The sequence below is a fragment of the Adiantum capillus-veneris genome, chromosome 11 (genome assembly GCF_014529385.1).
Source record: "Adiantum capillus-veneris isolate H3 chromosome 11, ASM1452938v2, whole genome shotgun sequence".
Classification (NCBI taxonomy): domain Eukaryota; kingdom Viridiplantae; phylum Streptophyta; class Polypodiopsida; order Polypodiales; family Pteridaceae; genus Adiantum; species Adiantum capillus-veneris.
In genome coordinates, this window is record NC_140941.1 from 143,817,321 (window position 1) to 143,961,499 (window position 144,179).

General features: G+C 42.3%; 1 protein-coding gene across 1 annotated transcript; it reads right to left on the reverse strand.

Moving 5' to 3' along the window:
- Nucleotides 1-7,878: 7,878 nt before the first annotated feature.
- LOC147448148 (uncharacterized) lies at nt 7,879-80,955 on the reverse strand. The gene is made up of 2 exons (XM_086524011.1): nt 80,592-80,955; nt 7,879-8,152 (listed from the first exon to the last, which is right to left on the reverse strand). The coding sequence occupies exon 1, from the start codon at nt 80,876-80,878 to the stop codon at nt 80,600-80,602; it is 279 nt and encodes a 92-aa protein (XP_086380137.1). The 5' UTR covers nt 80,879-80,955; the 3' UTR covers nt 7,879-8,152; nt 80,592-80,599.
- Nucleotides 80,956-144,179: the final 63,224 nt, after the last annotated feature.

Sequence of the window (144,179 nt, forward strand, 5' to 3'; positions counted from 1 at the left end):
CTTTTACCTCCCAGATAAGTGGAGCTTGATGCTATTCAATTAGAGAATGAGCTCTTGGACTTTGAAATTATTAATCATTGTGCCCCTTTTACTATTCACTCTTTAGGACTTTTATGTAGTGTCTTTAATGAAGGAGTTGATCATCGTAAGACCTATGCTTTACAAGCTAAAAATCTGCTACCTGCATAGTTTTTCTTTGATCCAGGGAGTAATATATTGTCAAATATTGACCCTAACAAATGTTCCAATCGTACCATTGCACACACTAAAGGAATTTCTTTAACTGAGAAAGTTAAGGACCCTGAGTGGTGCCTTAGAAATTGTTGGAATAGTGACAAGCCTTCTTAAATTCCAATGTAAGAAACAAGACTCTCAAGGGTCTTGCAAATCCTCTACCATCTGGTTTGACCATGTGCTTTGGTTTGTCTTTCAAAAGCTTCCTAGATTCTTTTAAATTTTCTCCATGCCCTACCCAACTTTATGCCTTCATTGCCTAGGTGACTTCCATACCTATTTAGATCCGCCTGTTGTTATTGTATATTATGCTTTTCATGAGCATATGATAGAGACTACTAAAAGTATGGTCTTATTTACTGCTGGAGCTCCCCTTGATCCCAAGTTACATAACCTACCTATTGCCAACACCATTGAACCCATTCTGAAACCTTTAAAAGGCAAAGCAATCACCAACACACCAAGTACGTGGCCTTCGGCGTCAAGCAAACGTCCCAAATAATTTCCTTGCTCTGAAGAATATGGCAACACTTCAAAAATGCTAGACTTTTACAAAGACACATATGAGGTACGCAATTTGATTGCTTATAAGAAAGCCTGTTAGAAAGAAGAAGTAGCATGGGGCACGCAAAATCCAGTGTGAATCAGTGAGGACCACCTTGTAAGGTAAATATTCCTGAGTGACCGATAGCGAAGCAATACCGGGAGGGAAAGGTGAAAAGAACCCCCGTCGGGGAGTAAAATAGAACATGAAACTGCGAGCTCCCAAGCAGTGGTTCTTCCATCTGGGACGGAACACTCCCCTACCGATGTTTTTTGACATCCCACAGCTTCGGCAAACTGCTTAGTCCCGCTCATCTTCGGTGCAAGAGCGCTTGATTACTGAGCTATTACGCACTCTTTCAAGGGTGGCTGCTTCTAGGCAAACCTCCTGGATGTCTTTGCACTCCTACCTCCTTTAAAAAGGTGATTTAGGGGCCTTAGCTGGTGATCTGGGCTGTTCGCTTCTCGACGGTGAAGCTTATCCCTCATCGTCTCACTGGTTGACCCTTTTCCTTCATTCCTTTTACTTGAACATTACATCTAGTATTCAGAGTTTGCCTCGATTTGGTACCGCTCTCGCAGCCCGCACCGGAACGGTGCTTTACCCCTAGATGGTCTTGTCAACCGTTGTGCCTCAACGCATTTCCGAGAGAACCAGCTAGCTCTGGATTTTCGAGTGGCATTTCACCCCTAACCACAACTCATCCGCTGATTTTTCAACATCAATCGGTTCGGACCTCCACTTAGTTTCACCAAAGCTTCATCCTGGTCATGGATAGATCAGGGTTTATAAGCGGTGACAATTGCCCCAACAAGACTCGCTTTCGCTACGGCTCCGGGGGTTCTCCCCCTTAATCGGGCCACTGTCTACAAGTCGGGCTCATTCTTCAACAGGCACACGGTTAGAGATCTCATTCTCCTCCCACTACTTGGGAGCTCACGGTTTCATGTTCTATTTCACTCCTCGACGGGCGTTCTTTTCACCCTCACGGTATTGCTTCGCTATTTAGCCTTACAAGGTGATCCTCATTGATTCACACGGGATTTTGCGTGCCCCATGCTACTTGGGTTGGAGCGTGAGCTAGCTGTACTTCCGGCTACTAGACTATCACCATCTGGGGTGCAACACTCAACTGCTTCGCCTAGTAAAACAAAGCCCTCATCAGTCTCCCACAACCTCGTCTTCACAGTTTACGCTCTTTCCGTTTCACTCGCCGTTACTAGGGGAATCGCTTTTGCTTTTTCCTCCTCCGGCTACTAAGATGCTTCAGTTCGCCGGGTTGTCTCTTGTCTGCTGCTGAATTCAGCAGGCAGTTTGGAAGGTTAACCTATTCGGGAATCTCCGGATCTATACCTATTTTTGGCTCCCCGAAGCAATTCATCGTTTGCCATGCCCTTCTTCGTCTCTGGGTGCCTAGTATCCACCGCAAGCCTTTTGTCGTTTAAACTTCGTCGTCGAATCCTCCAGCACCTCGACGTGCTACTCTACCTGCGATGCGGGGATTTTATCAACGTTCATAGGGAATTGGTTGTGGGTCAAAGTGCCCCGCTCACCTCACCGGCGGATCAAGCTTCTTTCGTAATACTAATACTAGTGTGTGAGATTCCATCGACTTGAATCATAGGTTGGAGATAAGCGAACTCGAACCGTTGGCATCCGCCACGGGGTAAGCTACCATCTTTATGTCCTACCCGAGAGATTCTACCACGCAGGCCAGCGATAGACAATGCTCTCCCCCCCCTCCCCCCCTCGAACACAGCCTACAACTTTCATCATACTGTGCTCTCCGAGGGAACAACTACCCCCGAGTAAAGTAAAGAGGAGCGGGAAAGAATTTAGCTCGGGTCTCTTTCAGTTGCGTACTCCCAAATTGGGGAGGGGGGCGAAAAACAAGGAAGGCGCTTTCCTTCCCCTCCCTCTCTCGCTCGATTTCAACTTCAATACCAAGTAGTTGGTCGCCTCCGACCCTTCCCACCAATGGAACGAGGCAACTCGTTCCACTTGTCAAATTTGGTTTGGTTATATGGTCGGTATGCAACCCCCGCATGCCTTTAGCATCCATCGGAGCGATCTCGTAGTTCCTACGGGATGGGATCGATGGGGTCAGTCCATGGGTCCCCATTTCCTTCTCCTACATCATGCTCGAAGAGTTGAGGAGAGGTAGTTCATCAAGTTGTTTGCAAGGGCCAGCTCCCATCCGAATAAGTTTGTCCCCTCCCCCTGTTTCCCCCTACGTAAATAGGGTATTTTTAAAAATGTGTTTCTTTATTTGTACCGGAGTCTAGTGATAAAACTAGGAATATAATTTCGTTGTATAACTTGCCCGGTACTGGACCTACGACAATTATATTTTTTTCACCGGGTCAGTAAGTTTGAAACGATAATTTTCCTAATTTATTTTTTAATTCGGTTGGAATACAATTAGGGGGAGCTAATTCAAATCCTTCGCCTAAGATGAGAACGGCACCAACATTCAGCCCCCCCTTTTTACCATTTGCTAGTACTTATTTTATCCACGTGTTGTAAGGAATCTTTACAATTGCTTCGAATACAATATCGGAAAGAGCAGATTGCAGAGCCTCAATACCAATAGTTTTTTTTTTGCACACACAATACGACCTATGGCTTTGCGTGGATTTTCATAGTTCTGTTGCGCAAAAATTGGATATGCATTTGATACAGATGGACAGCTTAATTTGCCAAAACTAATTAATGCCGCTAGTGATAAAATCCACCATTCCTTCATCCACTTTTTGGTTATCGCTGTGAAAAGTCTTCTAGTAGTGACTGGTGTCTTTTAGTAGTGACTAGTGTGTGTGTGTGTGTGTGTGTGTGTGTGTGTGTGTGTGTGTTATATTGTCTTTAGACTTATACTTATACACAAAAGAATATAACAATTCAAAAGAAAGATGGACTTAGACAAAAGACAATGATTATCACAAAAAAAAACTCAGTCTTTGATTCATTTTTATACATCATAGTGAGAATGAGCCATCATTATAGTGTTTTGTATATAAGATAGTCAAAAACATGAAGTGAAAGAGGCCAAGTTCGACAGTGGTGGACGGCAACAAAACCAAAAAGATCTTAAGTAAAGATAGATTCCTCACCTGCATCCATGTAAACAAAAAACATATTTGTTAGCTTTGAATACGTATTACAGGTGTCAACAAATTATCAATTGTTATCCATGTCTTACTTAAAACCTTTTTAACTTATACATACTATTCATGTAGTGTGAAATATCAACAAGTATCCATTCTCAAAACACTAAGCCACACATGAAAGTGACATGTGTGTGTGTGTGTGTGTGTGTGTGTGTGTGTGTGTGTGTGTGTGTAAGATAATTAGTGAATGCAATTTCCTAAATTAGTGAAAATGGGAGCTTAATCAAAAGGAAACAGAGTTCTATATTGTTTCTCTAATTAGTGATTCTAGTATGCGATGAACTTAAACTTGTTTCTATAATTCATACAAATTAAGAAACTACTCTTTGTAACACATTAAAGAGCTCTTTTAACTTAAGCGCTCAATTCCTTAGCAACGGCACCAAAAAGGTTGTGTGGTCATTGTTGCATGGCATAGAGCCCCCCGCGTCCCGAGACACACACACACACAAGCGCATACAAAAGACCAACAACCTCAAAGTGTCAATCCAAAGAATCCATGCTACCCTACTAGGGCATTGAGGCAATTTACAAGCGAGCTTTCTAATATGGTTATAGAAGAAGAGGTCCTTTGGAAGGAGCTCTAGAAGAGTGAGAGAAAATGCATGGAAGAGCCACCAATCCTTGTATTGCTCTTACAACAAGGAACTCATCATAAGCACAATTTACATTACTCTTAACACCTCAATTGCAAAAAGTATTCGGACAATAGTATATATAAGGGGATTTAGGTAGACCACTTTTGCACTCCTAACTCCAATCCGACCTTCACATGGATGGTTGTAGCTTGCATTTGTGAAAAAATCACTACACATTAAGTTCACACACCACTAGTTATCAAGAAACTACACCTCCAAACAATAAGGAAAGAAATTGAGAGCCTTGCAAGAGCTCAGCTAGTTGATACCATAGCTAGCCAGAGTAGTTTTTTCTTTTTTCTTTTTTCTTTATTTTGGAAAAGAGGGGGGGGGGGGGGGGGGGGGCTGGGGGCTTGTTACCCTCACCATACACAAAGAGATAAAACGAGAATAATCAACTTATCATGATACAACAGAAATTAAACAAAAGATTCTATACTTACAAATCGAAGTGCTCAAAAAAAGTCCTGTGAAGTTTGGAATATGCAGAATGCAAACAAGATAAGTCGAAGCTAAAAAAGGAGCATATATCCATGGGAGATGACGAAAGCCAAAGCTATATAGCTTGAAAGCATACTTAGCATATTTAATACTGCAAGAAGGTGGCATATATAACAACACTACCACCAACAAGAGACCAGCAACCACCAATCAACAACCACTAGGTGAAAAGAACGTTTTTTGTCACCGTCAAACATATAAAAGTTCTTAGAACATATTTTGGCATAGCTTCATTGGCAAGCATATGGCCTTTCCACTCTTGTACTTGATTTCATCAAAAATGCATCATAATAATTGGCGATTCTATGGTGTACCATCTAAAAAAGAAGTGTTCATTATCGTGTTTTATATGTTAGAATTTCAACCTTGAATTTTTAATTCAAGATCAGACATAATTAATCTTGTAAACTAAACATCGTAGAACTCTACATTCAAGCCAAAATCCAAAGCTCATCTGATAGACACAAGGTCGCAAAACCAAATGTCATTAGCAAAGGTTCAATGGGAAAGAAATCAAGGGAGCCAATTTCAAAGTTAAATCGAATCCTCAATCATTATTACCATTCAAAATTCAAGACTCCTTGTGCAATCAGCTTGAAAGTTACATCATTCCAATTAATTGAATGAGAATGAAACAATTAAGACTAGCACATTGAAAGTGTGAGGGAACAGTGAAACTAAGCATAACTCAAAGTAAGAACATTTCCTCACAAAGTGAGTGATTGTGCATACAAAGTTTCCAAATTCCGATATGCATGAACACCAGTCGGAAAAATATTGAACCAAAGCTACAAGTACTACAATAGCTGTAAATCAGCAAAAAGAAACAATAGCAAAAATCCTTTGTTTGGTGCATGACAGCACAGAATTCAATCAATATTCGGGAGGCAAACTTGCAAATACAAGAGAAAGGAAGCTCAACAACTCAATTGCCAGGTCAACAACAAATAAAGTCAAAGCATTATTATAGGTGTCACATGCAGTAGACAAAGCAATCTAGTGAACAATGTGATCAAAACACTAGGAACCGTTAAATGCTGTGAAAGTAGCAAAACTGAAGAGCGATAATTAAGTATCCACAAAAACACTAAGGCCAAAATAGGCTTGATCATTGAAAACTCTTGTAGGTGTGCATCAATGGAGGAGACGGCAACAAAAAAAGAAAGAACAGTAAAACAAAAATCCAAGAAATACCGCACATGCACGCGTGCACACACACTAACTAACTAACTAATAACATTATTAATAAGAATAGTAGCAATAGAAAATGCAGGCCCAAATCATCTCAATTGGTTAAGTGAAGCAACCTCTTGCCTGTAGGTTAGCCATCAACTTGAAGCAGATGTTGAAATAGAGCAATAAAGTAAAATTCCAAGAATAAGTGAATGACTATCATATAGCCATGAGAGAAATCACCGCTAGGAGCAAACCCTTGTAACCAAAGTCATATGCACACTAAGCATGAGCATTTAGTCCAATTTTCTAACAAACATGTAGCTCTAGTTAGAGACCCAACTCATATAATCACTGGTCAAATGAAATAACCTCTTATGTCTAGGTGAGACATCAGTCTAGAAGTCGGCATTAGAAACATAAAATCCAAGAGCAAAGGAACTAAGCCAATGTCTTTTAACATTACTAACCAAATAGTGATTGCTCCTTGGCCCAAACCTCATGTTCGCCACTCAAGTTGCTACCTCTGCATCATCATCGCTGGTACTGATACTTTGAATAGGTATTGATTTTGCGGCCAATAACACAAATAAGCCAGGTTCAATCATTCCCTAATTTTGTAAAGAAGAAAGATGCTTAAAAAAGATTTGAACGCATACAAAATGGCAACATGGTGGTGTGTAGAAAAGATCCACATTTATGGAATAATTAAGATACACTCAAGTCAATTCAACAATTAAGACAACAATATTCCAACAGTGAATCAATTATGAAATCATTAGTTGCAAAACAAGACTAGAACAGAGCAGAAAATCCGAGTGCAAGCAATTACTAAAATGCTGGCATAGCAATCCAAATTTCACCCCATGTTACTACCAACCATTAGGGAGTGTAGAGAGATCGTAATATCTGCTCTAGTAAATGATGAATACCTACCGGAGCCATGAGAAGTGTAAGCACGTGAAAAGAACTCCGTCATCTCGAGTATAAATTTCCCAGAAAATCTGCCCTATCTTAAGCATCCACTTTAATTCCGATGAAATTACTCAATATTTTGCCTCGCTACAAGTTTGACTACCAAGCACAAGCACACAGGCCTATCTGCCCTATCTTAAGCATCCACGATGATTCTGATGGAATTACTCAATGTTTTGCCTCCCTACAAGTTTGACTACCAAGCACACGCACATAGGCCTTGCCTCACCACAGAGGCTTGTTTCAACTATATATCATAACCAGACAGAAACCACTACCACTGTCAAATATATGTTGCTTGCTTGCTAATGTGGCCTCTTCAGAACATCCACAATCTTAGAAATTCAGCATGTTTTGTACATGGAATTCATTGAAAAGCTTTTGGATACAGAGTGTGCGCTTCAGAAAGAAAAAGGCAGGCTTGAGAAATGGAAAAGCAAAAAAAAAAAAGCACCCTGGATTGAGTGTACCAGATTTATATCTAAAATCTATTGATATTGTAATATCTACCTTAAATAGTTATTTATCTATTTATTTTTTTATTAACGTTTACTTCATTATTTATTTATTTTATTTTACGTTTACTTCACTATTTATAAATATTTCAGGAAAACCTAATCATGGAGCCCAATTACACAGCATGATAAGGAGATATAAAATCAGTTATTTTTCTCCAAAAATTATATCAGAAAAGTTGATTACACCAAGTACGGAGCCAAATCATAAGAGCACAACATGAGAAGGCCTAGTGGACAGATAACCACCTGAAACCTTGGAATTTCTTTATTTGAAAGGACAACTGAGCCAAGCAAGATCCAATCATGTTTGATTCAAAAACAGCTTCTTGCCAACCACTGGACTACTCCTAATAATCCCAGAATGTTTCCTTTTGTTCAAGCTTTCCAATATCTCACAGAAACCTGTTGAGAAAAAATCAATCAATATGCCATGAAGACAAATATTTATCTTGGAAAAATAATATATCACTTCAACAATGTACGAAACATCAAAACACAAAGGAAATATAATCAGTCAAAAGAAACGACAGTAATAAAGGGGAATAATCACTCAAAAAATGCAACTTTATTAAAGTAAAATCGTGTAAACTGTGACTATAATGAGGCACTTTCAGAAATTCTGTTCAAAGAGCACGGCTTTACAAATTAGCTGGACCGTACTTTGCCGTTGTAAGGTCAACCATAGACCTACAGTCAGGCCACGAGGCTAAACAGACTAAACCCAATATGAAGTGCAGTCACCCACATCTTAGCTCAAACTCCAAAGTCCAATCCTTGCACACAACTGATCTAAGACAAATCATGGGACATGAAAACCGATATCTGGTGTAACCAATAAGATTTTCCATGCCGAAGTTCCAAGGGTTTCCCCATTACACTTCTTTCTTCTGTCCTAGCATTCCCTGTGGGTTGGCAAAATTTTGGTCTCAAAACATTTTTTTACATACTCAAACATGTGCTGGCAAACCCTTGATCATTGTCTGGGTTTATCCCATTGTTTATAGCTCCACAAGCACTTTACTGCAAGACAAGCTAAGGCCAGAGGATTGTGGATGTTTAAACTAGCCTCAAATCATAAGCCAAAAGTGGATCATTTGTACATTTCCCTCGTCAGCACTTTTCAACATTCGCACTGAGAAGTGGCCATCGATAAACCACAATGTACTACAGGTCAAAGAGAGGAGAAATTGAGAATGTGTCGTAGCCATACCGCAAACTGGATGCCTTATGCTGAACATGTGTTTAGCTCTTGTTTGTAAGCTGCAGCATGCTTCTGCTGAAACTTCACAGCCTTTTTCAGAAAAACTCCTTGCCTACAAATCACACCCTCCTACAGAATCATGTTTAACCTCACCACCAATGTTTTTGCTTGTTGTCACAAAAGAGAGCGCATAACAATAAATAGACATTATCTCTTAGTTAGAAGACAACCTGAAATACAGAGAGAGAGAGAGAGAGAGAGAGAGAGAGAGAGAGAGAGAGAGAGAGAGAGAGGATGCTCTTCCATTAGCTCTTGTTCCATGGTTGCAGCCAGGGATCAAGAGAGCTCGGCATTAAATTTCAGTCTTGTCGCTGTTGACACGGTTGTTGAGGTTTCAGTTTTATCATTGTTTGTCACATTATTGTTACTTGGAATGTCAATAAATTGCATCACACTAGCATCAGTGGTCCAAGACAGAATTTACTTCGCAGGAGACATTTGCACTTTCATGTAGATCGAGATGTGGATATACTTCTTGTGCAGGAGCACAAGCTATGCATGGCCAGTTATCATAGATGTGGCAAGTTGTTACCTGGGGATTCTCACACCTTTTGGGAAACTGTGATAAGCTAGCAGTATTCTAGCAGTGGTGTATGCATTTCTGTGGGACCCAGTAGGCGACATTGTGTACATGACCATGGGACATTGATGCATGGTAGAGTGATCTGGACTACTCTAGCGATTGATGACTCTTAGGTAGGTGTGATGTGTATCTATGCCCCCACTTCACCTCAGGAGAGAGCTGAGTTTTAGAGACCTTTGAGAATTGGTGTGCAGTGCAACAACCTTCTCTGCCATTTGTTGCGCCACATGAGAGATGCTTGGGTATTGTTCAGGTTAGGAGGTAGCTCTCCAAACAAACCCTCGGAAAAACAATCGCGCTTGAGCTCGCAGAAATTCTTGTCATTCTTTCTCTAAGTCTGATATGTTTGACTTCTTATTTTCATTGCGTTCATTTAAGCAGCTCGAGTAAACAAAGAGACTGGATTTCATTAATTTTGAAACGACCGAAACCGATACAAGTGGGACAGACTCGCCCTTGCCTTTCTCGTTCTTCACAGTGGCCTTTCTTGCCAAATAATCGACCACAACGCCGTTCTTATCGAACCAAGGGACCCCCAAAAGGACGTCACACCCCTCCAAAGGTCACACCCCTCCAATGGTATGATGTTAAAGCTTTGGTGCCCTACTTAGCCTTGGTGCCCCAGATACCCCTGGCAATGCACTCGAAGTTTTCCTATGATAGGTGTAAGGGCAACATCTCGCCCTGCTGCCGCTAGAACCGCCTCCATTGGAGATCCCATTTCGTCAAGTGTGATTCCAAGTTGAGCGGCCACTTCACTCGAAATGAAGTTGGCCTTGGCTCCTCCATCGAAGAATATAAGGATTTCCTGATCACATACTTTGCCCCACGCTTTGCAAGGCCCCGTACTCTTGTCTATCTGTTCTGGGCTTGTCTACACAAAATCCGGAATCAATCCTACCTTTGTTTTCCCTTTCTTTGCACGCTCATCCGCCGCTTTGAAACTCTTTCGTTTGTCCTCTGCCTGCTCCTTTGACACTTTGTTAGGGCACTTCACAAGAATGTGCCCCTATTCCCCACAACTCTTAACACCTGCCTTCTTAGTAGTACTCAGCATGCTCCTCTACTGACAGTTTCGGGCCGGCTGATTTCTTCTTCTACTGCTTACCCACCTTGTTGTTCCCGTTGAAGGAATCTTGCCCTATTGTCTGAAGGATACGCTGGTGTGCCGGCATGCGTACCAAAACCCTGCTTGGCATTACACATAAGTCTCTGAATAGAGTCAGACTTCTTTTGTAGGCAATATCGTCGTATCTCTTTGGGTAGACTGCAGCAAAACCACTCAATTGTTGCTTGAAGGTGATTTTCTTGAAAGAAGAGACTCGTAGAAAAGTATCCCAAATCTCTGGCAATAAACGTCCAAGGTGTCTTCTTTGGTCATCCTCAGATCATTCCAGGCTGTGATGACATCCTCTTCATATTCTTCTTAAAACTAGGCGGAAGTGAAGACGCGTTTGCATTTCAACCAAGTTGTGGGTGCTTTCTTGCGCAATAGTAGGGTATCCCAAATCTCTGGCAATAAGTGTCCAAGGTGTCTTCTTTGGTCATCCTCAGATGATTCCACGCTATGATGACATCCTCTTCATATTCTTCTTAAAGCCAGGCGAAAGTCAAGACGCGTTTGCATTTCAACCAATTTGTAGGTGCTTTCTTGCGCAATAGTAGGGTAGACCACCATGTCTCGGCATTTCCTTTCACATAAGACAATGCTATTCGCACTTCAAAGTGTTCAAGAAAACCACCTCCCAACAAGACAATGTCGAATTGCTATATGAATGCAAGGGCTCTGTGGGTATCCTTATAGCCTGAAAACGTATCAAACTTGAGTGCTTGCCCACCCTTTTTGAAATCCTTAGTCTTTCCGCCCTTCTTTTCAAGATGGTCATACTGGTTCAAACAGTAACGGCATCTTCTCTTCTTCCCGTACATTGACTCATCTAAGTGACAATTGTCAGAGGACGAGGTGTCCTCCTTGGAATTGTCAGAATGTTTCCGATGAATCCGAGATTTCTTATGGGATCTGCTCTTCTTGGTTTCCTTATTCTTCTTGCTCTTCTAAGTCTTTCTCCACTTCCAGTGCTTCCTATCCTCCTCGCTAGAGTCAAAGGAAGAGGAACTCTCTGAGCTATCAAAAAGCGATGATGAACTAGGATCATCCTCAAAGCGAACACGCTTCTTGGATTTGTTGGCTACCTCGCGAGTAGATTTTCGACCCAATAGCCGAGATAGTCTTCTGATCAACTCCTCTTTCAAGAGCTCTTCGTAATCTTCACCAATTTATTGACATGTTGCTCACCAGCATTGTCGAATTCACCTTATGAGTACAAATTTTGCTTGTCTGCACTTGGCTTCGCTTTTTGCTTCAAGGCCAACTTGAGAGGTGAGTGGGCGGCGGCACGCCATCGTGAATGAATCTTGTCAAGTGGGTGATTCTTCGGAAACATTGCATATTGTGGCTCCTTGGAGTACTTGAGCATCTGGATAGCACCAGTGTCAACCTGCAATTGACGCTCAAACTCCATCTTGCCTAAGTCGCTTGACAAGAATGGGCCATGCACTTCCCCCATCCCTCAGAAACAGACCGACTACCGGTAAAACTCTGTTGGTTTAAAGTGGGAGAAACCAAGGTGGGAGGGTACATCAGGTACGGTACGATATCCAAACGTAAGGGACGTACTTTTGTACCAAATACTTTTTTAGGTGCGTAATCAATACGTACCGTTTGTAAACAACCCTGTATTTATTCAAATTTTAATGGACCTCCAACCTAGCGACCTGCTAGACTTGTAATGAATACATTGTACAATGCTGCAAACTTAAACTGAAAACTCAAGCAGACACTTAAACAAGTTACAACATAACATGAGAAAACAGATAAACTCATCTTCTGCATCAATGATAAAACGAACTACAAAATTCAAACCATGTCCATGGCATATGCTAAAAGTAGATACAAACAAAACAAGAAACACTATATCCAAAATAAATCCAATGTCCATCATGGCCAAAAAAAAAAAAGTACGTACAGATCCGTACCATTCAAATGTACCATATTGTACGGATCAAGACGTACATACAAATGCAACCGGAACTATTTCCTCCCTGCCGATTCGCTACCTGAATCCATGTGTGCTGTGGGAAAACGGATTGGATCCTTCATAGAACTTCGAAGAATCGCCTCAGCTCTAATACCAGTGTAATAGACTTGGATACTCCAAGCCAAAGATCTACAGCAACACACATGAGAAAACTGCAAACAACTGAATAAACTTGTAGAGAGAGAGAGAGAGAGAGAGAGAGAGAGGAGGAGAGTACAAAGCACGACGCAGTTCTAAGCCAAGATGCACTCGCCCCTAAGACTAGCGGCCCTTCTGGTATTTCTTTATTATTACTTTGCAAGAGTACAATGTACGAGGGTCCTCCCTCTCGCATTGTTGTCGAGAGAAGAGGCCCTGGCACACTTATAAATAAAATATACCTGTGGAACCTAGAACCAAATTTCATAAATTGCTGAAAATTGTTGACGTGTCAAGCCACTGAAGACCCATAGGGTTAGGGCTCCCGAGCCTAACCCCAGCCAACCTACAGATCCCGGCCGAGGGGGCGAGGGGCCTAGACCCTAGCATAAGTAGAAGAAGAAGTCTTTACCAACTCACAGATCCTTGTTGAGTGGCCCAAGCATTAAAGTTGGGTTAGGATTAATAATCCTAACCCCCAGCAAACTTATGGGACCCCATCCAACAGGGCCTAAAGTAAAGCACCTCGGGACACATAAATACCGATCCTTTTTGCAGCAAGCGTGGGTTCTCGTGGAGAATCCAACAATGACAACACCCCTTTGACGGTTAGTCTACAGGGAGATGAAGAAAAGCTAAGTCCCAATGTAGGAACAGAAGAAACCAACGGAGATTTTGGTAAATTTCCAATGGGAAATCTCCACAAAGCGAAGTACAAACGTCAACTGCAAGTTGACACGTGAGTATAAAGATTGATAAGTACTCCAAAGACCTGAAATATGTGAATCACCTCCAGAATTACCCGCTTGATGACATTGACTCAAGATGGAGAGAGGTCGTTGATTCTCCTCTTAAGACGGTAATGAAACACAAAGCAAAGCCGAGGACAAAAAGCAAAAATTGTACTCGCAGAAAGAGTTTGATGAAGCTCTTGAAAAGAAGACCAATCAGCTGATGAAAAGCTTAAAGTACTCTCGGAAGAACAAGAAATCAGTGAATTTCCCTAGTTATTTGGACCGGGAGTCGACTTTCGAGGTGGTGAGGAGATCCAAGAAGCGTGTTCGCTTTCATTTTTCTTCATCTTCAAATTGATAGTTCGTCGTCCTCTAGTTCAAGTAAGAATGAGAGAAAGCAAAAGAAGCAGAGAAAAAACAAGAAAAGCAGATTCTTGGAAAAGCCTAGAAAGCACAGGGAGCCATCTAGCAGTTCAGAAGAGGATACCTCATCCACCACTGACAGCTCAAACAATGAGAAAAAGAACAAGAAGACCAAGGAGCTCAAGAAAGGGGGTCAAGTAGTCAAGTTTGACACGTTTTCAAGCTACCAAGACACCCATCGAGCCCTTGAATTCATACAGCAGTTTGGCGTCGCCTTCTCGGGAGGTCGTTTCTCAGAACGCTCCAAGGTACAAAGGGTGGCATCTTACTTGAAAGGAAATGCATTGACATGGTGGTCCACGCTGTGGGTGTGTATAGATATTAGAAGCACCTAAGAAGTAGGTAAATCTACCTAGATAATGGAAGAATATGAAGAAGATGTCATCATGGCTTGACCTCATCTGAGAGTGAATAAGGAAGACACTTTATTAGTAGATCAAGACATCCGTGAAAAGATCAACGCCGTCCGGATGTAATTGCTAAAAGGTTACAATGATCATGATTTGTATCTGATACCCTCGACAAAAATGTGATTTGATCAGTGACTGATGTCTTTGTAGAAGCGTTGAATTTGTAAAGTCTAGTGCATGGGTACATAGAGTCACTGTGTATTGAAGAAAGTTGTTGTTTTTTGGCTGTTTTGCACGCATAATCAAGGGTGATTACAATTCTTTTAGGAGGGAGGAATGTCACAAGTTGGTGACGTGGCGTGCTGACTGCGTGTGCCAAACTGGCCCACCTGTGTGCCCAACTAAAAGAAATTGGCCGAGAGGAAAGGAAGATCTGAACCCAAAAAAGTATGGCTGAAAGGACCATAGGGTTAGAGTTAAACACTCTAACCCTGTGAACTTGAAGATTATGGCCGAGGAACCTAAACCCTAATAATGCAAAGCGTAAGGACTGGCTGAAATTTCCGCAATTTTTTGGTCGTTGCTGACGTGGCAGAGCTGCACGGAATCCCACAAATTGCGTTGGCAAGGTTCTGACGTGGCAGGGTAGATTTACGCCATGCTTTTGGTAGAGGATGCTTTTGGGTGCAAGAGCTTTTGAATCAAGTGCTTTTGGGGCTCTACTTCTAGGCATCCCTTGTACTGTCAATAAGGACCCTTGGGGCCTCACTCTAGAGGGCATCTGGATGCAGAGCCTCACAGAAGAGGAGTTGTACCTTTGCGAAGCAAAAATAAAGAAATGCGGGAAGGAGACTGGTATTTGGGGCCAGTGCATCTAGGAACGGAACTCCAAAGTTCTCTCTCTCTCTCTCTCTCTCTCTCTCTCTCTCTCTCTCTCAGTACACCTTCTAAGCGGGTGTTTTTGATGTAGTTGTTTTCTTCAAAGTTGACTTCACACTTGAACGGAGGACGATCATCGGGGTGCTTGTGTCACAATTGCTGACGTGTCAAGCCACTGAAAAACGGAGCCAACGTGCAGACCCCGGTCGAGGGCCTAAACCCTAAGAAGCAGTAGAAGAAGAAGTAGAAGCGTCACAACATGTTTTACCAACTTGCAAAGTCTCGTCGAGTGGCCTATTTTTAAAGACAAGTTTCCACCAGCTTATGGACCCTGTTCGATGAGGCCCAAGGGACCTAAAGACATTATAATAAAGCAAGACCGCACATACACACACACACACACACACACTCAATCTCTTGCATGGAGAGCTAATGATGTGGCAGCTGTACGGACATATTTCTGCAATTCACGTTGACTATGCTGATGTGGCAAACAATACGGAATTCCGTGTTTCATGTTGGCTGTGCTGACGTGGCACTTTTACGAATTTCCACACAACAGGCTGGCAGCTTTTTGCACTAGAGCTTTTGAGGCCAGATGCTTTTGAGTTTGAAGCTTTTCATGTAAACTGCTTTTTATAGGCCAAAGGCCTTTAAATATGTGAAAGGGCTCGGTCTTTGACACGCTTCTCGGTGAAGGTGCAGAGGGCCAGTACAATGCCAGTACCGGCATTGTACTGAGTTCAAGCAATATAAAGAAATATAGAAAGGGGTGCCAAGGTTTTGGGCCAGTGCTCTCTCATGGTGGAACTCTGCCACTCCCCATCTCGTGTGTCGTCTATCTCTTTCAATTCAGTTGTTACTAAAGGCCCTTGGCCAAAAGCTATACATGTAAAGCCTCAAGTCGAAAAGCATTTGGCTCCAAAAGCTAGCAATGTCAACAGGCAACGCATTTTGCGGAAATCTATACAACCTACCACATCATCAACATAAAGCACGAGCATCTGTACAGCTGCTAATCATCATCCCTTTACGCAAGGCTTGAGTGTGTGTGTGTGTGTGTGTGTGTGTGTGTGTGTGTGTGTGTGTGTGTGTGTGTGTGTGTGTGTGGCCATGCTTTGTTTTTATGTCTCCCAGGCCCCATCAAACAGGATCCCCATAAGTTGGTGGAAACTCGCTTTAAAAATAGGCCACTCGGCAAACCTTGTAAGTTTGGTAAAGCTTTATCTGCCTCTTTCATTGGGTTTGGACCCCTCTTTGTCCGGAGTCCATCCTTTAGGTCATGATACGTCATCACTTTGTGACATGGTCTCACTATTTATGTCCACTATGAGCTGCAGAGAGGGTGTTAAGTTATGGCATCTCAAGTGAATTGTCCAATGTGATCCCAATATTTATTTTGGCTTTAGGTATTTATTTTACTTATTTATCAAACTCTAAGCATGGCAATTTGCTAAGGTGACTATATAAGTACATCTACCCCCCATTGTATAATCATCAATTCATTGCCAAGGTTGGTTGGTTCAACATTCTCTCTCTCTCTCTCTCTCTCTCTCTCTCTCTCTCTCTCTCTCTCTCTCTCTCTCTCTCTCTCTCTCTCTTAGATTCTCCCCGTTGCTCTCCACATCATCGACTTTGACAGGGCTCCCTGTCCATTGGCACTTCATCTATGAAAGGTCTCAAAAGACTCGCATGGAATGCATTGTGAATCTTCCAAGTATCTGGTAACTTCAGTCGAAAGGATGCACATTTATCTTTTCCTATACTTGGAAAGGTCCATAGTGTCGATTACTAAGCTTTGGAAAAGCCTCTCCTTACCCGTTCACTTTCATAGGCATGCTTTCTCAAGCCGAAGTAGCACCCAATCATCTTCCTAGTGTCTTTGATCCTGTGTATGATGATCTACTTCAAAAATCTTGTCCTTGGTGCTTAGAATCAGTGGAACCTTTCTGACACCCTCAACGATCTCAAATGGCGCCTTCCCCGTAGATGTGAGAACTGTGTTATTATAAGCAAACTCCACCAGAGGCAGATACTTCTCCCAATGGGTTTTATGATCGGAGATGTAAGACTTGAACAAGTCTGAAACTATTCCCATCTGTCTGTGGACAAAACGAGAACAAGAAGTCAAGGTGTGTGCCAATATTCTCCCATATTGCTCTCCAAAACAAGCTCGTAAATCTAGGGTCTATCTGACACATGCCATGTAATCAAAAAATCTGAGAGACGAATAGTTGGGCAAGATGATCGGCTTTCATTGTCTTCTTTACCAGAATGAAGTGAGCCTGCTTGCTGAATCTGTCAATGATTGTCTAAATTCCATTTGCCCACTCTGAGTCTTAGGAAGGTCGAAGATAAAGTCCATTGCTATACTCTCTGTCACAAACTGGTGACGTGGCTGCTCAGTAGACACACGCACACTCTCTTTGGCATGGAACAGTCCAAGAATACTGCTGAAAAAAAGCTGACGTGGCACTGCCGTACTGCCCCCGAATTTCACGTCGGAGGTCACCGACTGCTGATGTGGCATGCCGTACGGAAGCCCATGAATTGCAGCGCTTTCTACGAAAGTTCTGGCAGCTTTTGCGTGGCTGAATTCTACGCAAGAGAGAGGGAGCAGCTTTTGGGAAGTAATTGCTTTATTGACCAAGCACGGAGGTTGTGAGATGAATTGCTTTATTTAGGCTTTTGATTTGCAGCTTTTGGGACGGAACTCCGCCGGGCCGTGTCGAATCAATTGTGAACTGTAAATTGTTTTGAAGTGATCTTCTACTGGGAAATCCAATCCTTTTTACGCGGCACTTAGGGATTCAGACAGAGATCACTCGACTTCATCTGCATCCGAAGATGCGGGAAGAGATCACGAAGAAGATTCACGCGAGTACGGCCCGCCTCAGCCTACTCAGGCGGAGCTCGAAGAGATGGAGCATCGACGATTGATCGACGATGCAACAAAGATGATGCTAAAGACCCGAAATTTGCAAAATTTATGAGCCAGAGCTCCTTCGACGAGGTGCATTCACAATGGCGGCAAACCACAGAACCACCCCTCAAACCGGCACTCAAGAAACCTCCTACTCCAAGGATGTTTACAGAGCAAGAATTAGAAGAGGTGGTTGATACACGGATTTCTCAACTTTTTGACGCGCAAAACAAAGCCCAAAAGCACGACAAAAAGCAGAAGAAGAGCACTGACTTCTCGGGTTATTTGGGTCGTCAGTCTACATTTGCCTTGGCAAGAAAGCAGAAGAAGCATTTGCGATTTGAAGGAGTACCCAGTTGTTCTTCTTCTGACACTTCTGCTAGCTCCTCTGACTCGAGCGAAGAAGACAGAAAAGGGAAAAAGCGAAGCAGAAAGCAAAGCTTCGGAAAGGGCAAGAAAAAGGCAAAAAAGCCTAGATTTCGCCCAGTTTCTGACAGTTCTACAGAGGACTCGTCTTCAGACAGTTCGGACTCTGATGATCACAACTTTTATGCAAAGAAGATGAATTTTTATAAAGCCAACCAGTATGACTTTTTGGAGGATAAAAGCAAGAAAGTCCGAGAGTTTAAAGAAGGTGGACAATCAATTAAATTTGACACATTTTCTAGATATCGAGATGCTTCGAAGGCTTTGGCCTTCATTCAGCAGTTTGACATAGCTTTCTCTAGAGGGCGTTACCCAGAGCACTCCAAGATTCGGAGGGCTACCTCTTACTTCAAGGGAAATGCTCAAACTTGGTGGTCCACGCTTCTATTGAACAAGACAGCTCCAGTTAAATGGCTGAAATTTAAAAGGCTTTTTATTTCTTCTTGGTTGACTCGGGAGTACGAACGCGACATTCGAATTCCTTGGAACCATCTTCGGATGACCAAGAAGGATACATCGGACGGATATTGCGAGAGATTCTGGAGCTCTTTTCTACCTGCCTCTTCATCTAAGAAGATCTCGTTCAAAGAACAGATTGAGCGGTTTACCTTGGGACTTTATATAGAGATCCGAGATCACTGCTTAGAGCAAAAGTCAAATTCCATTCAGGAACTGATGAGTCATGTGAAACGGGGTTTTGCCATTCACTCAGGCAGTTTGACCTACCCCACAGATGCAATCATGACGCAAAGGACCGAACAGTCTTCGAACAATGAAAGTAGAAAGAGAAAGAGCAAACCAGAAAAGAAAGAAAAGGATGCACGATCCAAGCTTACTCTTCGAGAGAGCTCTCTACATCAAAGAGGGTAAGTGCTTTGGATGCGGGAAACTGGGCATATCTTCGCGAAGTGCCCTAAAAAGGCACCGAAAGAACAAGCGACAAGGATGAAGACGGGACTGAGGGTTCGAAAGCAACTGAGGAACGTGGACGAAAAGGCAAGATGAAAGCGGGACTGGTTCCAGATTGCATGGGTACTGACCCAAGCACGATTGACAAGAGTACACAACTTTGCCAAGCATGGGGCAAAGTTAAAGACCAAGAAGCCCTGATCTTCTTTGATGGAGCAGCCAAGGCCATTCATTTCACATGAATTGGCGGCGCGGCTCGAGATCACACCCGATCGAAAGGGACCATTAGCAGAGGCAATTCTAGCAACACCTGGCAAGGACTTAGCAATTACACTTGTCATTGGCAAACTTCGGTTGCATTGTCAGGGTATTTGGGGCATGAGGACTTCTACATAATGCCTTTGGAAGGTTGTGATGTCCTCTTGGAAATTCCCTGGTACCATAAGAACAACGTCGTGGTCAACTATCGGGCGCGAAAAGCGACTTTGACTACAGAGAAGGGCCGAACCATTGTACTTGATGTAAAACTTAAGGGCGAGTTTGTCCCTATTGTATCGGCTTCGACGAGTTTGTCCAGTCTGGTTGTTTATTCGCTCTTTTTGAAAGAGTTGAATGATGAGGATAGGACAACTATGTCTGTACTTGATAAAGAACGCCAAGATTATCTCCACGCTCATGCCGATTACTTTTCAGAGAGCCTGCCAGGCGAGTTACCACCCGCTTGTCCCGAGGATCATACCATTGATCTGATACCTAGAAGCACACCACCGAACCAGTCACCTTACCATGTGAGCCGAGCCCAGAATGAAGAAATTTTGAACCAAGTGAAAGACCTCTTGGAAAAGGGTCTAGTCCAGCCTAGTACTTCACCGTATTTCTCTCCAGTGTTGTTGGTTTTGAAGAAAGACGGATCTTGGAGAATGTGCATCGATTCTAGAGCTCTCAACAAAATCACCATCAAGAACAGATTTTCGATTCCTAGGACCAATGATATTCTTGACCGACTACAGGGATCCTCGTGTTTCAGTAGGATCGATTTGAAGAGCGGATATCATCAGATCCGAATCGCATCGGGAGATGTCTACAAGACAGCTTTTCGGACGACTTTTCGGTTATTTGAGTTTTTGGTGATGCCTTTTGGCCTAACCAATGCTCCAACGACATTTAATTGAATGATGGAATGGATTTTCCGAGAGTACAGACTATTTGTTGGCACTTTCTTTGACGACATCATTGTTTTCTCCAAGGATGAGGCAAAACATAGAGAACATTTGCTACAGGTCTTTCAAGCATTACGAGATCACAAGTTGGTGATTAATGCGAAGAAAAGTGAATTTTTCCTACCTGAGATACTTTTTGGGACACATTGTCTCAGTAGGAGTGCAGATGGACCCGACCAAGATAAAGACTATCCGTGATTCGCCCAATTTGAAGAATGTCCATGAAGTTAGAAGCGTCTTGGGCTTGTGTTCGTACTATAGGCGATTCATTAGAAAGTTTGCACAGGTTGCTTCCCCTTTGCATTTGTTGACGCAGAAAAGAATCCCTTTCTCGTGGGGACCATAGAGGTGACTGCCTTTCAAAAATTGAAAGAGAAATTGACTACAAGACCAGCTTTGACTTTGCCGGACTTGCATAAGTCATTTGAAGTATATTGTGATGCTTGTGGTCGTAGTTTGGGAAGGCCACATCATTGTCTACGAGAGCCGATTCTTCTCAAGGCCAGAATTGACAGCACAGATTTATGAGAAAGAGCTTCTGGCGGTTATCCATGCTCTCACTCAGTGGCGACATTACCTACTCGGAGCCGATTTTATTGTCTTCACAGACCATCAGAGTTTACGTTACTTCTTGTCACAGAAGCAACTATCGGAAAAGCAGATGCAGTGGGCGAACATCTTGTCACAGTTTCACTTCCAGATTGTCCATGTGCAGGGACAGAAGAATTTGGTGGTGGATGCTTTGTCCTGGAAGCCGTTGATTCTGGCTATTTCAACGATACATCATAGGAGCTTCGAGGATATGGTCGATCAGTATGCCACGGATACAGATTTTGCAGATATTTTCACTCGGATACGGAATGGGGAGATAGTAGCGGGATATTCCATTCAGGATGGCTACTTGATGAGGAAAACGATATTGTGCGTTACACAGGCGTTGAGGGAAAAGGTCTAACCGAACGCCATTGTCCACCATTTACGGGTCACCACGGCATTGATACCACCTTGAAAGGTGTGGAAAGATACTTCTTTTGGCCGAGACTCAAGAAGGACGTGGACGATTTTGTACGCAGATGCTTGGTATGCTAGATGGTCAAGTTTGACAAGCATAAAGCACAGGGATTGCTACAGCCTTTACCCATACCCACCCACCCCTGGGAAAGTATTGCAATGGATTTCATTTTTGATCTCTCGAGAACACAGTGGTCACAATGGTATCTGGACTGTTATTGACAGATTTAGCAAGCAAGCTCATTTCATTCCAATGAAGAAAACAGTCAAGTCGGATCACTTAGCGAGACTGTTCATTGCCCAGATCTTCAGATTACATGGCATGCTCGAGACGATTGTCTCCAACAGGGACCCCAGATTCACGAGTTTGTTTTGGAAGGCTATTTGGGAGAACATTGGCACACGGTTGCACTTCTCATCATCTTTCCACCCGCAGACTGACGGGCAATCTGAGATTGCCAATTCAGTGGTACTAGATTACATCTCGGATCAGAAGACTCAATGGGAAAAGTATTTACCTTTGGTGGAATTTGCCTTACATGACACGATACACTCTTCGACAGGGAAGGCGCCATTTGAGATTATTGAAGGTGCTACAAAGGTTCCACCCTTCCTAAGCATGAAAGATAAGATTTTTAAAGGCGATGAGTACACGCGTGACTTGGACACGACTTTTGCCAAGGTCCGAGAGGCTTTGCAGAAATCTCAAGAAAGACAGAAAAAAGCAACAAATCGCCATCGTCGCGATTTGAAATTGAAGGAGAACGATTGGGTGCTCTTACGTTTTGAGTAGGCACGCCTGAGAAGAAAAAGGGAAAGGAGAGGCTTTTTCCAAAGCTTAGTATGCGATACTACGGACCTTTCCAGATTTTCGAAAAGATAAATGATGTCTCCTTTAGACTGAAGCTGCCCGAAACTTGGAGAATTCACAATGCTTTTCATGTGAGTTTCCTGAAGCCTTTTAAAGGCGATGTGCCCAAAGATGGGGAGCCTGACGAGCAACCCGAAGTGGAAGAAAACGAGAAGATCCTTGTTCCAAAACAAATATTGGCACATAAAGACAAAAAGATTAAGGGTAAAGTGATAAGGCGGTTCTTCGTTAAATTCAAGAACTATCATGCATTGGATGCAAAGTGGATGGAGAAGGAGGACCTAGCAGATACTCCTCAGATTGTGAATCTTTACCTTGAAGCATTTGGATTAGCATAGTCTATTCTAAATGGAACCCCGAACTCTGCTTGGGCGGAATCTGGTGCAGCGGGTATGCACAAGAGGGGAGTTGCTCCACTCGTTTGTCAACAGATTGCCTCGATTTATTTTTTTGATATTAAATTCATTGATGTCTCTTTGAGTTTCAAGGATACTGTGAGCTGACACTATTCTGCTGTATGACTTTATGAACTGGAATTCTCAATAATATGATACTGATTTAATCTTGACTTGTTTAAGTGTAGGAACTGATAGACGAAAGACTGCAGCATTTTGGTCTGAATGATCTCGATAGACATGGTTGCAATAAGAATTAGTCAATCGGGCGTCTGTGAGATCCCGACTGGATCTAGATGCGCTTGCTAAATACGTTGCCGATAAATCATGGTCTGAGATCCGAATGAATTTGTGAATGTGATTTGTCATGTGATGTCTGGTGATGTCAAGTGATGTCATGTGATGTCGTGCGATGTGACTGTCGATCGGTACTGTGCTAGATGTGTTTTTCCTAGTGCGTCGGTACTAACAGTCAGTGTCTGCTAAGACAGTTTATGGCCTCTGTCTGTTTTGCAGGCGTAATGGAGGGCGATTACAATGCTTTCAAGAGGGGGGTATGTCACAAACTGGTGACGCTACCCAGTACACACACACACACACACACCCTCTCTTTGGCATGGAACAGTCCAGGAATGCTGCTGAAAAAAGCCGACGTGGCAGTGCTGCCCTCACATTTCATGTCGGAGATCACGGATTGCTGATGTGGCATGCCACACGGAAGCCCGTGAATTGCGGCGCTTTTTACGGAAGTTCTGGCAGCTTTTGCGTGGCTAAATTCTATGCAAGAGAGAGGGAACAGCTTTTGGGAAGTAATTGCTTTATTGACCAAGCAAGGAGGTTGTGAGATGAATTGCTTTATTTAGGCTTTTGATTTGTAGCTTTTGGGGCTCTGCTTCTGGCATCCCTTGTAACTCTTTATAAGTGCAGTTGGGCTCCCACTTTTCAGAGCATCTGGACGCAGAGTCTCAGAGTGAGACCCAACCACTCCGTGTACTTTGTGCAACAAATTAATACAAAAAGAAATACCGAAAGGGGCGCCAGTCTTTGGGGCCAATATCTCTAGGCACGGAACTCTGCCGGGCCGTGTCGAATCAATTGTGAACTGTGAACTGTTTTGAAAAAGTGAAATTCCTATCGTGTCGCGGTAGAATCTTGACTTGGAGTGTCCAAGTCTGTTACACTCTCCTAAGGTCGGTTTGGGATGGGTCAAGGTTGTAAGAGTCTTGGTGCTTTATGTCTGTCAAGCTTGACCTTCTAACGCTCCAAGATTGCTACCACAAGCATCACAATAAACCTCGAAATATTTCTATAAATCTGGTGAAATTAGAACACGACCAGTTGTCAAATTTTCCTTGAGTGTCTTGCACGATGCAATTTCTGAGGGTCCCCAAGTAAACGGTACCCCTTTCTGAGTCGGGGTATTCAATGGAGAAGCAATCTCCACAACCTCTTTAACGAATCGCCGGTAGCAAGATCATAAACCCAAAAGGCTTTGAACTTTGTGTACATTTCTTAAATTTGGCCAACTCCGTATGATTTCTATCTTGGCCAAGTCCATCTGTACACCCTCTGTTGAGACGTGTGTCCCAAAAAGTGCATCTCTGGCAAGAAAAACTCGTTCTTTTTCCCGTTAACCACCAATCTGTGTTGTCGGAATGCCTCAAAAACCTGTAAGAGATGGTGTCGATGGTCTGCTTCACTCTTGGAGAATACGATGATGTCGTCAAAAAAGGTGCCCACAAATGATCTGTCTCTTAAAAAATCATGTCCATCATCATGTTGAACGTTGCAGGAGCATTTGTGAGACCAAAAGATATCACCAAATACTCGTACACAATCCAAACGACATCCTGAACGTGGTCTTGTATACATCTCCATAAGCGATCCTAATTTGCTGATAGCCACTTTTCAGGTCGATTCGATTGAAACACGTAGAACCCTGCGTCCTGTCAAGTATATCATCGATCTTGGGTATTGGAAACCTGTTCTTGATGGTGATTTTTTTGAGAGCTCTGTAGTCCATGCACATTCTCCATGATCCACCTTTCTTTAACACTAGAAGCATTGGTGAACAATAGGGTGATGTGCTTGGCTAGATTAGCCCCTTTTCAAGAAATCCTTTTAATTAGTTCATAATTTCCTCATTCTAGACTTTGCTTACTCTGTAAGTGGTCGGTTCGATGGCGAACTGTCAAGTATCAAATCAATCGTGTGTTCTTCTGTAACAAACTTGGACACTCCAAGTCAAGATTCTACCGCGACATAGCAGAGATTCACTTCAAAACAGTTCACAATTCACACTTGATTCGACACGGCCCGACGGAGTTCCGTGCCTAGAGATATTGGCCCCAAAGACTGGCGCCCCTTTCGGTATTTCTTTCTGTATTAATTTGTGTTCAAAGTACAAGAGAGTGGGAGGGTTCTCACTCTCAGACTCTGCGTCCAAATGCTCTGAGAAGTAAGGGCCCTGCCCACTTATTTATAGGTTACAAGGGATGCCCAAAAGCAGAGCCCCAAAAGCTTCTCCACTCAAAAGCTTCTAAAAATAAAGCAGCAAGTCCAAAAGCTTCAAAATCAGCCAACCAAAAAGCAAAAATTCCGTACAACATCAACGTAAAAAACGACAATCCGTACGCCTGCCATGTCAGCATGTTAGCGGGATTTGCGGCGAAAAATCGAGGCCTGCAGTATAGCTGCCACGTGTCACTGCCGCAAGTGTGGGTGTGTATACGAGTCTGTTGCCCCACTCTGTGAGTGTGTTCAGGGCCATGCCACGTCACCCATTTGTGACGTACCCCCCTCTTGAAAGCATTGTAATCGCCCTCAATTACGCCTGCAAAACAAACAGAGGCCATAAATTGTCTTAGCAGACACTGACTTTTAGTACCGACGCACTAGGAACAACACATCTACCAATCGACAGACACATCATAGGACATCACAGGACATCACATGACAAATCACATTCAAATATCATTCCAAATCTCAGACCATGATTCATCGGCTACGTATTTAGCAAACTAGATCCAGTCGAGACCTCACAGATGCCCAATTAACTAATCCATATTGCAATCATGTCTATAGAGATTTATGAGACCGAAGTGCTGCAATCATTTCGTCTATCAATTCCTGCACTCAAACAAGTCAAGTACAAATCAATCAGTATCATTTTCATTATCCGGAATTCCAGTTCATAAAGTCATATAACGGAATATTGTCAGCTCAGCAGTATCCCTAAAACCCAAAGGGACATCAGTGACTCCATATCAAATCAAAGTATCGGGGCAATCTGTCAATAAAGGAGTGGAGTGACTCCCCTCTTGTGCATACCCGCTGCACTAGATTCGCCAATGTTGAAATCGGGGTTCTATCAAAGTAGACTATGCTAAACCGAATGCTTCAAGGTAAAGGTTCACAATTTGAGGAGTATCTACCAAGTCCTCCTCCGCCACTTTGCATCCAATGAGGAATAGTTCTTGAATTTAACCGAGAACCGCCTTATCGCTTTACCTTTAATCTTTCTATCTTTATGTCAGTATCTGCTCTGGAACGAGTATCTCCTCGCTTTCCTCCACTTTGGATTGCTCATCTGGCTCCCCATCATCGGGCACATCGCCTTTAAAAGGCTTCAAGAGACTCACATGAAAAGCATTGTGAATTCTCCAAGTATCGGGCAACTTCAATCTAAAGGAGGCATCATTTATCTTCTCTTTTATCTCGAAAGATGATGAGAACTGCAACCGTGTGCCAATGTTCTCCCAAATAGCCTTCCAAAACAAACTCGTGAATTGGGGATCTCTGTCAGAGACAATTGTCTTAGGCATGCCATGTAATTTGAATATTTGGGCAATGAACACTCTCACTAAGTGATCCGGCTTGACTGTTTTCTTCACTGGAATGAAATGAGCTTGTTTGCTAAATCTGTCAATAACAGTCCAAATACCATCGTGCCCACTCTGTCTTCGGGAGATCAAAAATGAAATCCATAGCAATACTTTCCCAGGGGCGGGTGGGAATGGGTAAAGGCTGTAACAATCCGTGTGCTTTATGCCTGTCAAACTTGACCTTCTGGCATACCAAGCATCTGCGTACAAAATCGTCCACGTCCTTCTTGAGTCTCGGCCAAAAAAAGTATCTTTCCACACCTTTCAAGGTGGTATCAATGCCGCGGTGACCCGTAAATGGTGGACAGTGGCATTCGGTTAGAACCTTTTCCCTTAACGCCTGTGTAACGCACAATATCGTTTTCTTCATCAAGTAGCCATCCCGAATGGAATATCCCGCTACTACCTCCCCATTCTATATTTAACCGAATACATCTGCAAAATGTGGATCTGTGGCGTACTGATCGACCATGTCCTCGAAGCTTCTATGATGTATCACGGAAATAGCCAAGACCAACGGCTTTCGAGACAAAGCATATGCCACCAAGTTCTTATGTCCGTGCACATAGACAATCTGGAAGTGAAATTGTGACAAAATGTTCGCCCACCACATCTGCTTTTCCGATAGCTGCTTTTGTGACAAGAAGTAGCGTAAACTCTGATGATCTGTGAAGATCGTAAAATCGGCTCCGAGTAGGTAATGTCGCCATTGAGTAAGAGCATGGATAACTGCCAAAAGCTCTTTCTGATATATCTGTGCTGTCAATTCCGGCCCTGAAAACAATCGGCTCTCATAGGCAATGACATGGCCTTCTTGCATTAAGACCGCACCCAGACTACGATCACAAGCATCACAATATACTTCGAATGACTTCTGTAAATCCAGTAAAGTCAAAATTGGTCATGTAGTCAATTTCTCTTTCAATGTCTGAAAGGCAGTCACCTTTGTGGGTCCCCACGAGAAAGGGACTCCTTTCTGTGTCAAGATATGCAAAGAGAAAGCAATCTCTGCAAATTTTCTAATGAAACGCCGGTAGTAAGAACATAAGCCCAAGAAGCTTCTAACTTCATGGACATTCTTCAAATCGGGCCAATCACGTATAGTTTCAATCTTGGCCGGGTCCATCTGCACTCCTGCTGCTGAGACAATGTGTCCCAAAAAGTGTATCTCTGATAAGAAAAATTCACTCTTCTTTGCATTGATCACCAACTTGTGATCCCGCAATGCCTGAAAGACCTGTAACAGATGCTCTCTATGTTCTGCCTCATCCTTGGAGAAGACAATAATGTCATCAAAGAAAGTGCCAACAAAAGATCTATACTCTTTGTCCATCATTCGGTTAAAGCATAGTTACCTGAAACGGGAACGGGGAACGGGAACGGGAGGGTCCGGAACAAGACGGGAACAGGGAGGAGGGGGGGTCGGAATGGGAACGGGGCCGGAACGATCGACTAAAGGCTTAGTCCCAAATAAACTCCTAAACAACCCAAAAACTTCCCCAAATTTGCTCCCAAACCTGCCCTCAAACTGCACCAAACATGCTCCCCAAACAACCCCAAATCTGCACCCAAAAAGTCTACTATTTTGCCCCCAAATGCCTACTTTTGCCCGTTCCGCCCCGCGTTTCGCTGTTCCACCTCATGTCCCCGCCGTTTCGGAACACCATTCCGGTTACACCCCGTTCCGGAATGGCGTTCCGTTCCCGACTCTGTTTCGGGAAGGGAACTCCTCCAAACACCGTTTCGGAACGTTTGGGCTATGTTCCGCCCGTTCCCTCTTACACTCGGTTAAAGGTCACTAGAGCATTGGTAAGGCCAAAAGGCATCACCAAAAATTCAAAAAAAACGAAGGTCGTTTGAAAAGCTGTCTTGTAGACATCTCCCGACGCAATTCGGATCTGATGATATCCGCTCTTCAAATCGATCCTGCTGAAACACGAGGATCCTTGTAGTCGGTCAAGAATATCATCGATCCTCGGAATCGGAAATCTATTCTTGAAGGTGATTTTATTGAGAGCTCTATAATCAATGCACATTCTTCAAGATCCATCTTTCTTCAAAACCAACAAAGGTGAAGTACTTGGTTGGATAAGACCCTTTTCCAAGAGGTCTTTCACTTGGTTCTTAATTTCTTCATTCTCGCCTCGGCTCACACGATAAGGTGGCCGGTCTGGTGGTGTGCTTCCAGGTATCAGATCAATGGTATGATCCTCAGGACGAGCCGGTGGTAACTCGCCTGGGAGGCTCTCTGAAAAGTAATCAGCATGAGTGTGGAGAAAATCTTGGCATTCTTTATCAAGTTCAGACATATTTGTCCTATGTTTATCATTCAACTCTTTCAAAAAGATCGAGTAAACAAACAGACTAGATTTCATTAATTTCGAAACAGACGAAGCCAATACAATAGGGACAGACCTGCCCTTCAACTTCATATCAAGTACAATGTTTCGGCCCTTTTCATTAGTCAATGTCGCTTTCTTCGCCCGATAATCGACCACGGCGTTGTTCTTATGGTACCAAGGGACTCCCAGGAGGACATCACAACCTTCCAAGGGCATTATGTAGAAGTCCTCATGCCCCAAATACCCCTGACAATGCAACCAAAGTTTGCCAATGACAAGTGTAATGGCCATGTCCTTGCCGAGTGCCACTAGAACTGCCTTTGCTTGTGGTTACATCCGATCGGATGTAATCTCGAGCCGCACTGCCAATTCAGGTGAAATGAAGTTGGCCTTGGGCTTCTTGATCTTTCACTTTGCCCCAAGCTCGACAAAGTTCTGTACTTTCATCAATCGTGCTTGGGTCAGTACCCATGCAATCTGGAACCATCCCTACTTTCATCTTGCCTTTTCGTCCACGTTCCTCAGTTGCTTTCGAACTCTCTGGCCTTTCTTCATTCTGTTCTTGCGGTGCCTTTTTAGGGCACTTCGCGGAGATGTGCCCATGCTCTCCGCATCCAAAACACTTCCCTTTCATTATTAGAAGTTTGTTCGGTTCTCTGAGTCATGATCTCATCTCTGGGGTAAGTCAAATTGCCTGAATGTATGGCAAAACCCCGTTTCGCATGACCCATCAATTCTTGAATAGAATCTGACTTTTGTTCTAAGCAGTGATCTCCGATCTCTGTAGGAAGTCCGCAACAAAACCGCTCAATCTGTTCTTATAATGAGATCTTCTTAAATGAAGAAGCTAGTAGAAAAGAGCTCCAAAATCTCTCGCAATACGCGTCCAGAGAATCTCTCTTGGTCATCCGAAGATGATTCCAAGCAGTTCGTATATCTAGTTCGTACTCCCGAGTCGGCCAAGAAGAAATAAAAAGCCTTTTGAATTTCAGTCATTTAACCGACGCTTCCTTGTTCAGTAGAAGGGTGGACCACCATGTTCGAGCATTTCCCTTGAAGAAAGAGGTAGCCCTCCGAATCTTGGAGTGCTCTGAGTAATGCCCTCCAGAGAAATCTATGTCAAACTGTTGTATGAAGGCCAAAGCCCTCGAAGCATCTCGGAATCTAGAAAAAGTGTCAAACTTAATTGACTGTCCACCTTCTTTAAATTCTCTAACTTTCTTGCTTTTATCCTCGAGAAAGTCGTATTGGTTGGCTTTATAGAAATGCTTCTTCTTTGCGTGAAATCTGTGATCGTCGAAGTCCGAACTATCTGAGGATGAGTCCTCAGTAGAACTGTCAAAAACTGGGCGAAACTTAGGCTTCTTTTCCTTTTTCTTGCCCTTTCCGAAGCTTTGTTTTTTGCTTCGTTTTTTCTCTTTCCTGTCTTCTTCACTCGAGTCAGAAGAGCTAGAAGAACTGTCAGAATAAGAAGAAGAAGAACTGGGTAGTCCTTCAAATCGCACACGCTTCTTCTGTTTTCTTGCCGAGGCAAAAGTAGATGGACGACCCAAATATCCTGGGAAGTCGGTTCCTTCCTTCTGCTTTTTGTCGTGCTTTTTGGCTTTGGTGTCCGTGTCAAAAAGCTGACTGATCCATGTATCAACCACCTCTTCCAATTCATGTTTTGTAAACATCCTCGGAGCAGGAGGTTTCTTGAGTGCCGGTTTGATAGGTGGCTTTGTGGCCTTCTGCCACTGGGCATGCACTTCTTCGAAGGATGTCTGAGTCAAAAAATTTGCAAATTTCGGATCCTTCACAATGTTGATCATCATCTTTATCGCGTCATCAACCAATTGTCAAAGTTCCATCTCTTCAATCTCTGCTTAAGTAGGCCGAGGTGGGCCGTACTCTTCGTGAGAATCTTCTTCGTGATCTCTTCCCACATCCCCAGATGCACAAGAAATCGATTGTTCTTTGTTGGAATCCATAAATGTCGCAAGAAAAGGATCCGATTTCCTGGGGAAGAGAAATCGGCCGCGCTCTGATACCACTGTAGCAAACTTGGACACCCCAAGATTCTACCGCGACACAACAGAGATTCACTTCAAAACAGTTCAGAATTCACACTTGATTCGACACGGCCCGGCGGAGTTCCGTGCCTATAGATATTGGCCCCAAAGACTTACGCCCCTTTTGGTATTTCTTTTTGTATTAATCTGTGTTTAAAGTACAAGAGAGTGGGAGGGTTCTCACTCTCAGACTCTGCGTCCAGATGCTCTGAGAAGTGAGGGCCTTGTCCACTTATTTACAGGTTACAAGGGATGCCCAAAAGCAGAGCCCCAAAAAGCTTCTCCACTCAAAAGCTTCTAAAAATAAAGCATTAAATCCGAAAGCTTCAAAATAAGCCAACGAAAAAGCAAAAATTTTGTACAGCATCAACGTAAAAAGCGGAAATCCGTACACCTGCCACGTCAACATGTCAGCGGGATTCATGGAGGAGAATCCGGACCTGCCGTACAGCTGCCACGTGTCACTGCCGCCGGTTTGGGTGTGTGTCCGGGTCTGCTATCCCACTCTGTGAGTGTGTCCAGGGCCATGCCACGTCACCCATTTGTGACATCTTCAGATCTCTAAGCAGATAGATTTCCAGGTAAACCCTTAGAGAAACAGTCAGCTTGTGCTTGCAAAAATTCTTGTCGTTCTTTCTCTGAGTTTGAGAAGTTGGACTTCTTATTTTCATGAAGTTCATTCAAGTAGATTGAGTAAACAAAGAGAGTGGATTTCATTAATTTGGAAATGGTCCAAGCCAATACAATTGGGGCACACTCGCCCTTTAATTTTAAGTGATTTCTTTGCCTTTCTCATTCTTCAAAGTGGCCTTTCTTGTCCAATAATCGACCATGGTGCGATTCTTGTGGTACCAAGGGATCCCCGAAGAGACGTCACATCCCTCTACAGGCATGATGTAGAAGTCCTTGTGTCCTAGATACCCCTGGCAATGCAGCCGAAGTTTGCCTATGACAGGTGTAACGACGACCTCTACCTCCATTGGTGGTCCCATTTCTTCAGGCATGATTCAGAGTCGAGACGCCAATCCCGGTAAGATGAAGTTGGCGTTTGCTCCTCCATCAAAGAAGACAATGACTTCTTGATCGCGTACTTTGCCCCGCGCTTTGCAGAGCTCCTTACTCTCTCATCTATCTTTTCTAGACTTGCCTCCAAAAAATCTGGAATCAGTCTTGCATTTGTCTTTCCTTTCTTTGCACACACATCTCTTCCTTGAGTGGTTTGTCCTCAGCATGCTTCTTTGGTGCTTTGTTAGGGCTCTTTGCAAGAATGTGCCCTTGCTCCCCAAAACCATAACACTTTCCCTCTTTATAGTACTCTGCATGCTACTCTACTAATAAGTTTGGGCCAGTGGGTTTCTTATTTTGCTGCTTGCTCTTCTTCTTGTTATCATTGGAAGAAGCTTGTCCTGCTGCCGTGAACATTGGCTTGTCCAAAGGCCATGTTAGTGTGCCGGCATGCATACCAAAACCCTTCGCGGCAGCCTTTTGACTTGAGTCGGACCTCTGTTTTAGGCAATATCGCCCAATCTCTTTGGGTAGACCACAACAAGACCGCTCAACATGTTGATTGAAGGTGATTTTCTTAAAAGAAGAGACTGGTAGAAAAGTATCCCACAACCTCTGGCAATAAATGTTGAAACCAGCTTGTTTAATCCAAAAAGGGCTGTAGACTTTAGACTTAAACCTTATTTGCTTTCACCCATTTAATTTGTCGCCCACTTTACCTGTACTTTCAAGACACAACAAAGGGGAAAGGGATACAGGCTGCTAGATTGCACCTGTATGAGAAGACCGACACCAGACTGGCCCCTAAATTAGGCACTTCTTTCGGTATTTCTTTATTCTTTAACAGCCAGAGGGAATAAAAGTTGTGGTTCCCTACAAGCTGCCCCGCACAACCTTGGCTGAATTTCATAACTGTACTAGGACCCTTCACAGTCAGTATTCCCACGCATTGGATGACTTTCCCGACGCATACGGACACTTTGCAAAACCTGGCGAGAATCTGCAGCACGCTGAATTCTCTGTTTTCTGCCCCGAAAATGCGCCAGATCGCCTGTACAACGGTCCCCTTGCGTCCCCAAACCTCCTAGGGGTATTAGGGTCCGTTTAGGGCCAAAACCCTAAACCTGCAAAAATACACAGCAGGCTGTAATTCACTGTTTCGGGCTCCATTTCGCGTGCCGGTCGCATCCGTAGCAAGTCCTCAAGCTCCCGCACCTGTAGGGCTACTTGCCCTTTGAATCGGACGAGATTTCGCACGTGAAACCTCTCCGAATTCACCTGTACCTGCGGGGGATTAGCCGCTAGCTAATCCAGTACCTGTGCAAGAGGCTCTTGCCTCGGCAATCGCGCATGAACCCACACAACTGTACATTGGTCAAATGAAAAGCCCACTAGAGGAGCATAACATACTGCCATAGGGGAGAGAGAGGGCAATGCGTAGCGTGCAGGGCATCACTCCTGGCACCGCACTGTACATAAGAGGTAAGCAAGCACTCCATTGAAGCTCTCAACCTATGACAGAGAGAAAATGAGCCCCTCTCCTCTCTAAAATCAGCGCCCCCTCTTCATGCATGAGGAAAGTGCATAGAAATGTGCCACTTGGCACATTTACAGGCCATTTCCCATTTCGGGGTTGTCGCCTAAAATCTCCCGACCGGTTGCCCAGTTGACTTCACTGCAAAGTAATAAAATGTTCCCCTAGTCATACCGAAGGTAATGACGCGAACACATTTCTCGTCCCAAAATAGCAGTTCCCTAAATTTTAGGAGATGCTGCCATTGTATCTTTCTAGGTCATCTGACCCCCTTTGTACACTGCAGCCTCACCCAAAACTGAAATGTAACCTCTGTAGCAAAGGATTCCACTTTGGCTAGTCAATCACCCCACTTTGGCTAACCATAGTCTTTGTCCAACCTTAGTTCTCTCTTGCCCTCAGGCCTGGACTCCCTCTGAACAGTTCCACACTAGCTATGCAATGCAGGGCAGTTAGATTTCCCGAGGGGTGTTTCCAAAAAGTGAAAATAAATAAATAATAAGAAAGAAATCAACAAAAAGGATAAATAGTAGTCACACGCTGGTGACAAATGTCCCAAGGTATCTTCTTTTGTCATTCTCAGATGGTTCCAAGCCATAATGACATCCTGTTCATACACTTTTGTAAGCCATGCGGAAGTGAAAACGCGTTTGAAATTCAACCGTTTTGTAGGTGCTTCCCTACGCAACAATAGGGTTGACCACCATGTCTAGGCGTCACTTTCACATAAGATGTCGCTCTTCATACTTCGGAGTGACGACCCCCAGAAATACGATGACAACTGTTGTATGAATGCAAGGGCTCGGTGAATGTCCTTATAGCTAGAAAATGTATCAAACTTGAGCGCTTGCCCACCCACCTTGAAATCCTTGGTCTTCTTGCTCTTTTTCTCAAGATGGTCATAGTGATTCAAATTTCGTAACGGTCTTCTCTTCTTCCCATACATGGGCTCGTCGGAGTAAGGACTGTCAAAGGATAAGGTATCCTCGTCAGAACTGTCAGAATGCTTGCAATGCTTTCTAAACTTTTTATGGGATTTACTCCTCTTGCGTTTCTTACTTTTCTGAGTCTTTCTTCGCTTCCGGTATAGCGTGCTTCAGTCTTCCTGTCCTCCTCGCTAGAGTCAGTGTCACAAACTACTGACATGTGCAGCCACTAAGACCACCTTGCAGATCCCGACCAAGGGGCCTAAAAGCTAAGAACCAGAAGAAGTTAAAGTTCCCACCAACTTATGGGACCCCGTCCGATGGGGCCCAAGTGACGCAAAAGATATAAAATAAAGCAAGATCCACTTTGCGTGGAGAGTTGATGACGTGACGGAACTGTACGGAAAACCCGGATTCTGCGTTGACATGATAACATGGCAGACTGTACAGATTTTCGCGTTTTGCACTAATTGCTGACGCGGTAGTTGGACGGATCACGAAGAAGATTTTGATGATCAAACAGAGGAAGAGTACGCGCTACCTTGGCCTACTCAGTACAAACTTGAAGAGATGGAACGTCGACAGCAGGTTGACGAGTGCACAAAGCAGATGATTAAAATTGCAAAGGATCCGCAGTTTGCAAAATTTTTGTCTTAGCAATCCATCGCAGAAGTGCACACCCAATGGCAGAAAGCCACAGAACCACCCATCAAACCAGCAATCAAGAAACCTCCTTCTCCGAGGATGTTTACAGAGCGAGAATTACAAGAGGTGGTTTAGACACAGATCAATCAGCTTTTAAACGCAAACAACAAATCCAAAAAGCAAGAGAAAAAGCACAAGAAGGGGACTGACTTCTTGGGTTATTTGGATCGTCAATCTTCTTTTGCATCGGCAAGAAAGCAGACGAAGTGTGTACGATTTGAAGGACTACCCAATTCTTCTTCTTCTTCTTCTTCTTCTTCTAACAGTTCTTCTAGCTCTTCTGACTCGAGTGAGGAGGACAGAAAAGGCAAAAAGCGAAGCAAAAAGCAAAGCTTCGGAGACGGCAAGAAAAAGGCAAAGAAATCCATATTTCACCGAGTTTCTGACAGTTCTACAAAGGAGTCATTCTCTGATAGTTCAGACTTCGACGACCACATGTTTTATGCAAAGAAGAAGCATTTTTACAGAGCCAACCAATATGACTTTCTCGAAGACAAAAGCAAGAAAGTAAAAGAATGCAAAGAAGGTGGACAGTCAATAAAATTTGAATCCTTTTTCGGTTTCGAGATGCTCCAAGGGCTTTGGCTTTCATTCAGCAGTTTGACACAGCCTTCTATGGAGGGCATTACTCAGAGCACTCCAAGATTAGGAGGGCTACATCTTTCTTCAAAGGAAATGCTCGAACATGGTGGTCCACTCTTCTTCTGAGGAAGAAAGCTCCAGTTAAATGGTTGAAATTCAAAAGGCTCTTTATTTCTTCTTGGCTGACTCGGGAGTACGAACGAGATATACGAACCCCTTGGAATCATCTTTGGATGACCAAGGGAGATTCTTTGACTCTTATTGCGAGAAATTTTGCAACTCTTTTCTACCAACCTCTTCATTTAAGAAGGTCTCTTTTAAGGAATAGATTGAGCAGTTTTGCTGTTGCGGACACCCTACAGAGATCCGAGACTATTGCATGGAACAAAAGTTAAATTCTATTCAAGAATTAATGGGTCATGCGAAACGGGATTTTGCGATACATTCGGGAAATTTGACCTACCCCACTGATGAGATCTTGACTCAGAGAACCCAACACACCTCTCATAATGAAAGTAGAAAGAGAGAGAGTTTCCAAGAAAAGAAAGACAAGGATACACGACCCCGGCTCACTCAGAGAGAGAGAGCCAATCACATCAAAGAAGGGAAGTGTTTTGGATGCGGGGAACATGGGCACGTCTCTGCAAAGTGCCCCAAAAAGGCACAGCAAGAACAACATGAAGACAGGCCAGAGAGTTCGAGAGCAGCAAAGGAACGTGGCAGAAAAGGCAAGATGAAAGCAGGACTAGTACCAAATTGCATGGGTTAGTACTAACCCAAGCATGATTGATGAAAGTATAGAACTTTGTCGAGCTTGGGACAAAGTGAAAGATCAAGAAGCCCTGATTTTCTTTGATGGAGACAAGGTCAACTTCATTTCACCTGAATTGGCGGCGCGGCTCAAGATTACACATGGGACCATCAACAAAGGCAGTTCTAGCGGCACCCAGACGGGACATAGCCATTACACCTATCATTGGCAAACTTCGGTTGCATTGTCAAGGGTATTTGGGGCACGAGGACTTTTACATTATGCCCTTGAAAGGTTGTGACGCCCTCCTAGGAGTCCCTTGGTAACATAAGAACAACGCCGTGGTCGATTATCGGCAAAGAAAGCGACTTTGACAAATGAAAAGGGCCGAGAAATTGTACTTGATGTAAAACTGAAGGACGAGTCTGTCCCTATTGTATCGGCTTCGGCCATTTCCAAATTAATGAAATCCACTCTGTTTGTTTACTCGATCTACTTGAAAGAGTTGAATGATGAACACAAAACGAACATGTTTGAACTTGATAAAGAACGCCAAGATTTTCTCCACACTCATACCGATTGCTTCTCTGAGGGTCTGTCAGGCGAGTTGCCACCACCTCGTCCCGAGGATCACACTATTGATCTGATACCTGGAAGCACACCATCGAACCGGCCACCTTACCATGTTAGCCCAGCCCAAAATGAAGAGATTATGAACCTAAGTAAAGACCTTTTGGAAAAGGGTCTTATCCAGCCAAGTAGTTCACCCTACTGCTCTCCGGTGTTGTTGGTTTTAAAGAAAGACGGATCTTTGAGAATGTGCATTGATTACAGAGCTCTCAATAAAATCACCATCAAGAACAGATTTCCGATTCCAAGGATCGATAATCATCTTGACCGACTACAGGGATCCTTCTATTTCAGCAGGATTGATTTGAAAAGCGGATATCATCATATCAGAATCGCGTCGGGAGATGTCTACAAGACGGCCTTTTGAACGAGATTCGGTTTATATGAATTCTTGGTGATGCCTTTTGACCTTACCAATGCTCCAACCACCGAATGATTGATAGGATTTTCAGTGAGTACATGTCTTTTGTCGGCACTTTCTTTGATGACATGATAGTCTTCTCCAAGGATGAGGCAGAACATATACACCATCTGCTTCAGGTCTTTTAGGCCTGCATTGCGAGATGTAAGGTGCAGCGGAAATGAATGTTGAACTTTGCTCAAGATGAGTGCTCCGGACTGTGTTACGGAAGGGAGAGCCTTCCGTGCCTTTAGTGAGAGTGCAAATGATCACAAACAAAGTGAATAACACTATGAATGAAGGTGCTAAGACTGAGAGAGAGATAGAGAGGAGAATACGACACCAGACTATTGTCAAACCCTCCTCCAAGGGCGCCTCTCTCGATGGCGAGAGAAGTCTATGCTATTGATTGCACAAATCTGGTACAAAGGTGCTGATGCAAGTTCTTGATGCTATGATGCAATGATGATCTAAGTCGATGACGATGGCGACGACGAGGGGGACGACGACGCTAACGACTGCTGGCTGAAAACGCCGCTGTAGCAGGGCTGAAAACGCTATTGTAGCTGGGCTGAAAAACCCTATTGTGTCCGGCTGAAAAACGCTGATGCTGGCTGATGTAAAACGCTGGTTGGCTGATCTGCAAACGCTGAAGTAGGCTGAAATCCCTATCGCAGGCTGATGATGCTTGATGAAAACGCTAATGCTTGCTGAGGAGAAATACTAGAGGGCCTGCTGTAGAGTCTGCATGTGCTCTTGGTTTCTTTTGCTTCTACTGAGTGAGTGAAAAATGGATAAATAGGGGAAATGGGTTCTGTGCACTGTAAAATGCTTATGATGGTTATTGAATATCATGCTGCTGATCATGCTGTGTGCAACCAGAGGATATGCAACCAAAGTGCCTGGACATGCACGGCCTGCGCACAAGCTCATAAAGGTGCCATAACACTTCCTAAGCTGACCTGAACCCTAGACCTACAGTAGCTTGTCCACATGCACATAGGGTTAGATGTGCACGTGACATCCCCTCCCTTTTAAAGTGAGGTACTGGTACCGAACTATATGGCGTCGAGGGAGATCTCCAACAACATCTGAAATCTTGGGAAGGACTCTTCGCCGGCCAACTTGGATGCGTGGGTCGAGTGGTACTTGAACTTCATAAAGGTCTGCAAAGCTTGCTTCTTTGGGGCGCGCCGAAAGCGACGCAAAGTGATTTGTGGTTGTTTCAATGCTCCAACTTCAGCTATGGACGTAGGTCCACCTTCAAGAATCTCCGAGGAGGAAAATTCTTGAAACCACCTCCAACACAAAATCATGAACATACCCATTCCATGTAAAGTGACTGGAAGAATACTATTCTTCCAAAAAGACTGCGTATGCAATGTAGATGAACAAAGTGACGGAGTGCCAAACCGTTCATCAAACACATGCAACAAGTGAGATCAAATCTTGACTTTTCGGCCTAAACCTATCAACTGTGGCAAATCACAATGAAAATGCCGATGCTTAATGGACAATCTTTCATGTGCTCTTTCTGAGACTGTGTCATACCAAGGAAGAGACATGGAATATGAATTCCTTGAATGCAAGTTGTTCTTCTTTCTGAGAGAAATCCGCATACATCCGTGCTCATCCATAAGTGAATCAAGTGCATCGTAGAATACGGCATTCCTATGAAAAGAGAACACGTAAAGAAGGTGACGAACATACAAGAAACCGTCACGAATGAAACACTCGAACAATGTGTGCTGACTAATCATGCGAACACACAAAACTTCCTGAGTGGGTTTAGTGGACCTTGACTCGAGAGCCAAGATCGGATCTACGTGATTGATCGTATTTGCAATGAGGTTCGCTTCACAGGAAAAACCATCATCCTTGTGAACAATCGCATCTTTATCATGCAAATCATCATCCTTGTGAATAATTACATCTGTATCATGTAAAACATGCTTTGGGGAAGAAAAGACTGAGAGAGTCTTCGTCTCCTGTTTCTTTTCAAGCTTGGCCTGCACATTAGAAATGACAGGTAAAGAATGAACAACTTCCTCACCACAAATGATGACGGGAGACACTTTTGGCATTTAGAGTGAGAGTATTGTTGTCACCAGCGTGTGACTACTATCTATCCTTTTTGTTGATTTCTTTCTTATTATCTATTTACTTTCACTTTTTGGAAACACCCCTCGGGAAATCTAACTGCCCTGCATTGCATAGCTAGTGTGGAACTGTCCAGAGGGAGTCCAGGCCTGAGGGCAAGAGAGCACTAAGGTTGGACAAGGACTATGGTTAGCCAAGTGGGGTCATTGACTAGCCAAAGTGGAATCCTTTGCTACAGAGGCTACATTTCAGTTCTGGATGTGGCCGCAGTGTACAAAGAGGGTCGGATGACCTAGAAAGATACAATGGCAGCATCTCCTAAAATTTAGGGAACTGCTATTTTGGGACCTGAAAATGTGTTGACGTCATTACCTCCAGAATGACAAGGAGAACATTTTCTTACTCTGCCGTGAAGTCAACTGGGCAACCGGTTGGGATATTTTTAGACGGCAACCCCGAAACGGGAAAATGCTTGTAAATGTGCCAAGTGGCACCTTCTGGTGCACTTGCCTCATGCAACAAGAAGTGGCGCTGAATTTAGGAGGGGGAGAGCCTCATTTTCAGATTTGTCACAGGTTAAGAGCTATGGAGTGCTTGCTTTCCCTCTTATGCACAGTGCGGTGCCAGGAGTGATGCCCTGCACGCTACGCACTGCCCTCTCTCTCCCCTTTGGCAGTATGTTATGCCCCTCTAGTGGGCTTTCCATTTGACCAATGTACAGTTGTGTGGGTTCATGCGCGATTGCCGAGGCAAGAGCCTCTTGCACAGGTATTGGATTAGCTAGCGGCTAATCCCCCCGTAGGTACAGGTGAATTCGGAGAGGTTTCACGCTAGAAATCTCGTCCGATTCAAAGGGCAAGTAGCCCTACAGGTGCGGGAGCTCGAGGACTTGCTACGGATGCGACCGGCATGCGAAACGGAGCCCGAAACAGTAAATTACAGCCTGCTGTGTATTTTTGCAGGTTTAGGGTTTTGGCCCTAAACGGACCCTAATACCCCCAGGAGGTTCGGGACGCAAGGGGACCGCTGTACAGGCGATCTGGCGCATTTTCAGGGCTGAAAACAGAGAATTCAGCATGCTGCAGATTCTCGCCAGGTTTTGCAAAGTGCCCGTATGCGTCGGGAAAGTCGGCCAATGCGTGGGAATACTGACTGTGAAGGGTTCTAGTACAGTTATGCTGCCGAAATCAAGCCAGAACAGTCAAAATTCAGCCAAGGTTGTGCAGGGCAGCTTGGAAAGAACCACAACGTATATTCCCTCTTTTAAACAATAAAGAAATACCGAAAGGGGCGCCTAAGTTAGGGGCCAATCTAGTGTCGGTCTTCTCATACAGGTGCATTCTAGCATCTGTATCCCATTCCCCTCTCTTGTGTCACTATAGCGCAGGTATAATAGACGACTAATAATGGGTGAAAGCTAAATCAAGGTTTGAAGTAAAGTCTACCGCCCTTTTTGGATTGAACAGGCCGGTTACATGGTTCCATCAACAGGACTAAATCACTTTTTCCCATAGAAGTGAGCCTTGGTCAGTTTTGGGCTTAAAGACACAGGGGATCATAGACCAGACACAAAAAATTGCAATTATAGCTGACAGACCAGATGATGTGACTGAAGAGGTTTCCTCTTCACAGGGTCAACAGACACATGAAGTGGGTGAGTCCTCAAGACCACCACAGACAGATGATGATATATTCAGGACCCAGTTGGGTACTGCTGTGGCTATGTTCACACAAGCAATGCAAAACCCGAGGTTTTTAGCCTTTCTGCAACCTCCTGTTCCGTCTCAGCAAGTTGGGTCACTGGATCATATTCAAAAGCCTGTTAAGGCTCGAGCACAGGTGATTCATACCGCACAGTCAATGGAAACACCTGTACACTTGACGGAGAACATGCAGTCTCCACAACCTATGCCTAAGGTGCAAGAACAGGTGGCTGAGATGCCAGTTTTTCAAGCTGTACCAATTCAGCCCGCCACCTTTCAGCAGCCTATAGCTGGTTCTAATGGGCAGGGAAGCAACCTACAGGCTATGCAACAGGTCTTCCCACCACCTTCAGTACACCCTGGCTATTTTGGAGGTGGATCCGTATTCCAGAGCATGGCTGGTCATGCACCTGGAAATCAGTTTTACACGCCAGGAACAGTGTTTGGGGGTGCTCAAACGATGATGCCTAACCCCATGTACAGTGTCATGGGTATGCAACCAGGGTTTCAGAGCACTCAAGGCCAATTTGGGATGCCACAGGCAAATTTTGGTATGGCTGGAATTACAAATCAGCAGCCAAATATGGCATTTCCAGGTCAAGTTAATAGCGGCCAAGGAACAGAGATGAACCCTAATAGTGTTCCCATGTTTCAGTCACTTCCATATGACAATTTAACGCCGCTGGAGAGGCCAACTCCGTACAAAGAAGGTGGCAAAGGTGTGACTTTCACCACCTTTACAGGGTTTGATGACAGGAAGAAGGCTCTCTCATTCCTCCAGCAGTTTGACAAGGCCTATGCAGGGGGAAACTTTACAGAGGCTTCAAAGGTCCGCAAGGCAGCCACTTTCTTGACAGGGAATGCGGGACAATGGTGGACAACTTTATTGCTTCAAGGGCAAGCTCCGTCCACATGGATTTACTTCAAGCAGATTTTTGCAGCAGCATGGTTATCTGATGACTTTGAAGCAGATGTCATGACAGAATGGCACCAGCTTAATGCTGCCACTTGTAGAAATCTGGATGATTACAATCGGAAGTTTTGGAAAGCTCTACTTCCAATAACTTCCTATAGGTTTGTGCCATTGACAGAACAGATTGAAAAATATTGTTGTGGCCTACCTAAAGGATTGAGAAAGTACTGTACGAAGACAAAAGTCACTACTTTGACGCAGCTCATCGAGGTAGCAAACACTGGCAATGGTTTGCTCAAGGGAGAAGATTGTGAATTTAACACTGGCGTCAAGGCAGGATCAGGCAAGAAAAATTCAGCCAAGAAGCACGTTCCCAATGAGGCTCCTAAAGGGACTCGGGAGTCAGCCAACGTAGGGAAAGATAAAGCTACGACTGAATCAGAAAAGGGACCAGCGAAGAAATGGAAAAGACGTTTTCCTCGCAAGTCAGAAGAGCAAAAGAAAGTCCTGAGGACAGAGAACAAATGCTTTATATGTGGGCAGCCTGGCCACATTGCTTACAACTGTCCTACAAAGAAAAGGCCAGCTGATTCTGAAGACAAGGAGGACAGGAAAGGAAGGAAACCCATGGCTGGTCTAGTGCAAGATATGGTGGGCGACAAGCCAAATTCAGATGCAAGTGAGCTTTGCAAAGCATGGGGAAAGGTCAGGGATCAAACAGTCCTTATCTTCTTTGATCCAGGTGCCAAAGCCAACTTTATTTCCCCAGAATTGGCTTCAAAGTTGGGAATCAGACCTGAAGAGATGGGGTATACAGCAGAGGCAGGTTTGGCATGTCCTGGCCATACAGAGGCTGTGACACCCATCATTGGAAAGTTGCGTCTACATATCCAGTCCTATGTAGATGCTGAAGAATTTTACATCATGCCACTGGACGGATGTGATGTGTTGTTAGGTATTCCTTGGTTGTTTCGTGTACAGGGAATCATGGATGCCTACAACAAAAAGATCACTGTACAGAGCAGGGGAAAGACTCACATTCTGGATGTAAAGCTTAAAGGGGAGTCTATTCCTACTGTATCAGCTTCTGCTATTACTTCTGTAATGAAAAAGCATCTTTCTGCGTACTTGGTTTTTGCACGTGAAGTGTCAGATTGTGATGAATCAAATTTATCTGTGCTAGATAAAGAAAGGTCAATGTTTTTACAACAGTATAGTGACTGTTTTTCCGATTCATTACCGTCTCAATTACTGCCAGAGAGACCCGAGGACCATGCGATAGATTTGGTGCCAGGCAGTAGCCCACCAAATAAACCTCCGTACAGGGTTAGTGCGGCTCAGCAAAAAGAGATAATGGGCCAAGTACAGGAGCTGTTAGAAAAGGGGCTGATTCAGCCCAGTTCATCTCCATTCTGTTCTCCAGTGTTGTTGGTGCAGAAAAAGGATGGCTCATGGCGTATGTGCATCGACTACCGTGCACTGAACAAGAATACCATCAAGAATAGGTTCCCTATACCTAGAATTGATGATATTATGGACAAATTAGAAGGAGTAGCTATGTTTAGCACGATAGATCTAAAGAGTGGGTACCATCAGATCCGCATTAGATCAGAGGATGTGCACAAGACTGCTTTTAGAACAACGTTTGGCCTTTACGAATTTTTAGTGATGCCCTTTGGTCTCACAAATGCTCCTGCTAGTTCAATAGGATGATGGACAGAATTTTCCGTCCACACCAGCAGTTTGTTGGTACATTCTTTGATGACATGATAGTCTACTCAAAGAATGAAGAGGAGCATAGGCATCACTTGGCCATTGTGTTCAAAGAGCTACGCAGTCATAGGTTGCTCATCAATGCAAAGAAAAGTGAGTTTTTTCTGGAAGAGATTCACTTTCTGGGACACATTGTCTCAAAGGATGGTGTCAGAATGGATCTGCAAAAGTTGAAGCGATCAAGTCATGGCCAAATTTGAAGACGGTGCATGATGTCCGAAGCTTTTTGGGACTATGCTCCTATTACAGAAGGTTTATCCGAAATTTCGCTGAGATTGCTTCACCTTTACATGCTCTTCAAAAGAAGGCAGTCACCTTTAGATGGACACAAAAAGAGATTTCAGCTTTTAATCTCTTAAAGGAAAAGATGACTTCGGATCCAGTCATTGTGTTGCCAGATCTTAGGAAGTCATTTGTGGTCCAGTGTGACGCCTGTGGTAGTAGCATTGGTGCAGTGCTAATGCAAGATGGCAGGGTAGTAGCCTATGAGAGCAGAATTTTGCAAGGGCCAGAGATGACCATGCAGGTCTATGAGAAAGAGTTACTGGCTGTGATTCATGCGCTCTTAAGTTGGAAACACTACCTGCTAGGTGCAGACTTTGTTGTCCAAACGGACCATCAGACCTTGCGATACTTCTTGACACAAACAAAGTTATCTGAAAAGCATATGCGATGGGCAAACATCTTGTACATGTTCCATTTTCAGATTGTGCATGTGGAAGGCAAGAAGAATGTTGTGGCTGATGCCTTGTCAAGGAAGCCACAAATTTCAGCTGTGTCGATTCCTTATCATCATGAACTTGATGATATGAGAGAACAGTATGCAAATGATGAAGATTTTGCAAGGGTCTTCGAGCAACTAATGGATGGACAACGTCATGAACACTATCTTCTTAAAGACGGGTTCATGATGATGCATGGCAGATTGTGTGTCACAAAGCCATTGCGACACAAAGTTATGGAAGAGAGTCATGTCCCACCATATGCAGGGCATCGTGGTATCGATGCTACAGTTAAAGCGGTTGAGACATTCTTCTATTGGCCTACATTGAGAAGGGATGTGGATGCCTTTGTGCGAGAATGCCTAATATGCCAAAAGGTCAAGTTTGACAAGCAAAAGGCACCAGGGTTATTGCAACCACTACCTATTCCAGATAAACCATGGGAAAGTATTGCTATGGATTTTATCTTTGATCTTCCGAGAACGCAGACAGGAAACGATGGTATTTGGACCATTATTTGCAGATTCAGCAAACAGACTCATTTTATTCTTGTCAGGAAGAAGATAAAGCCAGATCAGATGGCACGCTTGTTTATGAGCAATATTTTCAAGTATCATGGCATGCCACAGTCGATTGTTAGCGACCGTGATCCACGCATGACAAGTTTGTTCTGGAGAGGCTTGTTTGAGAATATGGGCACAACGCTCAAATTCTCTTCGTCATTTCATCCTCAAACAGATGGGCAGTCAGAAGAGGCAAATTCTATTGTCCTAGATCTGCTGAAGTGCTATGTGTCAGAGCATAAAGGAAAGTGGGAGCAGTATTTGCCATTGGTGGAGTATGCATACAATAATACAGTGCATTCATCAACTGGCAAGGCACCCTTTGAGATAGTTGAAGGTGGCAAGAAAGTTCCTCCCATACTGCATACAAAAGACAAGATATTTGAAGCAGATAAGTATGTTCAGGACATGGATGAAATGTACAAGAAGGTCAAAGTGGCCTTAGAAAAGACTCAGGCAAAGCAAAAGAAAGCAGCTAATCGTCACCGTCGTGAAGTGGTATATTCACTTGGTGATTGGGTGCTTTTACGCTTTGAAAAGGCAAGGTTAAAGAAGATGAAGGGCAAGGAAAGAGTGTTTCCAAAGCTCAGCATGCGTTACTATGGGCCTTTTCAAGTGTGCGACATAATCAGTGATGTTGCATATAGGCTGAAATTGCGTGACAGTTGGAAGATTCACAATGCGTTTCATGTGAGTCTTCTCAGACCCTATGTGGGTGATGTGCCAGAAGATATGCCAGCTGAAGATCAACCGGAAGTCGAGGAACTTGACGAGATCTTGGTCCCTGAACAGATTTTGGCACACAAAGAAAGGAAAGTGAAAGGCAAGGTTGTTAGGCGTTACTTGGTAAAGTTCAGAAACTATCCACCAATGGATGCTAAGTGGATGGAAGAAGGTGAACTTGCAGAGTCACCAACTGTGTTATCACTTTACCTAAAAGCCTTCGATTTGCAACCTACCTTGACCCCTTGAGTTTCAAAGCTACATGGATTGTCAGTGTGACAATGGCTTCTGAAACAAATGATGTACATGGTATTTAAAGTGAGCTCAAATGAAATACCTGTTACATGAATGTTAGAGCTCTACAGATTGTCAGTTTGGCAATTGCTCTTATGGAATGTCCAAAAGTTTGGTTAGTGCTATAGAAGTGAGTATTTCTTGTCAGTTTGTCAAGGATACAGTGATTGCTTCTATTGAAGAGTACATGTGTAACTGCATTCTTAAACTGTCGGTTTGGGTATGCTCGAAAGTGTTACGGGATCCAACGTGTACTATAAGACAGTGGCAAAATGTGCAGTTACCATTTTGTCATTGGAAAGTTAGTGACTCAAAGCAATGGCAGAGTGCGAAGCTACCACTATGTCATTGGGACAGGGTTCACACGCAGGCAATACATGAGTCGACGAGGTGTTGAATACACTAGGGTTGACAATGAGCATGTATGTGTCGTATATGTGTCGACAGGTGTTGAATCCATCAGTGTTGACAGTAAACATGTACGACATAGATGCAAACGAGGACGTTTGAGATTTCAAGAGGGGGGTATGTCACCAGCGTGTGACTAATATCTATCCTTTTTGTTGATTTCTTTCTTATTATCTATTTACTTTCACTTTTTGGAAACACCCCTCGGGAAATCTAACTGCCCTGCATTGCATAGCTAGTGTGGAACTGTCCAGAGGGAGTCCAGGCCTGAGGGCAAGAGAGCACTAAGGTTGGACAAGGACTATGGTTAGCCAAGTGGGGTCATTGACTAGCCAAAGTGGAATCCTTTGCTACAGAGGCTACATTTCAGTTCTGGATGTGGCCGCAGTGTACAAAGAGGGTCGGATAACCTAGAAAGATACAATGGCAGCATCTCCTAAAATTTAGGGAACTGCTATTTTGGGACCTGAAAATGGGTTGACGTCATTACCTCCGGAATGACAAGGGGAACATTTTCTTACTCTGCCGTGAAGTCAACTGGGCAACCGGTTGGGATATTTTTAGACGGCAACCCCGAAACGGGAAAATGCTTGTAAATGTGACAAGTGGCACCTTCTGGTGCACTTGCCTCATGCAACAAGAAGTGGCGCTGAATTTAGGAGGGGGAGAGCCTCATTTTCAGATTTGTCACAAGTTAAGAGCTATGGAGTGCTTGCTTTCCCTCTTATGCACAGTGCGGTGCCAGGAGTGATGCCCTGCACGCTACGCACTGCCCTCTCTCTCCCCTTTGGCAGTATGTTATGCCCCTCTAGTGGGCTTTCCATTTGACCAATGTACAGTTGTGTGGGTTCATGCGCGATTGCCGAGGCAAGAGCCTCTTGCACAGGTATTGGATTAGCTAGCGGCTAATCCCCCCGTAGGTACAGGTGAATTCGGAGAGGTTTCACGCTAGAAATCTCGTCCGATTCAAAGGGCAAGTAGCCCTACAGGTGCGGGAGCTCGAGGACTTGCTACGGATGCGACCGGCATGCGAAACGGAGCCCGAAACAGTAAATTACAGCCTGCTGTGTATTTTTGCAGGTTTAGGGTTTTGGCCCTAAACGGACCCTAATACCCCCAGGAGGTTCGGGGACGCAAGGGGACCGCTGTACAGGCGATCTGGCACATTTTCAGGGCTGAAAACAGAGAATTCAGCGTGCTGCAGATTCTCGCCAGGTTTTGCAAAGTGCCCGTATGCGTCGGGAAAGTCGGCCAATGACTGTGAAGGGTTCTAGTACAGTTATGCTGCCGAAATCAAGCCGTTCTCAAAATTCAGCCAAGGTTGTGCGGGGCAGCTTGGAAAGAACCACAGCGTATATTCCCTCTTTTAAACAATAAAGAAATACCGAAAGGGGCGCCTAAGTTAGGGGCCAATCTGATGTCGGTCTTCTCATACAGGTGCATTCTAGCATCTGTATCCCATTCCCCTCTCTTGTGTCACTATAGCGCAGGTATAATAGACGACTAATAATGGGTGAAAGCTAAATCAAGGTTTGAAGTAAAGTCTACCGCCCTTTTTGGATTGAACAGGCCGGTTACAATTGTTCGCCCAATCAATGAGAGGGTTATGCTCACGAAACCATCTAACGTCCAAAATCATATCACATCCTGAAAGAGGAGACACCACAATTTTTTGCGGAAGGACGCTTGTTGAGCAGTGAATAACACATCAAGGCACTCTCGTGTAATGAGAGAGTCCATACCGGGAGCGAAGCCCGACACCTCGAGAGGAGATGTCTTGCTAACCTCCAAGCGGGCTCTTTGGACAAGAGAGTCACCAATCACATCAATGCATACTATCATAATCAAACAAGACCACCATGTGTTGACCCTTCACATGACCATAACATTTCATGAGAGACTCGTCAATGAGAGGATCATGAGAAACTTGGGAAACACAAGTGTTCTCATTTATGGCATTAACAGAGGATGTGGGTTCTTTAGGTTCGTTGGATTTATTCTTAGGACATGTTCTCTTTATATGACCCTTAGATGTGACATTGAAAACAATGACCTTCCTTAGAATAAATGACTTGTTCTTCTGCCGTAATGTAACCTCCTATAATTCCTTGTGCGACTTTTTCATCTGGAGTGAGCTTAGGTTTAGCAAGTGTGTTAGCTTTACCCGTAGATTCATTGTGAGAGTTCTTTTCTGAAAGACTAGAGGAAGATTGGTTAGAAGAGTTAACATTCTTACCGTTTTGTGGATTCTGAGTCTGAGAGGTACTGTGAGAAGACTTGTTCTCCTTAGGCTTTCCCTTGTTGTGCTTCATTTCTTGTGCGATAGCAATGGCTACCGCCTTGTTGAGATCAACGGGATCGAAGACTTCGACATCAAACCTCATATAGTCGTCCAACCCGAAAATAAAAACCTCTTTGCGCTTCGCATCCAATTTGCGTAATTGCGTGCCAAGCTGCAAAACACGGTTAGAAAAGGACATGATTGGGGTACCATTTTGCTTGAGATTACGTCAATATTCCTTTAACCGCGCTAGGTACTGAGGTGGCAAGAACCGCGCCTTGAGCTTGTCTTCGAAGTCGGCCCAATTCAAAGAGAGGGGCACGCCTTCCTGGGCTTCCTCTAGGTACGCAACCAATTGCTCCTCTTGCCACGCTTGATACCAATTAATGGCATCATCGGCAAGATACATGGCTGCCGTCAAAACTTTGCTATTTCTTGTCTTCTTAGTTGTCGCAAAATAAGCATTAAATTAATGTAACCAAGAATGAATACATTACCATCCATCTTATCGTCATACTTACTGAATGTCAACTTCTCTGTGACGGGGTTGTTGGAATCCGCTTCTCGACTTGTGCTACCTAAAGATTCGCCCACGTCCTTGAGTGGCTCGGACTTCAAGGTGAGAACCTGTAGGACCAACTCTTGCATGCGTTGGTCTCTCTGCGCCTCACATTCTAATTCCAAGGCTGCTCGTCTTTCTTCGGCCGCCAAGCACGCTTGCTCGCGCTCGCGATCAAAGGTGGCGCGTTGCGCCTCTTGTTGTAGCATCATGTCCATCATCGACTTAACCAAAGCCTCCATAGGATTTGGTGCAAACCGTGGCATAGATGGGAAAGCGGGAGGGTCGGAAAAACCTCCTGGTGCGAAAAATTCTTCTTCACCACCTTCATGCTCATCACCTTCATGCAAAGTATCCATTCCGCTTCGGGTGATGACCATACACTGAGATCTTGGGTACTTAAGTTCACGAGGAACTTGGGTTCTTGTGGTTCTTGGGTTCTTGAGGTCTTGAGGTTCTTGGGTTCTTTAGCTTGCAATCTGTGTTAGAGAAGGCTTTTCTCTTACCCGAGCTCGACTCTTCCCTGCGGGCACACCCCTTGGCGGCCTTGCGCTCACACCAAAGTTGCTTTTTCCCACCTCACGTCGATTGGCCGACCCCTAAGTGCACAGTCCGCTCTCAATGAGTGAAAAGAGGAACAAGGGGAGGCCGAACAAGCCCTTCTTTCTTGGGTTACCTGCCACTCTTTAAAAACACGATAAGGAATCGACACGCCCTAGTGGACTTGGGTTACGTGCGACCGCAACAAGCAAAAAAATTTCTTGTGGTTCTTTCCTTGAGTGATACAGAACACTGTCAAAGCTCTGATACCAATGTAAGGTGCAGCGGAAATGAATGTTGAACTTTGCTCGAGATGAGTGCTCCGAACTGTGCTCAAGGGTTCCTTTTACTTACGGAAGGGAGAGCCTTCCGTTCCTTTAGTGAGAGAATGCAAATGATCACAAACAAAGTGAATAACACTGTGAATGAAGGTGCTGAGACTGAGAGAGAGAGAGAGAGAGAGAGAGAGAAGAATACGACGCCGGACCGTTGTCAAACTCTCCTCCAAGGGCCCCTCTCTCGATGGCGAGAGAAGTCTATGCTATTGATTGCACAAATCTAGTACAAGGTGTTGATGCAAGTTCTTGATGCTATGATGCAATGATGATCTAAGTCGGTGACGATGGCGACGACGACGCTAACGACTGCTGGCTGAAAACGCTATTGTAGCAGGGCTGAAAATGCTGATGTAGCTGGGCTGAAAAACGCTACTGGGTCTGGCTGAAAAACGTTAAGAGGCTGGCTGATGTAAAACGCTGATGCTGCTGTTGTAAAACGCTGGTTGGCTGATTTGCAGACGTTGGAGTAGGCTGAAATCCCTAGCATAGGCTGATGATGCTTGATGAAAACGCTAATGCTTGCTGAGGTTCTTGCTGAGGAGAAACACTAGAGGGCCTGCTGCAGAGTCCGCCTGTGCTCTCTTGGTTTCTTCTGCTTCTACTGAGTGACTGTCACTTTTCTTTTATATTTACTTAGCCAATTTGCCCTACCCAATTTCCCAACAGTCAATTTTTAATAATAAGTGAAAAATGGATAAATAGGAGAAATGGGTTCTGTGCACTGTAAAATGCTCATGATGGTTACTGAATGTCATGCTGATGATCATGCCGTGTGCAACCAGAGCATATGCAACTACTCATAAGTGCCTGGACATACACGGCCTGCGCACAGGCTCACAAAGGTGCCAGAACACTTCCTAAGCTGACCTAAACCCTAGATCTGAAGTAGCTTGTCCACATGCACATAGGGTTAGATGTGTACGTGACACGAGATCACAAGTTAGTTATCAATGCCAAGAAGAGTGAATTTTTCTTGCCGGAGATACACTTTTTGGGACACATCGTGTCACAAAGTGATGACGTGGCAGACAGTAGAAACCTTAATTTCTGCCAGAAACCCTAAAATTCCTGCAAACCCTAATTTTTGCCAAAAACCCTAATTTTCGGAAATCGCGGAGGCTTTATAAAAATTTTATAAAAAAAAAAAAGAGAAAAGATGAGCGACGCGAATTTTGCTTTTTTTTTATTAAAAAAAAGAGATAAGACTCTCTACTAAGAGAGAGAGAGAACTTATGCTTTTTATTTTAAAAGCTTTTGGGGCTCTGCTTTTGGGCATCCCTTGTAACCTTTAAATTAGTGGTGAGGGCCTCACTTCTCAGAGCATCTGGACGCAAAGTCTGAGAGTGAAACCCTAACCGCTCTCTTGTACTTTGATTTGATTAATATAAAAAGAAATACCGAAAGGGGCGCCAATCTTTGGGGCCAATATCTCTAGGCACGGAACTCCGCCGGGCCAGTGTACATCTATTGTGATCTGTGACTTGTTTTGAAGTAGTTATTTGGTGCTGTCGCGGTTGATTCTTGACTTGGAGTGTCCAAGTCTGTTACAGTGGTATTAGAGCACGGCCGATTTCTCTTCTACGGGAAATCCGATCCCCGAAATTTTTTTCCGCGACACCTATGGCTTCAGGCAATGATCAGTCGACTCCCTCTGCATCTAGAGATGCGGGCTAGGATCACAACGAAGATTCAGACAGAGAGTATGGCCCGCCTCGGCCTACTCACGCGGAGCAAAGAGAGATGGAGCGTCGTCAATTGATTGGCGATGCAACAAAGATGATGCTCAATTTTGCCAAGGACCCGAAGTTGGCAAAATATATGAACCAGACCTCTTTGGAAGAGGTACAGACGGAGTGGCAGAGAACCACAACACCACTCTCGAAACCCGCTCTCAAGAAACCTTCTGCCTCCAAGAAATATACGGAGAAGGAACTAGAGAACGTGGTTGATGCACGGATTGCTCAGCTTTTCGACGTGCAAAAGAAAGGCAAAAAGCAGAAGAAAGGCACTGACTTCCCGGGATATTTGGGTCGTCGGTTGACATTTGACAAGGCAAAGAAACAGAAGAAGCGTGTTCGATTTGAAGGAGTACCCAGTTCTTCTTCTTCTTCTTCTCATAGTTCTTCTAGGTCCTCGGATTCGAGCGAAGAAGACAGAAAAGATAAAAAGTGAAGCAAGAAACAAAGCTTCGGAAAGGGCAAGAAAAAGGCAAAGAAGGCTACATCTTGCCCAGAGACTGACAGTTCTACTGAGGACTCGTCTACAGACAGCTCAGATTCCGATGACGGAAAGTTTTATGCGAACAAGAAGAATGTTTACAAAGCCAACGAGTATGACTTTCTCGAAGATAAAAGCAAGAAAGTCCGAGAGTTTAAGGAAGGTGGCCACTCGATCAAGTTTGATACTTTTCCAGGATACTCAGATGCTTCGAAGGCTTTGTCTTTTATACAGTAGTTTGACATCGCTTTCGCGAGAGGACGCTATTCAGAGCACTCCAAGATTCGGAGAGCTACGTCTTACCTTAAGGGGAATGCTCGTACTTGGTGGTCCACGCTTCTTTTAACAAGAGTGCGCCACTTAAATGGCTGAAATTTAAGAAGCTTTTTATTTCTTCTTGGTTGACTCAAGAGTTTGAGCGAGATATACGAGCTGCTTGGAACCATCTTCGGATGACCAAGAAAGATACAATTAATGCTTATTGTGAAAGATTCTGGAGCTCTTTTCTACCCGCCTCTTCATTCAAGAAGATCTCGTTCAGAGAACAGATTGAGCGGTTTACCTTGGGTCTACCTACAGAGATCCGAGATCACTGCTTGGAACAGAAGTCAGCTTCTATTCAGGAGTTGATGAGTCATGCGAAGCGGGGCTTTGCCATTCACTCTGGCAGTCTGACCTACCCCACAGATGAGGCCATGACACAACGAGCCGAACAGACTTCTGGGAATGAAAGTAGAAAGAAAAAAGAGCAACCCAGAGAAAAAGGATGCACGACCCAAGCTCACTCCTGAGGAGAGAGCTCGCTTCATCAGAGAGGGGAAGTGCTTTGGATGCGGGGAACAGGGACATATCTCCGCGAAGTGCCCTAATAAGGCACAGAAAGAACAGAATGATAAAGACGACGACAGGTCTGAGAGTTCGAGAGCAACTGAGGAATGTGGCAAAAAAGCAGATAGAAAAGCAGAACTGGTACCACATGGCGTGGGACCTGCACCGAATCTAATGAATGAAAGTACAAACTTTGCCGCTTTTGGGGCAAAGTGAAGGATCACGAAGCTCTTTTGAAGGAGCCAAGGCCAACTTCTTTTTCACTTGGAATTGGCGGCTCGATTTGGAATTACGCCCGACAGACTGACGCCAAGGGCAGAGGTAGTTCGACTGGCACCCGAATGGGATGTTGCCATTACACCAAGCATTGGCAAACTTTGTTTGCAATGACAAGGGTGTTCAGGGCACGCGAGTGACGTTCTACTCAGGATCCCTTGGTACCACAAGAACTACGCCGTGGTTGACTAGCGGGCCGAGAAAGCGACTTGGATAAATGAAGGGCTTAGAGATTGTACTTGATGAACTTCAGTTTCTTACTCTTCTTTTGGGAGAGAACTGAACGATGGATAAAGGTGGAATATGTTTTGACCTGAACAAAAGAACGCCAAGATTTTTCTCCACACTCATGCCAATTGCTTTTTAGAGGGCCTGAAGATCAAACCATTGATCTGATACCTGGAAGCACGCCACCGAATCGGCCACCTTATCGTGTGAGCCGAGTACAAAATGAAAAGATTATGAACCCAATGAAAGACCTCTTGGAAAAGGGTCTTGTCCAGCCTAGTACTTCACCGTATTGCTCTCCAGTGTTGTTGGTTTTGAAGAAAGACGGATCTTGGAGAATGTGCATCGATTATAACGCTCTCAACAAAATCACCATCAAGAACAGATTTCCGATTCCTAGGATCGATGATATACTTGACAGGTTACAGGGATCCTCTTGCTTTAGCAGGATTGACTTGAAGAGTGGATATCTTCATATCAGGATAGCGCCAGGAGATGTCTACAAGACAGCTTTTCGGACGACTTTTGGGTTATTTGAGTTTTTGGTGATGCCTTTTGGCTTAACCAATGCTCCTGCGACATTTAACCGGATGATGGACAGGATTTTTCGAGAGTACAAGCTATTTGTTGGCACTTTCTTTGACGACATCATTGTTTTCTCCAAGAATGAGGCAGAACACAGAGATCATCTGCTTCAAGTCTTTCAGGCATTACGAGATCACACGCTAGTGATTAATGCAAAGAAAAGTGATTTTTTCCTACCAGAGATACACTTTTTGGGACACATTGTGTCAGCAGCAGGAGTGCAAATGGACCCGGCCACGATAGAGACTATCCGTGATTGGCCCGATTTGAGGAATGTCCATGAAGTTAGAAGCTTCTTGGGACTGTGTTCTTACTACAGGCTGTTCATACGAAAGTTTGCAGAGGTTGCTTCCCCTTTGCATACCTTGACACAGAAAGGAGTACCTTTTTTGTGGGGACCCACAGAGGTGACTGCCTTTCGGACATTGAAAGAGAAATTGACTACGAGACCTATTTTGACTTTGCCGGACTTGCAGAAGTCATTTGAAGTATATTGTGATGCTTGTGGTCGTAGTCTGGGTGCGGTCTTGATGCAAGAAGGCCATGTCATAGCTTACGAGAGCCGTTTGTTCTCTAGGCCGGAGATGACAGCACAGATCTATGAGAAAGAGCTTTTGGCGGTTATCCATGCTCTTACTCAGTGGCGGCATTACCTACTCGACGCGGATTTTACTGTCTTTACAGACCATCAGAGTTTGCGCTACTTCTTGTCACAGAAGCAACTTTCGGAAAAGCAGATGCGGTGGGCGAACATCTTGTCACAATTCACTTCCAGATTGTCCATGTGCAGGGACAGAAGAATGTGGTGGCAGATGCTTTGTCTCGGAAATCGTTGGTTTTGGCTGTTTCCGCGATACATCATAGGAGCTTCGAGGATATGGTCGATTAGTATGCCACAGATACAAATTTTGCAGATATTTTCACACCGATACGCGATGGGGAGACAGTAGATGGATACTCCCTTCGGGAAGGCTACTTGATGAAAAAGACTATGTTGTGCGTTACACAGCCGTTGAGGAAAAAGGTTATGACTGAATGCCACTGTCCACCTTTTACGGGTCACCGCGGCATTGCTACCACCATGAAACGGGTAGAGAAATATTTCTTTTGGAGGAGACTCAAGAAGGATGTGTAAGAGTTTGTGCGCAGTTGCTTGGTATGCCAGAAGGTCAAGTTTGACAGGCATAAGGCACAGGGATTGTTACAGCCTTTACCCATACCCACCCGCCCCTGAGAAAATATTGAAATGGATTTCATTTTTTTGATCTCCCGAGAACACAGAATGATCACGATGATTTTCCGATTACATGGCACGTCTGAGACGATTGTCTCCGATAGAGACCCCAGATTTATGAGTTTGTTTTGGAAGGCAATTTCGGAGAACATTGGCATGCGGTTGCAGTTCTCGTCATCGTTCCACTTGCAGACTGACGGGCAATTTGAGATTGCTAATTTAGTGATTTTAGATTTATTGAAGTCTTGTATCTCGGATCAGAAGACTCAATGGGAAAAGAACTTACCTTTGGTGGAATTTGCCTACAACAACACAATACACTCTTCGACGGGGAAGACGCCATGTGAGATTGTTGAAAGTGCTGCGAAGGTTCCATCCTTCCTGAGCACGAAAGATTAGATATTTGAAGCGGATGAATATTCGCGAGATTTGGATACGGCTTTTGCCAAGGTTCGCGAGACTTTGCAGGAGTCTCAAGAACGACAGAAAAAGGGAGTGGATCGCCATCGTCGCGACTTGAAACTGAAGGAGGATGATTGGGTGCTCTTACGTTTTGAGAAGGCACGCCTACGAAAGAAAAAGGGAAAGGAGAGGCTTTTTCCAAAGCTTAGTATGCGATACTACGGACCTTTCCAGATAACTGACAAGATAAATGATGTCTCCTTCCGATTGAAACTGCCAGATACTTGGAGGATTCACAATGCATTGCATGTGAGTCTCTTGAACCCTGTTAAGGGTGATGTGCCTGATGATGGGGAGCCTGATGAGCAACCCGAAGTGGAAGAAAACGAGGAGATCCTTGTTCCTGAACAGATTTTGGCACATAATGATACAAACAAAGGTCAAGTCCGAAGGCGGTTCTTGGTTTAGTTCAAGAACTTTCTTGCATTTGATGCGAAGTGGATGGAGGAGGAGGACCTAGCAGATACTCCTCGGATTGTGAAACTTTACCTCGATGTTTTGGTTTAGCATAGTCTACTCCAAACGGAACCCAGAAACTCAGCTTGGCCGAAGATCTGGTGCAATGGGATGCACAAGAGGGGAGTTACTCCGCTCCTTTGTCAACAGATGCCTCGATTTTGATACTAAAGTCACTGATGTCTCTTTGAGCTTCACGGATACTGAGAGCTGACAGTATTCTGTTGGATGACTTTATGAAATGGAATTCCTGATAATGATACTGATTTGTTCTTGACTTCTTGTGAGTGCAGGAACTCATAGACGAAATGATTGCAGCATTTTTGTCTGATTGATCTCGAATAGACATGGTTGCAATAGGGGTTAGTCAACCGGACATCGATGAGGTCCCGATTGGACCTAGATGTGATTGCTAGCTACATTGCCGATAAATCATGGTCTAAGATCCGAATGAATGTTGAATGTCATGTGATGTCCTGTGATGTCTGGTGATCTCCTCTGATGTCGTGTGATGTGACTGTCGATTTTGTACATGTGCTAGATGTGTGTTCCTAGTACGTACGTACTAACAGTGAGTGTCTGATAAGACGGTTTATGGCTTTTGTCGGTTTTGCAGGCGTAATCGCGGTCGATTACAATGCTTTCAAGAGGGGGGTATGTCACAAAGTGATGACGTGGCGGACAACAAAAACCCTAATTTCTGCCAGAAACCCTAAAATTTCTGCAAACCCTAATTTTTTCCAAAAACCCTAATTTTCGAAAATCACGGAGGCTTTTTTTTCTTTTTCTTTTTTTTTTTTAATTTGGAAAGATGAGCGACGCGAATTTTGCTTATGCTTTTTATTTTAAAAGCTTTTGGGGCTCTGCTTTTGGACATCCCTTGTAACCTTTAAATTAGTGGTGAGGGCCTCACTTCTCAGAGCATCTGGACGCAGAGTCTGAGAGTGAAACCCTAACCGCTCTCTAGTACTTTGATTTGATTAATATAAAAAGAAATACCGAAAGGGGCGCCAGTCTTTGGGGCCAATATCTCTAGGCACGAAACTCCGCCGGGCCAGTGTACATCTATTGTGATCTGTGACTTGTTTTGAAGTGGTTATTTGGTGTTGTCGCGGTTGATTCTTGACTTGGAGTGTCCAAGTCTGTTACACATCGTCTCAGCAGCAGCAGTACAGATGGACCCGGCCAAGATTGAGACTATACGTGATTGGCCCGATTTGAAGAATGTTCAGGAAGTTAGAAGCTTCTTGGGCTTATGTTCATACTACCAACGGTTCATTCAAAAGTTTGCAGAGGTCGCTTCCCCTTTGCACATTCTACCACAGAAAGAGTTCCTGGGGACCCACAGAGGTGACTGCCTTTCATACTTTGAAAGAGAAATTGACTATGGAACCAGTATTGACTTTGCCAGATTTGCAAAAGTCGTTCAAAGTATATTGTGATGCTTGTGGTCATAATCAGGGTGCGGTCTTAATGCAAGAAGGCCATGTGATTGCCTATGAAAGCCGATTGTTTTCAAGGACAAAATTGACAGCATAGATTTATGAGAAAGAGCTTTTGGCAGTGATCCATGCTCTTACTCGGTGGCGACTTTACCTACTTGGAGCCGATTTCACGGTCTTCACTGATTGTCAAAGTTTACGCTACTTCTTGTTACAAAAGCAGCTTTCGAAAAAGCAAATGCGGTGGACTAACATCTTGTCACAGTTTCACTTCCAGATTGTCCATGTATAGGAACAGAAGAACTTGGTGGCAGATGCTTTGTCTCGAAAGCCATTATTCTTGCCCATTTCCGTGATTCATCATAGAAGCTTCGAGGACATGGTTGATCAGTACATTACAGATTTAGATTTTTCAGATGTATTCACTCGAATACAGAATGGGGAGGTAGTAGCGGGATATTCTATACGGGATGGCTACTTGATGAAGAAAACGATGATGTGCGTTACACAACCGTTGAGGGAAAAGGTTCTAAATGAATGCCATTGTCCACCTTTTACACTGCGGCATTGATACCACCTTGAAAGGTGTGGAGCGTTACTTCTTTTGGCCGAGACTCAAGAAGGATGTGGACGATTTTGTACGCAGATGCTTGGTATGCCAAAAGGTCAAGTTTGACAAGCATAAAGCACAAGAATTGTTACAGCCGTTACCCATTCTCACCGCCCCTGGGAAAATCTTGCTATGGATTTCATTTTTGATCTCCCGAAGACACAGAGTGGGCATGATGGGATTTGGACTATCATCGACAGATTTAGCAAGCAAGCTCACTTCATTCCAATGAAAAAAATAGTCAAGCCGGATCATTTAGCGAGACTGTTCATTTCACAGATTTTTAGAATAAATGGCATGCCTGAGACAATAGTCTCTGACAGAGATCCCCGATTCACGAGTTTGTTTTGAAAGGCTATTTGGGAGAACACTGGCACACGGTTCTCGTCATCTTTCCACCCGTAGACAGATGGGCAATCTGAGATTGCAAATTCAGTCGTACTGGATTTACTAAAGTCTTACATTTCTAATCAGAAGACTCAATGGGAAAAAAATTTACCCTTGGTGGAATTTGCCTACAATAAAACGATCCACTCTTCAACAGGGAAGGCACCATTTGAGATCACTGAAGGTGTTATTAAGGTTCCACCCTTCCTTAGCACGAAAGATAAGATTTTTGAAGCCGACCAGTGCACGAGGGACTTGGACACTGCTTTTGCCAAGGTCTGGGAGGCTTTAGCAAAATGTCAAGAAAGACGCAAGAAGGCAGCACATCGACACCGTCCCGATTTGAAATTAAAGGAAGACAATTGGGTGCTCTTACGTTTTGAGAAGGCACGCCTAAGAAAGAAAAAGGAAAAGGAGCCGCTTTTTCCAAAGCTTAGCATGAGATACTATGGCCCTTTCCAGATAAAAGAAAAGATAAATGATGTCTCCTTTAGACTGAAGTTGCTCGATACTTGGAAGATTCACAATGCTTTTCATGTGAGTCTCTTGAAGCCTTTTAAAGGCGATGTGCCCGATGATGGGGAGCCAGATGAGCAACCCGACGTGGAGGAAAGCAAGGAGAAAACGAGGAGATTCTTGTTCTAGAACAGATATTGGCACACAAGGATAGAAAGATTAAAGGTAAAGTCATTAGGTGGTTCTTGGTTGAATTCAAGAACTATCCTGCATTGGATGCGAAGTGGATGGAGGAGGAGGACCTAGCAGATACTCCTCAGATTTTGGAACTTTACCTTGAAGCATTCGGTTTAGCATAGTCTACTCCGACAGAACCCCGATTTCAGCATGGGTAAATCTAGTGCAACGGGCTTGTACAAGAGGGGAGTCACTCCGTTCCTTTGTCAACGGATTACCCGGATTTTGGATAGAGTCATTGATGTCCCTTTGGGTTTTAGGGATACTGATGTGCTGACAGTATTCTGTTGTATGACTTTATGAACTGGAATTCTCGAAAATGAAACTGATTGATTTGTACTTTACTTGTTTGAGTGCAGGAACTGAAAGACGAGATAACTGCAACATTTTGGTCTCATAAATCTCTATAGACATGATTGCAATAAGGATTAATCGGGCATCTGTGAGGTCCCAACTGGATCTAGATGCGATTACTAAATACGTTGTTGATTAATCATGATCTAAGATTTGGAATGAATTTGAATGTGATTTGTCATGTGATGTCAAGTGATGTCCTGTGATATCCGATGATGTGACTGTCGATTTGTACAATTGCTAGATGTGTTCTGTCTAGTGCGTCGGTACTAACAGTCAATGTCTACTAAGATAGAGTATGGTCTCTGTCTGTTTTGCAGGCGTAATCGAGGGCGATTACAATTCTTTCAAGAGGGGGTTTGTCACAAATGATTGTTCCGAGTCGAGATTCTACCGCGACACCACGAGAATACACTTCAAAACAGTTTACGATTCACAATTGATTCGACACTGGCCCGACGGAGTTCCGTGCCTAGAGATATTCGCCCCAGAGACTGGCGCCCCTTTCGGTATTTCTTTTTGTATTAATCTGCAACTCAAAATACAAACGAGTGGTCGGGACTCACTCTCAGACTCTGCGTCCAGATGCTCTGAGAAGTGAGACCCAAACCACTAATAAATAGGTTTTTACAAGGGATGCTAAAAGCAGAGCCCAAAAGCTTCAAAATCAAAAGCCTTGCCAAATAAAGCAAAGCTCTCTGTCTCTCACAAGCTCTCTCTTTTGAGTAAGTAAAGCATGCCACATTTGCGTAGCCCCAACAGCAGCCAAAAACTACCGTAAATTACACATTTCCGTACACTTGCTGCCACGTGTCAGCTCCGCGTTTTGTGGACCTATCCGTACGATGCAGCCACGTCATCATCCAGCGGATTTTTCGAGAATGTCTGCCAACCAAGGAGTCCTTGCCAGAGGGTGTGTGTGTGTACTAGGCAGCCACGTCACTGAGTTGTGACATAGCCCCCTCTTGAAAGCATTGTAATCGCCCTCGATTACGCCTGCAAAACAGACAGAAGTCATAAACTGTCTTAGCAGACACTGATTGTTAGTACTGACGCACTAGGAACACACATCTAGCACGTACTAATCGACAGTCACATCACACGACATCACAGGACATCACTAGACATCACAGGACATCACATGACAAATCACATTCAACATTCATTCGGATCTCAGACCATGATTTATCGGCAATGCAATTAGCAATCACATCTAGATCCACTCAAGACCTCAGAGATACCCGATTGACTAATCTCTATTGCAACCATGTCTATCGAGATCATTCAGACCAAAATGCTGCACTCATTTCGTCTATCAGTTCCTACACTTAAACAAGTCAAGAACAAATCAATATCGTATTTTCTGGAATTCCATTTCATAAAGTCATACAGCAGAATAATGTCAGCTCTCAGTATCCCTGAAGCTCAAAGAGACATCAGTGACTCTGGTATCAAAAATCGAGGCATCTGTTGACAAAGGAGCGGAGTAACTCCCCTCTTGTGCAAACCCACTGCACCAGATATCCGGCCAAGCTGAATTCGGGGTCCCATTTGGAATAGACAATGCTAAACCAAAAGCTTCAAGGTAAAGTTTCACAATCTGAGGAGTATCTGCTAGGTCCTCCTCCTCCATCCACTTCGCATCCAATGCAGGATAGTTCTTGAATTTAACCAAGAACCGCCTTCTCACTTTACCCTCAATCTTTCTGTCCTTATGTGCCAATATCTGTTCTGGAACAAGAATCTCCTCGTTTTCTTCCACTTTGGGTTGCTCATCAGGCTCCCCATCTTCGGGCACATCGCCTTTAAAAGGCTTCAAGAGACTCACATGAAAAGCATTGTGAATCCTCCAAGTTTCTAGCAACTTCAGTCAGAAGGAGAAATCATTTATCTGGAAAGGTCCGTAGTATCACATACTAAGCTTTGGAAAAAGTCTCTCCTTTCCCTTTTTCTTTCTCAGGCGTGCCTTCTCAAAATGTAAGAGCACCCAATAGTTCTCCTTCAATTTCAAATCACAACAAAGTCGATCTGCTGCCTTTTTCTGAGATTTCTCAAAAGCCTTCCGGACCAAGTCCCTCATGAACTCGTTGACTTCAAAGAAAAATCTTATCTTTCGTGCACGCTAAGGAAGGGTGGAACCTTCGTAGCAAATTCAATAATCTCAAATGGCACCTTTCCCATCAAAGAGTTAATCGTGTTTCTGTAGGCATATTCCACCAAAGGTAAAAACCTTTCCCAAGTAGTCTTCTGATCCAACGAAGAAGACTTCAACAAGTCCAGTACCACTGAATTAGCAATCTCAAATTGCCCGTCAGTCTGCCGGTGGAAAGATGACGAGAATTGCAACCGCATGCAAATGTTCTCCCAAATTGCCTTCCAAAACAAACTCGTGAATCTAGGGTCCCTATCGAAGACAATCGTCTTGGGCATGCCATGTAATCTAAAGATCTGTGCCACAAACAGTCTCGCTAAGTCATCCGGCTTGACTGTTTTCTTTACTGGAATGAAATGAGCTTGCTTGCTAAATCTGTCAATAACAGTCCAGATACCATCGTGACCACTCTATGTTCTCGCGAGATCAAAAATGAAATCCATTGCAATACTTTCCCAAGGACGGCGGGTGGGTATGGGCAAAGGCTATAACAATCCCTATGCTTTATGCCTGTCAAACTTGACCTTCTGGCATACCAAGCAACTGCGCACAAACTCGTCAACATCCTTTTTTAATCTCGGCCAAAAGAAGTCTCTCTCTATCCCTTTCAAGGTGGTAGCAATGCCGCGGTGACCCGTAAAAAAGGTGGACAGTGGCATTCTGTCATAACCTTTTCCCTCAACGGCTGTGTAACGTACAATATGGTTTTCTTCATCAAGTAGCCATCCCGAATGGAATATTCCGCTACTACCTCCCCATCTGTATTCAATTGAATACATCTGCAAAAATCTGTATCTATGGCGTACTGACCAACCATATCCTCAAAGCTTCCATGATGTATCGCGGAAAATAGCCAGAACCAACAACTTCCGGGACAAAGTATCTGCCATCAATTTCTTATGTCCCTGTACATGGACAATCTGGAAGTAAAATTGTGACAAGATGTTTGCCCACCGCATCTGCTTTTCCGATAGCTGCTTCTGTGGCAAGAAGTAGCATAAACTCCAACCATCTGTGAAAACCGTAAAATGGGCTCCGAGTAGCCATTGAGTAAGAGCATGGATAGCCGCCAAAAGCTCTTTCTCACATATCTGTATTGTCAATTCCCGCCTTAAAAACAATTGGCTCTCATAGGCAATGACATTGGCCTTCTTGCATTAAGACCGCATCCAGACTACGACCACAAGTATCACAATATACTTCAAACGACTTTTGCAAATCCGACAAAGTCAAAAACTGGTCCTGTAGTCAAATTCTGTTTCAATTCTTGAAAGGCAGTCATTTTTGTGAGTCCCCACAAGAAAAGGACTCCTTTCTATGTCAACAAGTGCAAAGGGGTAAACAAACTCTGCAAACTTTCTGATGAACCGCCGATAGTAAGAACATAAGCCCAAGAAGCTTTCAACTACAAGGACATTCTACAAATCGGGCCAATCACGGATAATCTCTATCTTGGCTGGGTCCATCTGCACTCTTGCTGCTGAGACAATGTGTCCCAAACAAGTGTATTTCTGGGCTCGGCTCACACGGTAAGGTGGCCAGTTCGGTGGTGTGATTCCAAGTATCAGATCAATGGTATGATCCTCAAGACGATCTGACCTATATTCATTGTTCAGTTCTGTGCAAAAAAAAGTGAGTAAAGAAACTGAAGTTCATCAAGTATAATCTTTGAGCCCTTCATTTGTCAAAACCGCTTTCTCGGCCCAGTAGTCAACCACAGCGTTGTTCTTGTGGTATCAAGGGATTTCGAGTAGGACGTCACAACCTCCCAAGGAAATTACTTAGAAATACTCGTGCCCTAAACACCCTTGTCATTGCAAACGAAGTTTGCCAACGATCGGTGTAATGGCAAAATCTCGTCCGGGTGCTGCTAGAACTACCTCCGCCTGTGGCCTCCGTGTAAGGTGCCGCGGAAGTCAATGTTGAACTTTGCTCAAGATGAGTGCTACGAACTGTGCTCAAGGGTTCCTTTTACTTACGGAAGGGAGAGCCTTCCGTTCCTATAGTGAGAGAGTGCAATGGACACAAACAAAGTGGTGAACATTGTGAATGAAGGTGTTGAGACTGAGAGATAGAGAGAGAAGAATACGACACCAGAATGTTGTCAAACCCTCCTCCAAAGGCCCCACTCTCTATGGCGAGAGCAATCTACTATTGATTACACAAATCTCTACAATGCTTAGACTTGCCGACGATGTCGACGACGATGAGAACGACAACGAGACGGGAAATCTGAAAACGCTAATGGCTGAAATCTGCAAATCTTCATCTGTTGAATTCTGACTCTATGTCGGTGGCGATGTCGATGGCGACGATGCAACGAAGAAGCGCTAAAAACGCAGATGCTGAAATCTGTGTTTTCCGGGCTGAAACTGCAAACTTGGGGTGATCTAACCGTGCGGCGAGGCTCTGTTACGGGAAGGTGAGATTTGGGGCTTGCGGTACGGTGTCTGAATGCTGAAAACTGAAAACATTGATGCTACTTGTGGTCCTATCGCGGAGAATTTGCAAAACGCTAGGGGGCTGTGCTGATCCAAAAACGCTAGGGCTGATTTGGAGTACTGCTGCAAAAACGCTAGTGATCTTGATCTGTCTACTGTCGCCAAGCTACTACAAATGCAAACGCTAAGAGATCTGCAAAGCTGATGAAAACGCTGGCTGTTCTTGGCTGAAAACGCTAAGTCATCCGCCGGGGGGGTCTTGCTGAGAAGGTGTACTGTTGGATGTCAGGTCCCTGCTGCCTCTTCTGCCAGAAAGTGCTAGGTTTCTTATATACCTGCATGGCTAAATTGCCCTACCCAGTTCCCAACAAAAGTCACTTAAAAATAATAAGTGAAAATTGGCTAAAATAGGGAAAACAAGTCTATGCACTGTAAAAATGCTCCTGATGGGTTCTGACTGAAATCTGATGATCATGATGTGTGCAACCAGAGGATATGCATCTACTCTAAGTGCCTGGACATGCACGGTCTGCGAACAAACTCACAAAAGTGCCAAAACACTTCCTAAGCTAGGCTAACTGAACTGAACCCAACCCAACCCATGTCATGAAGTAGCTTGTCCACGGACACATAGGGTTAGATATGCACGTGACATCCCCTCCTTTTCAAAGTGAGGTACTGGTACCGAACTGTATGGCGTCGAGGGAGATCGCCAACAGTGTCTGGAATCCTGGAAAGGACTCTTCGCCGGCCCACTCGACGCGTGGGTCATGCAATACTTGAACTTCATAAAGGTCTGCAATGCTTGCTTCTTTGGGCCGCGCCGAAAGCGACAAAGTAATCTGTGGCTCCTTCAATGCTTCAACTTCGTCGAGAGTCGTGCGTCTACCTTCTTCAAGAATCTCCGAGGATGAAAATTCCTGAAACCACTTCCAGGACAAAAACATGAACATACCTATTCCATGTGAAGTGACTGGAAGAATACTATTCTTCCGAAAAGATTGCGTCAATCCTTCTTGTGCTCTTTCAGATACTTGATGCTCGAATACTTCCGAAAGAGCACAAGAAGGATTGAGCATCAAGCATCGCATTGAGCATCAAGCATCAATCCTTCTTGTGCTCTTTCGGATATTGTGTCATGCCAAGGAAGAGACATGGAATGTGAATTCCTTGGGTGCAAACATTTCATCTTTTCACATGAGTAATCCGTATACATCCGTGCTCATTCATGAGTGAATCGTGTTCATCGTGCAATATGGCATGCCTATGAAAAGGGATCACATAAGGACGGTGACTAAAATACAAGAAAGCATCACGAATGAAACACTCGAACAATGCATGTTGACTAATCATTCGAACATAGAATACTTCCTATGGGGGTTCTTTGGACCTCGACTCGAGAGCCAAGATCGGTTCTTCGTGACTGATCGAATCTACCTGTGGGGGTTCTTTGGACCTCGACTCGAGAGCCAAGACCGGTTCTTCATGATTGATCGAATCTGCAATGAGGTTAGCTTCACTAGAAAAAGCATCAACTAAACAATCATCTTTGGAAACAATCACATCTTTATCCTAGAAATCATATGCTCGTGAATAATCACATCTTGATCATGCAAATCATCATGCTTGTGAATAATCACATCTTGACCATGCAAATCATCATGCTTATCATTATCATGCAAATCATTATGCTTATCATCTCGCTTATCATTATCATGCAAATCATGTGAGTCGTGCCTTGGAGAAGACAAGACTGAGAGAGTCTCCTTCTCCTGAATCTCTTTAAGTTGCGCCTGCACATTAGAAAAGAGTCGGAACAATGCGGCTTTCCTTTTCTTGTGCTCACACTCTATGACTGCCATTCTTTCTTTGTGCTCGCGATCCATTTCCGCTTTTCTTTCTGCTCTTCTTGCTTCACGTTCTAACTCACTGTCCATCATCATCTTGTCGAAAGCCTCCATAGGAGTTAGTGCAATCCTTGGTGTAGATGGGGAAGAGGGAGGGTCGGAAAAACCTCCTGGTGGGGAAAACTCTTCTTTGCAACTCGCATGCTCACCACCTCCATGTGAAGTATCCATTCCGCTTCAGGTGATGATCATCCACTGAAGTCTTGGGTTCTTAAGTTCCCGAGGAACTTGGGTTCTTGTGGGTCTTGGTTCTTGAGGGTCTTGAGTCTTGAGGTTCTTGAGGGTCTTGAGGTTCTTAAGTCTTGAGGTTCTTGAGGTTTTGGAGTCTTGAGGTTCTTGAGGTTCTTCTGTCGCTTGCAATCTGTGTTAGAGAAGGATCTTCTCTTACCCGAGCTCTTCTCTTTCCTGCGGGCGCACCCCTTAGTCCTTGAGCTCACACCAAGGTTGCTTTTTCCCACCTCACGTTGATTGGCAGGCCGCTAAGTGCACGGTCTGCTCTCAATGAGTGAAAAGAGAAACAAGGGGAGGCTGGACAAGCCCTTCTTTCTTGGGTTTCCTGTCACTCTTCAAAACACGATTAGGAATCGACACGCCCAAGAGGACTTGGGTTACGTGCGACTGCAACAAGCAAAAAAAATTATGTGGTTCTTCCTTGAGTGATACAAAACACTGCCAAAGCTCTGATACCAATGTAAGGTGCAGCGGAAGTGAATGTTGAACTTTGCTCAAGATGAGTGCTCCGAACTGTGCTCAAGGGTTCCTTTTACTTACGGAAGGGAGAGCCTTCCGTTCCTTTAGTGAGAGAGTGCAATGGACACAAACAAAGTGGTGAACACTGTGAATGAAGGTGTTGAGACTGAGAGATAGAGAGAGAAGAACGGAGTGAGAGAGTGCAATGGACACAAACAAAGTGGTGAACACTGTGAATGAAGGTGTTGAGACTGAGAGATAGAGAGAGAAGAATAGAACACCAGAATGTTGTCAAACCCTCCTCCAAAGGCCCCACTCTCTATGGCAAGAGCGGTCTACTATTGATTGCACAAATCTCTACAATGCTTGGACTTGCGGACGATGGCGATGACGATGAGAACGACGACGAGACGAGCTGAAATCTGAAAACGCTAATGGCTGAAATCTGCAAATTTTTATCTGCTGAATTCTGACTCTATGTCGGTGATGATGTCGATGGCGACGATGCGACGATGACGCGCTAAAAACGCAGATGCTGAAATCTGCGTTTTCCAGGCTGAAACTGCAAACTTGGGCTGATCTAACCGTGCGGTGAGGATCTGCTGCGGGAAGGTGAGATCAGCGAGGTTTGGGGCTTGCGGTACAGTGTCTGAATGCTGAAAACTGGAAACGTTGATGCTACCTGTGGTCCTGTCGCGGAGAATCTGCAAAACACTAGGGGACTGTGCTGATCCAAAAACGCTAGGGCTGATTTGGGGTATTGCTGCAAAAACGCTAGTGATCTTTATCTGTCTGCTGTCGCCAGGCTGCTACAAATGCAAAATGCTAGGAGGTCTGCAAAGCTGAAGAAAACGCTCGCTGTTCTTGGCTGAAAACGCTAAGTCATCCGCCAGGGGGGTCTTGCTGAGAAGGTGCACTGTTGGATGTCAGGTCCCTGCTGCCTCTTCTGCCGAAAGTGCTAGCGCTAGGTTTCTTATATACTTGCATGGCTAAATTGCCCTACCCAGTTCCCAACACAAGTCACTTAAAAATAATAAGAGAAAATTGGCTAAAATAGGGAAAATAGGTCTATGCACTGTAAAAATGCTCCTGATGGGTTCCGACTGAAATCTGATGATCATGTTGTGTGCAACCAGAGGATATGCATCTACTCTCAAGTGCCTGGACATGCACGGTGTACAAACAGACTCACAGAAGTGCTAGAACACTTCCTAAGCTAGGCTAACGGAACTGAACTGAACCGAACCCATGTCATGAAGTAGCTTGGCCACGTACACATAGGGTTAGATGTGCACGTGACACTCAGCCTGTCGGGCATAATTCCAAATCGAGCCGCCAATTCAAGTGAAAAGAAGTTGGTCTTGGCTCCTTCAAAAGAGCTTCCCGATCTTTCCCTTTGCCCTAAAAACGGCAAAGTTTGTACTTTCATTCATTTGATTCGTTTCGGGTCCCACGCAATGTGGTACCAGTTCTCTCCTTTTTTTTTATCTGCCTTTTCTGCCACGTCCCTCAACTGCTTTGGAACTTTTTGGCCTTTCTTCATCCTGTTCATTCGATCCCTTGTTAGGGTACTTCGCGGAGATATGCCCAGTTTCCCTGCATTCAAAACACTTCCCCTCTCGGATATAGTTGATCCTCTCTCGACGAGTGAGCTGGGGTCCTGCATCCTTTTCTTTCGTTTCTGGGGATCTCTTCTTCTTTCTACTTTCATTTTCCGAAGTCTGTTCGGTTCTCTACGTCATGATCTCATCTGTGGGGTAAGTCAAACTGCCTGAGTGAATGGCAAAACCCCGTTTCGCATGACTCATCAGTTCCTGAATGAAATCTAACTTCTGCTCTAAGCAGTGATCTCGGATCTCTATAGGAAGACCCAAGGTAAACCGCTCAATCTGTTCTTTGAACGAGATCTTCTTAAATGAAGAGGCAGATAGAAAAGGGCTCCAAAATCTCTCGCAATATGCGTCCAAAGTATCCTTCTTGGTCATCTGAAGATGGTTCCAAGCAGTTCGTATGTCGCGTTTGTACTCTGGAGTCAACCAAGAAGAAATAAAAAGCCTTTTAAATTTCAGCCATTTAACTGGCGCTGTCTTGTTTAATAAAAGCGTGGACCACCAAGTTCGAGCATTTCCCTTGAAGTAAGAGGCAGCTCTCCGAATCTTGGAGTGCTTTGAGTAACGCCCTCCAGAGAAAGCTATGTCAAACTGTTGTATGAAAGACAAAGCCTTCAAAGCATCTCTATAACCAGAAAACGTGTCAAATTTAATTGACTGTCCACCTTCCTTAAACTCTCGCACTTTCTTGCTTTACTTCATACTGGTTGGCTTTATAAATATTCTTCTTCTTTGCGTAAAAGTTGCTGTCGTCAGAGTCCGAACTATCCGAAGACGAGTCCTCAGTAAAACTGTCAACAACTGGGCGAGATTTAGGCTTCTTTGCCTTTTTCTTGCCCTTTCCGAAGCTTTGCTTTTTGCTTCGCTTTTTGTCTTTTCTGTCTTCTTCGCTCGAGTCAGAGGAGCTAGAAGAACTCTCAGAAGAAGAAGAAGAAGAAGAAGAAGAACTGGGTACTCCTTCAAATCAAACACGCTTCTTCTGTTTTCTTGCTGACGCAAATGTAGATTGACGACCCAAATAACCCGAGAAGTCTGCGCCTTTCTTCTGCTTTTTGTCGTGCTTTTCTGCTTTGTGCTGCGCGTCAAAAAGCTAAGCAATTCGTGCATCAACTACCTCTTCTAATTCTTGCTCTGTATACATCCTTGGAGTGGAGGTTTCTTCAGTGCTGATTTGAGGGGTGATTCTGTGGTCTGCCGCCATTGTGAGTGCACCTCATCGAAGGAGGTCTGGCTCATAAATTTTGCAAATTTCGGGTCCTTCGCAAAATCTAGCATCATCTTTGTTGCATCGTCGACGCCCCATCTCTTCAATCTCCGCCTGAGAGGCCGAGGCGGGCCATACTCCTCGTGTGAATCTTCGTTGTGATCTCTTCTCGCATCTCCGGATGCAGAGAAAGTCGACTGATCTTTGTTCTGAAGCCATAAGTGCCGCGTAAAAAGGACCGGATTTCTCGTAGAAGAGAAATCGGCCGTGCTCTGATACCACTGTAACAAACTTGGACAGTCCAAGTCGAGATTCTACAGCGACACCACAAGAATACGTTTCAAAACAGTTCACAATTCACAATTGATTCGACACTGGCCAAGCGAAGTTCCGTGCTTAGAGATATTAATCTGCAACTCAAAATACAAACGAGTGGTCGGGACTCACTCTCAGACTCTGCGTCCAGATGCTTTAAGAAGTGAGAGCCCAAACCACTAATAAATAGGTTTTTACAAGGGATGCTAAAAACAGAGCCCAAAAGCTTCAAAATCAAAAGCCTTGCCAAATAAAGCAAAAGCTCTCTGTCTCTCACAAGCTCTCTTTTGAGTAAGTAAAGCAGGCCACATTTGCGTAGCCCCATAAGCAGCCAAAAACTGTCGTGAATTGCGCACTTCCATATAGCTGTTGTCACGTGTCAACTCCGCGTTTTGCGGCCTGTCCGTATGGTGCAGCCACGTCATCATCCAGCGGATTTTCCGGGAATGTCCGCCAACCGGGAAGTCCTTGCCAAAGGGTGTGTGTGTACTCGGCAGCCACGTCACTGAGTTGTGACACTGATGACGTGGCATGACACCCATGACATGCGCCGACAGGGTGATGTGGCAGCCAGCGGAAATTCCAATGGAAAACGCACTGACATGCTGATGTGGCAAGCCATACAGACGTCTCGCTTTTTACGCTAACAACCATACGGATTTTCGAAAATTGTGCTGAGAAGCTTTTTGGGCATTATGCTTTAAATTTTATAATCTTTTGGAGATAACAACTTTTGAGTTTGAGATTTTTGGGGCTCTGCTTTTGGGCATCCCTTGTACCAATAAATAAGTTGGTTGGGCCTCATTACTCGGGGCATCTGGATGCAGAGTCTGAGTGTGAGTCCCCGCCGACTACCGTGCGTTGAATAAGATTACCATCAAGAATAGGTTTCCTATTTCAAGGATTGATGATATTCTTGACCGCCTAGAGGGTGCGGCAATTTTCAGCAGGATCGACCTTAAAAGTGGGTACCATCAGATTCGAATTAGACCTAAGGATGTGCACAAGACTGCGTTTAGAACGACATTTGGTCTCTACGAGTTCTTAGTGATGCCATTTGGTCTTATTAATGCTCCTGCTACGTTCAATAGGATGATGCATAGGATCTTCCGTCCATATCATAACTTTGTTGGCACATTCTTTGATGACATGATAGTCTACTCGAAGAATGAAGAGGAGCATAGGCATCACTTGACCATTATGTTCGAAGAGTTGCGCAGGAGCAGATTGCTCATCAATGGCAAGAAAAGCGAGTTCTTCTTGGAAGAGATCCACTTTCTCGGACACATTGTGTCAAAGAATGGTGTTCGAATGGATCCTGCAAAGGTAGAAGCAATCAAGACATGGCCAGCTTTAAGGATTGTGCACGATGTACGTAGCTTCTTAGGGCTATGTTCTTACTACAAAAGATTCATTCGCAACTTTGCGAAGATTGCTTCACCTTTATATGCTTTGCAAAAGAAAGAGGTCACTTTCGGATGGACCCAAAAAGAGATTTCAGCTTTTAATCTCTTAAAGGAAAAGATGACTTTAGATCTAGTCATTGTTTTGCCAGATCTCAGGAAGTCCTTTGTGGTCCGGTGTGACGCTTGTAGCAGTAGCATTGGTGCAGTGCTAATGCAAGATGGCAGGGTAGTAGCCTATGAGAGCAAAATCTTGCAAGGGCCAAAGATGACCATGCAGGTCTATGAAAAAGAGTTATTGGTTGTGATTCATGCGCTCTTAAGTTGGAAACACTACCTGCTAGGTGCTGATTTTGTTGTCCAAACAGATCATCAGACCTTGCGATATTTTCTAGCACGGTCAAAGCTATCGGAAAAGCATATGCAATGGGCAAACATTCTTTCCATGTCACTTCCAGATTGTGCATGTGGAAGGCAAGAAGAATGTTGTGGCTGATGCGTTATCAAGAAAGCCACAAATTTCAGCTGTGTCAATTCCTTATCATCATGAGCTTAATGACATGAAGGAACAGTATGCGAGTGACGAAGATTTTGCAAGGATCTTCGAACAGTTACAGGAAGGACAACGTCATGAGCACTACCTCCTCAGAGATGGTTTTATTATGATGCATGGCAGACTCTGTGTCACTAGGCCATTGCAACATAAGGTCATGGTAGAGAGTAATGTCCCACCGTATGCAGGGCATTGTGGTATAGATGCTATAGTGAAAGCGGTTAAGACATTCTTTTATTGGCCTACCTTGAGGAGAGATGTGGATGCCTTTGTGAAAGCATGCTTGATTTGCCAAAAGGTCAAGTTTGACAGGCAAAAGGCACCAGGGCTGTTATAGCCATTGCCGATTCCAAATAAACCATTGGAAAGCATAGCTATGGATTTTATCTTTGATCTTCCGAGAACACAGATAGGGAATGATGGAATCTGGACCATTATTTGCAGATTCAGCAAGCAAGCTCATTTCATTCCTATTAGGAAAAAGATAAAAACAAATCAGATAGCACGTCTCTTTATGTGCAATGTCTTTAAGTACCATGGTATGCCACAGTCGATTGTCAGTGACCGTGACCCACGGATAACAAGTCTATTCTGGAGAGGCATATTTGAGAATATGGGCACTGCGCTTAAGTTCTCATCGTCGTTTCATCCACAGACAGATGGGCAGTCAGAAGAGGCAAATTCTCTTGTCTTGGATCTGCTTAAGTGTTATGTGTCAGAGCACAAGGCGAAGTGGGAGCAATATTTGCCATTGGTTGAGTATGCGTACAATAATACAGTGCATTCTTCAACAGGTAAAGCACCTTTTGAAATTGTCGAAGGTCATGTGAAAGTTCCTCCCATTTTGCATACCAAGGAAAAGATTTTTCAAGCAAATCAATATGTACGGAATATGGATGAAATGTACCGGAAGATAAAGCATACCCTTGAAAGGACACAGGCAAAGCAAAAGAAAGCTGCTACTCTCCACCGTCGTGAATTGTTGTTTTCACTTGGTGATTGGGTATTGTTGCGCTTTGAAAAGGCACGCTTAAAGAAGCGAAAAGGTAAAGAAAAACTCTTCACAAAGCTTAGTATGCGTTACTATGGGCCTTTTCAAGTAACAGAGAAGATCAGTGACGTCAGTTATAGGCTGAAATTGCCTGAGAACTAGAAGATTCACAATGCCTTTCACGTGAGTCTTCTCAGACCATTTATTGTTGATGTGCCAGAGGATATGCCAGTTGAAGAGCAGCCAGAATTGAAGAGCTTGATGAAATTTTGGTCCCAGAACAAATCATGGCACACAAGGAAAGAAAAGTCAAAGGCAAGGTTAAAAGGCGATATTTGGTGAAGTTCAAGAATTATCCACCTATGGATGCAAAGTGGATGGAAGAGAGTGAACTATTAGAGTCACCAAATGTATTGCCGCTTTACCTTGAAGCATTTGGTTTACCACCTACGTATTGTCCAACTCAAGTAGAGCAAAGGTCAAAAGAAAAGAGACCTGCGCTAGAGGGGGGTGATCCAGGAGCTAGCACTTCTCATGTATCTATGGATTTAGTGCAATAGAAGTGTACCCTGCTTGGTAATTGTCCTTGGGGAATAAAAGTTTTGTCCAAAAGTTTGTTCAGTGCTATAGAAGATTCGAAGTGTACTAAAAGTTATGGACTCTATTAAAGCCACTGGCACAGTGTGAAAGCTATCCACTATGTCAATGGAACAGTCTCACAGGTAGACCATACATGAGTTAACAAGTGTTGAATACACGTGTTAACTATGAGCATGTATGTCTCGTACCATATCGACCAGGTGTGCACACGGAAAGGTTGACAGTCGTGATACGCTGTCCATGGAGTGTTGTACACACTGATGGATTGATATTCACGCAAACGAGGACGTTCACAATTTCAAGAGGGTATGTCACGAGTCTGTGGCAACTAACTTTACTTGTTGATTTCTTTTCGGGGGAAATTTTATTTGACTTGATTTAAAGCACCCTCCTGGAAATGCCAATGCCCGAGTTGCATGGTGTGAGGCAGACAGCGAGAGTCTAGGCCGGACGGCCAGTGAGCACTAAAGTTGGACAAATGGACTAAGGTTAGCCACGGTGGGGCTACGAGTGTAAACCACCCGATAGCTGGCCGACATTGCATTTTTCGATGTGGTTCCAGTGGTGATTGATGGTCAGACGACCCGTGTGAGTGCCATGGAAGCATCTCCTAAAATTTAGGGAATCACTATTTTGGACCAGAAAAAGTGTTCGCGTCATTAGCTCTAGAATGACAAGGGGAACATTTTATTACTCTGCTGCCAAGTCAACTGACGTGCCGGTTGAGATATTTAGCCAAGTTGGCCAAAGTCGGAAACTAGGCAAGATGTCAGCTCGTAAGCAATTCTGCCACTCTGGGAGAGTTGGGCGAGCTGGTTATCAGCAAAGGGGACACAATTTTCAGCAGCTAAGTGGATTGCAACAGGTACAAGAGCTATGGAATGCTTGCTTACCCTCTTATGTACAGTGCGGTGCCAGGAGTGATGCCATGCACGCTACGCACTGCTCTCTCTCTCCCCCCTACAAGCAGTTATGTTATGCCCTCAAGTGGGCTTCTCATTTGACCAATGTACAATTGTGGGGATGTATGCTTCTATGGCGAGGCAAGAGCCTCTTTGAACAGGAACGGGTGTAGCTAACTACTACACCAAAGCAGGCACCGATGAGGGTGATAACCTCGCCACACAGGTGCGTTTTCAGCGCTGTGTACACGCTGAATTTGGATTGTTTTGCAGCCGTCATGATGCCGGGAGCATTGCGAACACTGCCCCACTGTTAGACGATAGTTCGGGGACTGTTTAGGGCTGAAAACAGAGAGAGAACCAATAATCACAGCGTGCTGTAATTACTGTTTTTGCGCAGGAAACAGGGGGTCTATGCTATTGGTAACGAGTCAGAGCTTGGGATACTGTCCAGGACAAGCTTTGGGGCTGTTATGCTGCCAACATTTTGCTTGCACAAGTACCATCTTGTTGGATACACGTAAAGGTCTCAAGGACTCTTGCTTTTGTAGTCTATTCCTCATTCCTGAAAGATAATAAAGAAATACCGAAAGGGACGCCAACCTTTGGGGCCTACAGGTGTCACTATTTGCTTGGGAGAATTCTAGCTTCCTAGCCGTGCTTTTGTTTTGAAGTGTAATTCCAATCTCAGATACAGGTTCCTTTAAGTCATTGCTTTGTGTCGTTAAATCAAGTGTTAAAGAATCAGGTGAAAGCTAACATCCACCACCCTACGGGCCGGTTTCAGTTAGCTCTTTAGGGGGACACTTCATGCTGGTATGCACAAATGACATCATGGTTCCAGAAGCATGGCTTCACAATGGACAGGCTGCGGTACAGATATAGGGGCGTTCTGTAGGCGAAGATGACTGGAGACACATGGAGAGGCCCTTGGTATCTATGATCTCTCGACTGATCAGAGCCAACATCCAAGGCCTCCGCATCCCACGCTGTCATTCGAGGCTCTTACCAGACCAGACTCCTTTGTGCACAGCTTGTGGGATACTACTAGAGACAGATATGCTAGACTGGCCCTTGAGTCTTCCAAACAGTTAGCTCTTTAGGGGGACACTTCATGCTGGTATGCACAGATGACATCATGGTTCCAGACGCATGGCTTCACAATGGACAAGCTGCCCCCTTTTCAATACTCTCTGCAGGCACCCCCGATGCCTCTTTACACGAGTGGAGATTACTAGACTCATTCGTCAGGACCTGATCCAGCTGGATACCAGGAGGACATGGATAGAGCCGCCAGAGGAGTTGGGCACGAAGATGGCTTTCTATAGAGAGATCTTCTCCACCTCACAGGAGGTGTTTGTGATTTGACCCAGCTACATGGACTGTAAGGTGCAGCGGAAGTGAATGTTGATAGTGTTCAGGATGAGTGCTCCGAACTGTGCTCAAGGGTTCCTTTTACTTACGGAAGGGAGAGCCTTCCGTCCTTAGAGAGAGAGTGCAAGTGCAATGATCGCAAACAAAGTGAATGCTACTGTGAATGAGAGTGCTGAGAATGAGAGAGAGATATATACGACACCAAACAGTTCTCAAACCCTCCTCCAAGGGCCCCCCTCTCTATGGCGAGAGGTCTATGCTATAGATTGCACAAATCTGGTACAATGGTCTAGATGCGGTGAACTTGATGATGACAATGTCGACGACAACGATGGAGACTATGGCGATGGCGAAGTCCGCGATTTACGACGAAGGTGTCATTGTCAAGATAGGAATCTGCGATGACGATTACGAAGGTGTCGTTGTCAAGATAGGAACTGCGATGTCGACGACGACGATGGTGTCAATGACGACGGCGTCAAGGCTGAAAACTAAAAACGCTAGATGCTCTTCTAGGGATCTGCTACTGTGGCGGTACTGCGGCCGGAATTTGAAACTGCTTCGCAAGACTAGGGCTGAAATGAAAAACGCTGACTGATCTGGCTGAAATCTGAAAACGCTGGCTGATCAGCTGAATTCTGAAATGCTGGGCTGATCTGTTACTAGATGGTGAATCTAGCGAGGATCTGCAACCAAGTGGGAGCAAGTTCTGGCGAGGCTAAGGCTGAAAACTGAAAATGCTGGTGGTAGTGGCTGAAAACGTTGATCTTCTTCTTCTTGAGAAAACGCTAGGGCTCCTGCTGAGGTGCTGCCTGACTAGGTGCCTGCCTCCTTGTGTACCTGCTTCTTCTACTTCTACTGAGTGCCTATTGATTTTCTTTTATAGTTCTTTAGCAAATTGCCCTACTTACTTTTCCAACAAAAGTCACTTATTAATACATAAGTGAAAAATGTGTACTTTGGCAAAAAGGGTTCTATGCTTGGAAAATGCTCATGATGGGTATTGAATGTCATGCTAATGATCACAAGGGTGCCAGAACACTTCCTAGGCTAACCTGAACCCTAGAACTGGGATAGCTTGTCCACATGCACATAGGGTTAGACGTGCACGTGGCATCCCCTCCTTTTTAAAGTAAGGTATTGGTACCGAGCTGTATGGCAACCATTTCCGACACAAAACCATAAACATACCCATTCCATGTAAAGCGACTGGAAAAATACTATTCTCCCTAAATGACTGTGATGCAATGCAGATGAACAAAGTGACGAAGTGCCAAACCATTCACCAAACACACGCAAAAGTGAGATCGAAACTTGACTTTTCGACCTAAACCTATCAACTGTGGCAAATCACAACGGAAATGTCGATGCTTGATGGACAATCTTGCTCGTGCTCTTTCTGAGACTGTGTCATGCCAAGGAAGAAACATGTAAAAGCGATTGACAAAACGGACAATCGGGAAACAATGTAATTCCTTAAATGTAAACTTTTTTTCTTTTCGAGAGTGATCTGCATACATCCGCTCTCATCCGTAAGTGAATCATGTGCATCGTACAATACGGCATGCCTGTGAAAAGGGAACACATAAAGACAGTGACAAAAATACAAGAAACCGTCACGAATGAGAAACTCGAACAATGCGTGCTGACTAATCATGCAAACACGCAATACTTCCTGAGTGGGTTCTTTGAACCTCGACTCGAGAGCCAAGATCGATCCTGCGTGATTGATCATACAATGAGGTTCCCTTCACTAGAAACATCATCATTCAAACCATCATCCTTGCGAAAATCACATCTCTATCATGCAAAAAATGTGTGTCATGCTTCGGAGAAGAAAGGATTGAGAGAGTCTCCTTCTCATGTTTCTTTTCAAGCTTCGCCTGCACATGAGAAATAAGAGGTAAAGAATGAAGACCCTCCTCACTACGAATGATCATGGGAGAGTCACTTTTGGCATTTAGAGTGAGCGTATTGTCTGTCCAATTAATGAGAGGGTTATGTTCATGTAACCATCAAATGCCCAGAATCGTATCACATTCTGAGAGGAGACACAACAAATCTTCTACAAAAGGAAGCTTGCTGAACAATGAATAACACATCAAGGCACTCTAGTGTAATGAGAGAGTCCACACCGAGAGCGAAGGCAGACACCTTGAGAGGAGTTGTCTGACTAACCTCCAAGCGGGATCTTTCTACAAGAGAGTCACTAATCACATCATGCATATTGCCTGAATCAAACAGTATGACAAAACGTTGACCATTCACATGACCATAACATTTCAAGAGAGACTCATCAATGTATGTGTCAGAGACATGTGGAGAATCAGTGTGGTTGACTAAAGTGCTTATGGTAGTTGTTGGTGTTGTGGGTTCTTTCGGTTCGTTGGATGCTTTATGAGGACAATCTATCCAGAGTGCAGATGAGGATGGATTCTAGAGTAGTATCTTTGTTCTAGTTCTTTCTTTTATACTGAGACATGGTATTAGATTCACTATTTTCTAACAGATTGGTCTCATAGGTCATTTTGGCCTTTTGAAGATGTAAATATAACAATTCATTTCATTTCATTTCTCTCTCCTCACATCAACTAGAGATCAAGACATGCAGATTTAGAGGAGTACCCCCTAAGTCCAGGATTTGTCAAGTGTGCCAGATAGAGCCCGAGACAGAGCTTCATTACATATGTCAATGCTTAGTATACTATGAGATAGGAGACCACTTTCATTGTCTATTCAAAGAGGGTTTTGGACCATTTTCTAGAGTCATGAGATACCAGGATCAGAAATACCAAGATCAGAAATGCCTCGGATTATACTTAATAGAGATTCGCAAACACAGAGAAGATCTCTTGAAGAGGGGCAATGAGAGAGAACCAGCAACAGCGGAATATTACATATTTCTTTCAGACACAGACAGAGGAGTTCGAGCAGCCCCCACAACATAGCAGCACTAGAGACATTGCTGGATCGAGTAATAGAGTTGGGAGGGCGGTCCCGTCACCCACGAATGAGGGGACCCTCTCGACATCGACGCAGATTGTGACAGAGGATCCATACTATACTGGCGCGACATAGGAGCCGTCCCAACAGAGTGCTTACCATGGAGAACATTGAACCCCTACGGCCTTTTGGATACTGATGTCTCTATTGTCAGAGAGCCCCATTGTATCACTCCACCCCCACCCCCACCCCCACCCCCTTTTTGTATCAGCTTCCACCCCACCCTACCCACTATTTTCTTTTCAATTCTTTGTACATTTTGTACACAGACCTGGTATTAGATTCACCACTTGTAACCTTTTGGTCACATAGGTCATTTTGGCCTTTTGAAGACGTTAATATTATATTTCATTTCATTTCATCTCTCTCTCTCTCTCTCTCTCTCTCTCTCTCTCTCTCTCTCTCTCTCTCTCTCTCGTCATTTTGGCCTTTTGAAGACATTAGGTAGGCAAGACAAGCTTGTGTGGCAAAGTTGCAAAAGAGGAGGAAGGAGGGGAGGCCTGTGGCAAGAAAGTGGTGGAACGCCCGGGGGGGGGGGGGGGGGGTAGGAGGGAATATACCCACGTATTGATTTTTTTTAAAGAACACCCAGAAACCAAGTTTGGAGAAGAAATGGAAAATACATCAAAAATCACAAGGCCGGGCACAACCACAAAGAAGCCCTCACTCACAAGGGCAAAGCAGTCATGCCCCTGTCAAGCACTAGTTAGACTGCTTAAAGGCCAGATAATCCATCAAGCCAGATAATGCTACAACAAATTCTATCAGTTTCTTCAACTAGCATTTTTGTGAGTGAACCCAGAATATGAAGTCTCAATTGCCTTCTTAGACAGAGCTAGGGAAAGACTTCTCTGTTCAAATAGAATATATTAGACAGTAGTGCTAAAGTAAGACAAAATAATGCATTTCCGTAGCCTCCATGCAGATCTGTGAAGAAACATTGAAAATAGTGCAGGAAAAGTGGAGGGTCACATACCTGAAGAACTAGTGATTATGACCTTTTCCATGCTTGGCCTCTTCTTCAAGGTGAGCCAGGTGGCGTCGCTCGTGGGGCAGAGCAAGGAAGTAAGAAAAGACACCCACACCAAGGAGGACGTGATGCAGGGGCTTGATGCTGCCTGTTTCAATGTATTTGCGCTTGTACTCCAGAAAAAAGTCTTCCACAGCCTTCTTCGCCTTCTCTCGGTTCAGCAGCGGCTTTATGTGCTGTGGCACATCCTTCACCCTCACTCCTCTTAAACCGTTCAGGAATTGCATCGCCATTCTCTGAATACTGGAACGTCTTCTTACTGCATGGACTAGAACTGCATGGACAAGAAACTAGGCCTCTAAAGAAGACCATTTCTTACAATCTTACCCTTCATTTTGCATTTTAAATGTTTTGGAAGCTCTTCTATGAAGTGAAGCTCAATTCTTTCATAAAGAGTAAAGAAAGGACCTCTACATATGCTCACTTGAGGTTAAGTTCAAAGTAATCAGTGGCAGAGAAGAGGAACGGGGATGTGTCTATCGAGCGACGTCATTTTCAAACCTACAATCACTATATACCACGGAGTTTTGAATGAAGACCGAGCAGTGGGATCAACGATGAAAAACTCCAACACACTTTTTGTGATTGTTGTTGGAATTAGGGTTGCAAAGAACGCACACAGCTTGGAGAAGACGAAGGAAGCTCAAGGCACACTATAGAGAGTGTGTTACTTAGTGTGCAATGGAAAGATGGATAGCCCTAGAGTGATGGGCGTATATACAATGCTCGGGGGGAAAAAAACCTTTAAAAGAGGGAAAAAATGCCCCGACGGTCCTAGTGTGTTCACACACATCAGTACCACATGTATATGGTAACAAATCCCCCCTGGAGTGATGCGGTGAACGAGAGATGGCACATGAGTAAAGGGAAGTGCCATGCCCTGAGGACATGATCAGTCTACAAAGGGGAGTAAGCCCAAAGCTTTGCGGAAAGCTTCAAGCTTCTCACGAGACAATGCCTTTGTGAAAAGATCTGCAATGTTGTCCTGTGTTGGCACATAAGCCAAGCTGATCTCTCCTGCTGAGAGCCTCTCCCTGACATAGTGGTAATGCACCTCAATGTGCTTTGTGCGAGCATGAAAAACTGGGTTCCTCGCAATTGCCAATGCGCTCTGACTGTCAGTGTAGATAGTGTTGGCAGTGTTCTGTCCAACACCCAAATCATCCATAAGGCGTCTGAGCCATACACACTCGACCGTAGTTGTGAAGACTGCCCTGTACTCAGCCTCACAACTCGAAGTGGCCGCAGTAGGTTGCTTCTTGCTCAACCATGATATACATGAACTACCAAGCATGAAACAAAAACCACTTGTGGACACTCGCGTGTCTCAAAACAACCAGCCCAATCTGAGTCCAAAAAAGCATGTATGTCTGGCGGCAATGATCCCCCCTTGGGATAAAACAAGCCAAGATGTAAAGTGCCACTAAGGTAGCGAAAAATCCTCTTAACAGCCTGCCAATGCTTAAACCCTGGGCTATGCATAAATCTGCTCATCTGTGAGACTGCAAACTGAATATCCGGCCTCGTGTTGCATACATTATTGAGGCAGCCAACGACAGTTTGGTAAAAGAGTGGCATCTGCAGGATCGCCAGCATCATGTAGACTTAACTTCAAACTTGTTTCCATGGGAGTGGCAATAGGTTTGCAATCCTCAAGTCCAAACTTACATAGCAATGTTTCTATGTAACTTTTCTGACACAAAGCAATACCACCATCACACTGCTTAAACTGTATACCCGAGTAATGATGCATCAGGCCCAAATCTTTCATCTTGAAAGTAGCATTCAAATCAGCCTTAAATTCAGCAATATGTCTCTCATTTGGTCCAATGATCAGCAAATCATCTACATAAAGAACCACAATGAGAAGTAAATCACCCCACGCTTTACATACAGTTGGACTGTTACGAAAGCCTTGTTTGACCAAATGAGTGTCAGCTTTCTCATATCAAGCACAAGGAGATTACTTCAACCCATACAAAGCCTTGTTACATTTTTGTCCTCTTGTCCTTTCTTGACAAAACCGCTAGGCTGCGTTACATAAACTTCCTCAAATATGTCACCATTCAAGAAAGCAGTAACAATGCCTGATTGATGTACATCCCAACCAAAATGAGCTGCCAATGCACATAGAAAACAAACAGTAGTCATACAACAAGTGGGAGCAAAAGTTTCTTCATAATCTATGCCTTTTTGTTGTGCATAACCCTTTGCAAACAAGTTGAGACTTATGGCGATCGATCTCACCATTCGGCTTGCGTTTCAACTTGTAAGCCCACTTCGTACCAATGGCCTTTTTGCCAGGAGGCAAATCACATAAAGTCCATGTGTCATTTTCTATAAGTGCATCATATTCTGATTGCATGGCAGCCATCCAATTTTTTGAATTTTGTGCTTCATCAAAAGACAGAGGTTCCTCAACATCATGTAAGCTAGACACGCCCAAAGCATAACAATCTGATGCATAATATGCATGGTGAGAGCCTGAACAAGTACGACTAGACAAAGGTGCATCCAATTTACTGTCACGCAAAGTGTGCACCAGTCATTTTGGCATACCTTTAGCCTGCTCATTTTCATCCCTTTCCTCATCAAGTACATCATGTACATCTGCATCAGTAATAGGCTGATCTATAACATTTTTGGAAACCCCCATAGGTTGTACATTTGCCTCATTGGAATTTACATTTGAACTTCCACCACTGAAAAGAGGCAACAAAGTGTCATAAATGTCATGTGAGCTTACATCACTATCTCTAGTACATGACATCAAGGGCTGAACAGAATCTTCCACAGACACTACATCCCGTGAAACCAAAATACGCTTTGTTTCGGATGATACAACCTGTAACCTTTGCTTTCAACACTATAACCAACAAAAATACATTTGACAGCCTTATCATCCAATTTTCTACGTTGCACTTGTGGCACTAAACTATAAGCCAAACAACCAAAAACACGCATGTGCTCAATAGATGGCTTTCTACCATGCCATGTTTCATATGGAGTCATAGACTGCAACGCTTTTGTAGGACACCTGTTGAGTACATAAGTGGCACACATGACAGTCTCGAGCCAAAACGAATGTGGTAAAGCTTGACTCTTGACCATACATCTTGCCATTTCCGTAAGAGACCTGTTTTTTTTCTCAACAACACCATTTTGTTGAGGCATATACGGCATTGTACATTGGTGTTTTATCCCACGACTAGCCAGAAATGCATTAAATTCATGAGACATATACTCCACCCCTCGATTGAAACGGAGGGTGCCCATAGTACATTTCGATACATTTTCAGCTATAGCCAGAAATTGTTTTGAAGCACATAAAAACTTTGGACTTCGCTTTAAGCGGAAATACCCATGCATGCCTGGAGTAATCATCAATGAAAGTCACGAACTACAGGTAATTGCCCAAGGACGGAGTTTGCATGGGCCCACCGTAACATCACTATGCACAAGCTGCAACCTGCATGTGGCCCTAATTGAACCATCCTTTGGAAACTTAGAACACTGCATTTTACCCAAAATACAGCCTTCACAAACATGTTTAACAGGTGCTTCAAGAGGCGGCAAAGAAGCAACCATATCAGATTTCTGCAAATGCAGCAAACTGGCAAAAGTCAGATGCCCAAAACGTGCATGCCCTTGAATCTGCAATTGCATTTGCAAAATTTTATCCACACTTGTCATAAAAAGTGAGCTTATACAGCCCACGGCACAAAAGGCCAGATGCAACAATTTCATCACCAAAACTGAGATCATGAATTGTACATCTGTCATCCACAAATTTGACTACAAGTCCAAGTCTAGCAAGTGCGGATACATACAAGAGATTCTTCTTGATCCCATGTACATAAAGTGCATCAACAAGTGTGAAGGAACTTCCATTTGCAGCAATAAGCATAATCTTTCCAACTCCCTGAACCGGATAAGAGGCATTGTTGGCACAAGTGACTGAATTCCCATGAAGGACAGATTCAAGAGAGGTGAACAATTCACGATGTGAAGTAATGTGCTTTGTAGCACCGCTGTCGAAATACTACACATGTGAATCTGCATCAACTGACAAGCATGCATCATGGACAGCAGGATTGTACGTGCACTCTGCACTAAATGCCCATTCTGCATCAACATCAACATCACAGTCTCCTTTTACAGAAGACTCAACAATGGCTGCATTTGTAGTGGAACCAGCATTTGCAGTGGAACCACCCTCTTCTTTCTTAGCCTCCTTGGCCTTCAACTTAGGACACTGCTCGATCAAACGATCATTATCTCTACAATAATGGCAACGCATCTTCTTTTTGCCCTTATCACCAAAATTTCCAGATGAATTGCTACCAGCAGAAGCATTAGGAACAAAAGTTTTGCCACTTGCAGCAGAACCATAAGAAGTGGCTGCATTGTTGTTACCACCCTTTCTTTGAGAAGCAATAAAATCCTGTTCAACTGCACGCTACCTAGTCCTGTTTTTTCTTGAAAATGACTCTTGCAACAGTAATGTGCATAATGCATCAAACTTGACAACTTCATGATTTCCTTGGGTCATAAGTCTCCAAGTACTAGCAAAAGTTTGGTAAGAATCTGGTAAGGCATCAAGAAAAGTCTGCACAAGGAAACTGTCTGAAATGACTTCACCTACAAAAATAAGTTGCTCATTGATATCCTTGACACTAGCAAGGAAAGTGTCCATATCATCTTCCTTATGCATAATCTTCGACTCCAGCTATTTACGCAGCAAAGAAATTTTAGCCTCATTGCGACGTGCATAAAGGCCAGCCAAAATATCCCAAGCCTGTTTTGCAGATTTTGGTGAACGAATGTGATGAACAATGGTGCACTTCACAGACAACGCAATCAATGCATGAGCATGTGCATCCTTTACATCCCAACGAGATTGTTCTGTTGTAGGCAAAACAACTCTAATAGCAGCAATTATTGCAGCAAGACTTACAACATCCTCAACATCGCCTGCATCCTCAGAACCAGGACATACATCAATGCCCTGCACAATACGCCCTTTGACACAAGAACATGTTGCATCATATAAGCCCACATAGGGTAATTATCCCCATCCAATCTGTCCTCAGCAGCAAACATCTTGAACACATCTGTGTTGTTGTCAGCCATGGTAAATGTCTGCACCTGATGTGAAAACTGCCCAAAATGAGGAGAAACTGAGTGAGACCTGCACATACTATATAGCACAACCCGCAATAGACTGTATAAGACCTGTTATGCAAAAAACGGCACTGACAAAAATTTTGCACAAAATGACAAAATTGCTTGTGCAGACCTACCTATAGTGGAAACGGAGGCAGAAATGAGCCCGAATCAAAAAATCTGAGCAGACTAAGTTCTATGAGCTTTCTCAAAATTTTTGTCGATCTGCGAACACTCACCAAAGCTCACAGAAATCAAAGAAAGCGAGCAGGCGTGTGCTGGAGTTGCTGGCGACTAAGCCCAGGAGGACGTAACCTGTTCTAATACCAATTGTTGGAATTGGGGTTGCAGAGAAACGCACACAGCTTGGAGAAGACGAAGGAAGCTCAAGGCACACAATAGAGAGTGTGTTACTTAGTGTGCAATGGAAAGATGGATAGCCCTAGAGTGATGGGCGTATACAATGCTCGGGGGGAAAAACCTCCTACAGAGGGAAAAAATGTCTCAGCGTTCCTAGTGTGTTCACACACATCACTACCACATGTATATGGTAACAATTGTGGGGGTCCATTGGATGGGGTCCTAGTTTACGTGTTATGTCCAAGTTTACTTTTGTCTGCGTTGGTTTAGTTTATATAGCCGTGAAGTGGATGGCTGGACAAGCAAAACCCACGCGAGCACACGGTGAGAGTAGTTGCATGCCAGCCAACACGAAGGTCAAAAGTTTGAGACCCGAGCAGCCACTTAAAAAGTCAACGCATACGACATTTTGTACCCCATCCATTCTCCTCGAGATCCTCGTAAAAGTCTGTCCACCATAGATCCCATATGTTGGAGTTCATTTAAGACCCCATACAAGATACCATCGTAGCTCCACATCCCATAACAAGAGATTTCATGCACTTTTGCAGCACATAACACGGGCACAAATTGATCTTTTGATGTCGCCTTTGACAATCGTTTGATCTTTCCACGAAGTCGTTGTTGGTTGCTATCAAAGTCTCATCAATTTATGTATTAACCTTGTTTGCGCATAGTGTGAACATCCTACTCTTGAAATGCGTTGAGTGTAGACTGTCATAAAATCTAATATCTAACCAACCCAAATGATTTTCTCATATTAAACTGATTATTTAATGTGGATAAACGGGAACAAAAATCATGTGCTTATGGATCTATCTCAACACGGGGCCAAGGTTAAAGGGGTCCAAATGAGAGATGGTCTATCAAAGAGCAATTCTTGCATAATGGATCTTGGAAGACCTTAGGGTTGGCTTCATTAAAGACCTCCAATGGTTAGTGTAAAAGTCCTTAGACCTTAGGTTAATCTAGGCCTATGCTTGAGGTGCTTGATGATTAAAATGCATGTGATGCTTGATAACTAAGGTGCATGCTTAAGCTAGGCAGAGCTTGAAAAGTCAAATCAATCCGTACAAGGAGGGGGCAAACCCTTGAAGCTAGGGGCATGAGTGAGAGAGAGCCCATACTCTTGCTAAGCTTGCACTCGATGACTAAGGTGCTTAAGAAGCTTCCCATGCTTTTTTTGGGGTGGGGTGGCGGGGGGGGTTAAGGTGCTTGAGGAGCTTGAAACAAAAAGTGTCCAACAAAGGAGGGGGCGAGCCCAAAGCTAGGGGAATTATTTTACCAACCCCCCACTCACCCAAAGGACACCCCTTCCTCAAGGGGCACAAGGACACATGTCAAGCTCTCCCTATGCTTAGCCACATGGGGTACCTGAATCGTATTGGCTTGGCTGAAGAGGGGTCCAATGAGCATTTAGTTATTTAATTAATTGTCTAAATCATTTTCCAAGCCCTCTCTCTCAAAGGGGCAAGGAGGACACTTGTCCCAAGGCTATCATGCTTGCTTGATATGCACTATGCATGTGATTGGCTAGGCTTGAAGGGGTCCAATGAGCTTCCATCATGAGCTAGAAGAGGGGGTCAACCAAAGCAAGGAGGGGGCTAGCTTGGGGGGTATACTCTCCCATACACACACACACACACACACACACACACACACACACACACACACTCATTGTGTGAGGTGCAAAGTGCAAGAGCTCCATCTCCTTCTCCAAGCTTGTTTGAGAAGTGGAGGGCCTACACCAACACTCTTGGCTATGGAATGCAAATCCAACCAAGAGCCATGCTTCAATGCTTAAGCTTTCCATCTTCTTCATCTTCATTACTATGCTATTATGCTATGCTAAGCAAGAAGAGTGATGATAAGTGAGGAACTATTTCTGAATGCTTCTTCTTCCTCTTCCCTACCCTCATTCCCCGTTAGCTCTCTCCACCTTTGAAGGTGTTTTAGGCCTTGGGACTAAGGCTAGGGATGGTTAATTCTTTTTACAAAGGATTATTTTATGCTTGTGATGCATGAAGTTTTCCAGCTTTATTGCATCACCTAGGTCACAAGGAACACAAAGATTGTATTGTACCGAGTCTCTCTTCATGGGAGACTCTATAATACAAAAGCCTATTGGAGGGGGGACCGGCTCCACATAAATCCGGTCCTCAACTGTTGTCATGTTCTCTAATTCTCTCTCTTGCAAAAGTATTGTTCATGCCAAGTTAATTAAGTATAATGGTTATGTTGATACCGCTAATTAAGTTCGCCCTCTATGTTCTCAAAGTAGTCTCACAAAAATGTTCACTCTAATTCTCTTAATTTCGCTATTCTCAAAGTCCATAGTCCATTTCCATTACATTGGTATCACAGCTATTGGTTTCTCTTTTCTTGCTTAAGAAGAGAGGTCCTTAAGTTGTCCATGGAAGGTTGGATATGTTCATTGCAATAGGGTAAGTGGGACAGGGATCTATTATCTTGGTTGAGAAGGACTTAGTTCGAGGTACACCGTTGGGAACTATAGTCTTAATAATGGAGTCTCTCGGGGATTGCCTTGGCTTAACCATTATTGAGCTACGAGCAAGCTCAACAAAAACCATAATCAACCGAGCAATGTTAGACCCTCTCCACTAGTGTTTGCAATCAACAGTGTCTAAACCATGGGTGTGGCTACTTGAGAACTAATTTTCAAAGGTAAAGAAGAGTAGCAAATAAGGTTTTTGAGGGTACCAAAGCACAAAGTACTTCTATACATAGGTTTAATTAGCATGACTGACAATAACCAAGAGAGTAGAATGAACATTGATAACCTGAATTTTGCACATGAAGGTGCTAATGATGATGCCCCCATGTTTGTTAATTATCTTGTTACTAGGCTGCATCAAGCTATGGGCAACCCTGCTTTGCAAGCCTAAGTTACCCAATAGCTTCGTGCTTATGGGATTTCCCTTCCTCTTCAAGAGGAGAGAGAGCTTAGGAGGCCTCTTGATGAGACTCCCAAAAATTACTCTCTCCCATAAGAGAGGAGGAATCCAAAGAACAAGAAGAAGTGAATCCCTAAGTTCCACTGAAGATGTAGCTCCATGAAGATGGCGGTCTAGACAATTGCCAACTGCTCCCAAGAGGAAACGATCAACCCACAGTCCTTCTCCTCGTCACTCTGAAAGGGAAGAGAGGAAAAAAGGAAGAAAAAGGAAAGAAAGAGGTCACCCTCTTCTCCTTCTTCTTCACTTTCCTCCTCTTCCGACGAAAGAAGCGGCTATTCTCCTAGAGAATACAAGAGGAGAAGACATCGCAAATCCTACCCTGCGTGGAGAAGGTCCCAAAAGCTCAAGAAATTCAAAAAGGGAGGAAAGAGTATTTCTTATCTCACCTATGATGGCAAATTTGGTGCTACTGACAAAGTATTGGCCTTCATCTAGTAATTTGATGCGGCCTTTGGAGAAGAGGGCTTCACGGAGTCCTCCAAGCTACACCATGTAGCTATGAACTTCGAAAAATCTGCTCTTCAATGGTGGGCTAGCCTTTGTGGCAACAACGAAGCCCCAAAGCCATAAAAAACTCTATGAGTTTCCATCATGAAGCAATTCCTTGCAAGCGATGCAAAGGACAAAGTGCTTATCAAATGGCGGAGCTTGAAGCCGCTCTCCAACGAGTCTATCCACAAATATGTGGACAAGTTTTAAGATTTATATCTCAAGGCTACTGTCTTTCAAAAAATAAACTTTGCCAAGCAAAAGCAACAATTATGTGTGGGATTACCTGAAAAGATGGCCGAGTACGTCAACTCTCAACGGCCTGGTTCTATCACTGAAGTAATCCACCACACCATGGTTGCTTCACACATCAATTTCCAACAAGGGGCTAGAAGAAATGCCAAGCCCATGGAAAGCAAAGAAAAAAGTGATGCAAAGGGGAAAACAATACCCAAAATTCTTCCCAAGGCAGTTCCAACAACAACAATCGGTCCAAGGAGAAGGGAATTTACAAAGGTAAAAATCAACTCTCTCCTGAAGAGCTTGAAGCTTTTTGTAAGGACCACAAATGCTTCAAGTGTAGGGAGCAAGGACATGGCTATCGTTCTTGCCTTAAAACAAATGTCCGTTGCAATGAAACTCCTAGAGCTTCAATGATCAAAGCTACAAAAGAGGATGCTCATCGCAAAGGATCACCTCTCTCCTATGCTTGGGGAAAGGTAAGGGAGCATGATGTCTTCATCTTGTTTGACCCTGGCTCTACCCACTTCATATTAACGGATTTGCCCACTAAGTTGGGCATTCAAGCTTTTGAGATGGGAGATACTGTAACATCGATGGAGCTTTCAAGGGACAGCAAGCCTCCGTTACTCCCTTGATTGGGAAGTTGAGGCTTCATGTCCAAAGCTACAAAGACAAAGAAGACTTTTTCATCTCTCCTCTCTAACATGAGGATGTTATCCTAGGGGCACCATGGTTCAATCTCATGGCTGCCAACATGAAGTTCCCTTAAAGGAGAATCTACTTCACCTATAGGGAAAAGAGCATGTATATAGATGCTAGTGAGTCCGGTCGTACTATTCCACTTGTAAATTCTCCTGCTTTTGACAAATCAATGAAAAGCTCAATTTCTGCGTACATGATTTTTGTCAAAGAGTCCCTATGTTTCATCAAATGTAAATGGTAGGAATCAAGAAGAGTTAGACTTGTCTAATTTTCTAAATGGATTCCAAGATGTGTTCCTCGATGATATCCCTATGGACTTACCTTCAAAACAAGGGGATGATGACATCAAATTGAGCTCCTACCAGAAAGCTCACAGCCTAACAAGCCTCCTTATCGAGTTTCCCAAGCTCAACAAGAGGAGATCATGAGGCAAGTACAAGAATTGGTAGACAAAGGGATAGTGAGGTTTAGCTCCTCTCCCTTTTGTTCTCCATTCCTTTTAGTGCAAAAGAAAGTTGGTACATATTGCATGTACGTGGACTACTGAGCGCTAAACCATATCACTATCAAAAACAAATTTCTCATACGGTGGGTAGAAGATCTATTTGATAAGCTACAAGGTTCAACCTACTTCAATAGGAATGACCTTAAAAGTGGCTATCATCAAATAAGGATAGTGAATGAAGATATCCTAAAGACCGCGTTTCCTACAATGTTTGGTCTTTGTGAATATCTAGTCATGTCTTTGATTTTTCAAGCTTTGAGGGAGAACGAGCTTTTTATCAATCAAAAACAAGAGTGAATTTTTCCTTCAAGAGATTCAATACTTAGATCATATTATCTGTCAGGATGGTATCCGTATGGATCCATCTAAGTTAGAGGTAATAAAGGCATGGCCTAATCCAAGGAATCTACATGAGCTAAGAAGCTTTATTGGTATGTGTGCATACTATAGACGCTTCATAGCCAAATTCTCTCAAATTGCAGGACCATTGGATGACTTAACAAAGAAGAACGTTAATTACTCGTGGACTTCTAAAGAGAAAAATGCTTCTGACAAGCTCAATAGAAGCTTACCTCCCAACCAGTCCTTATGCTTCCGGATCTCTCAAAGCCATTTGAGATCCAATGTGATCCTTGTGGTGATTGCCTTGGAGCAGTGTTGCTTCAAGAAGAGCATGCCATAGCATATAAGATCCGAAGATTCAATGTCAATGAACGGATCTTGGGCATATATGAAAAAGAGCTTTTAGTTGTTCTACATGCCCTAGACACATGGAAGCACTATCTATTGGGGACTCCATCGAACAGACCATCAAAGTCTCAAGTACTTCATGTTGCAAAGCAAGCTTTTTGACCAAAAAATGAGGTGGGAAAATTTTCTTTCGCAATTTTATTTTCATATTGCTCACATTGCTAGTAAGCACAATCAAGTGGTCAATGCACTTTCACGATGACCAAGAGTTAATGCGGTGTCTATAGCAGCTTACAATGATCTATCTTCTATGATAGATGAGTATGCTACTAACCCCGACTTTAGAGACATAATGTTAGCCCTTGCATTGTGAAAGAAAGAAGAACCATTCACCTTGTAGGATGGTTGTCTTCTCCATAGCAATAGGCTATGTGTTACCCATTCCCTTCGAAAGTCATGTATGAATCCCATGCTCCTCCCTATGCGGGGCATAGAGGCATTCAACCTACTCTTTGAGGAGTAGAGACATACTTCTATTGGACTACCATGAAAGTAGACATACAAGAGTATGTTTCAAAATGTGTCGTATGCCAAAAGACCAAGTATGATACAGGGAAGCAACCTGGATTACTCCAACCATTGCCAATCCCTAATTCACCATGGGAGAGTATATCCATGGACTATCTTTGGATTATCCAAGTCTATCCATGGGAATACGGGAATATGGACAATAGTCGACAGGTTAGCAAGCAAGCACACTTTATTCTTGTCAAAAAGACTATTAAGGCACACCAAATGGCAACTCTCTTCACATCTCAAGTTTTCAAACACCATGGATTTCCAACATCCATCGTGTCAGATAGAGATCCTAGAATGACCAGTAATTTCTGGAAAGATCTCTTTTAAAATCTAGGTATAAGATTGAATTTCTCTTCGGCCTATCACCCACAAACGGATGGCCAAAGTGAGATAGCCAATCTTACGATTCTCCATCTACTAAAGACTTATGTTATAGAGATACATCAACGCTCACAATGGAAAAAGTACTTACCCCTTGTAGAGTATGCATACAATAATATTGTCCATACTACTACGGGAAAGGCACCTTTTGAGATTTTCGAGGGAAGACCTAAAACTTCCTTGCTATTTGAAGTACATGGGAAGATCTTCGCCACTGATGAGTATAGCTGCTGTGACCTACAAGAATCTTTCCAAAAGATTAAGAAGGCTAAATCCATCTCTCAACAAATGCAAAAGGTTGTTGTTGATAAGCACAGAAGGGCCTTAACATTCAAAAAAAAATGATTGGGTCTTACTTAAGTTTCCCAAGGCTCAATTGAGGCAAACGACGGGCAAAAATCCTACAGGCATCAAAAGTATTATGCTAAACTAGCAAAAAGATACTATGGTCCTTTTGAAATCTTGAAGCCAATCAATGACATGGCTTATCAATTCAAGTTGCCCAACCATTGACTCATACACAATTCTTTTCATGTAAGCTTACTTAAGCCCTACAAAGGAGAGCCACCAAGAGAACCAATTATTGAAGACCCTCCAAAAACCGAAGACCAAGAAGAGGTGCTACAACACTAAGCTATCCTTTGGCATGAAGACAAGGTACTACGACATGGTAAGAATAGTCGACGGTATCTTATTAAGTTCAAAAATTATCCTTTTGACGATGCTAGATGGATGCAAGGAAAAGAATACAGCTTAAGGATGGTATGAACCTTGTCAATGCTTACAATGCTACATTAGTAGAAAATGTACACATTTCTTTTAAATGACCAATGTTTTTGTCTTATAAGACTAATTCTCTTTTTATTATGTAAAAAATAAATAGTATGCATGCTTAAGAATCATGTTTGTGATGACGACGTCTCTCAAACACCAAGTAGAATTTGTCACTCTACTTTGGGAGAATGAAATGGACTAAAGACCAGACATGCTTGCGACAACTACGTCTCCCAAGCACCAAATGGATTAGTCGTCCATCTTGGAATGATGTCGTTGTGGGTCGCGTGTCTAACCTCACTATCCTATCTTATTGCAGTTTTAGCAAGAACCACAATTAAATTCTCAATCCATGGGATGAAGCTGACTTGACTAGTGCATAGAGGATACAAGAGGTTGTCAATTCCTCGAAAAACAACTAACAACTCGCATCTAACTCAAGCTACACTCAAGGGACTGAAATCACCAAAAGCCAATCGCTCATCGGCAAACAATCACATTCGTTACAGCATCAAATGACATCCAAACGTAACAAAACTTTTAGGACATGTGTATAAGACCTAAGCACACATGCTTATGGTCTCAAACCCTACTTTAGGTCAAGTGTAAAAATCACGATTATTAACAGCAATGGATTTTTGACCTAGCCGTTTTCAACCCAGAATGCATCTAAATGCTTAGCAATGCTACCCCAATACCCCGCCTATGCTTAGTTTTTTTATTTTGAAGTGTAAATTCCTACTTATGATGAAATTAGGCCATGGGTCGGCGATGCCAAAAGCTACAAAATACTATGATGTGTTTATGTCAATGCGTAGAGCTCTTACCTGCGGTTGCAATGCAACAAACGTGACTGCAATGTGACAACCGGGGAGGGAGTAGGAAGCACGAGACGGAAGAAGTGAGCGACGTTAGCTTACGCTGTATATTTCATTATCCAAAACTTACAAATAACTTACAAAAATTTGTTTTTATACCTTAGCCAAGGTTTGTGGTGGTTAAAACTAATAATCTGGGAGCTCTAACTAAAGATAGGCAATGACAGGTTGATACAATCTGGAAGCTTGTAGCCCCGGCTCATCGATTACAAGGTTTATCCAAAAATTAGGAGTTACAATATTCCCGATTTATCAAAATAATGAGTGTTTTTACAATGAGAGCTCCAAAAAATGGTATCCGTGGTGTCTGTGTTAGCTTGCTGCTAACATTCCTCCCCTCCTTGCCTGTGTAGTCCCTTGACACAGCTTTATGGGCTGAAGTAGTCTTCGGGTTGATGGCTGGCGAGGCGATCTTTAAGCGCATTGAGTGCCTTTTGGTATCTGATCTTTCTCTCTTTATCAGGCACTTGCAAAAAGTGTATGGTGACTTTGTTCTTCAGCTCCACTGCTAAGTAGCCTGCAAAGCGTGATGTTAGGTTGCTCATCACTGGCCCAAATATTTTCGTTCGCCAAGTGAAAACCCCTGTGTAGAACGCTTCCTCGAACGCCAGCATATTGTGAGACGTTAAAAACATGCATCTGGCGTAGAAGCCATAGAGGACTTCTTCGGAAGGTTGGCCACTGAGATCATAGCACAAACTTTTGTTACCCTCGAGGAATGGCATCCAAGGGGCGCTTGCTTGATCTGGCTCATGGAACACTTTGATGTAGGTGAGCAGCATTTGGTAGATTTTGTATAACGTTGCACATGACAAATCTGGTAGACTTTTAAAGAATGACATGGCGCCCTTTAGGGTTTTCACCATGTATTCTTTCGTCGGTGGTCCCTTTTCTGGAGCAGGCAATCTGGGGTAATTCAGCCAAGTTGGCTGCTTCTTTAGTAGTGCCTCATGTGCTATCCAGGTGGTCCTTACTCTTGGTACATGACAGAAAGTTGGATCCTTTTGCAGGGCCGCAGGTGCTCTTGTGAACAGAATCAAGTACCTTGGATTCTTGTTCAACCATCTTAGCCTCCACTTCGGGTGGTCTTGATCTGCACCCTCGATTTTCATGTTGGTGTAAAGCCTTTCTTTTACTTGTAGCAACTCCACTTTAATTAGAGGATAGGGCAGGGATTGTTGGTGCCATTGCGCATTGATTTGATTGGGAGTGAGTTATGTGACATTGACGGAATGAAGTACTCTCAACTCCCAATCCATTGCTGCCTTCCACTGTTCATCTACCTCTTGTGTAATTTTTTCCTTCAGTGCATCTTCCTCAGCCTTTGAGAGCTGGACCATTGGCACTGTGTCTGCTTCAGTACTGGGTACTTGAAACTCCTCCTCGCCACTTAGCTCTATTGATGACTGTGTCTCCATCTCAACGAATGAAATTGAGGGGATTTCTAATTGAGGTTGCTTTGCAGTGCCTGCCTCTTCTTGTGTTTCCAACCGTCCCTCTCTCAGTAGCTGGTTGACTCTTTTGAGTTCAGCTATTTCTTTCAGCAGCTCGTCTTCTCTTTGGACCCGCATCAAAACCAGATCTCTGCGCTGAGACTGCTCCAATTTTAGCTCCAGCTCAAGGTCTTTATTTTTCTTCTCTAATGCTTTGTCGAACTCGTCTGTTCCTTTGATCGAGGCGACAACTGGATTCTCTCGTATTTGCCACAAGAATATTGCCTGATCATTTATTCTTTGTTCTGAGTACTATAGGGAAGCATTGGCTACATCTAACTGTACTTGAATTTTTTGAACTGAGAGGGTTGTGGTTAGAAGTTCATTTGTAACTTCTGTCAGTTGCTCATCCTTTGCTTTGCATGCATCTGACAATTTTGTAAGCAATTCACCCAGTTTCTCCATTTCTTTCTTCTGCTTATCCCTCGTGAGCTGATGTTGTTCAGCTTCTGCTTTCAACTCATGCACTTGCCTTTGTAGATCTGTGATGACATTGAGTCGGTTGTCTAACTCCCCTTGGAGTGTGTCAATCACCGTGTCTAACTCTTTGGCCCTTGTGCTACGACCAAGTGCTACTGAGCGAAGTCGTTCAATCATGTCTTGCATTTGCTTAGCATATTCATTCACTTGCAGGATGACTTCGTCATTTGATTGCCAGTCTTCATTTCATGCCAACTGACTTGATGTTTCTGCAGTCTCTTGTGTATCCTTTGGCTGCGTCATGGTGGATGGTTGTTGTTTGCCCTTGTGGCTGTGACTGATCCTTTTTCGTTGAGGTAGAGGGTGGTGCCTTGGCCTTCTCTTGCTGTGTTGAAGTAGAGGGTGTTTCCTCGGCCTCCTGATCTCTTTGCTGCTCAAACTTCTTGTTGTCCCCTGATGGTGCAGGACTGACTGCCCTTTCTGGCTCTTTGTCGTGCTCCTTTTCCTGTTCTTGTGTAGACTTAGCTGCCTTTTCCGCCGATTCAATTGCCTCTTTTTGTTCATGTTCTTGTGTAGATTCAGCTGCCTTTTGTTGTGCAGGCTCTGTTTACTCAGTTGCTGTGGTTCTAACTGCTGGTTATGGTAACGGGCTCGGCATGGGGTGATCTTGGTGTTCAAAAACAGGAGAAGAGATGCGGGGAGGTACATCACCTTGAGCATGTTGTGCTTCTCCTTGTGCAGTGGCTTCCTCTGCTTGCTTTTGCTGTGCTACCTCCTCTTTAGCTTTACTTGCCGCTTCTTGTGCTTCTTTCAGCTTTAAAGCTTCTGCTTCTTGATACATCTGTTCCAGGGATTTGGTGGGATCTTCGGCCTACTTCATGGTGTGATGCTTGGTTCTTTGTCCTTTAAGCCCAATAGGCACCCACTTTTTTGGATCCTTTCCTTGTGCTTGGCGGTTGCATTGATAAGAGTGTTTTTCTCGTTCAAATCGGGCTTGCTTTTGTACGGGCTCCTCCTGGTGTGCTACCACGGTTTTTCGCTTCATCTCTTCTATCCGCGCTCTCCTTTCCTCGTTATCCGAGCTTTCACTACTGTGCCATTATGGTGAGCTCTCAGCAGACTCTTCATCAGACTTGTAGGATCTCTTGTCAGATCTTGTAGCTCGAGGAGAAGGTTATGCTGACACTATCCAAGTGTTCTGATCTGGGATAGGTGGCAAGTTGTCGGCCATGCCGATGGCATGGTATGCAATCCTGGTCAAAACCTCTGGTGCACCCAGGTATGCGATTTTTCCTTCTTTCTTTGTCCCTTTCAATGTGGACAAAACATATTGTGCGTGGTCAATTGGTTGCCTGGTCATTGATTTGAGGACTTGCGTAAAGTTCGTGACAACCGCATGATTGGGTGTTGTATACCTTGGCGGCATCTTAGCACGGAAGTGGAAGTGCTGGCGGTACAACCTTGTAGGCTCTTCCATCTGTTTGTGAATGAGGTCTGCAAATGTGGCCGCGGCAGTTTCTTTGGTAAAAGTTCCGGTCGTCTTCCTATCTCTTGCCCTCATTGTCATTCCTTCTGTTGGCAGTCTGAGTGCTTCTGCCACTATCTCCTTGGTAATCACAACTTCAACCTTTTTCCCTTGTGGGTCAGAGATCTGCGTAGTTCCATATTCTTTGATCGTGGACAAAAGCTCGTAAGCCTTTTGGAAGTCCACCGCACACGGCTCTTGTTCATAGAAATCTCTGAGTCCTAGCCTTCTATCGGCTTCTGGTAGAAGTTGCAGCTTTACCTGATGTCCTTCCTCGCTCTTGAATTTGCCAGTGAACACTGTGGTGTTGTGCTCTTCAAGCTGTTCCTTTGAGAGATAGGTCGCTTTTGCATTCTTGACTGAATCGGGGTCTAGTTGATATGCTGATAGCTCTTGCAACTTTTCTTTTTGGTTGAGCTTCTTCTTGGCTCTCTCTGCCGCTTGCATGGCTCCTGTTCAGTGAATAGAGTGTCAAAGTTAGCAAATTTGACAGATTTTTCTCTGAAATGTCATTCAGTCTGAAATGCTGACAATTTTGGTCCACTTTGCTTCAAATCAAGTTTTGACAAGCATAGATGCATAAAAACATGCAAGGAACAAAATTATAAAGTCCAAACAAAAAATTGCAACAAAAGTAAATAATCGCGATTATTTACGACTAAGTAAAATTTTCAACTTTTTGCAAATTTGGTATTACAGGCTTGAAGTATATATACCAAATAGATACTCTAAGTGAAGTATGGGCTCATTTGGATGCATAGGATGAAAATGGTACCTTTTTTTGGCTTTAGGTCTCTGAAACAGTAGATATAAAGGAAATTTGAAATTTTGAGCTCCAAATTTGTTCAAACTTGGCTAGTGGGCTTAGCACATCATGTACTTTGGATGTATGATGGCAAAATAGCAAAATTCCCCCATTTTGGCATGAAAGTAAATAATCACGATTATTAAATTTTCTACCACAATCAACATTTTTTGGCACAACTTGGTTCTAGGCATTGTATAGACCTTGTGTATAGGATATGAGGTGATTTGGATCAAGAAATGTGGCTCATAACTCAGAATTTGGCTTGCAAAGACTTCTTTGCGTTTTTTTGGCGATTTTCCCAGTTATATGTGATCATTTTGGCTCACACTTGAATTTTGGCATGTATGAGGTGTGTACAAATGATATGTGAGGTGATGATGCAACTTTCAAGCAAAAATAGTGCAAAAGTAAATAATCGCGATTATTTGCAGCAGTCACATTTTTCTTGCAAAACTTAAAATTTTTGACCTAAACATATTCTATACACCTAAAACAAGTCCTAAATTGAATATGGTAAAGTTTGGTCTTACTGGCATCACTTTGTGCTTTGTCGACTCTAAAATCACCGATCTCTGTGACTACACTGCTGGTTAAGTTGATTAGTCACCTCTAAGGCTATGGACTTGGCTATGGACTTGTCTGCAACATAGTTGTGAAGCAACTCATCCAATTTTGGCCCATTTGGAGTCAGTTTGATCTTGTATGTCGAATTTGACGCTTTGTAGCCTTCGAGCCATTTTCTGCTTTTTGAGGGCTTTGCTTGATTGATTTCACAAAACCAATCATATACATTGTATGTAAACCTCGTAGGCAAGTTGTCTATGGAGTCAGAATCGAATTCTGGCATTTGCCAAAAACATAGCTTTTCTATTGGGGATCCCCTCGACCCTTGCCGAATGGTCAACTGATGATATAGAAAGGTTCTATTATGTTAGGGCATGCTACAATTCAAATCCCATTTGATTTGGTTGAGCTGACAAGCCGCTATGGTCAATTTTTGGTCGTAGGTCTTCGTGCACTGCTCGGATTCTAGGGTTTTTTTCTAGGGGTTTAGACTAGCTACTGGCCGTACAAAATGCATTGATGAGTAAAGAACTTACCCCTCATGTCTCGTGTGAGACGGCGTTGAAAACGGGTGACTGTAGGCTCCAGAAAGTACGTGCGAAGAAGTCGAAATGCAAGGGCAACAAGTGGAAATGAGGCGATTTTAGCCTACCTTGGGTATCTATACTCAGACTTCCCGAACCAATTTTTCCCAGATTCCCCTGTTAGTCCTACTAGGTCGTGAAATCTATGTTAGACTCGAAAATTTTCCCAATCGGATTCTTGTAGCTCATTCTGCAAGAATTTTGCAAAAGTAGGTTTGGTCGCTTAATTTAGGCTTCCCGCTTCCATCTTCCGAATTCATTGAAAATTTTTGTGCTTGCCCGCCTTGTCTTTTTTATCACCACCGTACAGTGTCTTCAGTTTTTCCATATGAGCTTCCTTGCTATTTATTATTAATTTTTGACATGTTTATTGAGAAAAATCAAAGAAAATAACAAAATGCGCTAAAAAAGCAAAGTGAAAATCCAGTAATTGAGAAAATCCATTGAAAAACACAACATTATTGTTTTTTATTGGATTTCTCCATTTTTAAGTCTCAATATCACAAAAAAATGATGAAAAATAACAAAAAAGGATTATTTTTTGATGATTTTTTGATAGTATATATACTATTTATACTCATCGGGAAAATTTTATCAGTGAATTTTCCCCTGTTGATGAATTATAAGGGTATTAGTAGGTAATTTTGCAAAAATCACACGTTAACATCAAACTTTTTTCCTCCCTCTTCAAACATTGCCCTTAATTACTTAGTGCCCTTCCACCCCTCCCAAATGGCGTACTCCGGGACGACTGTGTGCATGGGTTGAACAATCGTGTCTTATGCATAGCCTTGGTTGGATCTACCATGCTTTGAAAATCAATGCAGTTCAAACCATTATGCTGTGCAAGAGGTGGGTCTTGAGTGATTAACTCAAGGGTTTCTGATGTCGAGGCTATCTGATGTTGTCTTCCAAAGAGCAAATCGTGTAGCTTGTGTGCTCTCTGTTTGATTGTGCCATCAGGATGCTTCAGCACGCTGATTGCCTGAGATTTTGGTACCAACAATGGTTGTTGTCGAGCTTTTTCTCGCCATTGGTAGCTTTGTTTGCCTGGTGCAGAATGGTGTGGTGGAGTCTTCTGAGACTTAACTCTCCATTGCTTGATTGGTTTTATGGTTTGTGGAGAAGGTTAGTGCTCTTTTTTCTTACAAATCCATTTCATGTTAGGTTCCTTGCTCGAAGAAGCTCGTCTCTGTGTTTTGAGCTTTCAAACAACCTTTGGTACTGTCGATGATGTTTTGGGCACCCATATTTGAATCGGCTTATCCTTAAGCTGTGCTTTTGGTATCCAAATTTGCCTGACTCCTTGCATGATACTTGTAGCATTTGATTGTCAAGAGGATGGAGAAGATTGATCGCTTCGTGGTTTTCTTTGCTGATAATTGCCTTTCCATTCCTCCTTGCTTGGTGCAATTGGAACAATGAGTTGCCTGCCTTTAGGTGATAGCTTCGGCTGATTTGTATCCCAATCTGGTATTGTTTTGCATGTCTGCATCCATGAGATTCCTAGAATCATTGTCTCATTCATGTGTTTATCCGGTAAGCATACAAACTGATGAAGGCATGAACATCCATGTACTATCACATTCAAGTTGACTACTCCCAATGTTGGTGTTGGGTTCTTGTTGCATCCTTTGATTGTCGCTATTCCTGCTGTCAAAGACTGATTTGTTGCTTTCTTGTACGTGGAATAACTGACTGCATTTACTCTAGCTCCTGTATCGATCAATGCATTTGTGCTATGGTTGTTTAGCTGTACTTTGATGCAAAGGACCATTCATCATCTGTTTATACGACATCTTTTGGCAATTCCCATTGTCGGTCCTCTATTTCTAGAGTGTTGATGGGAATTGGTATCTGTTGATTCTTGAGAGCAGCTTTCCGTTTGAGTACCCGAAGCCGAGCTTCCTCTTGGGCTTCATCAATAACATGCTATCGTTTAATCCTCCTTTGCTTGGCTGCATGCATTCTTTCTAGCAATCATTGGTTAGCGGCAAATTGTATTCCTTTAAATGACATCCACTAATCCAATTAGCCATTGGTTCACCATCTAGGGTGGATAGCTTAACTGCTCCACTTGGAGACACATCTTCAATGATAAACGGTCCGTTTCCCTTTTTCTTGAACTTGGGAATGTGTTGCTTAAGGGAATAGACTAAAACTAAGTCCCCTTTCTTGAAGATTTTTGTGATGAGATGGGAATCAACAAACTGTTTTTGTTTCCGCTTTTGTGCATAGATGTGAGCTATGGCTGTTAGCCTTTGCTCATCTAGCTTTTCTAAATCTTCTAGTCTTTCTGACAATTCATATCCAGTCCACTCAAGATCCTTATCTACCCTTAATGTCGGAAATAGAAATTCTATTGGCAGTATGACATCAAGACCATAAACAAGGTTAAAGGGTGTAGCATTTAAAGCTGTTTTGAATGAAATTTGATAAGCCCATAGAGTAGCATGGAGATTCATTTCCCAGTTTGTTCTTCCTGAACTAACCACTTTAGTCAAAACCGAGCTAAGAATCTTGTTCGTATGCTCAGCTTGTCCGTTTGCTTGTGGGTGATAGGGAGCTGACTTGTTATGGATGGCAATAAACTCATTAAGCAAATACTCAATTACCTCATTGAGGAAATGAGTTCCCCGATCACTAGCAATTTCTATTGGTAGTCCATATCTCGTGAATATATACTCATATAAGAATGCAACAGTGGTTCTGGCATCATTCTTTTGAGTTGCTTTAGCCTCGGCCCACTTGGTCAAATAGTCCATAGCTACAATGATATATTGAGCTTGGGTTCTATAAGCAGGTGACTGTATTGGCCCAACAAAGTCTATACCCCATTTTACAAAAGCTCTAGCTCCCATCATTGGTCTAAAGGGCATGCTATTTACTCGTGTTGGAATTTTTGCTCATTGACAAGCATCACACCTTCGAACATATTCTTTGGCATGTGCAAAAAGTGTTGGCCACCGGCCCACCATATGCCTGCCATCAAGATTGCTCTTGCGGTGGTCTCACTAGAAAAGTGACCTCCAGCTAATCCAGCATGTGCTTGTTCTATAATTGGAATATATCCGTCTTCATTTGCACAAAGACGCAAATGTTGATCCTTACCTCTCCGATACAATTGGTTTTGAATAAGAGCATAGTCTCTTGCTTCGTTTCAATTCTCTTTGACGGTGTTTACTCATATCCTTAGGGAATGTTCGGCTTGATAAGTAAGTAACTAGATAGTTACTCGACTTAGGAACAAGCGACATTTGGAACAATGTTACGTGAGGTATGGGTGTCTGTTTTTGACATTGAGGACAATCCTTTACAAAAGAGCGAAGATTACTCCTCATAGTCGGCAAAAATACTCCAAGTCTCAAAATTTGTTGCATAGTTTGGTCTTCCGCAAAGTAAATTCCTACTATGGTAATATGTGCTTGACTTAGATACTAGTTTTTCTCTTCAGGATTAATGCATAAGAGCAATATTCCATCTCGATTTCTTTCGTATAGCTTACCAGCTAGTAATTGATACATAGCTGATTGCTCGATTAATCCAATTGTAATAGGAAGTGGTATTTGCGAATCCACTTGAGCTATTGTCATCGATGATACCATGTTTTCCAACCATTGAGGTATCATTTCCACACAGAAAAAATAGGCATCTGTTAGATCATCGTCTACCCCTTTAGGTGATTCTCCTGAAATAATCCTTGACAAATGATCTACTCTTTGATGTGTAGTGCCCTTTTTTACAACCACAATGAAATCAAATTCCAGAAGAATGATGAACCATCTCACTATTCTTCCTGTGTTGCATGGATTTTTGACCAAGTACAACAAAGCTTGGTGGTCCATAAAGAACACAGAGTTGTTCGCTAATAGGTAATGTTTATATTTTTTATGGCATAGATCATTCCTAATCCTTCCCTTTCGGTGGTGGTATAATTCTTTTCTGCCATGTTCAATTGTCGGCTAGCATAAGAAATAGGAAAATAAATTTTCGTGTCTCCTCATTGAGCTAGTATACACCCTATGGCAAAATTGGAAGAATCTACATGTATGTGGAATATCTTATCCCAATCTGGTGCTTTCAATATTGAAGCTGAAGTGAGAGCTTGTTTAAGCTTCATGAAGGATTCTTCATATGCTTCAGTCCACTCAAAGTGTGTAATCAAGCTATACATGGGTTTTACAATTATAGCGTACATGTAAATGAACCGTTTGTAATATCCACAATGCCCCATGAAGGCTTGAACCCCCTTGACTGTTGTTGGTCTAGGCAAATCATCAATAACATGAATTTTATCTAAGTCAGTAGCCATGCCATTTTTAGACACTATATGTCCAAGAATTTTTCCTTGTCTACCCATGAATGTGCACTTTTCAGGATTTAAGCAAATCCTATAAAGTCTACATTTTTTGAATACCTTTTTGAGGTGTTCAAAATGACTATCTCGGATTGATGAATGTACACATAGATCATCCATATACACTTTCAAGAATTTCCTTAAATATTCTCTAAAAGCATGGGTCATCAATCTTTGAAAGGTGGCACGAGCATTAGTTAACCCAAAAGGCATAACCCGATAGGCAAAAATACCCCATTCCGTTGGAAAAGCAGTTTTATGCTAATCCTTTGGGTCAACCAAAAGTTGATTGTATCCCAAAAAGCCATCTAAGAAGCTGTAAGCTTCTTTTCCTGCAACTCATTTTCAATTATGCTCAGTGATTGGAAGAGGAAAGTTGTCCCTAATGATAGCTACATTCACTTTTTTGAGGTTGACACACACTCGTTATTGTTCATTCTTCTTGGGTACTACCACAATTATAGACACCCAATTTGTGTGTTCAATTTCGTAAATGAATTCGGCTTTCTTTAGTTTTTCAATCTCTTCTTTGATCTTCCTGACAAATGTTTCTTTATATGTGTATGGCCTTTGTTGACTTGGTTTTGCATCATCTCTCATGGGTATGGTATGTTGGCAAATTTTTGGATCAACACCCTTGAGATCCTTATAAGACCAAGCAAAACTATCTTGGTATTCTTTTAGTAGGCTTAGTAAAAGCTCTTCTTTCTTCTGTTAGGTCATTTGCAATGTAGGCAGGCCTAGGTTCTTCCCTTGGTTCAGCCAAGTCTATCTTTTTCGCGTTCTCATGCCCTTCGTAGGACTCACCCTATTTTTGTAGTTCTCTAACAGGTTGTTCGACAATGATTTTTTGATCTTGGAGAGTATACTTTTTGTAATGGAATAGAACAAACATTACATCTTTACCATCCTCTTCTGTGGTTTCCATTTCGATTGTATATATCTCCTTTAGAGCTTTTTTCAACTCTTGATATTTCTTTTTCCGCTCAATTCGTGTCATGGTTGGCTCCTTGTCCTGTTTGTTCGGCTTTGTTTGAGAATCCTTCCTTGTTTTTCTCAATGTTCTCGAAATTTCTAGATTGTCATTTGGAGGATATCTGCCAGTGATTTTGTCCTTGACACAATCATGTGCATCTATCTGCATCAGGAATTGTGTTCTACTGGAGACTGATGGCATAGGTCTTGTTTTCATGTTTTTGGTGTCTCTTTTTCGTCTATACCATTTTTGTCTTCTCGATTTCTGGTTAGGAAAGTCAAAAAACTTTTCCTCCCCTCCTTTCAAGAGTAGCTTAGCTCTCACATGTTCTTTTTTTGACCCAGAATCTTCTGAGGTAGCTGAGTGTTCATTTAACTCATTTGTTGCATCGTAGTAGAGGTCTGAAAAGACTTGTTGAGCTTTCATCAAGTCCTTGGGTTCCTCACTTTCATCATCAATGTGAAGGGTTGAAATCATTTGGATGGGAATTATGTCGTAGCCATCCTCATTGCAAAATTGAGTAGGCATAGACGTATTCACGCATACATCCATTGTTGCTAAAATTTGAGTCCACTCTAATGGCTCAAACAAATGTTCTGGAAAGGGTTCAGGTACATAGGCTTCGTGTATGCAATTACTTTCTAAGGTACATTCTCCTCTTTTTAAGCTCCCGTTTTCTGAAGCTCCGCACATCCAAATAGGATGTCTTTGTTTAACCAAGAAGGAAGCTTAGTTTCAACCAAAGAGGCTGAATCGAACTCTTGTATGGGCGTTTTCAAGACATCTCTATAAGTGTGATCTTTTAAATTAACTCTTGTTATAGATCCCACTTGCTTCAAATACAGATAGTTGTTTTCCCAATCTTGGATAAGCTGTACCTGTCGCATGAAAGGTCTTCCCACATATGATTTCGTAATTGAGTTTCTTCCCAAAGTCTACTATTGCAAAAGTGTGTTGATATTCAATCCCACAAAAATTAACTATCACCTTTTCTAGCAGTCCTAAGGGTCTTTCAATATGTCCGTCAGCCAATTGCAATTTCATTCGAGTTTGTCTAATGGCTGGTTGTCCCCAGGATTCCCATACTGTTTTTGTGGCTATCGCTATGCCTGCTCCACTATCCAGTATTGCCATGGTTTCAATGTCATTATATTTCACTGGAAGGTGGTGTGTTCTTCTTCCCATTCATAGTATTCTCTGACTTTGTTCATTGGAACAGATCGAATCACTTTGTTGTCCATTTTGTGTTTCAATTTTCCCAAAATTTTTGCGATTAGCCCCATTATCCCCACCTTCTCTAGGGTTTTTTGTACATCATTCCATAAATATGGTTCGAGTTTTAACAGTTTTCCCAAAGTAAGAGTGCATTGCATGGGTGTAGACATGATTGAATGAATGTTGTCTACTTCTAGGGTTTGCTCCGCTCTTTTTACTTGAGTGGTCTTGCACACTATGGATTCATCTTCGTTATCTCCCAAGTAAGAGGGTAATGCTTCAAGGTCAATGGTTTAGACATTCCTGAAGCTTCAGATCTGCAATCCCTATACAAGGATTGTACGTCTATGTACATATCAGGAGGTAGGTTGTCTAACCAAACTTCCTCTATAGGAGCTGACTTTAGAGTTAGGCTCCCATCATTGATTTCTCTAACTTTTTCCCTTAAGTGTCCTGGCCAATCTTCCTCCACGAAGGGAATTCCGTCTAAGGCATCTTCGCTGTCCAGCACTATAAGTTCCGGTTCTTTTGTTTCAAGGTGGGGTTCTACCACCACTTTGGATTTTTCTTTAGTGTCTCTTACCACAAGCTCCTTAGGTTTTCCATACTTTCGAGCTTGTGTTTTTGTTTTTCCAGCATTTCTTGCATGATTTTTATCAAATTTTGATAAGCTTCAAGCTTAGCTGCTTCCATGTCTAGAGAGGGATAATTTTTCCATTTGTTTTTCATGTTTTGGCCTGCCTTAAGTCCTGCTTGGTAAGCTTCCAAGGCTGTATTAATAGGCTCAAAAATTTTATCAACCAAAATTGATCCTCCAGATTTCATGGTTGTTTCTTTGGTTTCGCTTCCAGTTTCTTTCACCTTTTCCTGGAATAGCTTTTTTTGCTTTCTCCTCGATTTCAGCCCGTTGTTTTTGTTTTCTCATCTAATATCTTTTACTTCTGCTTCTTTTGGTCTTTTGAGAGGTAGCTTTTGTGTTCTCAAAATCATTAGAGGAGTTATGTTTCTTTTTCTTAGCCTGAGCTCTAGTGATTACCTTGATTGGAATAATCGGTTCACTCTCAGATGAGCTACTAGGTATCACTTGGACTACGTTTACTATTGTTTTACCCTTGCTTAAAGGATTTTTGGGACAATCTTCTGGGAAGTGTCCTCCCTTTTTGCAACATTGTATGCAATAAACTTCAATTGGCTTGAGGTTCTTGTCAGGCTCTGGGCATTCATTTTTCCAATGATCATCTGCACCACAGTTGTGAGAGTTTCCCGTTGTTGGCTTAATCATGGGTCTTACCATAGGAGGTCTAACACCTTGATTAACTACATAATACATTGGTGCGAGCTCTGGTGGAGCATAATTCACAGGTTCTTCTATTGGTAGTGGATGTGAATTATACCAATCTCCTTCTACCATTACTGTAGATGGACTAGGCTCAACATAGGGTGTAACGGGCACTAGTGCTTGTTCATCTATGACTCCCTCGGGATGCATGTACTTTACAGGCACTTCATTATGTCCTGGATACGGAGATTGTTGACCCAACATAGGTTGAGGTCTTTCCATACCCATTGTTGGTCTTTAAGCTTGGGCCATATTGGGCTCACATCTGTACATGGGTTGTCCTTGTGTCCTCATGGGCACGTACTAAACATTCCCATCATACTTTGGTCGGAAGTAGCACTCGTTGGTCTCATGGTTGGTCCATTTACCCTCAATTGCACACCAATTTTATGGCCTAATTGGTCGTCCTTGTTGAGGTATCCCTTGTCCTGGTCCCCTTATAAGTGCTTTCTGCATGTTATTTATCATGTCGTTCATCCTTTTGAGCATGTCTTCTATGGCTGAACGTGGTGCTGCAGTAGCTGTTCACACTTGTGCTGGCTTAGTGGATGCTGTTTTCTCACTTTGGTCATCCTGAGGGACATCTTCTTCGTTGAAAATATCACAATTGTCTCCTAAGTCAATTGCATCTGACACACACTCTTCTAGGGTTGTATGCTTCTTGCTATAGAGTATAGCATGAAGTTCTTTGTTTAGCAGTCCCTCTAGAAACAAAGATACGAGTCGTTCTTCTGCAGGTATCTCTAGCCCTGGGCATCTGGCAATATTGTTTCATTCGAGTTGCACAATCCCTAATAGATTCACCATGTTTCTATTTAAATCTGTAGATTTGAGCTACCATATTATGTTTGATCCCCGTTTTGGAACAAGCAGCTACTACAACTCCTTGAGCTAATGTGTTTAAGTCCATGATTGACCTTGGTGGAATGTTTTGGAACCATGTCAATGCTTTTCCTTCTAATGTCATTCCAAACCCCTCAAATTGAGTATGGAAATCGAATATATGTTCTGCTCTTAGCACTTGCTTAAAGCTTGCTAAGTGGTCGTATGGATTCCCTGATCCACTGTATTTTTTGACCCATTTCTGAAAATCAGCTGGTCTGACGCGTCTGTTTGGTTCAACTCCCGGTCTCTTGGAAATTGGTCCTGTTCTGAGTCTTTCAAACCAGTCTGTTGGAAATAGTGACTCATGTAGCCCTGGACTGGCCTTTTAGTGTCACCCGGTTTTCTGCATGATGAGGTGGTTTTTGGTTTCTGAACATTACTCTTAGAAGATCTCTCACAGTGTTCATCTCTTGGAATTGTTTGTGGTCCTTGTCCCGATATCCAATCCCTTATGGAATACCCTTGGTAGTTGGTTTGTTCTACCTCCTCAGGAATCATCATAACAAAGTTGTTGTTATAAAAATCCCTTAACAGGTAGATTGGTAGGTCTGCTGATCCCTTATCTTTGATCTTGAAGATATAGATAATCTTCATGGCCGTCAGTTGTCCTGATTTGGCGTGCGAAGTCCACAGAAGATCTTTTATGTTTCTATCCTCCCAACAATAGACTCCGATCCTAAGATTATCAGTACTAAGCCATTTCAAGGGCTTCAAATCAACTTGATCGTATCCCTCGAATTTTAAGGTTGGTGGTCCTTCTTTTGCTGACATATCTGGGATTATGGTGTTTACTTCTAACCCCCATTTGTCTATCACGTCAGTGTTTTCAACTTGTAAATATTGAGTTCCGTTTCTGTCCATGTACATTTTTCCTTGTTTGTTTGCCCTAATTTCTTCCTCGAACTCAATACCTTGGTCATCCAATGCGAATGGCATACTCTTCGTTAGGATCCAGGTAAACCTGAGCTCCATGGCGATTAATCTTATAAAATGAGAGTATATGCTTAAAGCGCACTGTCGTTCCAGTCTCTGAGTGAGTCGAATAGGAAGACATTTCAGATGTCTAATCTGAAAAAGTGTGTGAGACTTTTCAGGGATAGTGTGCAAGGAATTGCTTTGATTCACGCTTTCTTGAGTGAATATTCTACTGGAGGTTTCTCCAAATATGCCATGATTTCCTAGTACACGACCAGATCTAAGGTTCATAAAGACTTGCGAAGCCCTGGATAGAGTACTTACCTTTGGATTGACTTGTTGTCAATTTCTTCCACTTGACTGGATTGCACTTCCTGTCAAGCTATCGATTCCTTGTCTGCAACCTGATTTCTGTATAAATTTGATCAAGTTAGCTATTTTTCTATAAAGACAATATATTTTTTGCTAGCTGTTGTGATTGGTCTATGTGTATCACTGCAAATTGAGCTAATTGGGTCAACCGTTGTAATTTTCAAACTCGACTTTGACAAAAATCAAAGGATTAATCTGCAGCCTGGAAACTGAGTGAACATGTATCATTTTGGATCCGATTGAACCCAAAATTGCCCGATGGCTTTGTATTATGCTGGTCTAACACTGTACAAGTTCAAAAGTAAAAAATGGTGGCTCTGTGTAGTAGTAGTAAATAATCGTGATTATTTACTTTTACCAATTTTTTGTAATTTTTGGATTGGTTTGCCAAGTATACATCCTGTTAAAGTCTCTGGACAAGTTTCAACAAGTTTGGACAATTTCTGTTCAAGTTTATCAAATGTTTTGTGTTCGCAGACTCTGATTTCAAGAGTCTGGCTTAAGTTTCACTTTTGTAATCCATTTCACCAAAATTGATTTGTGTGGTCTACTTGATATGATTGACCTTGTGGTATACTCGAATTTGCAAATTATCAATTTTTGAAGCAGATGTAAATAATCGTGATTATTTACTCCAGCTATATTCTTGCAAATTTTTGTCCCAACCTTGACACATGTCTATTAAGCACCTCAATTTAAGGTCTCTAGCCAAGTTTCATCAAGTTTGGACAAGTTTTTGGTCAAATGGTCATCAGTTTTTTGTCCGCAGACTAACTTTGCAAATTTGGTCACAATTTTCAATCCAATTATCCAAATCTTACCAAATTTGGTTTTTGGGCTTATTACAACATGTTAAAACTAGTGGTATGCTAACTTGGTAAAAGAAGTTGAAAAATGAGGCAGATGTAAATAATCGCGATTATTTATAACTGGCAACTTTTTGCATCTTTTTGGTCAACTGAGCATGTACACATGTTTATCACATCAATATAAGCCTATGAATCGAATTTCATCAAGTTTGGACAAATTTTTCTCCAATTGGCACTCATTCAAAAAGTAAGTACAAACTTTAGTTTTTACCCAGTTTTTTGCCAGTTTGGTGATCCAAATCTTTTGTGCCTTTAGAAAAGTTGTTTGTACACATGTAATGAGTCAATGATATGAACCTTGGTCAAATCTGAGCTGAACGTTAATAATTACGATTATTAATTTCAGGCTTGAAATGAACCACTTTTTGCACTTTTTTCAAGGACACTCCTTTTATGAGTTATTTTAAGCCTATGAATCAAGTCAAAACTTAATTTGGCCTAAAATGCCAAGAAAAAGTAAATAATCTGAGTTTTGGCCAACTCTTGAAATTTTTACCTCAAAGTGTCCTTGAGCTTACCCACTGGTTCAGACAACTTTTAAGCTTACTCTCCAGTCGGATTGAGTGGTTTGGAGTCTTTCCGTGCTATTTTTAGCCGTAGACCTGAAATTTTGCAACTTCCAATAACAACTCACAATGATTCTTTCGGAGAGAGCAATGTTCTGAAATCCACCTCGGATCCTACTTACCCTACTCCTAGATTCTCATGCAATGGGATTGTGGAAAGTGTCCACAAACACTCGTTTTCTTGTTTTTATGGTTTCTTGAGCATTGATCTTAAGACTTGTCTCGTCTATCAATCATTCTCAAAATCCTACTCCAATCTACAATCCTTCAATCCTAAAGGCACTTGACAAGTATGATTACTTCCAGGCTACCTCTACACAGCAAAAGGCGACAATCTTAAGCTATGCGGTTTCTAAAAGAAAGTTTTTAACTCTAGGAGATCCTAGAGGAAGTTAAAGGATAACTTCACAAGACCTCGTGTTTTTCCCAAGTTTAGGTCTCTTTGTTCCCCGACAACGGCACCAAATGTGGGACGGGTGTCTAACCTCACTATGCTATCTTATTGCAGTTTTAGCAAGAACCACGATTAAATTGTCAATCCATGGGATGAAGTTGACTCGACTAGTGCATAGAGGCTACTAGAGGTTGTCAATCTCTCGAAAAACAACTAACAACTTGAATCTAACTCAAGCTACACTCAAGCGACTGAAATCACCAAAAGCCAATCACTCATCGGCAAACAAATCACATCCATTACAGCATCAAATGACATCCAAACGTAACAAAACTTTTAGGACACGTTTATAAGACCTAAGCACATATGCTTATGGTCTCAAACCCCACTTTAGGTCAAGTGCCAAAATTACGATTATTAACAGCAATGGATTTTTGACCTAGCCGTTTTCGACTCAGAATGCATCTAAATGCTTAGCAATGCTACCCCAATACCTCGCCTATGCTTAGTTTTTGATTTTGAAGTATAAATTCCTACTTATGATGAAATTAGGCCGCGGGTTGGCGACACCAAAAGCTACAAACTACTGTGATGTGTTTACGTCAATGCGTAGAGCTCTTACATGCGATTGTAATGCACCAAACGCGACTGCAATGTGACAACCGGGGAGGGAGTAGGAAGTGCGAGAAGGAGATAAGTGAGCACCGTTAGCTCACACTGTGTATTTCATTATCCAAAACTTACAATAACTTACAAAAATTGGCTTTTATACCTTAGCCAAGGTTTTTGGTGGTCAAAACTAATAATCTGGGAGCTGTAACTAAAGATAGGCAATAACATGTTGATACAATCTAGAAGCTTGTAGCCCCGGCTCATCAATTACAAGTTTTATCCAAAAAATAGGAGTTAAAATATTCTCGATTTATCAAAATATTAAGTGTTTTTACAATGAGAGCTCCAAAAAATGGTATTCGTGGTGTCCGTGTTAGCTTGCTGCCAGCAGTCGTAGGGTGAAAAGGGATCCTCTACCCGCTCAACAACATCCACTAATGACTAGGGCTTTATCTCTTCTACCTCATATTCGAGGACGACTATGATTTCAAGAGAGAGGTAACGTCATGAAATCTAATAACTAACCAGCCCAAATGATTTTCTTATATTAAACTGATCATTTAATGTGGGAGAATAAACAGGAACAAGGGTTAGAATATAGACATGTGCTTATGAATCTATCTCAAGACAGGGCCAAGGTTAAAGGGGTCTAAATGAGAGATGGTCTGTCAAAGAGAAATGCTTGTATAATGGATCTTGGAAGACCTTAGGGTTGGCTTCATTAAAGACCTCCAATGGTTAGTGTAAAATTCCTTAGACCTTAGGTTAAGCTAGGCCTATGCTTGAGGTGCTTGATGGTTAAAATGCATGTGACGCTTGATAACTAAGGTGCATGCTTAAGATAGTCATGAGCTTGAAAAGTCAAATCAACCCCTACAAGGAGGAAGCGAGCCCTTGAAGCTAGGGGCATGAGTGAGAGAGAGCCCATACTCTTGCTAAGCTTGCCCTTGATGACTAAGGTGCTTAAGAAGGTTCCCATGCTTTGGGGGGTAAGGTGCTTGAGGAGCTTGAGTCAAAATGTGCCCTACAAAAGAGGGGGCGACCCCCAAAGCTAGGGGAATTATTTTACCAACCCCCCACTCACCCAAAGGACACCCCTTCCTCAAGGGGCACAAGGACACATGCTAGCCACATGGGGTGCCTAAATCCTATTGCCTAGGCTAAAGAGGGGTCCAATGAGCATTTTTAATTATTTAATTAATTGTCTAAAGCTTTTTCCAAGCCCTCTCTCTCAAAGGGGAAAGGAGGAAACTTGTCCCAAGGCTATCATGCTTGCTTGATATGCACTATGCATGTGATTGTCTAGGCTTGAAGGGGTCCAATGAGCTTCCATCATGAGCTAGAAGAGGGGGTCAACCAAAGCAAGGAGGGGGCTAGCTTGGGGGTATACTCCCCCCCCCCCCCCCCCCCCCCCCCCCCCCCCCCCCCGCCCCCACACACACACACACTCATTGTGCGAGGTGCAAAGTGCAAGAGCTCCATCTCCTTCTCCAAGCTTGTTTGAGAAGTGGAGAGGCTACACCGACACTCTTGGCTATGGAATGCAAATCCAACCAAGAGCCATGCTTCAATGCTTAAGCTTTCCATCTTCTTCATCTTCATTACTATGGTATTATGCTATGCTAAGCAAGAAGAGTGATGATAAGTGAGGAACTATTTCTGAATGCTTCTTCTTCTTCTTCCCTACCGTCTTTCCCCGCTAGCTCTCTCCACCTTTGAAGGTGTTTTAGGCCTTGGGACTGAGGTTGGGGATGGTTAATGCTTTTTACAAAGGATTATATTATTCTTGTGATGCATGAAGTTTTCCAGCTTCATTGCATCACCTAGTTCACAAGGAACACAAAGCTTGTATTGTACCAAGTCTCTCTTGATGGGAGAATCTATAATAAAAAAACCTATTAGAGGGGGGATCGACGTCACATAAATCCGGTCCTCAACTGTTGTCATGTTCTTTAATTCTCTCTCTTGCAAAAGTATTGTTCATGCGAAGTTAATTAAGTATAATGGTTATGTTGATACCGCTAATTAAATTCACCCTTTATGTTCTCAAGTTAGTCTCACAAAAATGTTCACTCTAATTCTCTTAAATCCGCTATTCTCAAAGTTCATAGTCCATTTCCATTACATTGGTATTAGAGCTATTGGTTTCTCTTTTCTTGCTTAAGAAGAGAGGTCCCTAAGTTGTCCATGAAAGGTTGGACATGTTCATTGCAATAGGGTAAGTGGGACAGGGATCTATTATCTTGGTTGAGAAGGACTTAGTTCAAGGTACACCATTGGGAACTATAGTCTTAATAATGGAGTCTCTCGGGGCTTTTGCCTTTGGCTTAACCATTATTGATCTACGAGCAAGCTCAACAAGAACCATAATCAACCGAGCAATGTTAGACCCTCTCTAGTAGTCTTTGCAATCAACAGTGTCTAAACCATGGGTGTGGCTGCTTGAGAACTAATTTTCAAAGGTAAAGAAGAGTAGCGAATAAGGTTTTTGAGGGTACCAAAGCACAAAGTGATACTATACATAAGTTTATTTAGCATGGCTGACAATAACCAAGAGAGTAGAATGAACATTGTTAACTGTGGATTTGCACATGAAGGTGCTAATGATGATGCCCCCATGTTTGTTAATTATCTTCTTGTTACTAGGTTGCATCAAGCTATGGGCAAACCTGCTTTGCAAGCCGAAGTTACCCAACAACTTCGTGCTTATGGGATTTTCGTTCCTCTCCAAGAGGAGAGAGAGCTTAGGAGGCCTCTTGATGAGACTCCCAAAAGAAGACTCTCTCCCATAAGAGAGGAGGAATCCAAAGAATGAGAAAGAAGTGAATCCCTAAGTTCCTCTGAAGATGTAGCTCCATGAAGACGATGGTCTAGACAATCGCCAACTCCTCCCAAGAGGAAACGATCAGCCCACAGTCCTGCCCCTCGTCACTTTGAAAGAGAAGAGAGGAAACAAAGGAGGAAAAAGGCAAGAAAGAGGTCCCCCTCTTCTCCTTCTTCTTCACCTTCCTCCCATCCGATGAAAGCAACGGCTATTCTCCTAGAGAATACAAGAGGAGAAGACATCGCAAAGCCTACCGCGCATGGAGAAGGTCCCAAAAGCTTAAGAAATTCATAGAGGGAGGAAAGAGTATTTCTTTTCTCACCTATGATGGCAACTTTGGTGCTACTGACAAAGTATTGGCCTTCATCCAACAATTTGATGCTGCCTTTGGAGAAGAGGGCTTCACGGAGTTCTCCAAGCTACGCCATGTAGCTATGCACTTCCAAAAATATGCTCTTCAATGGTGGGCTAGCCTTCGTGGCAAAGATGAATCCCCAATGACATGGAAAACTCTATGAGTTTCCATCAGGAAGCAATTCCTTGCAAGCGATGCAAATGACAAAGTGCTTATCAAATGGCAGAGCTTGCAGCTGCTCTCCATATGTGGCAAGTTTTGGGATTTACATCTCAAGGCTACTGTCTTTCAAAAGATAGACTTTGCTGATCAAAAGCAACAATTCTATGTGGGATTACCTAAAGAGATGGCCGAGTACCGTCAACTCTCAATGGCCTAGTTCTATCATTGAAGTAATCCACCACACCATGGATGCTTCACACATCAATCTCCACCAAGGGGGTAGAAGAAATTCCAAGCCCATGGAAAGCAAAGACAAAAGTGATGTAAAGGGGAAAAACAATACCAAAATTCTTCCCAAGACAGTTCCAACAACAATAGTCGGTCCAAGGAGAAGGGAGTTTAGAAAGGTAAAAATAAACTCTCTTCTGAAGAGCTTGAAGCTTTTCGTAAGGACCACAAATGCTTCAAGTGTAGGGAGCAAGGACATGGCTATCGTTCTTGCCTTAAAACAAATGCCTAGTGCAATGAGACTCGTAGAGCTTCAACAATCAAAGCTCCAAAAGAGGATGCTCATCACAAAGGATCACCTCTCTCCTATGCTTGGGGAAAGGTAAGCGAGCATGATGCCTTCATCTTGTTTGACCCTGGCTCTACTCACAAGTTCATATCAATGGAGTTGCCCACTAAGTTGGGCATTCAAGCTTTTGAGATGGGAGATACTCTAACTGCCGATGGAGTTTTCAAGGGACAGCAAGCCTCCGTTACTCCCTTGATTGGGAAGTTAAGGTTCATGTCCAAAGCTACGTCGACAAAGAAGACTTTTTCATGTCTCCTCTCTAACATGAGGATGTTATCCTAGGGTGCCATGGTTCAATCGCATGGTTGCCAACATGAAGCTCCCTGAAAGGAGAATCTACTTCAACTATAGGGAAAAGAGCATGTATAGATGCTAATGAGTCCGATCGTACTACTCCTTTTGACAAATCAATGAATAGCTAAATTTTTGCGTACATGATTTTTGTCAAAGAGTCCCTAAAAGGTCCTAATGTTTGATCAAATGTAAATGGTAGGAATCAAGAAGAGTTAGACTTGACTAATTTTCTAAACGGATTCCAAGACGTGTTCTTGGATGATATCCCTACGGACTTACCTCGAAACGAGGGGATGATGATCATCGAATTGAGCTCCTACCAGAAAGCTCAAAGCCTAACAAGCCTCCTTATCGAGTTTCCCAAGCTCAACAAGAGGAGATCATGAGGCTAGTACAAGAATTGGTAGACAAAGGGATAGTGAGGTTTATCTCCTGTCCCTTTTGTTCTCCATTCCTTTTAGTGCAAAAGAAGGACGGTACATACTGCATGTGTGTGGACTATTGAGCGCTAAACCATATCACTATCAAAAACAGATTTCGCATACGGTGGGTAGAAGATCTATTTGATAAGCTACAAGGCTTAACCTACTTCAATAGGATTGACCTTAAAAGTGGCTATCATCAAATAAGGATAGTGAATGAAGATATCCCAAAGATCGCGTTTCATACAATGTTCGGTCTTTATGAATATTTAGTCATGTCTTTTGGCTTGACTAATGTAGTGGCCACATTCAATCATTTAATGGAGAAAATCTTTAGACCATACGGAAAATTCACTGGAGTGTTCTTTGATGATATCATCATCTACTCCAAGTCCTTGGAGGAGCACAAGCAACATCTCCATGTGATTTTTCAAGCTTTGAGGGAGAACAAGTTTTTTATCAATAAAAAAAAAAGCAAATTAAAAAAAAAAAGCAAATTTTTCGTTCAAGAGATTCAATACTTAGGTCATATTATCTCTCAGGATGGTATCCATATGGATCCATATAAGTTAGAGGATGGTATCCGTATGGATCCATCCAAGTTAGAGGTAATAAAGGCATGGCCTAATCCAAGGAATCTATATGAGCTAAGAATCTTTATTGGTATGTGTGCATACTATAGACGCTTCATAGCCAAATTCTCTCAAATAGCAGGACCATTGCATGACTTAACAAAGAATAACGTTAAGTACTCATGGACTGCTAAAGAGAAAGATGCTTTTGACAAGCTCAAAGAGAAGCTTACCTCCCAACCAGTCCTTATGCTTCGGGATCTCTCAAAGCCATTTGAGGTCCAATGTGATGCTTGTGGTGATTGCCTTGGAGCAGTCTTGCTTCAAGAAGAGCATGCCATAGCATATGAGATCCGAAGATTCAATGCCGATGAACGGGTCTTGGGCATATAGGAAAAAGATATTTTACTTGTTCCACATACCCTAGACACATGGAAGCACTATCTATTGAGGACTCCATCAAACATGCCATCAAAGTCTCAAGTACTTCATGACGAACACCAAGCTTTTTGACAAACAAATTAGGTGGGAAAAATTTCTTCCACAATTTTATTTTCATATTGCTCACATTGCTGGTAAGCACAATCAAGTGGCTGACGCACTTTCACGATGACCAAGAGATAATGTTAGCCCTTGCATTGGGAAAGAAAGAAGAACCATTCACCTTGTAGGATGGTTATCTTCTCCATAGCAGTAGGCTATGTGTTACCCATTCTCTTCGAAAGTCATGTTTGAATCCTATGCTCCTCCCTATGTGGGACATAGAGGCATTCAACCTACTCTTTGAGGAGTAGAGACATACTTTTATTGGCCTACCATCAAAGTAAACATAGAAGAGTATGTTTCAAAATGTGTGATATGCCAAAAGACCAACTATGATAGAGGGAAGAAACCTGGATTACTCCAGCCATTTCCAATCCCTAATTCACCATGGGAGAGTATATCCATGGATTTTTTCTTTGGATTACCCAAGTCTATCCATGGGAATACGTGAATATGGACAATAGTTGACAGGTTTAGCAAGCAAGCACACTTTATTCCCGTCAAAATGACTATTAAGGCACACCAAATGGCAACTCTCTTCATATCTCAAATTTTCAAACACCATGGATTGCCAACATCCATCATGTCAGATAGAGATCCTAGAATGACCAGTAATTTTTGGAAAGAAAAATCTCTTTTAAAATCTAGGTACAAGATTGAATTTCTCTTCGGCCTATCACCCACAAATGGATGGCCAAATTGAGATAGCCAATCTTACGATTCTCCATCTACTAAAGACTTATGTTACAGAAGTAGATCAACGCTCACAATGGGAAAAGTACTTACCCCTTGTAGAGTATGCATCAATAATATTGTCCATACTACTACGGGAAAGGCACCTTTTGAAATTAGAGAGGAAAGACCTAAAACTTTCTTGCTATTTAAAGTACATGGGAAGATCTTTGCCCCGATAATGAGTATAGCCACCGTGACCTACAATAATCTTTCCAAAAGATTAAGAAGGCTATATCCATCTCTCAACAAACGCAAAAGGTTGCTGCTCGTAAGCACAGAAGGGCCTTAACATTCAAAGAAAATAATTGGGTCTTATTTAAGTTTCCCATGGCTCGATTGAGGCAAACGACGAGCAAAAATCCTACGGGCTATCAAAAGTATTATGCTAAACTAGCAAAAAGATACTATGGTCCTTTTTAAATCTTGAAGCCAATTAATGACATAGCTTATCAATTCAAGTTTCCCAACCATTGGCTCATACAAAATTCTTCTCATGTAAGCTTACCTAAGCCCTACAAAGCAGAGCCACCAAGAGAACCAATTATTGAAGACCCTCCAAAACCGAAGACCAAGAAGAGGTGCTACAACCCGAAGCTATCCTTCGGCATGAAGACAAGGTACTACGACATGGTAAGATTATCCGATGGTATCTTATTAAGTTCAAAAATTATCCTTTTGAAGATGCTAGATGGATGCAAGGAAAGGAATACAGCTCAAGGATAGTATGAACCTTGTCAATGCTTACAATGCTACATTAGAGTAAGAAAATGTACATGTTTCTTTTAAATGACCAATGTTTTTGTCTTACAAGACTAATTCTCTTTTGATTGTGCAAAAATTTAAATAGTATGCATGCTTAAGAATCATGTTTGTGATGAAGACGTCTCTAAAACACAAAGTAGAATTTGTCACTCTACTTTGGGAGAATGAAATGGACTAAAGACCAGACATGCTTGCGCTACATCTCCCAAGCACCAAATGGATTAGTCATCCATCTTGGAATGATGTCGTAGGGTGAAAAGAGATCCTCTACCCACTCAGCAACATCCACTAATGACTAAGGCTTTATCTCTTCTACCTCATATTCGAGGACGATTATGATTTCAAGAGAGAGGTAATATCATGATATCTAATAACTAACCAACCCAAATGATTTTCTTATATTAAACTGATCATTTAATGTGGGAGAATAAACGGGAACAAGGGTTAGAATATAGACATGTGCTTATGGATCTATCTCAACACGGAGCCAAGGTTAAAGGGGTCCAAATGAGAGATGGTTTGTCAAAGAGCAATTCTTGCATAATGGATCTTGTAAGACCTTAGGGTTAGCTTTATTAAAGACCTCCAATGGTTAGTTTAAAATTCCTTAGACCTTAGGTTAAGCTAGGCCTATGCTTGAGGTGCTTGATGGTTAAAATGCATGTGATGCTTGATGACTAAGGTGCATGCTTAAGCTAGTCATGAGCTTGAAAAGTCAAATCAACCCCTACAAGGAGGAAGCGAGCCCTTGAAGCTAGGGGCATGAGTGAGAGAGAGCCCAACTTGCCCTTGATTTCTAAGGTGCTTAAGAAGCTTCCCATGCTTTGGGGGGTAAGGTGCTTGATGAGCTTGAGTCAAAACGTACCCTACAAAAGAGGGGGCGAGCCCCAAAGCTTGGGGAATTATTTTACCAAACCCCCACTCCCCCCACTCATCCAAAGGACACCCCTTCCTCAAGGGACACAAGGACACATGCTTAGCCACATGGGGTGCCTGAATCCTATTGGCTAGGCTAAAGAGGGGTCCAATGAGCATCTAGTTATTTAATTAATTGTTTAAAGTATTTTCCAAGCCCTCTCTTTCAAAGGGGAAAGGAGGACACTTGTCCCAAGGCTATCATGCTTGCTTGATATGCACTATGCATGTGATTGGCTACGCTTGAAGGGGTCCAATGAGCTTCTGTCATGACCTAGAAGAGAGGGTCGACCAAAGCAAGGAGGGGGCTAGCTTGGGGGGTATACTCTCCCCCAGACACACAAACACTCTCTCTCTCTCTCTCTCTCTCTCTCTCTCTCTCTCTCTCTCTCTCTCATTGTGTGAGGTGCAAAGTGCAAGAGCTCCATCTCCTTCACCAAGTTTGTTTGAGAAGTGGAGAGCCTACACCAACACTCTTGGCTCTGGAATTCAAATCCAACCAAGAGCCATGCTTCAATGCTTAAGCTTTCCATATTTTTCATCTTCATTACTATGCTATTATGCCATGCTAAGCAAGAAGAGTGATGATAAGTGAGGAACTATTTCTTTCTCTTATGGACTGAGGCTGGGGATGGTTAATGCTTTTTACAAATGATTATGTTATGTTTGTGATGCATGAAGTTTCCCATCTTGATTGCATCACCTAGGTCACAAGGAACACAAAGATTGTATTGTTCCAAGTCTCTCTTAATGAGAGAATATAATACAAAAGCCTATTGGTGGAGTGGGGACCGACTCCACATAAATCCGGTCCTCAATTGTTGTCATGTTCTTTAATTCTCTCTCTTGCAAAAGTATTGTTCATGTCAAGTTAATTAAGTGTAATGGTTATGTTGCTACCGCTAATTCAACTCACCCTTTATGTTCTCAAAGTAGTCTCACAAAAATGTTCACTTTAATTCTCTTAATTTTGCTATTCTCAAAGTTCATAGGCCATTTCAATTACTGTAGACAATGCCTCTGAGCAGTTCAAATAGAGCCTAGCACTACTCATTGTCTACATGTGCTATTCACATGGTGGAACTTATTCATCTCAAACTTAGACGATGAGTAGTTGTGCATCAATGGAATCACAGTAGCCCTACAAAACACAAGATATGGCGAGTGGTGTTTTATCGGCTATACATGAAGACACATAAGCAAAGAGTAGGAGAGGAAGGGAGAACGTGAAATGTGGACCTCCTAGAGTAGAGTGTTACATATGCACACAAGAGAGAAGATGAGAGGTAGAGAGGAGAGAAGAGCGACATGAGACTAGGACAAAAGCTATTCCTCCCTACATGGGTCTCTCAATGAAGCCATGTGAACTTGTTTGTTAGTTTTAGAAGAGATACAAAAATAAAGAGAGTGTGCTTGAAAATAGAGATGTCTTGTTATCAATATCATTAAGAATAGAGCCTTATCAATGTGCATTTGACAGCATCCATTAAATTATGATAGAGATTTCTTTTCAATTATCAACCATACAATAAAAGAAATTTCACCAAAATACCATGAATATTTGAATATATAGCCCTCAAATGTCAAAAATTCATCAAATCTACTTGTGTCAATTTTGGATAGATCTCTCCATTTTCACAATCATTTATGCTTTTGACAATAGTTAAGAATCTCACGACAAAAATCTCACCAAAATAAGCCAAGAAATAGAGGCATTTTTGTCTCACGATAATGACGGATTTCATCTCAAGAGCCCATTTAAAATCCTCGTTCTATCATCGCTTATTGAGGAAGAACGATTCTTCCTTTAAAGAGTTGCTAGAATAATTTTTTTGGAGACTTACAAGATCATCAAGGGGTATTTTAGGAATTTTCAAAAATTTTAGGGGCACTCTTAGAAATGTTGAAATAATATGTGGGGTATATTGGGTTAAAAGTGTGTGGGTTTTTTGGAAGTTTCCACAAATTCACAAGTACTCTAGTAATTGTCCCTACAATAAAATATATGTTAGTGTATCATGAGTAAATACCATAGCATACTTCGTCTCGTTAAAAAAGAAAATTCCCTTAATTGCTATGTGTTTTACTTGCAATTCATAGCTTCTTAGAAACTAGAGTGAAAGTTAAATAAGATCAAAAAGCTCTAAAGACTTAAACAATCTTGGGTTAGCCTTAAGTGTCATATAGTAGTATTTTTCATAACATGATGCATCAAGATATCATTGATCACAATCATCATCCCAAAGTAAAGATCAATCAACACTATGATAGGGTTCTCATAAAATCATTTCATCCTAAATGCATCATCAATATGAAATGTGTTAATGTACCTATTATTGACACATCAATTTTATAGCGAACCTGGGATAACAAAACACATCAATAGTAGTGATGGCCAAGCCAAATGTAATGTGATTTTGCAGTTGGTATTGCTTAAATGAGCAAATCAACACCAAATAGATGTGCTACATAAACTGACAAATCTGCACTAAGATCATGCTACCTATATCAATGAAGATGCAACCTAGATTGATGAATATGCATTACGGTCATGCTATGTAAACCGATCAATTGGACTAAGGTTGTGGTGCCTAAATTGAAAAATCTCCACTATAGTGGCGTTGCAAAAAATGTCAAGTTGACGCCAATAACAAAATTGTGTCGATGGCCTTGCATAATTTTGTATGGTCATCTATTAATGCAAGTATCCAAATTATATAAAATTAACATTTATCTTTAGCTTAGGAAGTCAACTATTCATATGATGCTAAATTCATTGTATCTAGTACAATATTGAGCTAGACCCGAAGACTGTTATTTGTCTTGTTGATTAGACTACCCATTTTGGATTAAGCAAAATCTCAACTAGAAACTCTCCAAAACAAATGCCTTGTGTGGAGATAGCAAAGAACTTTTTCTAAATTTTATTGCACACTTTTGTTAGCAATCTATCAGCCCATGAGGGCTACATTGAACTCTTTGTTCATGCAAATATAATACATTAGAGTAAATCATAACTAATTTTCTTTTCTTTCACCAAGTTGATATGTGTATCCTTGAAATATATAGGTTTCTTCATGGTTTACGATTCATGTGCATCTGAAATAACATTCATAGCTATATGTTTGAGTGAATGTTGTGAATGCTTATGCAAATACATATAAATTTCATGGCATCTTTCACATCCATATTAAGTGTGGCATTGTAAACCACCTTCTAGCGCATATAGATGTGTATAATGGTATTATCATAGAATAATTTTCACATTAAATAGTATGTTGTTGAGTTATAATCTTTAGAGGTAAAACACATAGAAGAACAAGGAAAATTCAATTGTGGTTGTAAAAATTGAGACTAAGCTGCAACAAGAAAGGGCAATGTATAAAAAAACAACTAAGACAAGCATTGAGAGAGAGAGAGAGAGAGAGAGAGAGAGAGAGAGAGAGAGAGAGAGAGAGAGGACATAATCAATGGGTACCATCTGTTGAGATGTCAGGTTTTGTTGCATCTCTTGTGTGAACAAACTCTTCCACCTCATGTGTCAAGCCATGTGACGAACCTCTTCAGCCATTTAACGTCACCAAACCCCATTTGAGGCCCTGCAGGTCATCAAACCGCCCAAAGCATCCTTATACCAACGCACCCACCACCTACCTGCCCGTTCTCGGCTACCATCACACCTTCGCAGTTGAGTACTCACAGACCCGACGTACAAGCCTCATCTTGCTTGTGCCTCATCGGCCCTACTCTCTGCTCGCCCATCTCCATTGACCCTCATCATCATCTTCAACTCCATGCTCCCCTCTCTCTTCTGCACCTTAAGGCCTGTACCACCTGCGACACTGACCACTAATACTCACAGCCCTTTTGTCATCTGTAGCTATTGACGTTTATCACTACCCGGCCTACCCGATCACCTTGCCTTGTGCAGCTCACACTCAATACGCAGTTTACTGCTTGTCTCACAAGCCGTGGTTGCACACCACCTTTCTGGCCCGCGCTCCTGCTCATGACACCACCTCCCTCGTCGGCATCTGGAGTTAGTGATTAACATTTATTTTTAACATTAAGCATCTTTTTTAAAAGGCCTCATTCCCACGGGCTACCTCACTAACCACCTCAAGCTCATAAATTAATATAGAGGAAGCTTCCCAAAGCCCCTTTGCCACTATCCAAGGGGCCATTTTCACATGAAAACAAGTGCTCTCTTTTATTATTATTTGATAGAGCCTCTTCACACCATTTGAACCAGTGTTGCAGTGTGAAAATCTCTAGCCTTAAGTGTTCCTTAACACTAGACTTGAGTATGTGGCAACTATTGAGCGTAATTGTATTTTGCTTTAAAGCAGTACACCATGAAATAAGCTATGTATGATATCCTTCTGCACCATTGTCACATCACATATGATATGTATGATTACATTTATGCTTTCGCATGTATATTGCCCATCCTTGTGAGAGGATTAGACACTACTGTCATCATGACAATAAGATCCTCCTCATGGGCTGTAAGTTTGTGCACACATGATACATATGTTATGCCTATACATGCATCAATCACTTGTGATGCACTACATTGTACCCCATTCGCCATGGAAATTATATCTTTGTCAAGACGGACCGACAACCTGAATAAAGAAGATCAACATCAACATGAAAATGATGAAGAAAGCGTCAACACACGATGAAGCTCACAACATCAAGACAAAGGGATAGCAGTTGGGGGACATTCTCCAATATATTCAATATAATTTCAAAGTCCTTTTGCATAGCATAAAATAATTCGAGGGCTTTTTCCCACGTGGTTTTCCCTCCATTGTACATATATGTGCATTGTGTCTTCCTTTTGCATTCTGCATTGGATCAAAATATCGACAACAACAACATCACAATGTGGCAGAATAACGATGACATTACAACAAGTTCTGCAGTATGTGCAAGGGAGAAAATCCTCTAACAAACAACAAATGAATTGTGATGTGAGCATTCTCTCAATTGTACCTTACCCTCTATTTGTGCCAGGGGAGGGTTGTGTGTGCCTCCACCCTGATGATTTCTATGCCTACACCCTTTGTGTCTAGGGGAGGCAACTTTGTGTTCAAGGGGAGGCTTGTGAATCGTGTGCCTCACCCTAGTGTGTTTTGAGGGGAGGATTGTGTGAGTGATATGCAACCAAAACCCACATAGGGGAGGATTGTTGGGATGCAAGGTTTTGTTGCATCTCTTGTGTGAACAAACTCTTCCATCTCATGTGTCAAGCCATGTGAAGAACCTCTTACAACCTTTGTGTAAAGAGCAACCACTTGTATTTGTGCATGGGAAGCCATGCATCAAAAGGCTGTCTATTTGTAGCACACTCGGTTGAATATATGTAAGCTTTATCATTTGCAATTATACTCTATACTGTATTGTGCAATAGTTTCTCTCTCAAGCTCTACACTACCCTCTCTAAGCATGCTTATGCCATGAATGGCACACTAACACATCCACCTTAACCTAAGACAATCTTCCCCCATGCAAGAGTGAGCATGTCCCTCTTGCATGTATTTAAGTTATATGTCAAAGTTCACGTTCAAAATATCTACAATATTCACTTGGCCAATATACAGCTTTGCTCATGGTGAAGAGCTCACAAAAATAATAAATCTTTGCCAAAATTCCTAAATATTCTAAGGGCATAAAATATGTGAAATTCATGCTTGCCAATCGTATCCAAAATATGGCGGCACAATAAAAAAATAGAATCCATCACCAATACATCCTATGCCTATCCACTCATTGGTCTGCTATACAACAATACCATACATGATGTTTTTAGCAATCATATTACTCCTCAATGCACCATGAATAGAGACAAATCCAATCTAAACAACATTCAAAATATCCATATATTTCTTTCAATTGCATACCCTAAGGTACAAGCAATTGTCCTCAATTGTTACCAAAACAAAATTAATGGTAGTGGCAACCCACCACTAGCATATTTGGTTTTGTTATTAATGTTGCCTAAGCCAATGAATCTACACCAATGGGTATGCTACCTAAATTGGTGAATATGCTCTTGTGCTACCAAAATTGGTGGCATATTGCACTATGGTCATGCTACCTAAATCCCAAAATTTGTACTTGTGTTGCCTAAACTTGCATACATGCACAATGTCATGCTATATAAATCAAAAAATTTGCATTAAAAGGGGATCACTACCTAAACCGATAAATTTGTGATCCAAGGTGAGTGATAAGAAAGTACCAAGTGGTGGTAGTACATACTTAGTGATGCTTCTAACATCCACCACCAAGTGGTGGTGGTAGGGTGGACTTAGTGATGCTTTCAACATCCACCACCAAGTGGTGGTAGTGCAGACAGACTCAGGGATGCTTCTTATATTCATTGCCATTCTTCTAAGGAATTATTTTTATGGTTCACTAAGTATCTTTTGTATTGATTATTCATATAGGTAGTGGTGAGGCCATGATCAAGAATTGTTTTGGGAATTATAATTTCTTCATCCTCAATAATGGAAGGGTCATATGTGATAGAACTATTGTCAATGGATCCATTGTGTGGTCTTATTAAACTGACGTGAAACAAATTGTGTATCTTCCAGTGAGAGGATATGTCCAAGCAAAATGCATTTTCATAATTGGACTATAAAATCTAGAGGCTAACTTAACTTTACAGTGCTTTTGTACACTCTTCAATCTTTGTTACTCTCTTCTAAGCCAAACAAGGTCTTCTTTTCTAATTTCTCCATGATGTGTACCATTGTTGTGCTCTTCTACTATAATCTAAAGCTCTTCTAAAATTTTGACATAGTCTCATGCCAAGGAGTTAGTGATGGGGACATGACTCCTAGTGGTACATGTAATTTCTTGCTATAAAAAATCTCAAAAGGATCTCAATTTGTGGAAAAAATAAGGTATAATATTATAAGCAAACTAAAGCATAGGGAGGTGTTGGTTCCAATTAGTAGTGTAAGATCTAAGGAGGTCCATGATGGTATTATTGGTCACACCCCAGTCTAGCCAGGACTGTCAAAGTGAAAAAGAAAAAGTGATATCCATCTTAGAGCCTAAGTTCTTAGTGAGTGCAACCCAAAAGCGCATACAAAAATGCCCATCCTTGTGAGAAATATTTGACTTTAGAAAGGCATGGTAAGGGAATAAGGTCTCAAGAAGAAGCTTAGCAACCTACATGGTATTTTTGAAAGGTGTGAAATATGCTTGCTTGCTAAAATGGTCTACTATGGTCCAAATCAAGCCATTTTGAGAGGAAGAGGTAGGGACCTCTATCACAAAATCCATAGAAATTTGCTTCCAAGGACCATTAGGTATCTCAGTAGGTATCAAAATAGGCATTAAAAGGCCATAAGACTTAGCACATCATCTCATAACTTTTTGACAAATGAAACAATTAGAAACTTATTTAACTATATCATGCTTCATGTCATGTTAAAAAGAAGCAATCTTTACATGCAGAGAGAGAAAGAGAGAGAGGATTGTATTCCGTGATGACCCATGTATGGTGGAGCATGCATCTTACTAATTGCCAATTCTCTAAATGGAGATGTGATGCAAAGTTTCTTTTGAAAATAGAGCAATCCATTTGCAAGCATGTAATGTCCCAAGAGTAAACAATTACTTTGATGAATAACAAACCATGCACTTGCAAAATGAGAATCTTTAGAATATCTATCAAGCATGATATTAAATGTTTGCCTTTAGCTACAAAAAAGTGATTTAAATAAACATGTTTGATTTTATGAAAAACACAAGAACGAGTCATAGACAATTGATTCACATCAGGTTTGTGACTTAAAGCATTTGCTCCACATTGGTTTTATTAAGCTAATACTAGATCACAAAAGGAGAATTTTGTATAAAAACAATCCATTTTATATGGTGATCTGAGATATGGATTGAGTCAACAAGCATTTTATTGCTTGTTGATCATTTAAGTAACACTTCAATCCCATAAGGTAGTGTTTCCAAAATTCTAAAGCATTTGATGATTTTAGTATTCTATATTCAAGAGCAATTGGATGGTCATTGTCATAAGAACAACTCCTATGCCTGAGCCACTAGCCCCATTAGTGTCACTGACAACTATAAAGGAAGGCTGTGAGAAGTCAGCTAGCTTGTTTGTCACTTCCCTAGTAAGAATATGAAAAGTGTGCACAAGAATGTGCTATGGGGAAGAAGAATACGAGACATGGATTTTGGGGGGGATCTCGTAGCAGTATGCTACACTTCTTATTCTATTAGGCTAATATGAATAAGGGTTAGTGTGCACAAGAGTGTGCTATGGGAAGAAGAAAACGAGACACAGATTTTGGGTGGATCTGATAGCAGTATGCTACACTTCTTATTCTATTCAGATAATATAAATAAGGGTTAGTGGGTTGTTCGGCCGGCCACTTGGTCGTTACCCTAACAACCTCCTAATTAATGACCAATGTGGCCTAAGTGGAGTAAAATAAAACTATGTACCAAACATGTACAATCGTGAAGCATGATAGTGGCTTCACCCCACACCCATGAGCTCTATGCAATGTGAAAACTACTTCATGGCTAAACTCTTCGTAAGAGCATCCAAAGGGTTTTCATATGTATGGAATTTGATAGGCTCAATCCGCTTGTTTGCCAACACATCTCGAATGAATTGATGCCTCACCTCGATCTGCTTTATTTTGGAATGGAACATGGGATTTTGTACCAAAGCAATGGAACTTTGACTATCACAATGCAACACTGGAATCTGCTAACCCGTGGTCCAATCTACCACTAAATGTAGCGACCATAAAGCCGTCTTGTTAGTCTTAAGGCTGTAACATACTCAACATCTGTAGTGGAAGAGGAAGTACAATCTTGAAGGCATCATTCCAAGGAATAGCCCCTCTAGAAAATATAAAGACATAGCAAAATGTAGACCTCTTGTTGCCTACATTCCTTGCATAGTTTGCATTTATGTATCCAACAAGGATGCATCAATATATCCAAAGTATAAGCACCTGCTTATTGTACCTTTCAAGTACTTGAGGAAATACTTTACTGCATCCCAATGTTTTTTGTTAGGGTTAGCCATGTAACAACTCACCACTCACATTAAAATGCAATGTATGGCCTCATAGAAACCATGGCATACATGAGAGTGGCCACAATTTAGGAATATGGAATCTTAGCCATCTTGGCCTTCTCAACATCCAATTTAGCAAAATCATCCTTGCTAAGTTTCACATATGTCAGCATTGGGGTACTAGATGCCTTCCCCTTGTGCATATTGAAATGATGCAAGACGTGATGTACGTACGATTTTTGAGATAACTCAAGAATGTCTTTCGACCTATCACATCTTATATGCATATCAAGAAAGTGACTAGCTTCTCTCAAATCCTTCATAGCAAAAGTTTGACCCAACAATTGCTTTAAATTGGCAATCTCTTGAGCGTTCTTCCCAACAATAAGCATGTCATCAACATATAGAATGTGTGATCCATTATTGAGCTTCTTTGTGTACAAGCAGTGATCCTCTTGACTTTTTGTATATCCATGAGATTGCATAACAAGCTTTTGATACCATTGTCTGGATCCTTGCTTCAAGTTGTGTAAATTTTTTTGAGTTTACACACAAGCTCTTCTTTGCTTAGCTTAGCAAACACTTTAGGTTGTTGCATGTATACATTCTCTTGGAGATTACCATGAAGGGAATTGTCTTCACATCCATTTGACCAACTCCAAGTCTTCAACGACTACTTGTCTAAGCATTGTACACAACTTAGCCATCTTGACCAAAAAGAATTTGTCAAAATATTACACCTTTCTCCTACTTGAAATATTTAGCAACTAATCTCACCTTATACGTAGTCTTTGGATCTTCTAATGCAAACTTCTTCTTGTAAACCCATTTGCAAGGTAAAGCTTTCCCTCACTAATGTAATTTGACTAATTTCTAAGTCTCTAACCGTATTTTGATTGCACAACTTGCTCCCAATGCAGCTAATCATCTATCTACTTCTCAAAAGCAAGATTATTCTCCACATTCAGTCAACATGACATAATGCACACCTAGCTGGAACTGCTCAAGTGGATGTGAGGCTCTACTAGAGCGTCTCAAACCTTGACTACTACTTTCAACTATCTTTGGGGCATTGCTAGGAAGTCTCTTCACTAAAATTTTGAGTTCTTACGAATTTAAGGCAACATGCACAAATGTGACTTTTTTGCAAACCTCTTTGACAGGCTTCTTATGCATCTTTGATTCATAAGAAGATCATGTGTGAACTGCAAATACTACGAGATACCAAGTGCTAAAGATGATAGACCATCTCTCCATTTGTGCCATATCCAACAAAGATGCATTTTGTGACTTTGGATCAAGCTTCTTTCTGAGCTGCTTTGGCACATGATCATATGCTTTACAACCAAAGACAAGTAAATGATCATAGTGTGGTTTCTTGCATGACCACAACTCCTTTGGAATCTTGTGATTCAATGGCATAATAGGAAATTTTCTAATGATATGAATGGCTATCAAAACAGATTTAGCCCACAAACTTTGTGTAAGGTTTGCCATAGAAATCATAGTTGTAACACACCCCTAAACTGTACAATTCATACCCTTGACAACTCCATTTGGGTGTAGGTGTATACGGCATGATAAACTGCCATCAAATCCCTCTCTTTGCACAAAAGTCTATCAAGTCATTTGAGACATATTCCCCACCATTAATAGTCCTCAAGCCCTTAAGCTTATTACATGAATGACTCTCAACAAGTGCAAGAAACTTTTGAAACGTAGAGAACACCTCATCCTTATAGTTCAAAGGGTAACCCCATACCTTTGGAGTAGATTCATCTTTACACATTACAAACTAAGTGCCTCCCCCTAAAGACTTGGTTGGCATATGACCACATACGTCACTATGTACAAGCTCTAATGGCTCAATGCACCTTGGATTTGATGGCAAATGAATAGTCCTAGTTTTCTTTCCATATACAAAATGTTTTGTAATGGAAATGGCCTATGAACTTTGAGAATAGTGGAATTAAGAGAATTAGAATGAGCATTTTTGTGAGATTACTTTGAGAACATACATGGCGAACTTTTTTGATGGTAGAAACATAAACATAGTACTTAATTAACTTGGCATGAACAATACTTTTGAAAGAGAGAGTACTAGAGAACATGACCATCGTTGTGGACCAGATTTACTTGGAGCCGGTCCCCCCTCTAAAAGGCGTTTGTATTATAGATTCTCCCATCAAGAGAGACTTGGTACAATACAATCTTTGTGTTCCTTTTGTGACCTAGGTGCTGCCATGAATATGGAAAGCTTCCTGCATCACGAGCATAACATAAACTTTGCAAAAAGCATTAACTATGCCAAGCCTCAGTCCCAAGGCCTCAAACACCTTCGAAGGTGGAGAGAGCTAGCAGGGAATGAAGTTAGGGAAGAGGAAGAAGAATCATTCATAGGAGAAAGAAATAGTTCCTCACTTATCATTAATCTTCTTGCTTAGCATAGCATAATAGCATAGTAATGAATATGGCAAGCTTAAGCATTGAAGCATGAATCTTGGTTGGATTTGCATTCCATAGCCAAGAGTGTTGGTGTAGGCTCTCAACTTCTCAACAAGCTTGGAGAAGGATATGGAGCTCTTGCACTTTGCACTTCACACAATGAGAGAGAGAGAGAGAGAGAGAGAGAGAGAGAGAGAGAGTGGGGAGAGTATTACCCCCCCCCCCCCCCCCCCCCCTCTCTCTCTCTCTCTTTTGTATTATTTAGCTATATCATTTGGACATGTGTCATCTTTTTCTTCTTTAAGAGAAAGAACTTAATTATTTATTTTTATGCATCTAAATTCTCATTGGGCCCCTTTAAAGCCTATCCAATAGGCTTCAAGCACATCATGAGAGCCAAATGGGGAGGATCTTGACATGTGTCTTTTATGCTTCTTAAGATATCATGTTTGAATTGAACACTTCAAGCACCTTAGTCATTTAAGCATGAAAATTGTTTATCCCTCTTGATAGATCATGTTTGAATTGAACACTTCAAGAACCTTAGTCATTTAAGCATGAGAAGCACCTCGAGCTTGGGCAAGGCTCCCACAAATACCTTAAGCACCTTAGTTAGCAAGCACGACAAGCACCTCATGCTTTGGTAGGATTCCCATCTCAAGGTTTGCTTAAGGTCAAAGGACTTTTTAACATTAACGTTTGGAGGTCTTTTATGAATCTAACCCTAAGGTGTTTAAGCTCCATTAGGTAGCATTGCTCTTTAATAGACCATCTCTCATTTGGACCCCTTTCATCGTGGCCCCATGTTGAGACAGATCCATAAGCACATGTCTGTATTCTAACCATTGTTCCCGTTTATTCTCCCACATTAAATGATCATTTTAATATGAGAAAATCATTTGGGTTGGTTAGATGTTAGATTTTATGACAATGTTTACACAAATAAAGGTCAATAAAACTTGGTAGTAACAAATAACCAAAACATGTTAGAGTTGTCATTCCCTTTTTGCTCATATGGCCTAGCCGGCTATGCCACAACTCAGTAGACAACATCCCGATGGCTATAGAAATGAATGCGAGGGAGACGATGTGTCTGTGCACGTGTGTTGTGAGAAGGAAAAGAAGAAGATAAGAGTAATTGGGAGAAACAACACACAAGAAGGAGAAAGTTTGTGTTACCTTTTTGTGTATATATGAGAAGGGTAAAATAGTGTTAGTGAGTTAGTAGGTGGAGGGTGTTAGTCATAGGGGGGTGGCCACAAGCCTTTAATCCCAATAATCACCCAGTTAAAGGCCAATGTGGTCGTAAGTAGCTATGTCTAAAGCTAGTATGTACATATGTGAAGCATGACAGTTTCACCCTTGTACAAATCTGTTCACCCTACACCCTTTGACTCAATGCAATGTGAAAAGTGCTCCATAGCTAGCTCTTTGTAAGAGCTTCTCCTAGTTTTTCATCAGTGTGATCTTAACAAGCTCAAATTGCTTATGTGTCAAGGCATCCCAAATGAGATAATACCTCACCTCAATGTGTTTTGATAAGGACTAAAACACGCCATCTCTTGCCAAAGCAATGGCACTCATGGGGCATGTTGAATGTGTAAATCTTCCACTTAACATGTCAACCATATAGCTTCCTTGCTAGCATCCGACATTGCAACCATACTCAACCTCTATCGTGGAAGAAGATGTACAATCTTGTAGAAATAATCTCCGAAAATGGGTCCTCCTACAAATATAAAAATTTAGCCAGACATAGATCTCCTAATGTTTTTGCAACCTACATAATCTGCATTTGTGTAACCAACAATAGATGCATCGCTATTACCAAAGCATAAACACCTACTCATTGTACCCTTCAAGTATCCGAGGATGCATTTCAACATTATCCAATGCTGCTTGCTATGATTAGCCATATACTGACTTTCCACTTCCAATGTAAATGCAATGTCTGGCCTTGTAGCTACCATAACATACATAAGACTACCTATAGCTGATTAATAGGACACGCTAGCCCTTTCTACTCTCTCAACATGTACTTTGGGAGAATCTTCCTTGCTTAGTTTCAAATATGACAATAATGGGTACTCACTACCTTTCCCCCTACATATTGAAATGCTGCAATAGCATGTGGACTCATAAGATTCCTGCGACACCTCAAGAATTCTCTTTATCCTATCTCTCTTGATAAACATATTAAAAAAATGATTTGGTTTGCCTAAATCCTTCATAGCAAAGTTTTTGCTCAACATTTGCTTCGATTTGGCAATCTCGTTAATGGACTTTCCCGCAATGAGCATGCCATCTACATATAAAATGACAATGACCAAAGAACCAACACTGAGTTTCTTTGTATACAAGAGTGATCCTCTTGATTACTTTTAAATCCCAAGGACCACATAATAGTGTCATTCTTTTGATACCAGTGCCTTGAACCCTCCTTTAAGCCATAAAGTGCTTTCTTGACTTTGCATACAAGCTCTTCCATGATAGGCTATTTATAACCTTTAGCCTACTTCATGTAAAAATCCTCTTCTAGATCCCCATGAAGAAGGGTTGTCTTCACATCCATTTAAAAAAAACTCCATGTCCTCAATGGCTACTATGCCCATCACTGTGCGTAGTCATCTTGACCATGGGTGGGAAGATTTTTCCAATTAATTCGCTTTTGCTGCTTGAATCCCTTAGTAACCAATCTAGCCTTGTACATAGGCTTGGGATCATTAGATGTAAACTTCTTCTTGTAAACCCATTTGAAAGGTAAGAACTGCTTGCCTTCTAGAAATTCAACCAAGTCCCATGTCTCATTGTTATCAATTGAGTTGTACTCAACCATCATCACATAATAATGTGCTCTAGTTTCAATCCCTTTCATTTGAGCCTTACTCATGCCTTTCAAAAAAGTATTACAAGTGATGTTCACCAATATATCTTCCCTACTTTGATGCACCTCAAGACATTAAATGATCTTTCATACTCAATAAGTGGAGCATACATTACACCCGGTGATATAGACAAGTACATCCCTTTGCATTGTTTCGCCAAAAAAATCCAAATATCATTAATCTTTTGTATGATTACCTTTTTTGGCGGTGGAATTCAGGTTTGTGTATCATTACACTTTTGTTACTCAATGCATAATCTAAGAATCCCATCATAGGTTTTAGTGGAATTTGGTGCTTTGTGAGTGGTACCTTTGTTCATTCACAATCATCACACCTCTTTATATAAGCTTTAACCTCCATGAAGAAAGTTGGCCACCATATCCCACGCATCATCGCAACTTTACCATCCTTGTCCACTAAAAAGTGTTCTTCAACATGGCCCACATGCCCTATCCTAATATTGGTAGATATTCTCCTTCAATTGCACACAGCCGCAAATGATTTCCCTTTCCTCTCTTATGGAGTTGGTTTGCTATCATCACATAATCATGTGCCTTATTTTCAATCCCTTTTATTTGAGCTTTACTCATGCCTTTAGGAAAAGTCTTATTGGTAAACATCCTCTTCTAGATCCCCATGAAGAAGGGTTTTCGTCACGTCTATTTGGAAAAACTCCATGTCCTCAATGGCTACTAGGCCAAGCCTTGTGCATAGTGTAGTCGCCTTGACCATGGGCGAGAAGATTTTGCCAAAATCAATTCTCTTTTGCTGATTGAATCCCTTAGTAACCAATCTAGCCTTGTACGTAGGCTTGGGATCATTAGATGTAAACTTCTTCTTGTAAACCCATTATGCAAGGTAAGAACTGCTTGCCTTTTAAAAGTACAACCTAGTCCCATGTCTCATAGTTATCAATTGAGTTGTACTCATCTATCATCGCATAATAATGTGCTCTATTTTCAATCCCTTTCATTTGAGCCTTACTCATGCCTTTAGGAAAAGTCTTACTGGTGATGTTCACCAATATATCTTCCCTATTTTGGTGCACTCAAGACATTAATAATCTCCCATACTCAACTGGTTGATTAATCTTGCATACATTACACTTGGTGATATATACAAGTACACCCCTTTGCATTATTGGCCAAAAAAGTCCAAATCTCATCAATCTTTGGTATGATTACCGTTTTTGGTGGTGGAATCTAAGAATCCCATCATAGGTTGTAGTGGAATTTGGTGCTTTGTGAGTTGTGTTACATTTGTTCATTCACAATCATTACACCTCTTTATATAAGCTTCAACCTCCATAAAGAATGTTGGCCACCATATCCCATGCATCATCACAGCTTTAACATCCTTGTCTACTAAAAAGTGTCCTTCAACGTGGCCCACATGTGCCTATCCTAATATTGGTAGATATTCTCCTTCAATTGCATACAACCTCAAATGGTTTCCTTTCCTCTCTTATAGAGTTGGTTTGCTATCATCACATAATCATGTGATTTATTTTCAATCTCTTTCATTTGAGCTTTACTCATGCCTTTAGGAAAAGTCTTATTGGTTAAAAATTCACTGACATATCTTTCCCACTTTGGTGCACCCAAGACATTAAATAGCGTTTCATACTCAATTGATGGATTAGCCTTATATATATCACACTTGTTGGTATATACATGTATATCTCTTTGCATTTTTAGCCAAAAGGATCCAAATTTCATTAATCTTTGGTATGTTTACCTTTTTTTAGTAGTGGATTCCAAATTGGTGTAACATTGTACTTTAGTTTATCAAATGCATAATCTAAGAATCCATCAAATCTCAATTTCAATTAATTGCTTTTGTTTCTCAAGACTTCCATACATCAAAAGAGGTATCATCTCTTTGCTCCATCAAGTCACCATTTCAATATTTAAAAAATAAGCATCTTGAAGGCTTTCATTGACTCCTTTTGGCTCTTCACCATTTAAGATCCTAGAAACATGATATGATATTGGATGAGTAATCCTCTTCTTGAACACTATCATGAAGCCAAACTCAAACATTATTATGAACCATCAGACGATATGTCTAGTATTATGTGGCTTGTCAACAAGATACAATAGTGCTTGATGATCCTCAAAGAATGTAAACGTTCAGTGCCATTGAAAGAGCGTAAAGAGGGTGATTACACTGATGATCAGTGGGAGGAACTTGATGCTCGTGCTATGGTGACCATTTTCCTACACCTTGGTGAGTCTATTTTCTTTACAATTATGGACACGATTGCTGCAAAGGAATTGTGGGAATGATTATACTCAGCTTGGAATGGAAATAGTGCCTTGAATAACGTTATTCTTATACAAAAAAGCTCGTGCATTTGAACATGAAAGAGGGGAATAGTGCTAGTTCACACTTGAATGAGTTCAATAGCTTCCTTGTTACGCATCTTACATCTAAGGGACTCAATTTTGATGATGAAACAAAAGAAATTTTCTTGCTATGTTCTTTGCCTACACTGGGTGACATGTTTAACACTACCATTAGTGTCAGGCCAAGGGCCAGAGGCCAGGGGATGGTCTGGATGCAGTTGAGGGGTGCCTAAAAAGGAAAAAGGTTGGGTGGAGAGTAGGCATTTAGACTCCTTATGGTCTTGGATTGGTATCAGAGCAAGGTCGGGTGGAGAGTAGGCATTTAGACTCCCTATGATCTGAGATTGGTATCAGAGCAAGGTTAGCCATGGAGCTAATTTTAGAACAAAGCGTGCATGAAGCAGTGCTAATTTGGGCTCTCGATTGGAACACAAACATGTGCAAAGCTGCTTGGCAGGAGAGGGAGGAGTTGGTCGACCATAGTGAAATCGTGCGCGATCAGGTTTGTTGAGCTCACGCTGGCAAAAGGACGAAGTTTTGTCATAGTCGCATAGGCATTTGTGACCTGCAACCAGTGTGGTAACTTTATTTTCTCCTCCCCATGCTTCCCACTATTGCTAATTCTCTATAGACGTCATTGAGTTCTCACTTTGGGCACCCAAAAGCAACCTAAGGGTTGATTTCTTTAAAAAAAAAAAACAATAAGAAAATGACTGTGTCCATGGCCGGCATCCCCCCCAACCCACCTTTTTCTTTCCGTGGCTCTTGATTTGGCGAGGCTCTCAAGGCAAATACACCAATATCTTGTTACTAGCTACAAGGCATTAGTTTCTAAAGGGCTGATTAGACATGATCTCCTCAGATGGGCATTTCAAAATTGGCAAAGCCCGCGTTTGGAAGATGCTTTCAAACGTTCAACATCGACATCCATGATTATCTACAACTTGGCAAAATTAAATTAGCAAGGCTAATTAATTTTGATTGCAATGGTTCATAGTCGATTTCAATGTACTCTCAATCGATAATTTTCTCTAAGGTACAATTTTTCTCTTGCTAGCACAACACGAAATCACCATGGATTCATAGATTGACATGCAACATACATTTGATTTTGAAAATAGTACAAAAGTTCCACCTGCTACTACTGCTCTACAGTTGGCTACTCTCACAGAGGATACCTGTGCAACAACAAGATTCGATGATGGCTATGTGAATTGCTTTACATCAAAAAGTTTAGAGCACTACGAACACGCATGGCTATTTTAGAGTCTAATTCTAAAAGTTGAATGAGAATGTCCCCAAATTTTTGATATGCTTGTGTAATTCATCATGCAACAGTCAGCCAATGTAAGATCTCCACCTTTCTAGCTGCAGAGGAATGAACTCAAAGCTTTAGGAGAAAGCATTGGACATACAAACAAGTAAAACACTATCTCAAAAGCAATTAAAAATGGTATTTTTTGAATCTTAAGCACAACAAACCCAGGGCTAGAAATTTTCAGAATTAAGTTCAGACAAAAACCGACCCCGCTAGTCCCTCCGAAAGATTCAATGTCAATTAATTTTCTAAGAAAAATTGGATGGTTGCAGTAATCATTTAAGCATAAACTTTTACTAAGGCCTCCCAGACATTTTACAGATATTTATTAGATATTTCCAAATCAAGCAAAAATAGGTCAAAATTTAGCAAATTTGATTTTTAAAGCTGGCAGGTGTTGGGAGGGGTCATCACTGAACTGCCAGGGATAGGAATAGTAGCAAGGGGTGCTAGGCGAGCTATTGGGCTGCCTTGGGATGCAAGCTACTGCCATTTGCAGTCTGTGAGTGCTAGAAACCTATAAATAAGACCACGTTACTTCACAATTTCTCTCAGACTCGGAGACCTGGCTATTTACTCAAAAATCACTAGAGAGCAAAACCTCTAGCTGATTATCAGCGATAATTAGTCCAATCCTTTTTAATTAGTAAAACTATGCTAATTTACCTCTACTTTCTTAATTAATTTAATCTAATTAAAAAGATTAAACTTCTTTACATTATAAATTACTCTCTTAACTCTTAATATTTTGCTGATTACTTAGATTAAGATTAGGGATATTAATCTAAGGTTAGGGATATTAATCTAATTAATTATTAAACCATATTAGGATTGAAATTAATCTTTTTAATCTTAAATTAAGGATAATTATACTAATTAAACTTAGATTAGGACAAGATCATAGCTTGATTAAGTCTCCCCAATCTCAGAAAAATAAAAATTCATTCAAAACATATTAAGTGCATAAGTGAAGGGTGAGTTTAGGAAATGAAAAGATAGATAAAAGTGGAAAGTCAAAAGACGTATGAAGGTGGAAAATCAAAAGACATATGAAGGTGGAAAGTCAAAAGACTTTTGTCTCTCCATATAAAGAGGTTTTCTTCTCTTTTATTTTTCCTTTAGTGTTTTCTTCTCTTCAAAGTGTCCTCTCTCTCTTTCTCTCTCTCTCTCTCTCTCTCTCTCTCTCTCTCTCTCTCTCTCTCTCTCTCTCTCTCTATGTATGCATACTGTATTCGTCCTTCCCAACAAATATTGTTGCAAATCTACATGCTTCGTCATTGCCACTTGCTACATGCTATAGACTAGTGCATCGTTTTTTGTTGTTGTTGAGAGAATCTTTGAATTAGGATTACCTTTTAATTTTTTTGAAGCCATTAGGAATACCTTTTAAAAAAATATAAAAAGATTGTTAGGAAGCTAGGAAAATTATATCATAATTTTTTGATTAGTTTGTATAATTAATTAGGCAAAAATTATGCGTTTTTAACCAAAACACTAATGGGAAACCTACTTATTTAACTCAAATATTCCTAAATTGAATACCATAGTTAGGAAACACTATTGGGAACAGTGAGCAATTACCTCATTACCACAAAATTAGTCTTAGTATTTAATTAAGCCAAAATAGATTGATTTTAGCTAAAAATAAAAGGAAAAAATTATCTAATAAAGCTAGATAATTATGTGCTATTTATCAGAGTTACTATAGATTATGAGAAAGCAGTAATAATTAAAATATGGTTAAAAAGATAATTTAACTATTTAATTAAGCCAAAATAGATCGATTTTAGCTAAAAATAAAAGGAGGAAATCAGCCAATCAAGTTAGATAATATAAAATATTTATCAAAGTTAGTATACATCATAATTAAGTTGTGATAATTAGCTTATAGTCAAAAAGGTAATCTAGCTATTTAACTAAGCCAAAATATACTAATCTTAGTTAAAAATAAAAGAAAAAAATTAGATAAGTAACTTGGATAATTACAAGGTAATTACCAAAAGCTATAAAATATTATTATGTACCTTTTCTAATTATAATATAATTATTTAACTAGTTTAAGTAATCACAATAGATCAAAAGTCCTATTTTAAGCTAAAATATTATTAGGATAAATAGAAATTATTGTTAATAATCTCTAGAAAAATTATTGGAATTTTAAACCATTTTCATAAAGTTGAGAAAATTTAATATTTAAGAGAAAATGCATAATAAAAATTTTAAGCTTAAAATAAGCAGATTTCAAGCTTAATAAAGATGGAAAATTAGGAAAAAGATGTAGAAATTTATAAGAAAATTAAGAGAGCTTAGAAAACCCTTAAGAAGGCTATGATAAAGTTATCTCACCCATATAAGCAGATAAGAAATTACTAGGTCAAGAAATTATCATCTAAGACTAGAAATTTAACTTAACCTTAGTTGTGGGTTAAAAAGAGGAATTACATTGAATACAAAGGTTAAGTCAAGTTTTTGGATGATTTTCCTCATAAATAGACGTCCTTTTTCATAAAGATAAGAAGTCATGGCACCAAAAAGGACTCGAGCCAATCCTCAATCTGATGATGAGGGTAGTGTTCCTAAAAGAGCTAGAGCGTCGCACGATGATGAGGCCGGGCCTAGTAGTAGGCCTACTGATGAAAGCATTTAGACCCCGACACTATAACAAATGCTCGACCAGTCCTAGGTGGATCTTCATTATATCTAAGTTTAAATAATTCAAGTTTTTCTCTAAGTATTAACATTGCATACGAAAAAGAGGAGTAAGGAATTAGGGAAAAGTAAAACTGGATGAAAATGGAAGACATCTTCCAAGAAACTAATGTGCAATTGTTTGTAAATAAGGAAGATTTTTTTTGGGTTAATTTTGGTTGATTTAGGAAACATATGATTGATCATCCTTAAGATAGCTTGTCTCAAGACACCTCCGACTCCTTGGTATAAATTGATGAATAATGATGGCTTTTCAGCCACGGACCCCATGAACGATGAGTTTCTACTCCGTGTCATGTCTTGATGTTTCTACATAAGTTAGGATACTGTTTGTATCCTAGGGTAGCCGTCCGGTTGTATGGGCAACTGGTTTGGTGTATGGGCACCCCGAACTTTGGGTGATGGGTTTCCACTTTGGATTATGAATAAGGAATGGGTGTCGTTTTTTCACCCTTAGGTGGTCTTGAGACAAGAAGAGTACTAATCATAGTTATAAAGGTCAATGTTTTTGATTGACAGTACCCTGTCTTAAGTTTAAAGATGTCTGTTTGCTAAAAGAATGCTTTTCAATGTTGTCTTTAATACATGATTGAAGGAATCACTGTGATGAAAAGTTGAAAGAAACCATTATTTTAAATGTTAAAACAATGTGGTAGTAATTAGAAAAACAAAAGAATCATGTGTAAGTGTGGGGTGGTAAGTGGGGATCGATTAAGGTTGTCAATCATGGACGGGTGGACCCGATTAGTCAGGTAACTATCCATCCTCGTGCACCAAAAACATTTAGAAAACTTCTCCAATACGAAGAGGAGTTCACCAGCGGCTGTGCCCTCAAATCTATTAGGGGGAAAAAAGTGTTGGTTGGGAATACCTTAGCCCAAATTGTGGAAGTTATAGGACTGAAATAGTCTTAGATTTTTAAGATGTTGTCCCGTTTTCGCTGTGAGACAAGACTAGGTCTTCTTCTAGGGCTATAGACCCAAGCCATTGTCAATGTTAAAGGTCTATTCCTTGGACCTTTGTTATTTAGAGACTCTAACTTTTAATAGGCCTAGAGACCTGTCAAGGACCCCATCTCGACTTCAGTGAGGACGGGTTGGGGACCTCACAACTAAAGGCCAAGTTTATGAGTAGACTTGGGTTTCTGCGTCTCCCATGCCTAGCGGGAACACATTTGGTCTACTCGAACACGACTCCAAACTGGAGGGGTTGCATCTTCTCTCTCAAAAGAGGTGGATCAATTGTTAAAGAATACCAAGCCACCGATTTTTAGAGGAGAGGAAGGGGATTTTTGTGAAGATACTGTGAATATATTCTTGAGCAAATGGGATGGGATTCATGATCTTAGACGCTCTCCAGATGCAGTCAAGGCACTGTAAATAAGTCCGCCACTAGAAGACAAGGTCTATAAATGGTGGATGTCTCTCAAGGAGAAGGGCCTCATACCATAGACTTGGGTAGCCTTCAAGACCGTGTGTAGAAAAGAATTTATGCCCACAAATGAAGCGAATAGAAATTGGATTGCATGGGACAGGTGCTCTATGCATCAACATAAGACACTATTGGAGTACATCTTGTTGGGGTATAAAGCCCAATGTGGTCGCCCAGGTAAGTGGGTGGGCCGCCAGGTATGTACACATATTCTTTTGTAAAAACCTAATAAGAACTCACTATGCTCTACACATTACAGTAGAGCGAGTTCACCATATCGTCGTGCTATTCTTCTCGCACTCTCTCCCGCGTCGCACTTCCGCTCGTACTCCTTCAACTGGTATCAGAGCTCAGATCGAGGCTCGGGGCAGCACTGCAGGAGGCTAGAGTCACCAACTCAGATTGGAGTGAAATTCGACAGGCGAAGACACGGCCCAAAATCTCGTGGGCGAGCCCAAAGGGCTCGATGTTGTCAGAATTTCATTCTGAGGTCATCTCTGCCACCGTTCGGCTTCGACAAAGGTCTGCGCAGGCCATTTTCGACTACGTGGTCTCGACGGGTGCAGATCCGACTCTGCAAATTTGGGGTTTTCGGCCTACGACTGCAGGTGCTGAGGATATCGACACTCCCAGAGTGTTGATTTGTGGCTGTCTACACATCGAAGGACGGCTCACAGTTCTTGGAGGCGTGTCACATACGACACGGGCGCATCTACACACAGACTGTAGGCGACATCCACTAGTTCATCAGGTAGCTTGTGTTTGCTGCTTGATATTCCAGATTTCATCCTGACATTGCAGGTACTTCCACATGGGATGTATTGTCAGAGATGATGTATGTCTGTTGAGGGTTTGCTGGCTGTGAGTCACACAGCAAACAACCGCCGCAGCGGTTACAACATACAGTGGGAAATTTGTGGATGTATGACTTTGTGGGAAGTCTATGTACTATCAGATTTACTGCAGCCTTTGTTGAGGGTCGAGTGAGGTTTTATTGAGCTGGGGTATTCTCGAATGTTGAGATCCTTTCGGTGATACAGGTCTTGGAGCGATCCCTCGAGCACCCTTAGATAGGCAGCTAGGATGTATTGACTGTGAGTTAGACAGTTGGGATTGCATCTTTGCTTTACTGACGTTGAGGCATTGTCGCAGTCTATGCTTACAGGACAGTGACAGGACAGTAAGAGACAGTACAGTTGCAGGACAGGTTTAGCCGCAGCTTACAGTGTCAGAGAGACAGTGTTTTTTGAGCTGTTTTTTGGTCTGTTTTTAGTACACCAGAGCCATTTTACAAAGGAGACTCTGCCAAAATTTGAATGTGAAGCTTTCTTGGTTCATTTGACAGGTTGATATTGGTTCAGAGGTCAGTTTACAGGGGAAACTCTGCCGAATTTTTCCCAGAAAAGTAAACTACTGTGAAGCGTAGCTATGGCTGGATCACAGGACACTGCTCTTTACAATATCAAGAAGCTGGATGGAACCAATTTCCCATTGTGGAAGAAGTAGATTTGGCACGTGTTGG

Excerpts from the sequence above, each read along its gene's own strand:
- LOC147448148 (XM_086524011.1), bottom strand. The coding sequence starts at position 80,878 with ATGGCGATGCAATTCCTGAACGGTTTAAGAGGAGTGAGGGTGAAGGAT.